This window comes from Bos javanicus, chromosome 17, assembly GCF_032452875.1.
Source record: "Bos javanicus breed banteng chromosome 17, ARS-OSU_banteng_1.0, whole genome shotgun sequence".
Classification (NCBI taxonomy): Eukaryota; Metazoa; Chordata; class Mammalia; order Artiodactyla; family Bovidae; genus Bos; species Bos javanicus.
Window position 1 is genome coordinate 11108069 of NC_083884.1, and position 144179 is coordinate 11252247.

Genomic DNA, 144179 nt, shown 5'->3' on the forward strand with positions numbered 1-144179 from the left:
GCCTGTTTTGTTCCCTGCTATACCCCTGGTCACTAGAAGAACTCCTGGTGCATAGTAGATGCTCAGTAAAATTTACAGGCAAGGTGAATGAAGGATTGAATAGGACCGTTAAGTGTTCAATACAACAAAGTTGGTTGAGAATACAGTACAATTAGGACTTATCTGTTTGAAAACCACTCACCTGGCTATTAACTTGGGAGAGGTTTGCAACCACTGTGTAGCAAACATTTCCTAGATAGAACTATGTATTAATACAAATGAAGAGACACTCACAAGGCTTCTGTAAACTTTTATTTTGTACTTAGGGGCCACTGCCAGTGCAGGGCCGTGGCTTCTGGCTCATTTCTACAGATTTACTTGGAAAGAAGTGATATACGTAGAAACTGGAAATATTCCTACTTATCAACCACAGTCACTTACTGGTCCATAAACAAAATGCACTTGGAAGCCCGTGTGGTTGTTCAGAAATCTATGACTTCCTGAACTTGTAAAATGCATTTTGGATATGCAAGAGACAAAGCATCTTAAAGAAAAAGGCCACTGTCTAAACACAGTGGTGTGAACCTATGGCTTATATCATGGGCTATATCACTGCCTGTGACGCACCAGGGGACTAATGGAATTTGACTGCTAACACACAAAGGAGGCCTGCAATTGGACGGCTGGCACCTGATATCATTTTATACACGACTGTTCTGAAATACAGCCCAAGGAAGCAGCTGAGCTAATGTATCATCAGACATTTTTCTGGTGAAATCTGATAGAAGCATTTGCCCACTTGTCAGTCTCATCACCATGTTGAGGACTGGGACAATATAATACTTCAGACTTTAATGAATTTTGCTCCAGCACAGGAGCAAAATACAACCCCCAATACTGCTTTTTTCAACTAACCAACCAACCAAAACACCAAATCCACTGTCAAAAATCCATTGGCTCATCCTTTTTCATGAGGCCTCTCACATTCCATTTGTAATGGTAACATGGTCACAAGATTTATGAACATGGATAGATTAAAACTGACAGGTTGGTTGTTGTGAGGGACAACCACCTAGATTCCATCTGGAGTGTTTGCTTTGGCACAACTGCGAGGCGTTAATATTAGGTTACATGAAATCCATACATACCATCTGACCACATGCATATACCACACACACGAATACATTCCACAGAGACGATCATAGAAAAATGGCTAAAAGAAATTTACAGTTGTTTATATATACATATATTTATATACACACAGTAAAAGATTTGCTGCTGCAATCACAGTTTGTAAACATCGTGGAAAACGCCCAGCAGAAGTCACTGCAGGCCTTTTGAAATGGTGACCATGTGAGGAGTGTGGGTAGGGAAGGCATTTAGGTTCATACTGAAAACCCAGGGACATGAAGAACCTTAAGTTCATGGCGGCATCTGGGAGTAATTATATTTCATTGACACAATAAACTCAGCTGGCCACTTTGAAATTATGTTTTCCATATTCCTCCGTGGAAAAGGAATGACCAAAAAAGTCTCACTGCCAGTTAACATTTTAAAAGGAAGCAAAGGAATATATACATACATGTATATATGTATATGCATGTATATATGTACACGATACATATGTGTATATCTGCACACACACATATACACGTTACTATTACCAAAAATAAACCTCAATGAGAATTTCCAAATCTTCTGAAAATACGCAATCCTTTCTTTCTTGGTTTGTTCTGGACTTCTATGCATTTCACCAAAAGTCTTGGACATAGTTAAACGATACAAACATTTAAATTTTCGTAAATGGTATTTTGATTTTACATAAAATGCTTCCATTAAAAAACTAGGCTTGTGAAAAACAGAACTGTTGGAGTCAAGCATTATTTTTCAATTTAACAGAATAGGCACCAGATCTCCTAATATGAAACCCCATTAAAAAAGAAAATATAGGTTCTTAAAAAGTTTGCATAGCAGCTATTAAACTGCCATATATGGATATCAGTCTGTGCTTTAAAGTCCTGTAAGCTCCTGAAGCTTGAGAATTTATGTTTTAAAAAATAAGCCAGTGACATGAGAAACACTAACCTAACTTCTCACCCGAATTCCGTTTTATTTGTTTTGGGGGGCAAAAATACGTGTAAATGAGCTCAAATCATCTGTAGGCTACTATGCAGTTAAAAAATACTGGCACTGAATTATATTTCAAATAAAGGAGACTTCAGCCCATACTGTGTTTGGCCAAAAAACCAAAAGTACTTAAAAAAAAAAAAATCTTGTTACAGTCTCTATAACTTTTTCACGGTGACTGGTCTTATTGAACATTCTACAGAACCACCATGAAAGTTTGCCATGTACTCGAAAAAAATCTATTTTCATGGAAAGGTGGTAAATATCCTTCTGGTTTAACTGAACAATCTCCTTTCCCCCTGCCAACTCCCACCATTTTTTAGGGCTGAATATAACATGCAGAATAGGTAAATCAGATAAATCAAAGACGTAAGATTCGTTGAATTTGTGGGTATAAACCAGTCAACCCTTCAACGTTTTGGAAAGCATTTTTCCAGGGGGTGGGGCTGAGTCGTGAGAGAAGGATGGAACAGATTCCTGGGGACACAGTGCTGTGTTGATTTTTTCCTCCAGTCGGGCTTGAAGCACACTGATAACTGTTCCTTCAGTTTAGTTGATACTGTCCTTGTGGCTGCTCCTCTCTGTGTTATGGTTGTTTTGTTCATGGTTCTTCCACTGGATGCTGGTGCCATTCATGGGCACCGAAGTCATCAGGCTCTTGGACTGGTAACAGCAGCAGCAGAGGCAAGACTGGGAGGAGGAACAGACTCATATTAAGAGGGGGCCACCAGCCTGTTCCCAGCAGAAACAGAGGCTCACCAACAAGGGGTGAATGTCCAGAGGTGTTTGAGGACAGTGTGGGCCTTGCCAGTAATCTGGAGTAGGGAGTTTTAATCTCTAGGGAGAAGTTAAATGGTTTCAGTTCAGTTCAGTCGCTCAGTCGTGTCCGACTCTTTGCGACCCCATGAATCGCAGCACGCCAGGCCTCCCTGTCCATCACCAACTCCCAGAGTTCACCCAGACTCACGTCCATCGAGTCAGTGATGCCATCTAGCCATCTCATCCTCTGTCATCCCCTTCTCCTCCTGCCCCCAATCCCTCCCAGCATCAGGGTCTTTTCCAATGAGTCAACTCTTCGCATGAGGTGGCCAAAATACTGGAGTTTCAGCTTTAGCATCAGTCCTTCCAATGAACACCCAGGACTGATCTCCTTTAGAATGGACTGGTTGGATCTCCTTGCAGTCCAAGGGACTCTCAAGAGTCTTCTCCAAGTTAAATGGTTTATTCTAGTGCAAAATGACAGATCCTGTGTTTCTTGTTTTAGTTGATTCACCAAGTCAAAGAGGAAAGGAAGGCAGTGTTGGTGGGGGGAACTTCTCTATGACTTGGTGGGCGCGGGTGGGAGGGACTGGGAAGCGCCTGGCCTGCCTCCACTGCGCTGCCTGTGTGCCTCTCTTCACTGGGCACCTCACCTGAGGCTCTTAAACAGCCCTAGGGGGAAGGTGCTATTTTCCTCCTGGATGAGAACAGGGAGGCTTAGAGAAGAGGCAGACCTGAACTCAGAACCCAGGACTCTCTCTGTTGGACTCTTTCCCCTGGGTATGCTGCCTTTTTATGAATATCAGTCAAAATTGTGTTTAATTTCTGAGAGTTCATACCTGGATTTTCCCCCCCCCCTTACCCTCTGGGGGTATGTAAACTAATTTTATATTTAATATAAATTTACATGTCACATATAATTTTAATTTATATGTAAAATATGTAAACTAATTAGCAACTGATTTTACTCCAGATTACATAAATGTATTTGTTATGACCTGTATTTTAGTCAATATTTCTTACGGCAGAATCTTTCTTAGGGCATTTCATGACTTGTAAACATGACCCCAAAGACTGCCAAAGTGTGGCAGTAAGAACTTCCATACCAAGTTTTATTGATGCCCGTGATTCTCTGGTTAATATCTGTCTCCTTTTAGACTGCAGGAGTCACGAAGGTATTCACTTGTGTTTTTCTTCTCTTCTTTCCCTAATACTGATTAACTCATACCGAGCACTTTCTGTTGTCTCAAGCACCGAACCCACTTATTCCACCTTATGAGATAGATACAGTCAGTATCTGATACAGATACAGATGCAGCATCTGATTTACTGATGGACAAACTGAGGAAGCAGGAGTGGCCCCACTTGGATCTGGTTTTAGATAGCTAGTGCAGAGCTGGGATGTAAATCAAGACTGTTCACGTCCAGATCCTGCACCCTTGAACTCTATGCTACTCTTCCTAATATGCACCATAAAATGAAGTTAAACATCCTGGCCAAAATCAGCGGATTCCACTTAGGACTAATTCTATGCTAAAATCACTCTAGGAACTGGAAAAATAATACCTCAATGAGAAGTGCTTGGAACTTCTGGAGAACACGTGTTGGCTTAGCTACAAGGAGGTCTGAAGAACGGAAGGAAACTGATTTTGAATTAAATTACATTAGTTCAGATTTCCAGAGCCATAAACATTTACTTTTCTTGAAAAGACTATTATGAAGTATACTATTAAGTAGCATTTAGCAAGAGCTTTCTTAACAATGAGTTTATGTTTTATTGAGACTATAGTTAAAAGTCTAAGGCTATGTAAGGCATGAATAAGTTTAATCTATTCTGTTGGCCTTGGAGCTCAACTTGGAATATTTCTTTTCAAAGCATGATACTAAAGTGGCATGCTACTAAATTAATTCTTTTTATTTTAACTTTTGAGTATGTTGTTTGAATATATATTGCTTTTCTGTTATGCTGACAATTTGATGCTCTTTCTGGGTAACAAAATGTAATTTTCACTTCTCTTTTGAAAAGTTCAGCCGATAAAAGTACTATTGTGATTTTCATTTCTCTTCTGAAAAGTTCAGCTGATGAAAGTGCTATTTACAACTGGAATGAGCCATGCCTGTGGGATATCTAATACACACAGTTGGCTGTTCTTAAAAAATACTTGCTTACAAGGCAGAAATAGAGACACAGATGTAGAGAACAACGTTAAGGATGCCAAGGGGGACAGGGAGGTGGTAGGATGAACTGGAAGATTGGGATTGGCATATACGCATCACCGATACCATGTATAAAATAGAGAACTAACGAGAATCTATAGGAACTCTCCTCAGCGCTCTGTGGTGGCCTAAATGGGAAGGATATATATATATATATATAAAAGGGGATATATGTATATAAAAGGGGGATATATATATAAAAGGGGATATATATATAAATGGGAAGGATATATATATATATATATAAAGGGGATATATATATAAAAGACATATACATATATAAAATGTATATGTATCACTGATTCACGTTGCTGGACAGTAGAAACTAATAAAGCATTTATACTCTATTAGAAATAAAAATAGAGAAAAGACAGAAGAGAAAAACAGAATTCTAATTAAATGAAAACAATTGAATTTGCTATTATATACTATTGCATATGGGCGGCTCAGCACTAAAGAATCTGCCTGCCAGGTAGGAATTTGCTGTGTGACACAGGGGGCTCAGGCCAGTGCTCTGTGGCAATCTAGAGAGATGGGATGGGGAGGGAGGTGGCAGGTGGTTCAGGAGGGCAGGGACATATGGATACTTGTGGCAGATGTATGGCAGAAACCAACACAATATTGTAAAGCAATGACCATCCGATTAAAAAAAAAAAAGAATCCACCTTCCAATTTAGGAGATGCAATTTTGATCCCTAGGTCAGGAAGATCCCCTGGAGTAGGAAACGCTAACCCATTCCAGCATTCTTGCCTGGAAAAATCCCACGGACAGAGGAGCCTGGTAGGCTACAGTTCATGGGGTCACAAAAGAATTGGACACGACCAAGTGACTACACAGAGACATTACTTTGCCAACAAAGGTCTGTCTAGTCAAGGCTATGGTTTTTCCAGTGGTCATGTATGGATGTGAGAGTTGGACTGTGAAGAAAGCTGAGCACTGAAGAATTGATGCTTTTGAACTGTGGTGTTGGAGAAGACTCTTGAGAGTCCCTTAGACTGCAAGGAGATCCAACCAGTCCATTCTGAAGGAGATCAGTCCTGGGCATTCACTGGAAGGACTGATGCTAAAGCTGAAACTCCAGTACTTTGGCCACCTCATGCAAAGAGTTGACTCATTGGAAAAGACCCTGATGCTGGGAGGGATTGGGGGCAGGAGGAGAAGGGGACGACAGAGGATGAGATGGCTGGATGGTATCACTGACTCGATGGACGTGAGTTTGAGTGAACTCCAGGAATTGGTGATGGACAGGGAGGCCTTGCATGCTGCAGTTCATGGGGTCGCAAAGAGTTGGACACAGCTGAGTGAATGAACTGAACTGAACTGGAATGACTACAACAACAGCAACAACCATCACATATAATCAATCATTAATGCCAATAATTATTATGAAAAAGATCTTCTTGCTAAAAGAAATACTTACCTGGAAACAATTTTTAAATTTCTTGCTCACAAAATATAGAGCTATTGGGTTGATACATGAGTTCATGGTTGCCAAGTTAATACCGATGTAATCCATGAGCAGCAAGAAACTTGAGCAAAAGGAAATAGAAGAGATAAATTAGAACATCATGTTTTAAAACCTAATTAGCATTTATCTCTAAAATAAGCATTTTTCTTGCCCAGGAGACATTTCTCAGAGGTAGCAGTCAAAATTATTTTCAAAGCCCTTGTTTAAATGGCAGTTTCAGTTCTGCAGGACATGTGCAGATATACCCACCACTTGCTTAACCCGGGAGGGGAGCAGCAAAATTATTGATAGGGCTTGCACAAAATTTTAAGGTTGGTTATGGGCTGTGACAGCTAAAGAAAAACAATCAACTTAGAAGATTTAATTTCCAGAGCTCACGTGAGTATAGAACAGGTGGTTTTGTAAAAGTCTTAGAAATGTGAGATCAGAGAAACTTCAATTTCCTTCTGAGCACAAAGGATCATACCTAAGTAATTCACATCGGTTCGTGTCCATTTCATCATACACGGTTTTCTTCAAAATGCGGCTTAAATGAAGAGGGAACCAGCACAGAGCAAAAATTACAACCAAGCAGAAAACTGTTTTTGCCACTTCTCGACGCTAAACAAAAGTGAGAGAAAAAAATACAATAAGTTTAGTGTTTTTCAACTAGCGAAGGGAGATACACAAAAGGAAGTAGTATAATGTGTTAGTTTCCACATGACATAGTAAAGCAATTATACTCCAATTAAAAACAAGTAGTAGATTGGGACAGAGTACTCAAAGAAGAGCCAGAGCAGCCCACCTCACCACCCTCTACCTCATCAAGATTTGGAGTCCAGGAAACTCCCTTGGTCCAGTGGTTAGGACTCTGAGCTTCTGCTCCAGGAAGCATAAATTCGATCCCTGGTCGGGGAACTAAGATCCCACATGCAGCATAGTGCGGCCAAATAAAAAAATAGATAAGGTTTGGAGTCCAATTGGCTTAAGCAAGGAGTTGTTAGTGATTCTTTTGGGGCAGCTGCCAGGAAGCATGGTAGCCTCAGGCTGGTTATTAGGGCCAGGTCAAAGGTTCGATGGTGGGCAGAGGGGAGGACGGGCTGAGGTTGAGCCAACACTGTGACTGGGTCTGTATGTCTGTGTATTTGTATGTCTGTCAAACATAGGAGGGGAAGGTTAGTTAAAAGTCTCCATAACAGGTAATTCACCTGCATTAATGATAGCATGCTAGTCAAGGTGACTGACCCTACCATAATAACAAAATGGGACAAATCTAGGAAATTCCCTGGTGGTCCAGTGATTAGGATTCTTGGCTCTCATTGTTGAGGGTCTGGGTTCAATCTAGCCTGAAACCAGTTCCCCTGGTTGGGGAACTAAGATGTTGTAAGCTGTGTGGCATGCTGCTGCTGCTAAGTCATTTCAGTCATGTCCGACTCTGTGCGACCCCATAGGTGGCAGCCCACCAGGCCCCACTGTCCCTGGGATTCTCCAGGCAAGAACACTGGAGTGGGTTGCCATTTCCTCCTCCAATGCATGAAAGTGAAAAGTGAAAGTGAAGTCGCTCAGTCGTGCCCGACTCTTAGCGACCCCATGGACTGCAGCCTACCAGGCTCCTCCATCCATGGGATTTTCCAAACAATGAACAAGTCTACAAAGATGTTTGGAAAACAAAATAGGAGTACAAAACAGAAAAGGAAAAGGAATAACAACGTGTTTTCTCCATTTCTTGATCTTGGAGAAAGCTGGCATTCGGATTTTTTTGGCTTTTAAAATTCTTTTAATGACAGGTAGTTTTCAAAGATACATTGTTTGCAAATAATGTATTTTTTTTTATTGTATTTTAGAGTGCGAGCGTGCTAAGTCAGTTTAGTTCTGGCCGACTCTGCAACCTTATGCACCATAGCCCGCCAGGCTCCTCTGTCCATGGGATTCTCCAGGCAAGGATACTGGAGTGGGTTGCCATTTCCTTCTCCAGGGGGTCTTCTTGACCCAGGGATCAAACCTACATCTCTTGTCGCCTACATCTGCAGGTGGGTTCTTGACCACTTAGCGCCACCTGAGGGTAAAGAATTATCAGCACAGACAGTTGGAAAAACGGGGACATGCTGATTCTGGCCTGACTCCAGTGGCAGGTTTACATGCTTTGGGGTCTGCACAGGATCAGTAAAACCATGTTACGAACTATCTGCAGCTAGTCATTTGGGTGCCCTGTATTTGAGTATTACAGGGAATGGCATTAGGAAGCCCAACTGGGAACATAAAATACAACTTGTCTGTAACCGGGATCACTTAATGTCAAAATAAAAGTGATTGAAAACAGGATTTGGAAGGGTAAGGCTGGTTCAATCCAGGGCATACAGCATTAAGTAGGGGGAGCCTGCAATAAACCCACGTGATTGATAGAGCTATTTAAAAAGATCTCAGGGCAGTTATCACAAACTGTGGCTTTAGCCCCAAGAACTGGGATTTCTTTAATCTTTGAGTTAGCTAGCTAGCTGGCTATGGCTTCAGAGAATGTATAAACTGACTGTATTGAGAACAATAAAGGATTCCTTTATTTATTAATCCACAGGAATGGGGGATCATTTTAAAGGGCCATTTTGTGTACACAGAAAGTGTAGAGAGGAGCGTATTGGGGGAGAGGCTATCTCTTTGGAGCACATCCTCAAAGTGGGTAAACTTATTTATTTGTTTAGGCTATGCCACATGGCATGTGGGATCTTAGTTCCCTCAGCAGGGATTGAACCCGAGCCCCGTGCCGCGGAAGTGTGGCGTCTTAACCACTCGACCTCCAGGGAAGTCTGCAAGAGGATAATTTTTTAAAAGACAATATTAATACTTTGCCACATGACAGTCAGCTATTTGGTTAATCAATATCCATCCTTCTGAGTTTTCCTTACTATCAGTCAGATCCTTGATTTTGTCACGGCAGCAGAGGAGCCTGGCTTCCTCATGCACAGAGATCTTATTGATTACGCTAGGTAGAACCCATTGTGTGGGGTTTCTGACGAGATCAGGCGTGTTCAGAGTGGTAATGCCATAGACATGTGGGGTTTCTGGAAAAGCTACTTAAACATGGGGGCTACTCCTTCGGTGCACACACGCTAATGTGATCTGTATCCTTCCCCTTCTGGCTGCCTGGAAAGGAGGTCTAAGGGCAGAGCTGTAGCTGCCATCTTCCAATAATAAAGGAAAGGCAAGCACAGGAGCAGAACCCTGGCTTCTTGAGTCCCATGACCACTGAGCTGATGACAGATAAGCTACGGGAGACAGATAAGCTACGGGAGACAGATAAGCCCCTACTTGGCCTACTCCCTGTTATTTTGAGTTTTCTGTTCACATTTGTGCTCAGTCACTCAGTTGTGTCTGACTCTTTGCCACCCCATAAACTGTAGCCTGCCAGGCTCCTCTGTCCATAGGACTCTCCAGGCAAGAATACTGGAGAATGTTGCCATTTCCTCCTCCAGAGGATCCTCCTGACCCAGGGATTGAACCCACTTCTCCTGCGTTGGCAGGCAGATTCTTTACCGCTGAGCCACCTGGGAAGATTTTCTGCACTCAGCATCCAAACACAACCCCTAACTGATAAAGGTATAGTGAAGAGAATTTCTAGAAAAACATACCAGAAGCAGGATCAAGAGCCATGTTGGACTTGGATGGGGTGGTAGGGTTTTCACTCTAAGCTAGCCCCCCTGCCACCCTCCAACCCCAAAGCCCTCCCAGCCAGGCTTGCTCTCCTGCAGTCAGAACCTGCTCGACCTTTGAGTGGGATGCAAGGGAATGTCTATTGCATGGGGACCAAGTTTTGGATTCTAATGTCCATTTGGTTGCGTTAGTCTCTTAAACACCCGTATAATAAGGGTACATGCCTGTCTAGCTTATCTCACAGCGTGTTTGGAGGAATCAAATACCAAAATGACATGGAAATGCTCTTTGGGAACTTAAAAAATGCTATGAAAATGTGAAGCAGCAGCATCTTATTGCTCCCAATCCCTGTTTAATTATTTTCAGAGCAGGTGTCACTCATAGCTTGAATAGGCTCAATTGTGGTGCTAATGCAAAAATCGACATTCAGAAACACCATTTTCCACAAATCTATTCTAATTAGTTACCTCTATTGCAGGAATGAAAGGTAATAACAGCTTAATATGTTTCACATCTGGAGTACTCTGAACTTTCATGCCTGGATGATGTCATGCCAAAGTTTCTCAAGATAAGTTTCCTGTTAAATTTTAATAAAGGATAATAGCTACCATTTGTATAACAGTTAGATTTTTATGAAGTATGTGAATGCGTGTTAATTCCTTTGATTCTCAATAATAATACTGATTCATATATTATTGTGTCCAGTTTAAGATAATGAATTGAGGCTCAAAAAAATCGGTACTCTGGGCAAAAAGAGTTGCCGATTAAGACTGGCGCTCGTGTATGGCAATCACACAGGGTAGTTATCCAGGCTCCATCAACAACTCATATTGACTTTTGGTGTGGCTGGTCGTCTTTACATACTTGTTTGTTGAAACTGAAGTTACCCACAGTCCTGGTTTTACTCTTTGAATTAATATATATCAACAGTATCTGACTACGTAGTATCAGCTGGGTTCTATCAGACACTGTGCATGCATTACATAATCCCTTTGATGTACTATTATATACATTTCATTAAAAAATTTAAGACTCAAAATTGAGTTAGTATTTGTACAGAAAAGTGCAGGTGGGACCTCCCTGGTGACCCAGTGGCTAAGACACTCACAATACAGGGGGCCTGGGTTTGATCCCTGGTCAGGAAACTAGATCTCACAGTCAAATAAATAAATATCTTAAAGGGAAGATATTATTTTATACATTTTTCAAAAAACTAGAAGTTCAGAGAGAGAAAGCAATTGCCCAGTGTCACAGAGTCAGCAAACAGAAGCTTCACAGCTTTATCCGTCCTGTTCGCTGCCTGGGAGAAACAGATAGCCTCCTACTGACAGGTTCCGATTTTTTCTAGGACTTTAGGCTTTCCAGAATGCGACTTCTTATGTACCCAATCCCATTTCTTTCCATGAGTCATACCTTAGATGTTGCTCTCATGACGTCTGTCTCCTTTTCCTACTCCTCAAATGCATGGTACTCATGTGTGTTCTAGCTAGACCCCCATCAGGAACAGTTCAATCCTCCTCATGCATGAACAGTTTTTTCATGACTTTATCTCATATCCTCCTTGGCTTTCTATAGCACAAGCTACTTTTTACCACACCTTGTGATTCTGTTTTTCAGTTATCTCATGTTTGTGTTTTATTTCCACAACAAGACTGCAAAGCCTGCTAGGGAGAAAGTCATGTGTTTCTTTCTTTTTTTTTTTTTATAGTCCTGGCATAATTCCAAGCCCAGTTTAATGTACTACTAATCACAAACACACGTTTGATAGATACTCTTGGCAAAATTAACCAATAGTTCCTCTCTATTTGGGCCCTGCCCCCAGGGCCGTGTGTTTCACAGGTCGGATCCTGACTTCACTGGAGAAATGCTCAATACTCTAAAGAAAACAAGGCATACAGACAAGTAAGACAGCATTTAAATTTTTAGGAAATCAGGCTAAATCCGCAAAACACAGTATCCATAGTCCTTTCATTGTCAAGGACAAACCAGTCTTGGCCAGATCGTCATGACCTTATCAGGTTTACCTGTTTCAGATGCTCACTGAGGGCAATTCTCAGGCTGCCGTTCCTTCGGTTTAACATCTCACAAGTCATGAGGGTGTAAAAGATCGCAGTGCACACCAGGGGCATGCAGAAGTAGAACCCGAACAGCCACCAGTCCTTAACATCCTGATAGAACTGGAAAGAGGAGAGGAGGGAGAGAGGAGGAAGAGCATTATAAGGCAAGTTTGCTGCACAAAGCCTCTGGTGGCTTCAACGTCTCCATGCTTACAGCTATGTTTGTATATTCATGCTCTCTGCTGGTGGTAATGGGCTTGGAGGTCGTGCTCAAAACTCAACCAAACTGAAAAGTCCAAACATGTAGTTTCTGGTTTAGCTGTGTGTTGTGTGCTGTGTGTTGCTTTTTATAACAGCACACAAAGAAATTGAATTAATATTATTCTGACAGTACTATTCACAATAGCCAAGACATAACAGCAACCTAAATGTCTATTAATGGATGAATGTGGTATACACACACACACACACACACACACATATATATACACACACCAAATATACAACAGTATACACCATATATATACATACACACCATGTATGTATATTATATACTATATAATATATATATATATACAATGGAATATTACTCAGCCATAAAAAGAATGAAATAATGCCATTTGCAGCAACAAGATGGAGCTAGAGATTATCATACCAAGTGAAGTAATTTAGACAGAGAAAGACAAATAACATACGATATCACTTTATGTGGAATCTAAAATATAGCACAAATGAACTTATCCATGAAACAGAAACAGATGCATAGACAGAGAGCAGACTTGTGGTTACCAAGTGGGAGGCCGGGTGGGAGAGGGATGGGTTGGAAGTTCTGGATTAACAGCCTCAAACTATTATATATAGAATGGATCAACAACAAGGTCCTACTCTGTAGCACAGGGAACTATATTCAATATCCTTTCATAAGTCATAATGGAAAAGAATGTGAAAAAGAAAATATATAACAGAATAACTTTACTATATAGCAGAAATTAACACAACATTGTAAATCAGCTACAAGAAGTTTAAAATTACCCAAATTATTAAATAATTTTAATAATTATTAACAATTATTAATATTTTAAATAAACAAAAGTTGGTTTGAATTACACAGTGGAAGAACCCTCATCAATAAAAACAATTCCCTTTCAAAGCTCATAAAACATCCTTTTGAGACATAAGGATCTGTATCTTTATTGGTGATTCTCAGCATTTTGCTAGTGTCTGGTTTACTTCTGACTGTTGTGGTGAAGTGTTCTTAACGTGCCTGTCTTGTTTGGAAAGAGCGAAGGTTGTGAATGGCTTATCTGTAGGGCTCTGCTTGTTGGGAGTTAACCCTTTGTCTGGTATGTCTGCTATGCGACCTCAGCCAGCCAGTGTGAGCCATCAATAACCATGTCCTTCCTCTCTCTCTTAATACTTGCCACCTGGAAACTATTGAGGCAGAGTAGCTTATCTGAAGGCATGTTGAACCTGATCTCCCTGTGGACAGGATTTGTAAATATCAGGATTACTCAGTTTTATGTCTTTTTAAAGGAGAAAATGTAATACCCCACAAAAATGGAAATTCGAAAATTATAGCTAAATTCTTCCTCCCACTAAATTAATCACCAACTTGGGAAGAACGCTTTTCCTTTCCTAATGCTGTTTCTCCAGATAGTTTATTTACTAAGGATAATGCAGCCTCCTGCAATATCTCAGTTCCCACAGTAAAAAATAATCACACTGCTCTGTGAAAAACTGGAGAGTTTCTGAATATAGAAAGAGGCCCAGTAGGCTGCATTTATAACATGTCTATTAAAATATGCTATAAATGGTTCCTGAGGAAAAAAAGTTCTGGGCAGGGGTTCATAACTATTTTTATGTCAGGGACCCCTTTGGATTTCTGGTGAAGACTATAATTCCTTCTGAGACTAATACTTAAAAAAAAAAACACACACATTTTATTTTATATTGGAGTATAGCTGATTAACAATTTTGTGATGGTTTCAGTTGAACAGTGAAGGGACTCAGCCTTGCATATACATGTATCCATTCTCCCCCAAACTCCCCTCCCATCCAGGCTGCCACATAACACTGAGCAGAGTTCTATGTGCTATACAGTAGGTCCTTGGTGGTTATCCATTTTAAATATAGCAGTGTGTACACGTTGATCCCAAATTCCCTAACTATCTCTTTGCCATATTCTTCCCCCTCTAGCAACCATAAGTTTGTTGAGAATAATGCTTTTAAATGCATGAAATAAAATACAATGGAAACAAATTACATCAAAACGTAGCTAACAAAAATATGAAAAAGAAAATTCTAGTATCACAATATATGGGTTTATTAACAAATTAAATGACAGATCTAATGAGTTCTATCAGAATATGGAACCAATGATGAATGTAAATAACATTTCCAGATTATATGTTAGTGAAAAAAAACATCATGTTTCTGTTAAACACTACTGTGATTTGTTGCCTACATCCAAGTTAATTAGAAGGAAATGATAAATTTCAGTTAGAAGTTAGTGAAAATAAACATGTAATTTCCTTTTCCTTCAAGTTCACAGACCACTGAATTGTAGCCTCAGGTTAAGTGCAGAATCTCAAAGGAGTTGGCGTATTCAGATCTGTTTATACAAATATTTTCCTATTCACATCCCACTGTAGAAAGATCTTAGTACTGAACTTAAAACACAAACAAAAAAAATCAGAACTCTTCGTTTAAGCACAATGCACACACTCCTTGAAGAAGCCCCTTCCTCTGTACCCCCTCCTTCTGGGTGCGGGTGGGGGTGTGAAGCCCAGAAGCAGCTGTGGGGGTCCTGGGAGTTGGCCTTTGCTGGAGGAGACTGGATGGAGTCCCCTGCCCCTTCCTTGGCAGAGGCCAGTCCAGAATGGGATCACACATTTCTTTTGAACTGATGACATCAAGGGTACAGCGGGGCCTCCCCCCAGTCTGTTTGAGTCCTCAGCCACTTCAGTCGTGGACGACTCTTTGTGACCCCATATACTGTAGCCTGTCAGGCTCCTCTGTCCATGGGGATTCTCCAGGCAAGAATCCTGGAGTGGTTGCCATGCCCACTCCAGGGCATCTTTCCCACTCAGGGATTGAACCGGTGTCTCTTGTGTCTCCTGCATTGGCAGATGGGTTCTTTACCACTAACACCACCTGGGAAACCCCTCCCTCCAGTCTGCTGCTGCTGCTGCTAAGTCGCTTCAGTCATGTCCGACTCTGTGCGACCCCATAGACGGCAGCCCACCAGGCTCCCCCATCCCTGGGATTCTCTAGGCAAGAACACTGGAGTGGGTCCCTCCAGTCTAGGTTAGAGCAAAGCTGAGGAGGAAAGACTGGAAAAAGAAGGGGGATCAAATTAGAAAAAGAGACCAGGGGGAAAGAGAAGCCTAAAACCTTCGACTTGAAAAGAAATCTACAAAATCATCAGTTCATGGGACTTCCCTGGCAGTCCAGTGGTAAGACTTGGTGCTTCCAATGCAGGGGGTGCTGGTGGGATCTGTAATCAGGGAACTAAGATCCTGCAGGCTGAGCCATCAGGGAAGCCAGGTGGCACTGGGGGTAAAGAACCCACCTGCCAATGCAGTACCTGTAAGAGATGTGGGCTTGATCCCTTAGCTGGGTAGATCCCCTGGAGGAGGAAACGGCAACCACTCCAGTATTCTTGCCTGGAGAATCCCAAGGATAAAGGAAGCTGGCAGCTTCAAGTCCATGGGCTCACAAAGAGTTGGAAGTGACTGAAGCAACTTAGTATGCATGCATGTAAGATCCTGCATGCTGAGGGGTGTGACCAAAAAATTATCAGTTCAAACTCAGTACTGTTTATGCAACCCTCCAGGCATCCCCGCCCCTGCCTGAAGGGCAGCCACTCTTAGCTTCACTGCTAAGAAGGACATGCTTTCTTGTGAAGAAACCTATTTCCTTTTACCCAGCAAGATCCATCAGTAAGTTCCTTATTACATGGAGCCTCTTTTCTAACGTTTTAGTCAGAGGTATCCAGATCGCTCATTCACACTGCCCAAATTCTGAGAATACACAGAACTACACAAAAAAGATCTTCATGACCCAGATAACCACGATGGTGTGATCACTGGACTAGAGCCAGACATCCTGGAATGCAAAGTCAAGTGGGCCTTAGGAAGCATCACTACACACAAAGCTAGTGGAGATGATAGAATTCCAGTTGAGCTATTTCAAATCCTAAAAGATGGTGCTGTTAAAGTGCTGCACTCAATATACCAGCAAATTTGGAAAACTCAGCAGTGGCCATGAAACTGGAAAAGGTCAGTTTTCATTCCAATCCAAAGAAAGGCAATGCCAAAGAATGTTCAAACTACTGCACAATTGCACTCGTCTCACACTTTAGCAAAGTAATGCTCAAAATTGTAAAAGCCAGGCTTCAACAGTATGTGAACTGTGAACTTGAAAATGTTCAAGCTGGATTTAGAAAAGGCAGCAGAACCAGAGATCAAATTGCCAACATCTGTCGGATCATAGAGAAAGCAAGAGAGTTCCAGAGAAACATCTATTTCTGCTTTATTGATTACACCAAAGCCTTTGACTGTGTGGATCACAACAAACTGTGGAAAATTCTGAAAGAGATGGGAATACCAGACCACCTGACCTGCCTCCTGAGAAATCTATATGCAGGTCAGGAAGCAACAGTTAGAACTGGACATGGAACAATAGACTGGTTCCAAATCGGGAAAGGAGTACATCAAGGCTGTATATGTGGCTCTGCTTATTTGACTTATATGTAGAGTACATCATGTGAAATGCTGGGCTGGATGAAGCACAAGCTGGAATCAAGATTAACAGGAGAAATATCAGTAACCTCAGATAGGAGATGATACCACCCTTATGGCAGAAAGCGAAGAACTAAAGAGCCTTTGTTGAAAGTGAAAGAGAAAAGTGAAAAAGTTGGCTTAAAACTCAACATTCAGAAAACTAAGATCATGGCATCTGATCCCATCCCTTCATGGCAAATAGATGGGGAAACACTGGAAACAGTGAGAGGCTTTGTTTTGGGGGGCTCCAAAATCACTATAGATGGTGACTGCAGCCATGAAATTAAAAGATGTTTGCTCCTTGGAAGAAAAGCTATGACCAACCTAGACAGCATATTAAAAAGCAAAGACATTAATTTGCCAACAAAGGTCTGTCTAGTCAAAGCTATGGTTTTTCCAGTGGTCATGTATGGATGTGAGAGTTGGAGTATAAAGAAAGCTGAGCACAAAAGAATTGATGCTATTGAACTGTGGTGTTGGAGAAGACTCTTGAGAGTCCCTTGGAGTATAAGGAGATCCAACCAGTCCATCCTAAAGGAAATCAGTCCTGAATATTCATTGGAAGGATTGATGCTGAAGCTGAAACTCCAATACTTTGGCCACCTGATGTGAAGAGTTGACTCATTGGAAAAGACCCGGATGCTGGAAGGCATCAGGAGGAGGAGAAGGCAGGAGGAGAAGGGGACAATAGAGGATGAGATGGTTGGATGGCATCACCAACTCAATGGACATGAGTTTGAGCAAGGTCTGGGAGTTGGTGATGGACAGGGAAGCCTTGTGTGCTGCAGTCCATGGGGTTGCAAAAAGTCGGACATGACTGAGTGACTGAACTGAACTGAATGGAAATTCTGAGCACTTCTCCTAGTTCGTTTTTCACTGTGGATGTTGACTTAGTGAAAAAAGTCAGTAGATCAGTAGAAAACTTTAATTTTAAGGTCGCCAACTTGGCTCTGTTCATGAACACTTTTAATTTGAAAACAAGAATTTCCAAGCAGGGTAACTGATCAACCATAAGACCACTAATTTTTGTGAATTTTCCAAGGTAGAAAACATACTGTACATTGTCTGTAAATGATTAAAGGTGGAACCAGACTTTGTGAAACTTACATCAAAGCACTGAATTATGCTGATTTAAGAGAAATAGAAATAGTTACTCTTAGTTTTTCTCCTTGGTCTTCATGGGACTAGTTTTGCAGAGGAAATATGCATTTGAAACGCTTCCTTATACGGTAGGCTATGTAATTAAGCTGGTCATAAAAATTAATGTGGTCAGGTATAATAAACAGCAACTGAATTTGTTACACTAAAATGCTTTTTAAAAAAGTTCTGAAAATTTATATTATATCATATTAGAATCTGAACTAAGCACACATGAGAATGACTTCTACTTTTAATTAGTACATCTACCTTTAAAAAACTTGTGAGAAACATGCATTTCGCAAAGGAGCATCAAATAAGTGTCAACGTGTCTGTCAGAGGGAAATTGTTGTGCTGTGTTCCTTATTCTCAAAACAAATAGCACTCCATGTATACACATCAATCTCTCTCAGCTTCAGAATTCTGAGTTGTTTGGCACAGAGCAGCAGTGGTGTCTACAGTTACAAAAGAGAAAACAGAGTAGTTGTTCTAGTCTAGAAGCTAAGCCCTGGCTTAACATCTACTTTTCGTGCAATTGAATAATATAGTAAGTCTCCTACAGATGAGTGAATTACGTTCTGCAAGAGCGTTCATAAATCCAATTTGTTCATAAGCCCGACAAAGTCAGCCTAGGTACCGAACTAACATGCTAAGTTACATAGTACTGGACTGTAACAGGTTTATTGTACTTTTCACACAAATAAGATATAAAAACAACAAATGATATATAAAAAACAAAATATAAAGAAAATATTTTTAATCCTACAGTGTAGTATCTTGAAAAAGCACCGTAGAACAGTAGGACAGCTGGCTACAGGCACATGTGCACATCTCTGAAAGTTCACAACTTGAGGGCTCATTTGTAGGGGACTTACCGTATTTGACTCAAGTAACAGTAAACCAGGCTTCCCTGGTGGCTCAGACAGTAAAGATTCCACCTGCAATGCATGAGACCTGGGTTCGATCCCTGGGTTGGGAAGATTCCATGGAGAAGGGAACGGCTACCCACTCCAGTATTCTTGCTTGGAAAATCCCACAGACAGAGGAGCCTGGCAGGCTACAGTCCACGGGGTTGCAAAGAGTTGGCTCTGACTGAACGACTGAGCGCACACGCAGCACACAGCATCATAAATCACACTGGGCAGTGTAGTGATATCAAGTCTCTCTGATGGTAAATGAAGACCTCTCCCACTCCCTAATTAATTTCCTTTAGACTATTCATACCTCCATGAATTTCGACGTGGCATTGAGCATACAGGTTCTGTGCTGTGCACCCTTGTATTCAAAAGGTACCATGACAAAGCCGATGGCTTCAGGGATGGCCAGGATAAAAGAAAGGATCCAGATGGAGACAATCTCAATGGCTGTGACCAAGGGAATCCCAATTCCCTGAACACGACTCCAGGAGGCAACTGCTCTGTACCTGGGGGAAAAAAAAAAAAAAGAGGAGAGTGATAGAACCAACTTGTTAGGAAATTTTGTTATTTCAACTCAATAAAATTTCTATTAATAAATGCTGGAAAATCCTTCCATTGGCCTCTGACCAACCATGGCTTTTTAGGAATTTTATGTGTGTGAAAAACAGTTGGGGCCATTAAAAGTTCCACCTGCTTGGGGTTCAACTGGCTGGCAGGCCTGAGTCTGAGATCTTCACTTGGGGTTTAGTAAAATTTTGTGAGAGTTTAGGATGTGGCCACTAAGACAGGTGTGCTATGTTTTTTAAGCTGTGGGAAAAATTGGGTAGTGAAAACTGCGGTATTTATTATGGTAATATCTTATTTCTGTCTCTATATTAAAAAAAACTTGGAATATTATATATGAAGTGGATCTAGATATCTTTAAGTGAATCATGACCATAGATATTCTATTGTTTTCTCCCTTCTTCGATCCTCAAATTATGGTTACAGTGGGTGGCCATTTTAGTAAATAAATATTTTTAATCATTACACTTTAGTGTAGTCAATGAAACAGAAGTAGATGTTTTTCTGGAATTCTCTTGCTTTTTTGATGAGACAACAGATGTTGGCAATTTGATCTCTGGTTCCTCTGCCTTTTCTAAATCCAGTTTGAACACCTGGAAGTTCTTAGTTCAGGTACTGTTGAAGCCTAGCTTGGAGAATTTTGAGCATTATTTTGCTAGCATGTGAAATGAGTGCAATTGTGTGGTAGTTTGAACATTCTTTGCCTTTCTTTGGGATTGGAATGAAAACTGACCTATTCCAGTCCTGTGGCCACTGCTGAGTTTTCCAAATTTGCTGGCATATTGAGTGCAGCACTTTAACAGCATCATCTTTTAGGATTTGAAATATCTCAGCTGGAATTCCATTACCTCCACTAGCTTTGTTCGTAGTGATGCTTCCTAAGGCCTACTTGATTTTGCACTCCAAGATGTCTGGCTCCAGGTGGGTGATCACACTGTCGTGGCTATCTAGGTCATTAAGATCTTTTTTGTACAGCTCTTCTGTGTATTCTTGTCAATTCTTCTTAACATTTTCTGCTTCTGTTAGGTCCATACCATTTCTTTTATTGTGCCCATCTTTGCATGAAATATTCCCTTGATATCTCTAATTTTCTTGAAGAGCTCTCTAGTCTTCCCCATTCTATTGTTTTCCTCTATTTCTTGCATTGCCCACTTAGGAAGACTTTCTTATCTCTCCTTGCTATTTTTGGAACTTTTGGAACTGGCTCAAAATTGGGAAAGGAGTACATCAAGGCTCCATATTGTCACCCTGCTTATTTAACTTCTGTGCAGAGTACATCATGCGACATACTGGGCTGAATGAAACACAAGCTGGAATCAAGATTCCCGGAAGAAATATCAATAACCTCAGCTATGCAGATGACACCTCCATTATGGCAGAAAGCAAAGACAACTAAAGAGCCTCTTCATGAAGGTTTAAGAGGAGCGTGAAAAAGCTGGCTTAAAACTCAACATTCAAAAAACTAAGATCATAGCATCTGATCCCATCACTTCATGGCAAATAGATGGGAAAACAATGGAAACAGTGACAGACTTTATTTTCTTGGGCTCCAAAATCACTGCAGATGGTGACTGCAGCCACAAAATTAAAAGATGCTTGCTCCTAGGAAGAAAAGCTATGACAAACCCAGACAGTGTATTAAAAATCAGAGACATTATTTTGCTGACAAAGGTCCATATAGTGAAAGCTATGTTTTTCCAGTAGTCATGTATGGATGTGAGCGTTGAACCATAAAGTGGACTGAGCACCGAAAAATTGATGTTTTTGAACGGTGGTGCTGGAGAAGACTCTTGAGAGTCCCTTGGACTGTAGGGAGATCCAACCAGTCAATCCTAAAGGAAATCAATCCTGATTTTCATTAGAAGGACTGATGCTGAAACTGAAGCTCAATACTTTGGCCACCTGATGCGAAGAACTGACTCATTAGAAAAGACCTTGATGCTGGGAAAGATTGAAGGCAGGAGGAGAAGGGGACGACAGAGGACAAGATGGTTGGATGGCTGACTCAATGGACATGAGTTTGAGCAAACTCTGGGAGATGGTGAAGGACAGGTAAGCCTGGCGTGCTACAGTCCATGGAGTTGCAAAGAGTTGGACATGGTTGAGCAACTGAACAATAACAAAATCATAATACTTAAAAATGTAAAAGAAGAACTATAGCTCTCCCATGTGGCCTGGTGCCAGACTATGTAAAACTGAACTAAATATACCTTGGTTCCCAATCTTTAGGGTTTATAGTTTAGTATAAAAAAGATGGTTCATCCAGAAGCGCAGGATATAAATGTAACTGAACAATTTTGCCAATCAAAACACCAACTGGCATTAAGAAATTGTGTTCACCTTACTTCTTACCTTAATATTTTATCATAATAATCAGATTTAAATGTTAAGTCTAAAGAACGTTTGGTTTCAGAAACTGTGCTCTTTGACCTGATGTGATGGTCTGGTGCTAACTGCTCTCAGATTTACAGTTAAGGAAGGACCTGGGATGTGGTGCAGTACTTTTGTGGCTTCATTCTCGAAATTTTTGCTGCTGTTGTAATGGAAAGGAAACATTTTCTTTTTATAGCTTTCATTAGAGAGTGCCAGAAGAAGGCCGTAAAATAGACCAAGGCACTGGAGACAGGTGCACGTGGGTTTGCAGGCCAGGCAACTCGACGGGAACGAGAGTCAGCAATACCAAGGCAAGATACAAGATACCCATCGCCACTGAAATGAGTCCTTGATCACTTACAGTTAGTGTTCTGTCCCACTGCATCTAAAAAGTACATGTGTGGAAACACAACTCCTAGGAATTACACTACCTTGTTCTTCACTGTAGGTTAGAACCTATAGTTTGGTACACACAATGATGCCACTTGGCATATATACAGCTCAATTTGATGGAGAAATGTTTTGGAAAAGATTTTTAGGGTAAATAAGATTGGTGTACAATGAGAATCTCTGAAAAAGTCTAGACTAGTCCAGAATGGGATAAAATACAGCTATGCAAACAGACCAAGAAAATCCTTTTACGATATAGCCAACATTGCATTTTAAAATTTATGGTTATTACCAGTGGAATAAAGACTGCAATATATTTTGCTTTCTACTTCTGTTGACTTTGCTGCCTTATTAGACTGGCAGGCTGATGTCCAGTAAAAGCTCAAAGGAATGGAGACGGGATGTCTATATCTTGAGGCTGCTGATAAATTTTATCTATTTCTTCTCCCTTTTTCTTATCAGGAAAGGTGATGTAAATAAAACACTTTATCTTTTAAGAGAGCCAGAAAGCCAGATTTCTTAGGCAGGATTGGAGACAGAAGGTGGTTTAGTAAGAAAATGTGGTCTATATGTTCTAATGATGAATATATTCACAGAGCAGCTTCATTCTGTAACGTGCCAATGAGTTGCCAGAATATTACATATCTATAATCCAATGTAAATTCAACATTTAAAAATAAGTAGAAGTAATTTTTCATATCTAGTTGAGCAAATGATTCATAATCAGTCTGCTCCTTCCTTAACCCTCAGGACAAAGAATTAGAATGTTTTCCATTTTTAATCACACTGATCTTGTTCCTTGAGAAAACAAAAGCAATTACAAATAATCATTTGTGATGACAGAGGCGGAGAAAGATGTGGAGAATAAGAAGTACTGAATGTTCCAAAAATGATTTCTCTCTGGAGAGAAAAACATAACACATAACACATAATATGTTCTTATTAGGTGTGACTATAAATGGCCTTCAATCTAGTTGGTGTGTATATATATGATATATGACACTGTCATTGAAAATCTGCAAGTGTGGAGCCAACTGCAAACAAATGATATTCTGGAAATAACTCCTCCTCTTTGAAATGCTGTCTTCACTTGGTTTAGACCATCTTCTGCTGGCTTTCCTCTTGCTGATGGGACTGGTCACTTCATCTCATCTCCTTGGCTGGACCATGCCCATGCCTCAAATTCTTAGTACTGGATTTCTCTGCAGCCCTTGGACCCCCTGTCTATCTAACTTCTCTCTCCTAGTAATCTCATCTATTCTTATGGCTTTAGTATCATTTAAACTACTTAGATAACATATTCAAAAGCAGAGACATTACTTTGCCAACAAAGGTCTGTCTAGTCAAGGCTATGGTTTTTCCTGTGGTCATGTATGGATGTGAGAGTTGGACTGTGAAGAAAGCTGAGCGCCGAAGAATTGATGCTTTTGAACTGTGGTGTTGGAGAAGACTCTTGAGAGTCCCTTGGACTGCAAGGAGATCCAACCTGTCCATTCCTTTAGGAGATCAGTCCTGGGTGTTCTTTGGAAGGAATGATGCTAAAGCTGGAACTCCAGTACTTTGGCCACCTCATGCGAAGAGTTGACTCATTGGGAAAGACTCTGATGCTGGGAGGGATTGGGGGCAAGAGGAGAAGGCGACGACAGAGGATGAGATGGCTGGATGGCATCACCGACTCGGTGGAGGTGAGTCTGAGTGAACTCTGGGAGTTGGTGATGGACAGGGAGGCCTGGCGTGCTGTGGTTCATGGGGTTGCAAAGAGTTGGACATGACTGAATGACTGAACTGAACTGAATTGAACTGAATGAATACATGTGGAATCTAGCTGCAGATATTTGGACACTTCTTTGGTTGGGTGTGTCATCTGGGCTGGCCTGTGGCTGCTTTGCTGGAATCATGCTTTTTCAGTTTCACACCTGTCCTCTCCTCTGAGCAGCAGGTTCTACCCTGGAGCTCAGAGCTGGCTGGAGCAGTGTTGAGCAGCCCTGGGCTCGTGGAGAGGGAGACGTGCTCCACTAATCTCACGTGTCTAGTTGTTCCTATCAAAGGGCCAGTCATGTGAGTCTTGGAACCATGAAACAAGCTCAGGAGCCACCTGAAAGCCACCAGGAGACCCCAGTCAGAGTAACAAGGAGTGGAAGAACCGCCCCAATTTCTGCCCCATAACATGGTCAGACTGTAAGAAAATAATGATTGTTCTAAACTACTCAATTTGGGGGTAGTTTCTTACTAAAGAAAAATGAGGCAGCAAGATTAACCAGTCACCTGATCTTGACAAGAGAATTAAAAGAGTGAAAAACTTTGCAGTGGGGAACAGACTCCAAAATGAGATCCTGAGTTGCACGACACACACTTTTTACGCTTTAGTCATTTAGTCCCTAAGTTGCGTTCAACTCTTTGCAACCCTATGAACTGTAGCCGGCCAGGCTCCTCTGTCCATGGGATTTCCCAGGCGAGAATACTAGAGCGGGTTGCCATTTCCTTCTCCAGGAGACATTCTTGACCCATATCTCCTGCATTGGTAGGTGGATTCTTTACCACTTCCTAGGAGCCACAAGGAAAACCCATTACATGCAAGGTGAAAGAAAAATCAAAACACAGGAGAAAAAAAGAGAAACCAAGACCAGGTCTAAGTAAAAACGAAGTGTTTTAGAAAATCACTTCCATGCTTCTTGAGTTATGGTCAATCTTTGAGACTATCACAGAAACCACCGAGTAACTACTTGAAATGAGGGATGAGGAACTGACGCAAATCAAAGTTTCCTTATTAATGGATCCTTGCAACTTTCCCAGGTATCTAATTACACATCATCTGGAGTAGCTGTTAAAGGAGTTTTATCTTTTTATAGCTTCCTTTCCCAGGCAGCTTTTAACTACAATTTGGAGCTGTAACCAGACCTCTTTACTGGTCTGACCCCCATCATTTCCCACTTTAAACATGACGGTTAACCTTACAAAGAATAGCATTTAATTCCTCTTTCCAATCCCAGCCCCTCCTTTTTTCCCTAAAACAAAGAGTTTTTTTCCCTAAAACATAGAGTGCTTGCCACTTAAAGCATGTGAGAATACTTATTCAAATTATTGGTAATGGCTGGTATAAGTGATAAGCTTTTTCTGTTTTGTTTACCTTATTTAGATTAAAAAAACCTCTAGGGAGGGGGCTTCCCTGGTGGTCCAGTAGCTGAGGCTCTGCGCTCCAAATGCAAGGGGCCCGGTTTTGATCCCCCATCCACCCCACATGCAGCAACCAAGACCTGGGTAGCCAAATAAGTAAATAAATATTAAAAAAAAATAAAAAAAACCAAAACCAAACACCTAGACTGAGAAAGGTAACCAAACACCTAGACTGAGAAAAGTAGGCCTTTTTTTTTTTTTTTGACCCCACGGTATTAGTATTCACTAAGTAATCAATGAAGTAATAAATCGTATAGAGCTTGGATGAATTGTTGTTTAGTTGATAAATTGTGTCCAACTCCTCGCAACTCTGTGGACTGTAGCTCTCCAGGCTCCTCTGTTCGTGGGATTATCCCGGCAAGTACCTTGGAGTGGATTGCTGTTTCCTTCTCCAGGGGATCTTCCTGACTCAGGGATCAAACCCACATCTGCTTTGTCAGGTGGATTCTTTACTACTGAGCCCAGTTACTCCTGTTATTTTCCCTCAAAAGCAACATAAAAAAAAAAAAAAAATCACAGACTCTTCCTGGGCCATAATTTGATTCAGCTCATAAAAGGAAAGCAGAGATTCCTAAATTGCAAATTGTTTCATAACAGAATCCAATTTCCCTCTTTTTACTCCTTGCTTTTTATTTTTTTTTAAAGGAAGAAGTTTTCTTATTTTTAGTAGAATATAATGCAACCAAATCAAGATGCAAAGCAAATGGTATCTAATTTTCAGGAATGAACTGTGAATGATTCATTTTACAGTGTGAAAGCTTTTGACATAGAAATGTCAAAAAAGATTCCTTCCATACAGATCTCAAAGATGAGTCAGTACCAAGGGAAATGCAACAATTTATAAAGAAAGGACTGAGGGAACACAGGATGGTGAATTGATTACCAGGGAAAAACCTGGATTAAGGCAGATTTTTGAGAAAGTGGAATTTTAAAATGGTTCATCTCTTTGATCTAAAACTGAGACTAGGGACTTCCCTGGTGATCCAGTGGCTAAGACACCATGCCCCCAGTGCAGGGGGTCCCGGTTGGACCCTGGTCGGGGAGTTGAATCCCACATGCCACAGTCAAGTGTTCCCATGCTGAAACTAAAGATCCCCCATGTTGCAAATAAGATCTGATGAAGCCAAACAAATAAAAAACAAACAACTGAGAGCAAGTCTTAATGAAAGAGATGCTTGGTATTCTTTTTTCTTTCTTTTTTTTCAAACCAAGGACATTTTATTTGATACATAACTGATAACTTGTGATTGAACCATTGAGTTAATTTTTCTCCCTGCATGAGATAGGAGAGGAAAGGGTGTGGTTGAGGTGAACCTCCACCAGAACTAGGAGTCTATGACCCAGTCCTTCCATTTCCTCCCCCCATCATCTCCTCCCAGCTCCCTTCTTCCCCCTATCTACAGGTAGGGTATTTTTCTTTTTTACAGGTAGGGTTTATACTGGGGATGCTGAAGCAATATTGTCCCCTGAGAGAGGGCAGAACAAGATGAAATAAGGAAGAAACTGGAAGTTTTTGATGACTTGGGACTTTTGGGGATCCCATTGCATGACTATCTCCCTTGTGCATTTCATTCTTCCTGGTTCCCTTGTCCACATGTTCACACCCATTGATACTCAAGAACAGCAGCCAGGCCTGATTCTTCACGTCTGTACCTCATACTCTTCTCTCCAGTTGTTCTGTTGAACTAAATGATGACTTACGCTTCTCAATGTAGGGATAATTCATGATATAGTATATCACTGAGGAATAAGTGCCCTAAAATATTTTTCAATCAAGAAAAAAATTAATTTTTTATACTTTTCTTTTTTTTGTTTGGCTGTGACTCATGGCATGTGGGATCTTAGTTCCCTGAGCAGGAATTGAACCCAACTTCCAAGGAAGTCCCAAGAAAAAAAATGTATATTTTCTATATTAAGATTCATATGAACCGTAAAAGGGACCACTAAACTATAGCACATAACACTATTTAGAGCACATACTGTAAATTTTGTAACACGAAAATATACTGTAGAGATGAAAAGTTGCCTCTATTTCTTATCAAACTAAGCAAATTATTTTCCTTTCCTTGGTCTCTCTTTTCATCAATGCCTCTCTTCTCAGAGGACTATGCCCAGCTGCCTTAAAAAGGTTTTACTATTTATAGAAGCCAAGCATCTTCCTTGCCTTCTTTCTCCTGTTTCTCATTCTTGGGTCATAGGCTGCTCTTTTCTGGATTTGGTTAGATGTTTCCTGAGAGGTGCAGTTTTCTTAGAACACTGAGTGGCTCTTTCCCAGAACTTGTTATCATGCTAGTTTTTAACATAAAGTTTGGGAAATTGTCTAAATAAAAAGTAAGTTTTAAAATAAAATGCTATTTTCCCAAATTTGATGGTGCTTTTGTAAAAGCAAGTGTAGGTGTGGAAATACCTCTGAGCTGAGTATGTACATTTATTTCTCCACACAAGGCCTATATACATTTGTGTTTTAGAGCTAGAGTCATAGGAAATTAGTGTTAATATAAAATAAAAGTCATAGGAATGAGCTGGGCAAATGAGAAAAACTAAATGTAAAGAATAGCGTGAAGTAAATAAGGAAAACTGGTCACAGATAATAAAACTCAATAAACTTTCAGAACTTTTTTCTGCTTGTATTAATAGAACAACTACTAATAATATGATGAAAACCCACTATTCTATCCCCTGACATAACTACTAATAATACTGATCATATTACTTTCAAGGAATTTTATATTCATAAACCTACACATTTAAATTGCATTTAACATCCCTATCCTTTTCCCTAAAATGTTGCTTTCAACATTTTCTGTAAATTGGCTCATTTATGTACCTAATTTCTTTGTTCAAATTTTGGATCATTTCCATAGGATTTATTCTAAAAATTGTAATTATTGGGTCAGAAGGCAAAAGCAGGATTTCCCTAATGGCTCAGTGGATGAGAATCCATTAGCAGCAACTAAGCCTGTGAGCCACAACTATTGAGCCTGTGCTCTAGAGCCTGGGAATTGCAACTACGGAAGTCTGAGTGCACTAGGGCCTGTCCTCAGCAGTAACAGAAGCCTGCACACAGCAACAAAGACCTAGCAGAATCAATAAATAAATAAATTAAAAAAAAGAACACAAAAGCACTTGTAGGACTTTACTTTCTGGAGGGGCTGTTCAAGTTTCCATCATTACCAGAGAAGTATGCTTTTTAACGAGAATTTCTCTTAAATTTGATTTTTTCTTTGGTGATTTTTATACTCATACCTTTTAATATGAAAGTATTATGATTTTAACTACCAATTGTATGGATTCTTTAAATACCAAGAATATTAACATGCAGTTTTGCTGCAAGTATATTCCCCAGATTATTGCTTTATTTGGTTTTTAATTTTATGAATGTGTGATCTTCTTTTAAAATTTTATGTCCTAAAATGCATTTATAGTTTTACTCAGATTTTCTAACATCCTTTTTAGGTTTAAAAAGTCTTCCTTTTCTAGAGACCAAAAAGATGCTGGTTTATTTTCTTCTACTGCCTGATGGTTTGAGTTTCTGCATGCTTAAACATAGTGTTTAAGAACACACACTACTTTTATTTGATGACTGGCTCCAAAACTTAGTAGATGAGTGACCTTGATTAAGCTCTTTCAACTTCAGCTTCCTCACCTGTAAAATGGGGATAACTATAGCACCATCACAGGTGTTCAGTTCAGTCAGTTCAGTCGCTCAGTCGTGTCAAACCCCAGCACGCCAGGCCTCCCTGTCCATCATCAACTCCCGGAGTTCACTCAGACTCACGTCCATCAAGTCAGTGATGCCATCCAGCCATCTCATCCTCTGTCATCCCCTTCTCCTCCTGCCCCCAATCCCTCCCAGCATCAGAGTCTTTTTCCAATGAGTCAACTCTTCGCATGAGGTGGCCAAAGTACTGGAGTTTCAGCTTTAGCATCATTCCTTCCAAAGAAATCCGTGATAAGCATTAAATAAAATAATTTCTGGGAAGTATTTTTAACAGGGCCTGGTACACACTAATACTTAACAAATGGTAATAATTATAACAACAGACTGGTTCCAAATACGAAAAGGAGTACGTCAAGGCTGTATATTGTCACCCTGCTTATTTAACTTATATGCAGAATACATCACGAGAAACACTGGGCTGGAAGAAGCACAAGCTGGAATCAAGATTGCTGGGAGAAATATCACTAACCTCAGATATGCAGATGACACTACTCTATGGCAGAAAGTGAAGAAGAACTAAAGAGCCTCTTGATGAAAGAGAAAGAGGAGAGTGAAAAAGCTGGCTTAAAGCTCAACATTCAGAAAACTAAGATCATGGCATCCAGTCTCATCGCTTCATGGCAAATAGATGGAGAAACAGTGGAATTAGTGGCAGACTTTATTTTTTGGGGCTCCAAAATCACTGCAGATGGTGATTGCAGCCATGAAATAAAAAGACACTTACTCCTTAGAAGGAAAGTTATGACCAACCTAGACAGCCTATTAAAAAGCAGAGACATTACTTTGCCGACAAAGGTACGTCTAGTCAAGGCTATGGTTTTTCCAGTGATCATGTATGGATGTGAGAGTTGGACTGTGAAGAAAGCTGAGCACTGAAGAATTGATGCTTTTGAACTGTGGTGTTGGAGAAGACTCTTGAGAGTCCCTTGGACTGCAAGGAGATTCAACCAGTCCATCCTAAAGGAGATCAGTCCTGAGTGTTCATTGAAAGGACTGATGTTGAAGCTGAAACTCCAATATTTTGGCCACCTAATGCAAACAGCTGACTCATTTGAAAAGACCATGATGCTGGGAAAGATTGAGGGCAGGAGGAGAAGGGGATGACAGATGATGAGATGGTTGGATGGCATCACCGACTCAATGAACATGAGTTTGAGTAAACTCCGGGAGCTGGTGATGGACAGGGAGGCCTTGTGCACTGCAGTCCATGGGGTCGCAAAGCGTTGGACACGACTGAGCGACTGAACTGAGCTGAGTCATTGCAACTAATATTATTGATATGTAGCACAAGATAAGCCTTTAACATGTTTTTCCCCCAGATGGTACATAGCACTGTTTGTTGATGAATCTTCCCTTTTCTTGTTACAATCCAAGTGACTTCAGCCTATATTATATTCTTGTACACTTTGAAACCTGTTTCTGTTTCCCCCATTGATTTGTCAATGTATTTATGGGTGTATACCACATTGTTTCACAATTGTAGTTTTATAACACTTAAGAATATCATGTAGGAAGAATTTGCATATAGGAAACACAATTTTTTAAAAAATTGTCATGATTATTTTACATCTCATAAGTACTGTATTATCTAAAAATGATGTTATTGGGGTGCTAGGAGTGGGAACAGCAGAGTGAGAATTCACTAGTGAATAAAATCCAGATTATTTGCTCATATTTTGAGACATCGTCACAAGTAACAGTTATTCGTTAAGTTGAAGTGATACAGTGGCTACTTATGGTATGTAAATATTTGTATGCAACAGCCTTTAACATTTGATGTGATGATGCAGAAGAAACCTATGTAGACCTCAGGTTTTCCTGAGAATCACTGTGAATCCTAAGTATTCATGATTTTATTTATGATCTTTGTTTTTACCATTGCTGTGTTTATCATTTTTGTCAATACCTTACTGCAACTTAAATGCTAATGAAATGTTCTTTGTTTTGATTTCAGCAATAAATTTATTTTTAATAATACCACTAAACATTTTGTTTAGTGTTTCACAATTACTATAACCATACATTTATAATAAGGATATCATTATAGTTTTCTACTACCAATGGAATGAATATCTTTATGGTTTAACAATAAAAGTTTTGGTCCTGAAAATTAATTGTAAATGATAAATAACAGAATATCCGTAAACACTTACACTGTTCTTTAAGAAAGTGGGCCTTTTATTTCTATGTTGATGGGACTTGGGTGCTCTGATAAAGTGATTGTTAAAGTGTGAAAGGAAAAATGAAGACCTCTTCTAAATTGTAGGTAAACCACTTAAGTAGGCCATTAAACAGCGTTTGCTAAGGATTATGCGTGCATGCCAAGTTGCTTCAGTCATGTCCAACTCTTTGTGACTCTATGGACCATAGCTCGCCAGGCGCCTCTGTCCATGGGATTCTCCAGGCAAGAATATCGGAGTGGGTTGCCATGTCCTCCTCCAAGGGATCTTCCTGCTCCAGGGATTGAACCTATATTTCTTATGTCTCCTGCATTGGCAGGCAGGTTGCTACCTGGGAAGCCCTCAAAGGGCTGTATTCAATATAAAAGAGCACCAGAGTTCCTAATTTCATTTTTTTATAAAATTCCCACTATGAAAATTAGAAGATATATAAAATACCTTCTAGAAATTCATGGAATTTAGAAAGACCTCTTTAAAGAAGTCTTGACATCCATGTTTGAGAAGAATTCTGGAAAGACTTTGAGACACTTGATGGGTTTTTCAGAGCTGGATGAAAAGGCACTTCTATTGTTTTCTTTTTAGGAAGACTTTCAAGCATAGATTAGAATATAATTCTGAGTACTCATTATTCAGTTCAAGGAATCAAGCTTTAGAAATATAATTGAGCCATATCTTCTTTTTGTTTCCAATGAGAAATCTACCACTGAAAATATAGAGTTTGGATGTCCTAGAATTTCCTTTTCCAAAGTTCATTCCATCTAACATATTCCTTGGGCTTCCCTGATAGCTCATCGCCATAAGGATGTCAAATGGATATAGTTGGCAAAATGGTCTAGATGCAAGTTTGCCTAAACCAAAGATGGCTAGTAATCAGCAACTGTGGAAAATATTTCTGAACAGTACAGCAAGATTGATAATAGTTTAATTCCTGGGAACCAGTGAACCACTGTCCTGGGCATCCGCTCTCAAAACTCCTTGAGTTCTCTTCTTTCTGAGAAAAATACTGTTCTAAACCCAACAAAAGAGTGAGGAGAAAGAGCCACATTACCTGTCAACGCTTAGGGCGCAGAGATTAAGGACGGTGATCCCCACTGAGGACTTCTGCAAAAAGGGGAACAACTTGCAGAGGAAAACGCCAAAGTCATTTTGTTCAAAAGGCCAGCGCCCAGCCAGCAGCTGAAAAAGGGAAAAGCGTGTAAGACAAATGGCAGAGCCAGCATGGAACACTTGGACACACATTTCTAATCACACTTCTGAACTTCTAAATTTTATCATTGGTGATGCTTTTCAGTTGGAGTGATAGCAGGAGATTATCATCGTCATTATCTTTTCATATTTTAATGCTGCAGCAAGTTTTTCTAACCCTGAAAGATGCAGAGAATGATAAATATAATCACAAGAGATAAATCTTTGATCTTATAGGAAGTGGTCACGTGGCCCACTTTTCAGAGGAGCAACAGTTGGGGGTTTGGATGACAGTTTAACCAAGAAGCAGGAAGTCATCTTTGATCAGTTCTTACAAAGTCATGAGTTAAATGAGTCATTTTCAACCAGTGGCATTGGGAGATTATATTCACTCCTGACAAGCAGCCAAATTTCTGAACAAGATGTTATGGAGAATACTGGGAAAATGAAGTGGTTTAGGATATACTGGCTTTGTCAACTGGCTAACACCTAAAATCACTTGGAACTCACGCTTTCCTCCATGCTTAACAGGCTGCCTTGCTTTAGCAGGGATGACACCACTGATGTTTGTTTAGGCTCAGATTTCTCTTTATCACATGGGAAAATGTGGTTACTGTGACCTGTTTGTAGCGCTTGCAGGAATGTCTATTCTTCCATGTTGACAATTTGAAATCTTTGAAATTCTAAGGAGAAAGTGATGACCCTCTAGTGGCTGTGATAAGTAGCAAGAACACAAGTCCTCTGTGAGTTGCTGGTATTCATCTACTTAGGTATTGTACTAGAAGCATGGGCTTAAATAACAGCGTAGGTATGTAAATAGAGGGAGGAAGTCCCCACTGAATATATGATGTCTTTTCAAGAGTAAAAATGGCATTGATTTCCTTTCTAATGTTTGCTTAGTGACTCAGAACTTAAACTTACTCTACTCAATAGGAAATAATACCATGCTAATTTGACAAAATTTTCTTTTTTTTCAAAGCACCCATTGCCATACTAACTCTAAGTTGACCTTCCAATGTTGTTCTACCACGTCTAAAATATTGAGGATTAATTTCATGGCTGGTGTCATCATTGATATGAGTCCATGGAAAGAGGCTGGGAAACTGTCACTCCAGAAATACAAAATCAGAACGTATGCATTTTGAAAATTTAATAACATAGGGCTCTCTCTGTAATTATATTCTTTATGGCTAAGACCCTGTGTGACTTTTAAACATATTTCCCCCCTTTTTCTGTATTGTTTTCTGAAAGCCCTTTTCCTTCAGTCCTGTCTCAGGGATTTTTTCCCTCTCATTCTTACTGGTTTTGCTTGGTGTCTTCTTAGAATTTCCATATAAACTCTTGTCCAAGGACAACCAGTGAACTCTTCACAGAAACACTTCCCTAAACACTTTCAGTTCTCATGAAGCTAAAAAATAATTATACCATTGCTGATTGCTAGTTATAAGGGCCTGATGCAAGTAAAGACACAAAACCTTATTTCTGGGATGAATCACCCCCTAAAAAGAAGACCTGAAAATTAATTTTTATAGGATGAGAATTTAGTATTTTGTTCCACAACAGTAATTCTCCACTAGACTAGAGAGATGTAATTTAAACATGTAGGGTTATTGTTACCATCTTTCTAAATTCCATATATATACATTAGTATACTGTATTGGTGTATTTCTTTCTGGCTTATTTCAGTTAAAATAAATAAATTTAAATTAAACATGTAGGAATTGTTATAGGATAAGGTTTGAAACAGTTGAACTGTTATGGTTGGATGGTTGGTTCATTCCTGGAGACAGAGGATCCTGAAATCCATGTGAACAAATTTTCCAATTCATACATTCAACAACAAGAGAAAAGGATGTTTCTGGCTTTAACAAGGGAGACTCTGAAATCCTGTGAAAGTCTAAGTAACAAGGGCTAAGGAAAATGATCTGGAAAACCCCACAGCGCATGGTTTCAGGCTCTTCCAGTCTCAACTGAAAAAGATTTTGGGCTTCCCAGGTGGGGCTGATGGTAAAGAATCTGCCTGCCAATGCAAGAGACATAGGAGAGTTGGGTTTGATCCCTGGGTTGGGAAGATTCCCCAGGAGAAGGGAATGGCTACCCACTCCAGTACTCTTGCCTGGAAAATTCTATGGGCTGAAGAGCCTGGAGGGCTACAGTCCATAGGGTTGCAAACAGTCAGACACACTGAGCACAACAACAACACGAGACAACAGCAATGCTTACTTAAACTCTTAATTAGGGTTAGGAGGAAAGGAAGAGCTCAAGAGGAAGATATCAGTTCAGTTCAGTCGCTCAGTTGTGTCCGACCCTTTGCGACCCCATAAACCACAGCACGCCAGGCCTCCCTGTCCATCACCAACTCCCAGAGTTCACCCAAACCCATGTCCATTGAGTTGGTGATGCCATCCAACCATCTCATCCTCTGTCGTCCCCTTCTCCTCCTGCCCTCAATCTTTCCCAGCATCAGGGTCTTTTCTAATGAGTCAGCTCTTCACATCAGGTGGCCAAAGTTTTGGAGTTTCAGCTTCAGCATCAGTCCTTCCGATGAACACCCAGGACTGATCTCCTTTAGGATGGACTGGTTGGATCTCCTTGCAGCCCAAGGGACTCTCAAGAGTCTTCTCTAACACCATAGAACTGTTACTGTTTAGTCGTTAAGTTGTGTCTGACTCTTCTGTGACCCCATGGACTGTAGCCCTCCAGGCTCCTCTGTCCATGGGATTCTTCAGGCAAGAATACAGGAGTGGGTTGCCATTTCCTTCTTCAGGGGAACTTCCTGACCCAGGGATTGAACCTGCATCTCCCACATTGCAAGTAAAGCAGTAAAGTGGATTCTTTACTGCTGAGCCACCATCGATGGGCACTAAACAGATCACAGAATTGTTTTTTGTTGACACAAATAAGTGTTTGGTTATTTTTGTTCTTTTTTTTTTTCTTTGCCAGCATTGATTCTTCTTGGGAATTATAGACAGAGGTGAATGAAAGAAATCAATGGAAAAAAATTTTAGGTCCAATCACAGTGTAGACACCCCTGATGTACATCCACACTTTATTCTCAAGGGATGTATGGACAGTGACTATTGTAATGATGCCAACAGGAAATTAGGTCCCTGCCTGCCGGCAACTTCTCTTTCTGGTTAAAGCAGCTTTCTTAAGCAGGCCTTGATTAACTGTACTGTGCTATGCTGAGTTGCTTCAGTCGTGTCTGACCCTATGGATTGTAGCCCACCAGGCTCCTCTGTCCATGGGAGTCTCCAGGCAAGAATACTGGAGTGGGTTGTCATGACCTTACCTATTCAACCACAAGTAGGATCTGCCTGTTAACCTCTTTCATGGAACCAATGTTGGAGTATTTTATACTCAAAGACTCCTTTCAGACTGCTCTGCCTTAGCAAGAAAACATATACAAAAGGAAGGCAAAGAGACATAGAGTGTGGCTCACCTATTTTTCTCTTATTTAGAGGAGTCATTTTGGAGCTTAAGAAAGGTTACTGGAAATGCACACTTTCTGTTATTTACTAGCATATAAAATGGGAAATACAGTATTTAAAATTGCAAAAGTTAAGCTGTATAAAAACTTATATAATGAAAAGGAAGTCACCCTTCTATTCAAGAACTCTAAATTCTCTGCCCAAAGGCAATCATAGTTAATTATAAAGTGTGTTTTCTTCCAGAAAACTCCCTCTGTACATAAAAGATGTGCCATTAAAAAAAAAAATGAGAGCATATGGAAATAATACCTTTCAGCAGTCTATTATGATCTTTTTTTCCTACAGCAGATTTCTGAGAACTGGTTCTATTACTTAATTAAAAGGTTTTGATTTTTAAAAGCACGTTGAGGAAAACAATTTAGACTAGACTAGGAAAAGATAAAGAACTGCTTAGGATAAACAGACCATGATAAAAGAACTAGTTGATTTCATTACCATTAACAAGTTATGAACAATTTAATGAAAGAGAAACCAAACCAGTCTGACAAATTAACAAGTCTGATTGGTTCAAGGGTTAATCTGGCACCTTGGAGCAGTCATAGCTTATTTTTGCATAAAAAAGGGTCTGTGCTTTTATGTAACCCTCATATTTATAACTTCCAGGAGCATCACAGGGTACCTAGTACCCTGTAGGTGTTGAAGCAATGAATGATTTCAATTCACTAATTCAGGAAAATAACTTTCACATTTTGAAATTTGACAGTACCCCTTTGCCTCAGAAAACGCAATCATCTTATAGTTTACTATTTAAACGTTGTTTAACAGTAAAACAAACAAGGCGCTGTTTCAACTAGTTGTTGGAGGAGGCGGGAGATCAGAGCTCTGCTGAAAAGTCCGCAGCGGCGAGGAGCTGCCAGATTCTGCGTGGGGAGCCCTCCCCTTGCTCTCGCTGAGACTGTGCAGCTGGATGAGAGGCACAGCGCAGCGCCTGAGAGGACGCCCGTCCTGTGGTCCAACCGAGCACTCAGGTGGGCGCAGAGGAATAGTCCAGGGCCACTGAGGCAGCTGAGGGCAATCTGCCGAGTATGGATTTCGTTTTAGGAACCCTGGTGTGGTTCTAGTACAGGGGAATTTTCTTCAGTCAAAAAGTAGTTAAAGTCCTGATCTCCACCTGAAAATTAAAGCACTACTAACGCTAAGAGTCAGACACGACTGAGCGACTTCCCTTTCACTTTTCACTTTCATGCATTGGAGAAGGAAATGGCAACCCACTCCAGTGTTCTTGCCTGGAGGATCCCAGGGACGGCGGAGCCTGGTGGGCTGCCGTCTATGGGGTTGCAGAGTCGGACATGACTGAAGCGACTTAGCAGCAGCAGCAGCAGCAAACAGCACAATTAGCGTAGAAGTTCTGTATTTGTGTGGCTGATTTGGATTGTGTCAAAATCAACATTATGAAATTGACAGGCTGCACGACATGGACGGAACTAGAGGTTGTCGTACGGAGTGAAAAAAGTGAGATGGAGAAGAACTATCATATGAAATCCCTTATGTGCCAAATCTAAAAAGAAATGATGCAAACGAATTTATTTACAAAACAGAAAGAGACTCACAGACTTAGAAAATGACCACAGAGGAAGGATAGGGGAAGGGATAGTTAGGGAGTTTGGGATCGACATGTACACACTACGATATTTAAAATGGATAACCAGCAAGAACCTACTTATATAGCGCAGGGAACTCTGCTCAATGTTATGTGATGGGATGGGGAGGAGGAGTCTGGAGGAGAATGGATACATGTATATTCATGTAAAGGATCCAAAGGCGGAGTCCCTTTGCTGTCCACCTAAAACTATCATGACATTGCTAACTGGCTATACTCCAATATAAAATAAAAAGTTTTAAAAATAAATACAATAGATTTTTTTCTGCTGCTGCTAAATCGCTTCAGTTGTGTCCGACTCTGAGCGACCCCATAGACGGCAGCCCACCAGGCTCCGCTGTCCCTGGGATTCTCCAGGCAAGAACACTGGAGTGGGTTGCCATTTCCTTCTCCAATGCATGAAAGTGAAAAGTGAAAGTGAAGTCGCTCAGTCGTGTAGGACTCTTAGCGACCCCATGGATTGCAGCCTACCAGGCTCCTCCGCCCATGGGAATTTCCAGGCAAGAGTACTAGAGAAGGTTGCCATTGCCTTCTCTGGGATTTTTTTCTATTTTTCTCTACTTCCAGAGAAGTAATTTTTTCCCTTTATAAGTGTCCTATAAATACTCAATATCTTCTATAAGGTACACCCACTTGAAATACAATGTCTGCATTAGAAATACATCAAAAAAGCAATTGACAGGCTGCATTTTTTTTAACCCATTGACACAGATTTACCTAACTACAGGTACCACATGATCCACTGATAAGCACCCTGTTTTTAGAATGAGTAGGTCCCAAAGCAGGCTGTCCAGCCACTACTATACTTAGCACAAAGCAATTTCTATGTGATTGTGACCTTTTAGATAAATGCAGGGTACCTGTTTATGTCAGTTTTCTGGAAAATACCTGACAACCAGAAGGTAAGCAAAAATGTAAGGCGCCAAAAGCTTGCTGTGAAATCTGTGCCCTAAAGCCCTTGTCCTTTACTTATGGGCAGACTGCCTGAGTCTTCCACACACGTTGATTTTTTTTTTTTACTTTACACACAATTTTATTGTTCTATTATTCATCATTGCACACACAAAGCCACTTATTAATACAAACCCTCCTGATGAGTGGTTCTTAGTCTTGGCTGTACATCAGAATGACTGAAGAAGCTTTTAAAAATCCCAGTGTCTAGGCTATGCCTTTAGACAACTGCTCTTCATCCTGGGGTGATCTTGTCCTTCAGGGGACATTTGACAACATCTTGTGATATTTTTGGTTTTTACAGCTTGTTGGGAGGCTATTAACATCTGGGGGCAGAGGCCATGGATACCGCCAAACATCCAATGCACAGGCCAGGCGCTCCAGTGAACAATTATCTAGCCCAGAATGTCAATGGTGCTTAGACTGAAAATCCTGTCCTAGGCCAATGAAATCAGAATCTCTGGCGTGTTTAGTCACTTCAGTCTTTGCGACCCCATGGGCCATAACCCATCAGGCTTCTCTGTCCATGAGATTCTCCAGGCAAGGGTACTGGAGTGGGTTGTTGAGCCCTTTCTTCAGGGGATCTTCCCCACCCAGGGATTGAACTCACTTCTCCTGCATTGCAGGTGAATTCTTTACCGCTGAGCCACTGGGGAAGCCCCCTAGTCTCTTGAGTTGGGACACAAGGTCAGCAGTTTTGCTTTTTTTTTTCCAAATGGAACTTGGTTTTACATGATGAAGACATGCACTTGAGCATGGGTGGTCGGGAGTTCTCATTTGTGTTTTGACATCCCAAATAATGAATTAATGAACACGATAAACTATTATTGCTGGCAGTGGCTTTACCCCAAGTTGCCGAGCGGCACTATCTGACTCATGACTCTGAGCCCTTGGTGGGTCACCCCAACCCTCGCCCCAACCCTCAGTGACCTCCTCCTCTTCCATTTTACTTGCCGCTTTCTCTCCTCCATGTCCAGGAGTTTTTAAAGCTTCCAGGTGGTGCCAACGTAGAGCCAAGGTTGAGACTCACTACTTCAGTGTACTTGTTCTCAAGCTTTGGCTGCCATCAGAATCATCCGGAGGGCCGGAACTCCACACACTGAATGTACACTGCACAGATGTTAGTTATTCTGAACCTCTATAGTTTGTAATTATAAACCGAAACATACCGATTATTCATGACCATGAAGAAAAGGATAATAAAAATTAATTTATCCCCCCTTTTAAAATCCATTGCAGATGTTAATGCCACTATTTGAACATTATCTTTGTTATTGTCATGACATCTTATTAATGGGATAAGTAAAGCCAGGGATGCCTTTTTCTTTGTGCTAATTTCCCTTCCAGCCCGTCCAGTGAGGCTGGTGGCTTCTCCTCCTTCCCTTCATCCCACTCCACCCATCCTAGGGAGGAATGAGAGATTTATGAGTACAGTTTGTAATAGCTGGGAACCTCAAAGTAAATAAAATGTTTTCTTCCCCTCAACATGGATTACTCAGGTCACTTGAAGTTGGACATAGTGAACCAGGTATAGTCTTTAAAAAGTAGGGTTCTAAGGTTTTTCCTTTCTGGGAGTGGGGCTGGGAGGTATTCTAGAAGTTGGTACATCATCGAACCAGCAGTAAAGATGTTCTACATCTTCTGACACTACAGACTGGCATGGTAATAAAGCCTGTGACGCCGAGGCCTTTCATGAGAACATGTTTTCGGGCTGTTGCAAATCTCAAATTGGTTGTAATGAAATAAATCACTGTGCGTGACTGAGAATGAATTTTGCTCTTCCCTGAGGCTTTAACTGCTTCAGGATTGAGGCAGAATTTTCACAGAAGTCAAATGAAATCAAATCAAATCAATAAAGCAAAACCAATGGCTTCTGCCCTACTCCTACGATTTTTCCTTTGACAGGGTTCTCATACCTCCTGGCCAGCCCTAGAATTTGGAGAGCACGACAGACGCAGAGCAGAAACTCCATAAACGTTCCCGACTCTGGTGCTGGGTGCTCTCTGTGATGAGGGCTGGGGGTGAGGGGTAAGGGGGAACGGAGAAGCACTCCTTTGAATGAGAGCAGGCGGCTTAGCGTTATAAAGAGTGTGGGCCCTGAGGCTCAACTTCCTGGGTTGGACCAAATTCCAGCTCCTCTATATTTCAGATCACATGACCTTGGCACATGACCTTGGTTAACCTCATGCGTCTCAGTTTCCTCCTCTAGAAAACGGAAACAGTGATGGCAGCTACCTTGCCAGTTTACTGTGGGAGACAGAAGAGACGATCCAGAGAAAGTGCTTAGCAGAAGTAAGTATCTGGCAATGGGAGCTATTTGCACAGCCTATCCTTATCAGTCTCTGCTTTGTGTCTGCTTTTTCCAGTGAGACTGTGAAGGAGGGTCATCCCGGCTACCAGGTGCAAGGTGGTGGCAGACCCCACGGGCACAAAGGGCCCCACTGACCAGGAGTTGTCTACCCAGAAGAGGAACAGATGCGATGGTCCCTAAGGGAGCTGCAAGCGGCATGCTGCAGCAGCTCAGCAGATGAAGGCCTTGGACCCACGTGACTCATGTGATAGAAGTGTTTCTCAGTGAAAACCAGAGATGAAAGAGAGCCTGCACCATATATGGTTGATGTGGGTAGGAAATCAGAGCCTCTTAGAACAGGGCCTGACTCATCGAAGATCGTAACTGGGAGTGCCTGTAAACATGGATTTTGAGGAACTGCTCCAGCTACTCTGCACATAGATCAGAAACTTGAAGTTGTTGCTACTACCTGCTATCCATCTATTTAACTATTCAATATTCAGTGTTTTGGTTTTGGCTGAGGTCTTCACTTTTTAGAATCTGAAATACATAGATGTTAATAACCAGGTGAAGGAGAGAATAAAAAAGAGGAAAAAATATTTTTAAAACAAAATTCTAAACCCAGGAAGGTTATTTCATTAGAGGAAAGATGGTTCACCCAAGATATGGGCTTAGTATCTCCAAGAATCTCAGTCACCCAAGGGTTTCATTCTCAGAGGCTGGGGATGAAAAGAAATATCTCTCTTCGATAACTCTGCTGTAAGGATGCCAATCTAGAATCTATTGATTTAGAATCTAGAATCTATCAGACTTCCACTTTTTCAGTATACCTAAAACCAAAGGATCATTGGATGGAGAAGAATTAAACTTCTCTAAAAAAGAAAAGTGAGAAGTACTCAATATCAAGATTGTACAGTTTACTGTCAGTACTTTATGATTTAATTCATAATGGAGAGAAGCTTTACGTTGGAAAGAATGAAGTCGATTTTTCCTGAATGGAGAAAATATAGAAATTATAGAATTATAGTTAATTATAGAAAATAAGTGCTCTGACCTGGACACACAATAAGACTCAAAACTTATTGAAAAAATGTTATTGTTTATCTTAGGAACTCTCTATGGTAGCACATGATGCTGCTGCTGCTACTAAGTCGCTTCAGTCGTGTCTGACTCTGTGCGACCCCACAGACGGCAGCCCACCAGGCTCCCCCGTCCCTGGGATTCTCCAGGCAAGAGTACTGGAGTGGGTTGCCATTTCCTTCTCCAATGCATGAAAGTGAAAAGTCAAAGTGAAGTCGTTCAGTCGTAATAACAGTAATAACATGGATTCTCAACTTCTGGACCACTAGGAAAGTCTCTCCCTTAATTTATATGGTTAATTTTGTTTTCCCAATTTCTCTTTTATTCTTCCCAACCATGAATATTTTAGTCCCTTTTGCATTTTTCTTTTTAGTCCTTTTTGCCTTTTTCTTTAGTTCTTTTTGCTTTTTTGGTCCTTTTTCCGCCCCAAAAGATGAAGGATGTCAGATATTATGTTATCCCATAGATGAAGCCCGGAGACTGTTTATTTACCTTGACTATATAAATAGTATTTTATTCCTCTCCAGGGAGAAGTTAAAATACATGGAAAATTTGCCCAGAGAATATAATAGGCACCATACTGTAAAATGCAGGAAAAAATAGTAGGTAAATGGCTATTTTAAGCTTCTAGTTAAGGGCTTGTTATAAATCATAGTGTAAAATTAAGGATTTAAAAAACCTTGAAAATTAGCTTGATCCTACTTTGTCTTTTTTCCAGACATTTGGAAATGAGACAATACTAAATGTATGCGTCAAGAATAACAGAGTTTGACCTAGTTTTACCTCTCAGTCTTGATATTTGACACATGCTATATTTCCACTATAAGCGTTTTGTTTATTTTCAGTGCTGCCTAGAACAGAAAACATACAAATTTGGGGTCTAATGTCATTAGCCTGCAGTGATGCTGGGTTTCCTTTCATAGACACTTGAGTGCTGAGAGAGGCTTTTTCTTTGAGATTCAGGGCCAAAGTTCTATTTCCTTTTAATCTCTCTCAAAAGACTGGGCACATTTTTCTACATGCAGCAATTGTCTAAGGATATTGACTCATGAAAATCAGTCACTTAAGCAAATGTTATTGCAAGTTTGGTAAATTATATTTATCTTAGATCTGAAAAAAGATAGCATTTTAGACTGGGACAGGTGCTTAGAGATCATCTAGATCAGTGGTTCTCTAAGCGCTGTCCTTGGAGCCCTGGACATTCCCTTTCAAGGTTCAGGCGAACCTTCCATAGCATTTGCAAGATCAGGAAAACAGAGATGACTGCCTTTTCCACTGGTTGACTTGTGCACTGTTGGTGCAAAAGTGACAGTGGGTAAAACTGTTGGTGCTTTAGCATGCATCAAGCAGTGGCACCAACTGTTCTCACACTGGTTGTATTCTTACCCATCGCACACTAGCAGGGACAAAAGCTTCTGCTGCAAGAGTAATGGTGAAGACTCCAGCCAGGTCCTAGGCCACAATGGTAATAGACAAATATTTGTTGCATTTTCATATATACAACCAATTTATTTTTCTAGAAATGAAAAATACAAATATGAAATTGAGACAATTCCATTCAAAACTGCATCAAAAAAGAAGAAAATACTTAGAATATAAGGAATAAATTTAACTAAAGAGGTATAAGACACGTATGCTGAAAGCTGCCAAATACTAGATAAATAAAAGGTCTAAATAAATGTTTATTATTATATGGATTGGAAGGATCAGCATTGTTAAGATGGCAATATTTTCTAAATTCATCCAAAGAGTCAATACAATCCCTATGTAAATTCAAAGAAATTAGCAAGTTGATCTTAAAATTTGTATAGAAATGTAAAGGACCTAGAATAGCCAAAATTTTTTTTTGGAGGAGAAAAAAGAACAAAGTAGGACTTATAGTGGAGAAGGCAATGGCACCCCACTCCAGTACTGTTGCCCGGAAAATCCCATGGATGGAGGAGCCTGGTAGGCTGCAGGCCATGGGGTCGCACAGAGTCGGACACGACTGAGCGACTTAGCAGCAGCAGCAGCAGGACTTACAGCACCTGTTTAAAAACTTCCTATAAACTACAGTAATCAAGACAGGATGGCACAACAGTAGACACACAGGTCACTGGACTAAGAAAGAAAAGACAAATAAACCCTTATATTTATTAGTAATTGAATTTTAACAAAGATGCCAAGGTAATTCGGTAAGGAAAGGACAGTCTTGTTAGCAAATGGCATTAGAACAACTGGATATGCCTATGCAAAAAAATGAACTTAGATGCTTACCTTATATACTGCAAAAACATTAATTGTGATTACAGATCTAAATTAAGGGCTAAAATTGTAATATTGTCAGAAAAAAATTAAAAGATTTTTTTTGTGATCTGGGCTGAGGCAAAGATTTCATAGATATGACACCAGACACGTGATCCATAAAGGAAACATTTGATAAATCAGATTTAAAAAATATTTAAAAACTTTGCTCTTGAAAAGCTACATTTATAAAATGAAAAGAAAAGCCACAGAGTGGGAAAATATTTGCAAATCATATATCTGATGAAGGACTTCTGTCCAGGATAAATATTATCTATTAAAATATAAATACTATGTATTTTTAATCTATGATGTTTCATATAAACAACATTTTGTCCATTGTCAGACATGTGTGTGATAAATCAACTTCACTCTATTAAAAAATAAGTAAAACAACAATAACATGAAAACACCTACAGTTAAAAAAGATAAAGGACTCCTACAATTTAAAAATATCATAGTTAAAATGAATAAAAGGCCTAAATAGACATTTCACCAGAGTAGAAATACAAATAGCTAGGTACATGAAAATAAAAAATGCTCAACATCATTCATCATTAAAGGAAATGTACATTAAAGCCACAGTGAGATAAGACTACACATCACTAGAATGGCTAGAATAAGAAAGACTGACAATAATAAATGTTAGAGAGGACGTGGAGAAATTGGAACCCTCATATAATGCTGGTGGGAATGTAAACTGGTACAACCATTTTTTGACATTGATGTGATCCAGTGATATTCAGATGTCTCCACTGTACTCATTGGTTGGTATTTATGCAATTTTATCACAGGTATAGTTTTTTGTATTGACCTCCAGTCAAGAGATGGAACAAATTCATGACCACAAGGATCCTTGATAATGACCTCATAAGTGTGATTATAAAAAGCACACTCCTTTGCCCTCTCTCTTGAACTCCCTCATCCCTGGCAACCATTAATCTGCCCTCCATCTCAATAATTCTGTCAGATCAAGATGAATGGAATTAAATGGAATCATAGTATGTAATATTTTGAAGTTGGGTTTTTCCCCCTCACTCAGCATGGTTCCCTTGAGATTTATCCAAGTTGCTGTGTGTATCAGTAGCCTGTTCTTTTTGTAATCCCTGAGTCGTACTCTATGGAATGGATGTGCCATAGTTTGCTTAATCACTTACCCATTGAAAAACATTTGGGTTGTTTTGGGGTTCAGGCTATTATAAATAAAGCTACCATGAACATGCCTGAAAAAGTTTTTGCATGAACATAATTTTCATTTCTTTGGGATAAATGCCCAAGAGAGCAATTGCTGAGTCTTATGGTAATTGCATGTTCAGTCTTATAACGAACTTTCAAATTCTTTTCTAGAGTGCTTCTACAATTTCTCATTCTTACCATAAAGGTATGAATGACCCAATTTTTCCTCATCTTTGCTACTATTAAGGGTTTTCATTTTATGCATTCTCTTAGGTGTGTAGTGATATCTCACTGTGGTTTCAATTTTGCGTTTTCCTAACCCTTATGGCAGAAAGTGAAGAGGAGCTAAAAAGCCTCTTGATGAAAGTGAAAGAGGAGAGTGAAAAAGTTGGCTTAAAGCTCAACATTCAGAAAACGAAGATCATGGCATCTGGTCCCATCACTTCATGGCAAATAGATGGGGAAACAGTGGAAACAGTGGCAGACTTTGTTTTTTTGGGCTCCAAAATCACTGCAGATGGTGACTGCAGCCATGAAATTAAAAGATGCTTACTCCTTGGAAGGAAAGTTATGACCAACCTAGACAGCATATTCAAAAGCAGAGACATTACTTTGCCAACAAAAGTCCGTCTAGTCCAGGCTATAGTTTTTCCAGTGGTCATGTATGGATGTGAGAGTTGGACTGTGAAGAAAGCTGAGCACCGAAGAATTGATGCTTTTGAACTGTGGTGTTGGAGAAGACTCTTGAGAGTCCCTTGGACTGCAAGGAGATCCAACCAGTCCATCCTAAAGGAGATCAGTCCTGAGTGTTCATTGAAAGGACTGCTGTTGAAGCTGAAACTTCAATATTTTGGCCACCTGATGCAAACAGCTGACTCATTTGAAAAGACCATGATGCTGGGAAAGATTGAGGGCAGGAGGAGAAGGGGATGACAGAGGATGAGATGGCTGGATGGCATCACTGACTCGATGGACATGAGTTTGAGTAAACTCCAGGAGCTGGTGATGGACAGGGAGGCCTGGTGTGCTGGATTCATGGGGTCGCAAAGAGTTGGACACAACTGAGCGACTGAACTGAACTGAACTGAATGGCTAATAATGTTGAACATCTTTTCATGTCTTTATTGACCATCTTCATATCTTCTTCAGTATAATTTCTATTCATTTTTTTTTGCTCATTTTCTGCCTGGATTTTAAAAAATATTAATCTTTAAAAATTAATTATTTATTTTGCTATGTTGGGTCTTAGTTGTGATACATGGGTTTTCTCTACTTGTGGTGAACAGGTTCAGTAATTGTGGCTCATGGGCTTAGTTTATCTGCTGCCTGTGGGATCTTAGTTCCCTGACCAGGGATTCAAACCTTGTCCCCTGCATTGGAAGGTAGATTCTTAACCACTGGATCACAAGGGAAGTCCCTGTTTGAAGGTTTTTTGCTGTTGTTGTTGAATTTAGACAGTTGTTAATAAATTCTAGAAACTACTTCTTTAATTAGACATGCTGATTGAAAATATTTTCTCCCAATCTGTAGTTTGTTTTTCCATCGTCTTGATGATTTTTCCATCCTCTTAAGAAGGTCTTTTGCTAAGTGAATGTTTTAAATTTTGATGGGGTCTTGTTTATCTGTTTTCTAGATTGTGCTTTTGGTGTCAAGTGTAAGAACTCTTTGCTGTGAGTGCTTAGTCGCTCAGTTGTGTCCGATTCTTTGTGACCTTGTGGACCGTAGCCCACCAGGCTCCTCTGTCCATGGGATTTTTTTCAGGTGAGAATACTGGAGTGGGTTGCAGGGGATCTTCCCTGCAAACTGCTCCCCCGTTTGGTTCTCATTTCTCCTGAGTCTCTTGCATTGCAGGCAGATTCTTTACCCACTCAGCCACCCGGAAAGCCCCAAATGACGGATGTTAAGTCCTAAATCACCTGCTTCTCTCCAGTCTCTAGCTAAGAAATAACACTTTATTAGACATGTTCAATTCTAGTACCAGCTTTTTCTTCTGGGCCATTTCCACAAACTAAATATTTACCACTTCATCAGAGTTCATCACCGTTACTGCAAACAAGTAAAAAATTTCAAAACCACAGTAGAGGTAGAATTGGGCCCATCAGCTGAGAGACTGCCTATATTCCATCGCCTGCTGGATTGGTGTCTGTAAAATTATAAATAGCTCCAAGTTCTGGTTCACATGATTGGAACTACAAACGTTGATACCTCACATTCTGAGAGTCTAGGCTCCCTCCCTCTCTTCTTTCTTCCTTCCTTCACGTCCCTCCTTTCTTACACATATCCGAAAGTCTTAGTGTGACTACTGAATTACACAGTGGCTAACAGTGGGGTCTCAAGGATGAATCTCCATCACCCAACTCTGTCTTCTTCCTCCCATCCCCTGTAGCTCCCCTTTCCTTCCCCAATAATTTTTAAAGGTTGTTGTATACAGATAATACCTGTGCCACAAAATCACATAGATACATACACAGTTTTAAAAAAGAAGGAACATGGATAGGTCTTGTATGTTTCCCCAGCTTCCCCTTTGTCTGTGACAGGCCTTTCTGTCCATTGCTGTCGTTCAGTCACCCAGCTGTGTCCGACTCTCTGTGACATGGACTGCAGCACGCCAGGCCTCCCTGCCCCTCACCATCTCCTGGAGTTTGCCCAAGTTCATGTTCATTGCATGAGCAATGCCATCCAGCCATCTCATCCTCTGATGCCCTCTTCTGCTTCTCCCCTCAAATCTTTCCCAGCATCAGGGACTTTTACAATTAATGAGTCAGCTATTTGCATCAGATGACCAAAAAAACTGGAGTTTCAGCTCCCGCATCAGTCCTTCCGATAAGTATTCAAGGTTGATTTCCCTTAAGATTGACTGGTTTGATTTCCTTGCAGTCCAAGAAACTCTCAGGGGTCTTCTCTAGCACCACACTTTGAAAGCATCAATTCTTCGGCACTCTGCCTTCTTTACGGTCCAGTTGTCAAAACTGTATGTGACCACTGGGAAGACCATAGCCTTGACTATACGAACTTTTGTTGGAGGAGTAATGTCTCTGCTTTTCAAAACACTGTCTAGGTTTGTCATAGCTTTCCTGCGAAGAAGCAAACGTCTTCTGATTTCATGGCTGCAGTCACCATCCGTGGTGCTTTTAGAGCCCAAGAAGAGGCAATCTGTCACTTCTTTCACCTTTTCCCTCTATTTGCCAAGAGGTAGTGGGGCCAGATGCCATAATCTTAGTTTTTTTAATATTTGGTTTTAAGCCAGCTCTTTCACTCTCCTCCTTCACCCTCATCAAGAGGTTCTTTAGTTCCTCTTTGATTTCTGCCACAAATTGGTATCATCCGCATATCTGAGGTTGTTGATGTTTCTCCTGCCTATCTTGATTCCAGCTTGTAACTCATCCAGCCCGGCATTTCTCATGATGTGCTCAGTGTATACATTAAACAAACAGAGTGACAGCAGACAGCCCTGTCGTGCTCCTTTCTCAATCTTGAACCAATCAATTGTTCCTGTTCTAACTGTTGCTTCTTGACCTGCACAAAGTTTTCTCAGGAGACAGGTAAGATGGTCTGGTATTCCCATCTCTTTAAGAGCTTCCCCAGTTTATTTTGATCCACACAGTCAAAGGCTTTGGCATAGTTGATGAAACAGAGGTCGAGATATTTTTCTGGCATTCCCTTGCTTTCTCCATGATCCACCGACTGTTGGCAATTTGATCTCTGGTTTCTCTTTGTTTCTAAACCCAGCTTGGACATCTGGAAGTTCTTGGTTCTCACAATGCTGAAGCCTAGCATGCAAGACTTTAAGCATGACCTTACTAGCATGGGAGTGCAATTGTCTGATGGTTAGTACTATTTGTTAGTACTATGCTTCTTGGAAATTCGGATGTTGACCTTTTCCAGTCCTGTAGCCACTGCTGGGTCTTCTGGATTTGCTGACATATTGAATGCAACACCTTGATGGCATCATCTTTTAGGGTTTGGAATAGTTCTACTGGAATAGTTCTGCCCATTATCTAATAAATATTCCTTGAATTTTATAGCCCAGAGATAGAAATTCATCTATGTTTAATTATGACCGTAAAGTTTAACTGGTCTATCAAAGAAATATAAAATGCAGTGATTTTTCAGATCAAATAATTTTAAGTATGTAAAGCTTTTATCTTTAAGATCTCTGGAGAGTACCTCTCTTTTTTTCTTCTGTGTGAAATTTCCCTGAAATGAATGGAAACTATGTCTTTGTTTTGTTCTTTTTCTTTTTTAACTGCAACATGAATTGCTGCTTGAAGATTAAGTCCCTTGGTTCAGAGCTGCAACCTATTGCTTGAAAGACAATGGAATGAATGTCTCTAAGTGTGTGACAAAGAATTGAAAACTTCTTCAATTTTGATCAGAAAACATACAGTTTTGTCCAACAGGTTTGATGGACACCCAGTTGCTAAGACCTTCCAGGAAACTAAGTTTGGAAGTTTGCTAACATAAATGGGGAAGACAGAGGGAAGGTAATAGCCCTGGGTTGTTCGACTCATTTATGTCAGCAGTCACCTCAGGAACAGGCTGACTATGTGTCACTGTCCTTAATGGGATTCCATGAGATGGCCCATCTTTATTTCTTCATACAAAGATGATGACTTGAAGGAATTTCCCTGGTTGTCCAGTGGTTAAGATTTTGCCTTCTAATGCAAGGGGTGTGGGTTCAGTCCCTGGCTGGGGAGCTAAAATCCCATGTGCTTCGTGGTCAAAAAATGAAAACAGAAGCAATACTGTAACAAAATTCAGTAATGACTTTAAAAGTGGTCCATATTAAGGAAAAAAAATCTTGAAAAAAGATAGTGATTTGAAAGATCAGTGATTTATTTCAGATCAGTCACAAAACTATTTTAAAAAAGAAATGTACTTTGATCTCTTGGGATTATGCCATCTACTATTTTGGTGGTTGTGGGCATCAGTCACTTAAGAATAGTGAAGGTTATGAAGGCTTACTCATATTCTGAGGTTCAGTTCTTGAGCTCTGACCTGCTATGGGACAAAATGGGGGAGGATGAGAGACAGAGATGAAAGGCAGGGCCAGGGCAGTTGGTGAGATGCTGCAGGGGTTGATAAACTTTTCTATAAATGGTTAAGTTCAGTTCAGTCGCTCAGTCGTGTCCGACTCTTTGTGACCCCATGAATCGCAGCACGCCAGGCCTCCCTGTCCATCACCAACTCCTGGAGTTCACTCAGACTCACGTCCATCGAGTCGGTGATGCCATCCAGCCATCTCATCCTCTGTCATCCCCTTCTCCTTCTGCCTCCAATCCCTCCCAGCATCAGAGTCTTTTCCAATGAGTCAACTCTTCGCATGAGGTGGCCAAGGTACTGGAGTTTTAGCTTCAGCATTCCTTCCAAAGAAATCCCGGGGCTGATCTCCTTCAGAATGGACTGGTTGGATCTCCTTGCAGTCCAAGGGACTCTCAAGAGTCTTCTCCAACACCACAGTTCAAAAGCATTTTGTTAGATAGTAAATATTTTAGGCTTTGCAGATCCTCTGGTATCTGTCGAAACCATTTATGTAAGCAATGGCTATGGCTGTGTTCCAATAAAATTTCATTTACAAAAATGGGCTTTGGGCCAGATTTGGTTCATGGTGTAGTTTACCCATCCCTGGGTCAGAGAATCAGACAGGATTAAGCTGAAGTGGTGAGCACTCACTGTTTGCAAGTTAGGCCCTGGAATATCACCTTCATGCTTCCAGACTCCCTGTGGATTTACTTCCCTTCTTTATGGTAATCCAGGAGCTGGAAGCAATTTTAAGGTTACACCATAAAACCAATAAAAATATTACTGTGAGGCTAACTATTTCCTCAGACCAAAAAGCAGGAAAAGTCTCAACTAATCATCTACCTTTAAAATTAAAAGCATGATCATAAGACTGCAAAACCCAGTGTTCAAGCAGTTCTGAATACCTTCTTGGGAGGATGTATTAAGTGCCTTGTAAGACCACTGCTGTGTTCCATTTAAAATCTAGTCAGTGGTTTTAATAAATAAAATTTTTCTCTAGGGATGTTGCAATGCAAATTTGGGTGTTGATATTAGGAAGATTTTCTTTTATTAATAGATCTGTCTTCATATGCTACAATTTGGTAAATTTCTGTAACAACCCTCTCTTACCAATCTTGTCTTAGAATAATGTACCAACCCGATTACAACTAAACCTCCAAGTTTTACCAAGCAACTGGCATACCCCAAATATGTCATTTAACAAAAATAACCTCAGAGAGATTGTCTGGAAAATTTCATCAATCTAACTTAAACTCTCATAACATTTACTGTCTGAAATCAGTGCTTTTTAATCTGTGTTTCATGGGGCGTTGTAAAGTTTTAAAATAAATGACCATTAGCTGTAGCATTAATGGAAAAGGCTTGAAACCTAATTTTATCTTTGTGTCTCTGGGGAGTAATTTGATTAATTTTGGTATAGCTGTATATATTACTTTAGGAGAAGGAGAAATGACAGTTTCTCTGTTTTTAAAGAAAATAGGTGTTTTACATTCAAAATGTAATTTTTTCCCCAGTAAAATTGTGTTCAGTGATCCTCCAAATTTTAACAAAACAGTGGAATATAAAATTCCCCTGGCAGTCAGGCTAACTTGATGGAATATATGTTTGTATCCTCAACATGGAATGCCAGCCACTCAGAGGCATGTCTGTCCCAGATTTCTTTGTGCTTTTTGTAGACACTTAGTAAATGTGTGAATTGATTTGGGGATTATCCAATATGAAGGCAGATAGTGGATTTGCCTGAAATGCCAAGAAGAATTATAATGAACAAAGTTCGGACATAAGCCACACAAGTCTTTAAAGTGTTTAGAAAAGAATTCTGCCTAGGAAATTCTGCCTAGTTCCCTGTACATGCCCTGGTGGCTCTCTAAAATTCTGATCAAAATATAAAAGGATTATGCTCAAGAGTTATATTTAAAGCATATCTAGTATACAGATATATATGTTGATGTTTAAGTATATACAAATGTATAAGATGTTGTCTTTATATCTATATATATATATTTCAGCAATATATATGTTCACACTATTTGTATGAGCTCAAAATTGGAAGCTATTTAAATGCCTATTTAAGTAGAATGAATAAATAAATTGTGATATATTCAGGCAGTGACGTGCTATACAATAACGAGAATGAATGAGCTACAGCTAAACCCAACAGCATGGGTTACTCTCACAAACATCATGTTGATCAAAGGAAGTCAGACAGAAAGGAATATTTACCGTATGGTTCCATTTATATAAAACACAAAAGTAGGAAAACAAATTCATGCTGTTAGAAGTCAGGAAAGTGGTTGTCTTGGGAGTTTGGAAAGTTAGTGACTGAGGGACTTCTGGGTGCAGGTAATGTTCTAATTCTTGATCCTGGGTCCACAGGATCAAGTTTATTTGGTGAAAATTCACAGAGCTGACACTTATGTGCATTTTTATTCCTGCATGTATGTTATACTTCAGTAAAATGTTAAAAAGTTTATAAAGTATTATGGCTCTTAAATGATATAACACTACCTTAATTTTCATAGGTTTAGCTTTTATAAGAACATCAAATTTGTGGAAACGAAGGAAATAGGCAGAGACACACAGCATTTGTGATATACATGACACAAAATTAGAGATTCTGGAGTATTCTAGACATTTTTGTTTTTGAAACTAAGTTAAAAGTTCACATATTCTTTTTAAGGCAGATATTCTATAGAATTGCTTTATGTGACATAAAACTCATGCGGGATTGGGGCATAGTACGTTATTCAATATTTGGCAAAGACATATGCGCCATTACTTTTTATATCTTGAATGATTCTGGATATGTTGGACATGCTCAATATTGTTAGCTTTACTTGTTGCTTTTAAAGTTAGGGATATTAGAGATGATCATACTAAGTCAAGTAAGCCAGACAAAGACAAATACCATATGATACATGTGGAATCCAAAAAAATGGTTCAAGTCAACTTATTCAAAAACAGAAATAGACTCACAGACATAGACAACAAATTTATGGTTACCATAGGGAAGCAGGGGGAGGGGTAAATTAGGAGTTTGGGATTAAAATATATATGCTGCTGCTAAGTTGCTTCGGTCGTGTCCGACTCTGTGCGACTCCATAGACGGCAGCCCACCAGGCTCCCCCATCCCTGGGATTCTCCAGGCAAGAACACTGGAGTGGGTTGCCATTTTCTTCTCCAACGCATGAAAGTGAAAGTGAAAGTGAAGTCGCTCAGTCGTGTCCGACTCTTAGCAGCCCCATGGACTGTGTAGCCCACCAGGCTCCTCCGTCCATTGGATTTTCCAGGCAAGAGTACTGGAGTGGGATGCCATTGCCATCTCCATAAAATGAATATACCACTATATAAAACAGATAACCAACAAAGACCTACTGTATAGCACAGGAAACTATACTCAATGTCTTGTAATAATCTATAATGGAAGAGAATGTAAAAAAGACCTGAATCACTTTGCTGTACACCTGAATATTGTAAGTCAACTATATTTCAATAAAAATAAAAAAAAACAAATTTAGGGATATTAATAAAGTTCCTATTCAAATAGCTTCAGACTTAATGAAATCATTTCATTAAATTTCATATGTAAATTTTTAAAAATTGAAAATTTCTAGCTTATTTTTATTTTATATTGAACTATAGCTTCCCTGGTGGCTCAGAGGTTAAAGCATCTGCCTGGAATGCAGGAAACCTGGGTTCGATCCCTGGGTCGGGAAGATCCCCTGGAGAAGGAAATGGCAACCCACTCCAGTACTCTTGCCTGGAGAATCCTATGGAGGGAGGAGCCTGGTAGGCTACAGTCCATGGGGTCGCAAAGAGTCGGACATGACTGAGCGACTTTACTTACTTATAGTTGCTTTACAATATCATATTAGTTTCAGGTGTACAGCGTAGTGATTCAGTGTTTTTATAGATTATACTCCACTAAAGTCACTGCAAAATAGTGGCTATAATTCCATGTGCTGTACAATATATACTTCTTTACTTTATATGCAGTAGCGTGTATCTCTTAATCTCCTACACTAACTCCCCTAAACCAATGGTAACCAGTAGTTTGTTGTCTATATCTGTGAGCCTTTTTCTGTTTTGCGATACATGTCCATTTGCTTTATTTTTTAGATTCCTCAAATAAATTGTATCATATAGGATTTGCCTTTCTCTGTCTGACTTACTTCATAAAGCATAATATTCTTTAGGTCCACCATGTTGCTGCAAATGGCAGAATTTCATTCTTTATTTATAGCTGAGTAATATTCCATTGTAGGAATATACCACATCTTTGTACATTCATCTACTTCCACATATTGGCTATTGTAAATAATGCTGCTATGAACAATGGGGTTGCATGTATCTTTTCAAATTAGTATTTTCATTTTTTCCTAGATATATACCCAAGAATGCATCATTTGATATTTCTATTTTTAGTTTTTTGAGGAACTTTCACACTGCTTTCCACGGTGGCCACACCAATTCACATTCCCACCAACAGTGTACAAGGTTTCCCTTTCTTCCATATCCTCGCTATGTTATTTGTCGACTTTTTGATGATAGCTCTTCTGACAGGTGTGGGGTGATATCTCATTATTATTTTGATTTGCAGTTCTCTAATAATTAGTCAAGTTATTGTTTTATGTGCCTGTTAGCCATATGTATGTTGTCTTTGGAAAAATGTATATTCAGGTCTTTGGCCATTTTTTGATTGGGTTGTTTAATTTCTTTGATATTGATTATACAAACTGTTTATTTTGAATATTAAGCCCTGTTAGTCATATCATTTACAATAATTTTGTCCTATTTTTTTAGGTTGTCTTTTTGGTTTGTTGATGGTTTCCTCTGCTATGCAAAAGCTTTTAAATTTATTTAGGTCTCATTTATTCATCTTTGTTTTTATTTCTTTTGCCTTATGAGACAGATCCAAAGACATATTGTTATGATTTTTGTTCAAGAGTGTTCTATGTTCTCTTCTGGTAATTTTATGGTTTCTGGTCTTCAGTTCAGTTCAGTTCAGTCGCTCAGTCATGTCCACTCTTTGCGACCCCATGAATCGCAGCACGCCAGGCCTCCCTGTCCATCACCAACTCCCGGAGTTCACTCAGACTCACGTCCATCGAGTCAGTGATGCCATCCAGCCATCTCATCCTCTGTTGTCCCCTTCTCCTCCTGCCCCCAATCCCTCCCAGCATCAGAGTCTTTTCCAATGAGTCAACTCTTCGCATGAGGTGGCCAAAGTACTGGAGTTTCAGCTTTAGCATCATTCCTTCCAAAGAAATCCCAGGGCTGATCTCCTTTAGAATGGACTGGTTGGATCTCCTTGCAGTCCAAGGGACTCTCAAGAGTCTTCTCCAACACCACAGTTCAAAGCATCAATTCTTCGGCACTCAGCCTTCTTCACAGTCCAACTCTCACATCCATACATGACCCCTGGAAAAACCATAGCCTTACATTTAGGTCTTTAATTCATTTGGAGTGATTTTTCTTTTTTGTATATGGTATAAAGAAATGTAGCCATCCAGTTCTCAGCACTACTTAGTGAAGAGTGTCTTTTCTCCACTGTATATTCTTGCCCTCTTTGTTGCAGATTACTTGACCATAGGTGCATGGGTTTATTTCTTGTATCCCCATTCTGTTCCATTGATCAATGATGTGGCTGCTTTTGTGCCAGGACCGTGTATTTTGTTTACTGTAGGTTTATATATAGTCTGTGTGGTAGTTTGAGCATTCTTTGGCATTGCCTTTCTTTGGGATTCGAAAGAAAACTGACCTTTTCCAGTCCTGTGGCCACTGCCGAGTTTCCCAAATTTGCTGACATATTGAGTGCAGCACTTTCACAGCATCATCTTTTAAGAATTTGAAACAGCTCAACTGGAATTCTATCACTGCCACTAGATTTGTTTGTAGTGATGCTTCCTAAGGCCCGCTTGACTTCACATTCCAGGATGTCTGGCTTTAGGTGAGTGATCACACCATCATGATTGTCTGGGTTGTGAAGATCTTTTCTGTATAGTTCTTCTGTGTATTCTTGCCATCTCTTCTTAATATCTTCTGCTTCTGTTAGGTCCATACCATTTCTACCCTTTATTGTGCCCATTTTGGCAAAAAATGTTCCCTTGGTATCTCTAATTTTCTTGAAAAGATCTCTAGTCTTTCTCATTCTATTGTTTTCCTCTATTTCTTTGCATTGATCACTGAGGAAGGCTTTCTTATCTTTCCTTGCTATTCTTTGGAACTCTGCATTCAAATGCTTAAAATTCTCCAAGTAATGCTCAAAATTCTCCAACATGAACTTCCAGATGTTCAGGCTGGATTTAGAAAAGGCAGAGGAACCAGAGATCAAATTGCCAACATCCACTGGATCATCGAAAAAGCAAGAGAGTTCCAGAAAAACATCTATGTCTGCTTTATTGACTACGCCAAAGCCTTTGACTGTGTGGATCACAATAAACTGTGGAAAATTCTGAAAGAGATAAGAATACCAGACCACCTGACCTACCTCTTAAGAAATCTGTATGCAGGTCAGGAAGCAACAGTTAGAACTGGACATGGAACAACAGACTGGTTCCAAATAGGGAAAGGTGTATATCAAGACTATATATTGTCACCCTGCTTATTTAACCTATATGCAGAGTACATCATGAGAAACTCTGGACTCGATGAAGCACAAGCTGGAATCAAGATTGCTGGGAGAAATATCAAAAACTTCAGATATGCAGATGACACCACCCTTATGGAAGAAAGCAAAGAACTAAAGAGCCTCTTGATGAAAGTGAAAGAGGAGAGTGAAAAAGTTGGCCTAAAGCTCAACATTCAGAAAACTAAGATCATGGCATCTGGTACCATTGCTTCATGGCAAATAGATGGGAAACAGTGAAAACAGTGACAGACTTTATTTTTTGGGCTCCAAAATCATTGTAGATGGTGACACAGCCGTGAAATTAAAAGACACTTGCTCCTTGGAAGAAAAGCTATGACCAATCTAGACAGCATATTAAAAAGCAGAGATATTACTTTGCCAACAAAGGTCCATCTAGTCAAAGCTATGGTTTTTCTAGTAGTCATGTATGGATGTGAGAGTTGGACTATAAAGAAAGCTGAGTGCTGAAGAATTGATGCTTTTGAACTGTGGTGTTGGAGAAGACTCTTGAGAGTCCCTTGGACTGCAAGGAGATCCAGTCCATCTTAAAGGAAATCAGTCCTGAATATTCATTGGAAGGACTGATGCTGAAGCTGAAACTCCAATACTTTGGGCACCTGATGAGAAGAACTGACTCATTGGAAAAGACCCTGATGCTGGGAAAGATTTAAGGCAGGAGGAGAAGGGGATGACAGAGGATGAGATGGTTGGATGGCATCACTGACTCGATGGACATGAGTTTGAGTAAACTCTAGGAGTTGGTGATGGACAGGGAGGCCTGGTGTGCTGCAGTTCATGGGGTGGCAAAGAGACACGTATGAGCGACTGAACTGAACTGATATTGTCTGCAGTCAGGAAGGGTGATACTTCCAGTTTTGCTCTTTTTTCTATGATGGCTTTGGCAATTTGGGTCTTTTGTGGTTCCATATAAATTTTAGAATTATTTGTTTAGTTCTGTGAAAAATGTCATGGTATTTTGATAAGAATTACACTAAATTTGGAGATTGTTTTCTGTAGTATGGCCATTTTAACAATATTAATTCTTCCAATCGAAGAGCATGAAGTATCTTTATATTTCTTTGTATCATGTTCAATTTCCTTCATCAGTGTTTTACAGTTTTCAGAGTATAGGTCTTTTACCCCCTTGGTTAAGTTTATTCCCAGGCATTTTATTTCTAGCTTCTTTTTAAATATAATTTGAGACATATCCCCAAATGTCATTCATTATTCTTTCATATTCCCTTTTAATTCTTATGCATTTGGTAAACTTCTGGGGAGGAAGGTCTAGAAATACAACATTTAGTTTTATCAATAAAACCAGGTGTTCATATCCCACCTGGAACTGTGGGATAGCCATAGACACTCATGTTTCTGTCTCTTGCCTACAAATTGCCTAGCCTTTCCTGTAATAACTGGATGAGACATCAGTTTGGCAAAAAATATTCCTCTGAGCAGATATATATGTCTAAGCAATCAGATCATCAAAGGACTTAACCTTTGTTTTTGTTTTTTTTTACAGTTTATTTATTTTTATTTTCTGGCTTCCTTCTGTCAGTTGATCTCACCAACATGACAATGAGTATAGAATACAAAAATCTGTTTACCAGATGTTCCAATGCAATCTGCAAGACTTAGAACACAAATGCTATTCTGGAGAGCAATCTCTGTTTCGTATACATCCTTCCTTTGTAGTGTGCGACTTCTGTCCTAAATAAACAACTTAAGAAATATTGGATTTAATGCAGGAAAGAAAGGGGAATGGCTATTTTTGAACACAGTCTTTGAAAATTTATTTCTGTGCTAGGGCTGACATCTGGATGACTATCAACTTTGCCTTATGAGGCATATGGAAGAGAAACAGTGTGGCGGCTTAGCTGAGAGCATGGCCTCTACGATCAGACTGGATCCTGATCCTGGCTCTGCAACTTGCTGGCTGTGTGATCTTGAGAACTTTCTTTAAACACTGTGCCTCAGTCTCTTCATTTTCAGGCCATAGCAGTGCAATAAGTTTGCTGTGAGGATCCAATGAGTTAGCTTGGTACGGAGTAAACACTAATTAAGCTTTAGCGGGCAGTATTCTCCCGTTATAAATTGGTATGGTGGTGCTGGTTTAGTTGCTCAGTCGTGTCCAACTCTGTGAATCATGGACTGTGACCCACCAGACTCCTCTGTCCATGGGATTTTCCAGACAAGAATACTGGAGCAGGTTGCCATTTTCTTCCCCAGGGGATCTTCCCCGACCCAGGGGTCAAACCCACCTCTCTGGCATCGCAGGCAGCTTCTTTGCTGACTGGACCATCAGGGAAGCCCTATAAACTGGTTCACATAATGTATTTTCAGTGTATATTTTTCTTTCATTGATTTAGGAAATGCTTCTCAACCCAGTAGCCAGCAAGTTCTTGTTAAAATGTAAAATAGATCATGTCACTCATCTGTTCATAACCTTCTAAAAGTTTCCTATCTCATTCACAGAAAGAAGCTAAAGGTTTTATAAAGGTGTATAGGTAGGGTGACTAGGCTTCCTACTTTTCTCAGGACAGGCTTGGTTTATGCCTATTGTCCAGATGCAATTATTGATAGTGTCTCCTTTTACCCTCAAAGCATCTTGGTTTGGACAATAAATTAAAAGGTCATCTATTGCTAGCCCCTATGTTATCTGCTTCCCTGCATCGCTTACCCCACCCCAGTATTTCTGTGACATCACGTGTTACTATTCTCTCCCTTCCAATCAGCCACCACGGCTTCCTTGCTGCTCTGTTGACCCTCTGGGCACATGCCCACCCCAGGGCCTTTGCACTTGCCATTCCCACTGGCTGGATGCTCTTTCTTTATAGACAGTGGCATGGTTTGCTCCTGTAAGTTTTAGCTTTTATTCAGCATCGCCTTCTACTGAGTTCTTCTTTACCCACTCCTCCCCCTCCTTTTACTCCTCTTCTCTGTTTTGCTTTTCTCCTTAGCTGCTATTTCACATACTTCACTTGATCGCTGTCTTGTTCTTCTACTAGATTGTAAATTCCTTGAGGACAAGGATTGTTTTTGTTCACTGCTATTTCCCCAATAACTGACATATAGGAGGAGCTCAATAAATATGTATGAATGAATAGATAAAGGATATTTAGAGAAGAGAGATCTGATGTAACTGAGTAACCAAATGGCCAACAGTTGCCCACCTCCATTACTTTCTAGTATAAAACTCGATCTAAAATTATAGGACTCCCATGTTTAAGTGTTATGAGAAGCATGATTTGAGTAGCTTCTGTTGTCTATCCTATTTGCCAAGTAAGTCATGATGGCAAATGATGCTGATGAAACTTTTGGAGAAGTTTTAAATTCTAAATTCTCGAGAAATTTAAATTTGCACATTCACAAAAATAATACTAAATTTGAGGGCACACTTGATTTTTGCTTCTTGAGTTCAGGAACATGAAGACGTCAAACCTCCCAAATTTAAATAAACATTTTAGAGCATGTGGTTTTGTAAAATTTGATGTTCAAATTTGAAAATAAGGCTATCAAATAGTAATACTGAATAAGACTTACGTTCAGTTCTATTACAGTTTAATATCAACTATTACCTTTATAATGTAGGAAAGTTTTTCCAAGAAAAACTAGACCTAGCTAAAAATAAAATGGTAGCTATAGAAAGCAATAATTCCAGCTCCCAAGAGATTATGGTAGATCCAGAAAGCAGTTGTAGAATTTCTGGCTGTGTATCAAATTTATTTTGACAGAGTTTCTTAAGAACATTCCTTATTTAACCACTCTAGCCTTCAAATCAGCTTCAGAGACAGAAACTTCATACCCCAATCCTCTTTCATTTTAGTTTATACACTCTATATACAAACTGTGTAAAATTTGTATGATAATAAAGAAATGACACTCCCCATGCTAGCAACTCATGGGAGAAAGACACTCTAGAAATATTTCAGAATATAATAGCCAGGACATCTGCTTTTACTGCACAGAATGATGGAATTACCGCAACATACACACACACAGTTTGTATGAGAAAATTCTTTTCTCAAAAGTAAAGCATTTATGCATCACTCATTCAGAGAACACAGCAGCCTCTTCCATGATCTGTCCTGTTTGATGGAGAAGTATCAGTCACAATGTTCTGAACGTCCCAACACCTTCCCAGTGAGAAGGAAACTGAAAGCATCTCTCAGCCCTGGGAACAATCCTGCCGTGATGCGTGGTTTCCATCCCCCATCACCGAAACGGGAATAACTGCTGTGAGCCAAATGCTGAGGGTTAGCTGAGTAACCTCACATGAGAATAATTACTTAACAGGACCATGAGAGAAAGCAATGAGATTCCCAGACACAGGAAACGAAAAGTCAGAAGGGGAGGTAGAGTTGGAGAGGGTTCTGAAGCCTTTTCAGACAGCAACTTCCTTATAATAAACAGCAAATTGGGTAATAAATTTATCACTCTGTCATTTAATATGTACATATATCCTTAGGTCAGCTAGTTAGCATAATGAACTTTTACAATCTTCCTGTGTCTCAGCCATGCCAGAAAATCAATCTGTTTCCTGTTCTCTAAAGAGCAAATAAAATGTTTGATGATATGAATGTTCATTTTGATACTCCAAATCACTTGTAGGTTGAATATTTCAGTCGAAACCACAATTACAACTATGCTGAAGGACTGTGTATTGCACAGAAATCTTGAAACGAGATTCTTTAATTGGTTACACCACTCAAGAGAGACGAAATTAAACAATATAATGCCAGAACCATAGAAAAAGAACTCTTGACCTCTAAAGACAAAGGGAAAACGATCCTGTGATAGTGCATATATTTCTCTCCTAGATTTATGGACTTTGAGCTATCCTGGTTTGCAGGGGATTCAAAAAGCAAGCCTGTCTTTAGATCTGGAATTGCATGGGAGAAAAACATTCTTATAGAGACAAAATACAGTACATTTTTCTTATTTTGCTCATTCGTCAAGTAGTTTTGAAACTGGGCACACTGTTGGATGTGGAGAAACCGTGATAAATGAGAATGATGGCAGCATGCCTCAGGGGACCTGCAGTCTAGGAGGGGCAGACAGGCAAGGGAATTGACAGAGACAATAGAGTGTGTGTTCTGTGCTCTTACAGGGTTAACAGAGTGTCCTAGGAGCCCAGGAGAAAGGCCCTGACCCAGTCTAGGTCAGGCATGCTTGCCACACACAGAGATGCTGCAGCTGGGATCTGAGGAATACAGTGGAATAAACCAGAGGAGGCATGAGGGAGAATACTTCAGGTAGAAGGATCATCTTGCTTAGCTTGGTTAGCTGGATAAAGAGGAGTAGATGAGAAAGAAGCATGGAGAGATGAGGCCGAGTCAGAGACACCTAACATGACATGATGAGCTGGGGTATGGGGTACCAAACAAGGAGACAGAAAGCTCAGTGAAGGGACACGTTCTCTTTCTGAAAATTTAAGGAATACCTAATTTTATGATTATAGTGCTATTACTGGAATATATGAGAAAGGCCTGTTTTTATCTGCTTGATGATGAGTAAAAGGCAAACATCATGATTATATATGCAGTGGTGGGTAATTTGATCAGCTTGGGGGAGTAGTATGTGTAGACCATAGAGAATATACTGTGCCTTGTTTGTAAATGAAGACTCCCTCTGACAGATTAACATCATCGTCCTTATCATCATCAATATTTTAATTTGAAGGTCTCAGAAAAATCAGATTAGAAGTGTGTTTTGGTGCTCATTTCAGCAGCACATATACTAAAACTGGAACAATACAGTTATTAGCATGGCCCCTGGGCGAGGATGACATGCAAATCTGTGAAGTGTTCCTATATTTTTTACTTATCTATGAAAGAGAAAGAGACCCACAGACATAGAGGACAGACTTGCGATTGCCAAGGGGGAGGCAGGGTGGGAGAGGAAGGGTTGGGAGTTTGGGATTAGGAGATGCAAACTCTTATCGATAGGATGGATAAACAACAAGGCCCTACTATACAGCACAGGGAACTAGATTCAATATCCAGTGAAAAACCATAATGGGAAAGAAGATGAAAAAGGATATATCTGTATGACTGAATCACTTTGCTGTACAGCAGAAATTAACACAACCTTGTCAATCAACTCTACTTCAGTGGGAAAAAAAGAAGTTAATTTTAATCACATCATTTTGACATGGTTTTGTTAAATCGCATTGAAAAGCACTTATTGCACAGGTTCTATGTTTGAGGCATATGCTTTATATGCTGCGGCAATTTGTGTCCAACACAGATATTGCCCTGGTGATGTGGGGTGTCCGGAAACAACTCTTGTATGGTCTGCCCAAACAAGATGGACTCCAGTTGCACAAGATGTCAAAGTCTGTGTGAAGATGGAGATAAACTGGCTTTGTGCGAACGTCTCTGGTTTCCACATTGCTCAGATCCTCTGCCAGAGCAACATATTGGGAACCTTGGCTTTTCATTGCAAAATATCCTTGATAATTTCATACAGAAATTGTGTTTGTTTATTTTTCATTGTTGTCCTCAGGAAGAGGTGGTTGCTTGGAGTGGACGCAATTAGTCAACAACTAATTACTGGATGTGTTCCTGGCTGCCTAGCTTGTTCTCAGAGATCTGCTTTACCCTACCCGCTAAGTGGAGCCGTTACTCACCCACAGTATTGTCTACGACGCCACTGGTTCCAGCTTCCCTCTGTGATGACATTTCCATGCCAAGTCCCTGGACTCAGCTGCTTCCCTCTTCCTGTGGCTGCCATTCTCATTCATCCTCTCCATTCTGCTTCCTTCCGACATATATTTCCCCACACGCCTGTTTCTACTTAAGAGGCTGAGGTGCAATGGCTTATGGGCATATCTGTGTGCACCTCTGAGTTAACTGTTATCCTGAAAACACATGGCATCACCGACTCGATGGAATGGGTTTGCATAAGCTTTTGGAGTTGGTGATGGACAGGGAAGCCTGGCGTGCTGCTGTCCATGGGGTCACAAAGAGTCGGACACGACTGAGTGACTGAACTGAGAGCACATGATACCAAGCTTTGGCCCACCCATGCACCAACATCACTTTTAGGGTTTCCACTCTATTCAAGTTTAAAACCTCTCTCCCTAAAGTTGGCATAAATGACTCATTAAAAATATATATATAATTATTAGATTCTATACTTCTAATCTACATTGTCATTGAGTCTTTAGGGGGTATTTTTGGATTCGAAACACAGATACAATGCTTTGTTTTGTCATTGTAATGAATGTAAATATTTTATATACAGATTGATCTATTTTGCTACGTTTTTGCCTTCCTTGAAAAATCAGGATATCAGATAGTGTAATTCTTGACAGATTGAATCCATCATCAGTTTGGTTATAAGTGTGACTATTTGAAAGGGTCTACTAACTCATTTTCTCTCCTCTCTCCTATTTTTGTCAGTCTCCTCATGAAGCTAATGATATGTTTTTTTTTTTGTACAATTCAAAATTAGGGTAATCCCTTGATAAATAATAGCATTTCTTCAACACTGCCATTTGAAAGGCAACAAGGTAATTGGCATTTATTTGCATCCTTTGGTTCCTTCTACTTTATAGTTTATTGTCTCAGACAGTCTGATTTTTACTATCAGGTAATGTGTGTGTGTGTGTGTGTGTGTGTACTCACACGAGTGTAAACAAGGCCAGAGGAATTTCTCTTCACTTTTTGGGTTATTTCTTCTCCATGCAATGAATATAACTTAAGACCTAATTCATTTTTAAGTTCAGGATTTGTACATGCTTCAGCAGAGGCAATTCGGTGACTATATCCAGCCTCAGGGCGGAGAACGTTACTTAGGGGGAGTGAGGCATTCGGACAAGAGCTGCACATGCGTGTTAGGAGGAAGAAGCAGGAGCTCTTGTGGGTGTCCGAGCAGAGAAGCACGTGATAAGCGCAAGCAACATCCATTACAGCCTGGAGGAAGAAATCCTGACACAACAGACATCAACAAGGAAACCTGGAAATTCAGATGTGTAGTGAACGCCTGTTCCATGCCCACAGAGCATCCCAAGCCACCCAACACCAGCTGCATGGGATGATGACTGAACAGAAACAGCCTAGTTGTCTGAGGCTGGCTGCACTGCACTTCCAGTACATCAATACATGGAACAGTTTCAGTGCAAGGTCTTTCAAAGTGAAAGAAAGATAACAAAATGCGAATAGAAAGAACACTTTGTCACGCACTCTCCTTTTTATTGTAATAGTCTAATCAGCAGGTCCAGCTTGCCGCCTGTTCACTGCTTTCACTTATTCTGATTCTAACCCAACTCAATGCAATGTTTGCCCTCTGGAGACACCTTAGAACTGAGTCTGAAAAGCAACTGGTGGAACTCTTAAACACAATGACCTGTGAGATTTGAAAACTTATCTTTCTTTGAAGAACAGGCACGTCCTTTCAACCATTCTTCTTTCAACCTAATTCTAATAGCAGGGGAGATAAAGAAGCTTCATGCATCCCTTTAACAGAATGTTCTTCAAGTCTGTGCACTATTCACTGGTTTGTAAACATAATGGTACAGTGAGATTGGATGGCTACTAATTTGCCCTGAAATACAGAGACAGCTCGCATGGTCAGAGGAATCCATAGGTCTGATGTGTGAGGCTTCAAGGCATCAGACTCTTACAGCAAGAGGCAGCTTGCTTAGAAGGAATTCTCTTGACTCTCTCAGGCAGAAGTCAGAGAAACAGTAACATCTTATGGTTTCCTAGCCTAGACAAGAGGACTGCCAGGAGGAAGAATAACTCTTGAATATTGTGAGACTTTTATGCTCACTCCAGGGCTTTTCTCTTTTCCCCTGAAAGAATACTGAAATGACTAAAGAGTAATTTTTTTTTTTTAACCCCAAAGATTTACTTGGTAAAATAACTGTTGGTTAAATGACTCATTACATGAGTTTTAGAAAAGCAGGAATTATACAAAAGTACTCCCACAACAAAGAAACACATCAAACTGTCCACACTGTTGAAAACAGCAGTATAAAGTACTGGATTCCCAAGATGGAAGACTTATAAGGTCAAATAAGGAAGTGCTAGTTTTCACGCATTGCTGTATGAATGTAAAACAAAGCTTTATTTGAATTTTCACCAAATTTGGAGATATTCCATGTGATCTGACTTAAAATGTTATTATGGACTAGAAATGAAGTTTAGTCTGGTGAATGGCAGGGAGCACCTCCAAGAGATAAGTCTCCTTCTCAGCAGATACTGATGTGCCTATTAATTCAGAGACAGTTCTGTTGTTTTCCTGAGCCATATGGGTTGGTTAACTAGCTGTATAAATGTGAATAATCAACATTTATTTAATAATCCACACCATGATTGTGAATAAGTCATGTCAACATTTTTTAATCTCTTACTAAAGAGATGTCTTGAGGAACCTAGGTTGAGTACATGTACTATTTCACAAAGAGAAAATAAAAAACTTTTGAAAAGAAAAAAAATTAAGTTCTGTAGCATATGCTAAATAGTTTAAATTATTTACACGTTTGCCTCCTATTTACAATTTTGCCTCCTAATCTGGTTCTGAAATTCTGCTTTAAGTTCAAATAGAAAACACATGTGTTCATGGCCTTCTGTGGAAAGAGATGGTACGTGATTTTTAACTTTTTGTTGTCTAATTCCCCCAATTCGGCAAACAGTGTAACGGAATAATTGTGAGATGATTTATTTCCTTGTAATGTTCAAAGTTTTCATGAGTGTTTTCATCTTTGTTGTCAGACCACTGCTTTTTCTAGTAGGTAGTGTCATTTCACCACGGTTGGAGTCTATCTACTTAAAACCGAGAGGCTATTATTTCTCATAGAACTAATCATGTCTGTAACTGACAAAACTTTCCACTTTGTCATATTTCAGAGTATTCTTGCTCAGAATAGTTTTGTTTCTTCAGATAATACATAGAAGAAAAAAAAAAAAAGAAGGCTGAGGAACGTGCTTTCCCTGGGCTAGGAATAAAGACATTCCAAAACATCTGGCAAAGATCACGAAATTTCATTTGAATTTTAGCTCATTTGAATTCTTGCAGCAGTTTTCCCCTCACAACCACTAAACCAAATATGGAATGACTAATTCCTTTTGGCTGTAGTTGTTTTGGTACTAACTAGTCCCGAGAGCGAGGTGATCACACCAACAATGGGTGAGTTATCATTTTCTCCTACCCAGGCACTAACTTGGGTCCTGCTGCCTAGCTCTGGACAGTGGGAGCACGCAGGCACACAGTGGGTGCTCGATAAATGTAAGCCGAAACCAGGAAGGAGGCAGCAGTAAACCGATGCCTGTTTTAAATGGTTTTAGCAACACTGCTCAGTGTGGTCGCCACTGGCTTACCATCACGTGCACCCTGTTATCTCTAAGTCACCCAGATAACTGCAGAAGCCAGCATGACCTTTGACTTTAATCAGCCAGTCAAAATAAAACAAGCCCTCTCATTTCAAGTCACACTGTGGCTATCTGGCTCCCAGACAGCATCACACTGAAAAGGTAAGTAAAACTGAAGATATATTTATTTTAAATACTTGTTGGGCTCAGTAGGTCTCACCCCAGAAATGGAATCTCAAAAACATCCACTGTTCTTTTCCCATATTGCCCATCCACTCAGCCAGCTTAGGACTGGTATGAGAACCCCATTCATGGAAGACCATAACTTTGAAGAGTCATCCCTGAGATACTCTGTAAGTCAGAAAATCAGTGTCACATTGAAGAAATAATAAAAATTATAAATGTCACCCAGTTTCAAGACAGCAGAAATGGCTCTCAGTAAAAGCACAGACTGAAATTCCAAAGGACAGAAAGGTCTGTAGCACCTCTCTCAACTGTGGAACCAGAGCATGCATTCCAACCTGCAAACGCACGTGTGGTGATTTCCTACCTTAAATACATTGATAGGGAGATCAATGACCACATAGATAAGGTCTCCAAGAGCAAGGCTGGCTATCAGCGCGTTGGGGCCATTCCTCATGCACTTGTTCTGGTAAATGATCCTGAGCAGGGTTGCATTCCCCACCATTCCCACGATGAAAATAGTACATGATATCACAGTGTTAATGTATTTGAAAGCTGAAGTAATCTTAGTCTGTTGTGGGCAATAGTTGTGCATTGAGCCATTGCTGGGGAGGGCCAAATTCGTGGGTTGATGTGTGGTGACCACGAAGCTGAGTTCTGTCCCATGGAAAGTGGCGACACTGTCCACATGGATGCTTAGGTTTGTGCTGTAGCTTTCAGGGTTATCACTGATGACACCTCCAACCAGAGCCACCCAGAAGGACACCCTGAGCCAAAAGGTTTCCATCTCGATGCAAATTTCAGGAAATGTCACTTAATCTGTTGATTTGACACCCTCTTTTTTTTTTTTCTTTCTCCACCTGGAAAAAGAAAAGAGAAAAAATGATTTTGGTTACAAATCCAGCTGCCAGTAAGATTGCAGTCAATAATTTACTGCTTCAATTAAAAAGCAGGATTTATTTGGTAAGTAGATAACAACTGTGTCAGGTTACCCCATGGCGGAACAAAAGCAGACAAGCTCAGAGCTATTAGGGCAAGTTATATCTCTGTATCTTTGCCTCTGCCTCTGTCTCTCTCACCTTTCTCCATAGCTATACCTACATCTGGGGCTTCCTGGGTGGCTCAGTGGTAAAGAGTCCGCCTGCAATACAGAAGATGCAGGAGATGCCTCAGGTTCAATCCCTGGGTTGGGAAGATCCCCTGGAGGAGGCATGGCAAACCACTCCAGTATTCTTGCCCGGGAAGTCCCATGGATAGAGGAGCCTGGAGGGCTACAGTCCATAGGGTCGCACAGAGTCGGACTGAAGCAACTGAACACACGTGCATACATCTAGATTATAATATGAATGAGGACTTGACAGTTTTTCCTTTAAGTAGTGCAGAAGTTACTTTCTTTTCTCCCTTACACTTAGGCTGATAGCCTGAAGTACAGAAAATCTTCAAGAGTTGAGATGACAATATTTTATTTACTAATGGAAAAGACATTACATACTGAGTGAAAGTCATGTAGTAGTAAGGCATAAAATCACCAAATTTTATAATTAACAATCTAGTATTTCAACATGTGTGCTGTTAACATGTGTGTTTATTTCTATGATGAAGATAGAAATAAAATGCATGTGTGTGTTTAATAAAATAGAGATAAAATGCAGCTCAGATGCTCTTAAGTATTATGTTCACTGAAAATCAGAACTGTGATTAAACCATCAATACATTTAACAATCTTAGTCAATTAAAAATAAGATAGTTGATAAAGACAGAATATTTATTTTACTAAAAACCTGGATGAATAATGTGTACAATCTACATCTTTTTGGAGGGGTGGGCATTGCACAGCATGTGGGATCTTAGTTCCCTGACCAGGGATTGAATACATGCCCCCTGCTTTGGAAGCCTGGAGTCTTAACCACAGGAAGTCTTAACCTTCAGGGAAGTCCAATCTACATCCTCTGACAGGAGTTTTTTGCTCTTCCATTTGTCAGAAATTACTATAAGAATATTTGTCAATGAGTAGCACTAGGAGGAATGGACTTTCCCAGACCAGGTGTACTATTTGATTTTCCAAATATCCTTTATACATTCTTTAAACATCTTTTATAGCTACATTGATTCTGACCAGCCATTCACCACATTGAGCACTTCACACGTGTGATGTCATCTCATCCATACAATGACCATGAGAACTATGTATCTGTTTCCATTATAAACACAGGGAAACAGGCTCAGGAAGGTCAAGTAGCTTGTCAAGACCATAGTTGATGTGGCCCTTCCATGACACCAAGGCAGGTGAGTCTGCCTTTGAGTCTGAGCTCCTAACTGCTGGACTGTACACTCACTTAGCACTTAAAATGTTCAACAATGTTTCAAGCATTCTGAAGAAGCAACAGGCATTGCAGGGTGCTTAGATATGATTTCAAAAGACCATTTCATTGTTTTGTTTTAGTCACTGGCAGAGAGCAAGTGGTCCTTCTTGTTCAGGAAGTCTAGATTTCTACTTCAACGCTTAAAGAAAAGATGCTGGGAAAATGAGGGAGGTTGGTGATTACACAACAAACATATATAAAAATGGCTCTTCCCATTTTTATCTTTTGGATATTTTCTGTGAGTTTTTGTGAATCTTTCATTTACGATATAGTGTGTACATATGATGAATACACCCAGGTCACAATTTAAGTTTTAAGAATTGTGTCCTTTTGAGTCTATCCATCATTGATATCAACCATTTTTAGGAGTTTGACAGTTATCTTGGTTATTAATAAAGCTTAGGGCTTAGTCAATACATGAAGAAATAAGATTTATTCAAAATGTACAGAAGGTCTAAAGTAAATGTAAGGTGCAATACTGTATACTTTTGCCTTCCCCAGAGATTTTTTCCTTAGGAACCTGAATTAATAATAACATTTGGGACTTCCCTGGTGGTCCAGTGGTTAAGACACTGTGATTTCACTGCAGGGAGCACGGGTTCCATCCCTGGTCAGGAAACTATGCCACGAGGCCAAAAAAAAGTTTACGTACTATGGTAATCTATTATACACCTATTTGTTATCTGAATTGAGCTTTACAACTCTAGGTAGGCAGGGAGAATATCATGAGGAAACAGCCTTGAAGAAGTTACATTTTTGTGACCAAGAAGTGGTAGGACAGGTATAACCCTTCACTCTAATTAATCATAGGACTTGACTCAGTCTGATTAAATGATTCAGATATCAATTTTTCTAAGCTACGAGCATACTGGGCATACGGTTCTGCCTAGACAATTTTAATTATTGGATTGGCCAAAAAGTTTATTTGGGTTTTTTGTATCAGCTTATGGAAAAGCCCAAATGAACTTTTTGACCAAGTCAAATAGTATGCAGCTTTTTTCCCCCTTGTGTATTACAGTTTGGAGTATCTGACAAAATATTGATAGACCTATGAAACGCCGCTATTTCAGTTACACAGTGGTGATCAGGACTCCACTCCACACCGCTCCAAGAATAAAGCACATCGTCACCCTCCTCTTCAGATCAGAGATGGAAGAAAGGAAATTCTTCAATATCTTATGCTATTTAATGACTAATGCCTTCCAGTTTCCCAATGGGAATGAACCTTAATGAGTTTTCTTCAAAGTAAGAGACAAGAAGGCCTTTCTCAGAAATGGAATGGCTCTTTGCCCATCATAGTCTGCTAGGAGGATATTTTGTGAACGGACCTGGCTAGGTGGTTCACAAAAGTAGCACTACTGTTTGAATATCAGCACTTTGGTTCACTTGGTGAGCTGATTACGGCAAGAGTTGAGTCTTATCAAAGCTGTGGGTTCTTATCAAAGTGTGAGCTGGCTACCATGAAAACCACTTGCCTCCCTCCTCCAACACTGACACCACCATTTCTGAAGTCATCTCTCTCAGCCCTGTCTGTACACACACGGAGCTGCAGAACTAAGGCATACTTGGCAAAGGCATGAAGCTGCCATATGATCACTGGGTTAAAGACACAAAACCAAAGGGAAAAAGCCCTCTGAACTGCGTGTTCCTCCAAGGATGAGTCTTAGCTCATCTCCATGGACCTAGTCATCCTGGCTTCAGATCATCACTCATCATCAGTCATAGCTCTGGTGAAGCCTCTCAGGTTCAGACCTGAGGAACCTGGTTTACAGATTCAGCATTCTTCATATTTGGGGTCTAAGGATCTGCTGGAGTTCAAAAGCTATTATGAAGGAAGAGGACTCTATCCTGATGCTTAAACCTTTTCACATCTGGGGACTCTCCAGATCAAAGTTCACCAAATTCGTGATTTGGAAATTCCAACCTTACCCACATGGCATGAGTTTAGAGCAGGTAATTTACATGAAATGATTGCCAAGGTATTTCTCAATTAGTTAACACAAAACGGAGGGTGGGGGCGAGGGAGCCATAAATAATCTACAAGAGAAAAAAACAAAAACCACACAGATAATCTAGGAACTTTTAAATAAGTTTCCCCCCCAACTTTGGTGGGTTTTGCTCACTGAGTAAGAAATCAGTAACTCTCTTGACTGACAACGCCTGTCTTTAATATGCCTCCCAGCCCACCCCCTCTGCCGCCAAGTACCCGGAACGCCATTAGGACGGCGTAAACAGAGGCTGATTATGTGGGAACGGCCCTTGTTTTCCGCACGTGAAGGGCGACAAGTGTCCTTTAAAGGAGGACACAGAACAAAACGCCCAGACCTCCACAGGCAGGTTTCCAAAGTAGCTGCCCTGGGGGTTCTCCAAAAACATCTTTCCCAAACACGTCCGCCCCTCACACCCGGTGCCCTTGGCTACCCTCGGCACGTCCCGGGCGTGCGGGAGCAGCGGGCTGCGGGGCAAACTTCACAAGCGGGCTTTGAAGCCAGCGACACGGGCGTGATGGTCCACAAAGTTCTCGCACGCCTGGAAAAGGGAGACCCAGGTTTTCTTTTGACGAAAACTCCGCCGCCCGCCTGGGAAGGCTGAGGGCTTTGGATCAGTTTCCCAAACCCCAAACTTTCCCGGGCGTGCACCCGCCCAGGAAGGCGCCCGCGCAGCCACGCGCCCCCGCGGGCAGGTGATGCCAGCCCCGGTGCAAGAGGTGCCGGCGCCGGGCGACAACGCTCGGAGGTCCCCTCTCCTCCCTACGCAGGGACCCATCAGTGTCTCCCCCACCCGACTCTGGACCCGGAGAGGAAAGAGTTGCACCGACCGTGGAGCTCCGCGGGCTCAGACTGCTGCCCGGTCTGTGTGCGGCGCCCGGGCAAGTTGAAGCCGAGCCGGCGAAGGTGAATGGCGAATGTCCCGGGATCCGGCGCGGCGGCGGCCCGGGTTGCACCGTTGCCTCCGCTTCGGAAAACTTCCTGGGCACGGCTTCTCTGGGGAGGTCCTCCCCGAGCCGCCAGGCTTCAGCCACCGAGGGGGGATGGAGCTTCTCCACCTCTGGTCCGCAATCTCCAGACCAAAGGGCTGGCTGTGCGCGCGCGTGAGGGTTCTCAAGAAAAAGAAAACTCCGAAGGAACGCGCCTCGCGTCTGTGCTCCCCTTCTCCTCCCAAAGCTCCCAGATCTACTCCACTCTGGGGCGGCGAGAATGTCCCAGCCTTCCAGCCCTCCAGGGATGCAGCCACTATAAGGCACTAGGCGGCCGCCCCCTCCCAGGCCCTGAAGGGCAGGAGTCTTTTTAACTATTTCCTTCCTGAAATGAAAGTGGTGGTGGTGCGGGGGCGGTCGTTGAGGAGGAGGGTAGTTTAACAAACGAGACCCAGAACTAAGGAAGGGCTTGCTGAGAAACCTTTCCCTCCCCAGTGGCAGGCAGATTTGATCTGCATGGAGCAGCTGCAGAGAATCAGGGTCCGGAACCAGCGGTTTATGCTCTGCGTTCCCTGCCCCTTTGCTTGGCTTCTAAGCTCCCTCTTAAGTTTATAGCAAGTTCAAGTGCTGGGAAAGATTGAAGGCAAAAGGAGAAGGGGGCGGCAGAGGATGAGATGGTTAGGTTGCATCACCCATTCAGTGGACATGAATTTGAGCAAACTCCAAGAGATAGTGAAGGACAGGGAACCGTGGTGTGCTGCAGTCCACGGGTGGCAAAGAGTTCAGCAGAACTTTGCAACTGAACAGCAACAACAAGGAGCCCGTGTGCACAGCAGCTGACTGTTTCAAGGACGTTTTGCGTCTATATTGTCCCTTGAAGGCTATATACTACTGGCTCAGGGTAAAATAGGAGCTCCTGAAGAGACTGTGGAAGGGTCCAGTGGGCGGCTCTGAGAAACCTATGATTCCTCAAGAAATCCAATCAGGGAGGGTGCAGATGCTGCTGAAGGTGGGTTTCAACGGTTTTATCTTAAATGGGAATATGGGAGAGGAGATGAGGCAGATGAGGAAAAGAAATCAAAACTCCTTAAAAAGGAAACCTTATACTCTCTTGATGGGCATGTAAATTGGTGCAGCCACTATGGAACACAGTAGGGAGATTTCTTGAAAAACTAAAAATAGAGCTGCCATATGAGCCAGCAATTCCACTCCTAGGTATATCTCTGAAGAAAACTGAAAACACTAATTCAAAAAGATACATGTACCCCAGTGCATTATTTATAATCACCAAAATTTGGAAGCACCCCAAGTATGCATCAATAGATGAATGGATAAAGAAGTTGTTGTTGTTCAGTCACTCAGTCATGTTTGACTCTTTGTGAGCCCATGGACTGCAGCACACCAGATCCCCTGTCCTTTACCATCTCCCAGAGCTTGCTCAAACTCATGTCTATCGAGTCGGTGATGCCATCCAACCATCTTGTCCTCTGTCATCCCCTTCTCCTCCTGACTTCAATCTTTCCTGGCATCAGGCTCTTTTCTAATGAGTCGGCTCTTCGCATCAGGTGGCCAAAGTATTGGAGCTTCAGCTTCAGCATCAGTCCTTCTAATGAATATTCAGGACTGATTTCCTTTAGGATTGACTGGTTGGATCTCCTTGCAGACCAAGGGACTCTCAAGAGTCTTCTCCAACACCACAGTTCAAACGCATCAGTTCTTCGGCTCTCAGTCTTCTTTATGTTCCAACTCTCACATTCATACATGACTACTGGAAAAACCATACCTTTGACTAGATGGACCTTTGTTGGCAAAGTAATGTCTCTGCTTTCTAATAAAGTACATATATATATACATTATGGAATACTACTAGGCCATAAAAAAACCCAAATTTTGCCATTTGCAACATGGATGGATTCAAAGGATATTATGTTTAGTGAAATAAGGCAGAGAAAGACAAGTACTGTATGTGATCACTTACATGTGGGATCTAAAGAATAAAACAAACTAATAAATCTAAGAAGGAAATGACAAGCCACTCCAGTAATCTTGCCTGGAAAATTCCATGGACAGAGGAGCCTGGTAGGCTATAATCCATGGTATCACAAAGAGCCAGACATGACTGAGTGACTAAACAACAATAAATATAACAAAAAGAAACCACACAGATATAGAAAATGAATTAGTGGTTACCAGTGGGGAGAGAGAAGGGAGAGATAAAACAGTAGTTGGGGATTAAGAAGGATAAGTTGCTATGTATAAAATAATCTACAAAGATATGTAGCACAGGGAATATAGGTAATATAATAACTTTAAATGGAGTATAATCTGTAAAAATTGTGAATCACTGCGTTATATACTTGTAACTTACGTAATATTGTAAGTCAACTACACCTTGCTAAAAATCATGAGAGAATATTTAATAATCTGATTGTTTAATATCAAGTAAATTATCAAAATAAAACATTCTATGGAAAAAAATTAATCAAGGGCTCCTTAGGGAAGACCTCACCTGGGAATCCTTCAGTGCACTGTTGGTGTAAGGCATGTTGTGGAAATGTGAGTTTGGAGCACAGGTCACATTATATTCCAGACTGTTCTGATTATCAGCTGCAGCTAAAGAAAAATCACCCTAAAATGGTAGTGGTTTAAAACAACATACCTTACTCATCAATCTGCAATTTGGGCAGGGTTTGGCTGGGACAGATCATCCTCTTTATTGGGGCTGGAGGCTCCACTTCCAAGATAGTTTGCTTTCTTGGTAATGAGTGTTGGGTTTTCTCCATGTGTGTCTCCCTACAAAGTGGTTTATGTTTCCTCACAGAGTGGTGGCTGGGTTCCAAGAAGGCATGTCCCAAGAGACAGGAAATGGTAGCTGCCAGTTTCTTAAAATCTGGGCTTAGAAACTGATACAGCGTTACTCCTGCAGAATTCCTTTTCCTATTCCAGTTATTCCTATTAGTGAAGCAGTCATGGATCCCAGATTCAAGGTAAGGGGTTATCGACTTCACCTTTCAAGGCAAGACGTGTCAAAGGATTCAAGGTTCACTTTGTAATACTATAGAAGAGATCCACAGAATACCACCATTGGAAAGGACCTTAATAGTCATCTAGTCCAATAGACTTGATATTAGCCTGTGCATTAATCTGTTCTATCTACAGCTTCCTCATGATGAAGAGTCAGTCAGTCCGAATACTTCATAGCTTTTATAAGTGCCTTTATTTGCATTATAAAAGGTGCCACTTCAGGCACATGGCTTAGCAAGCTGACAATATTTTCAGGGAAGAAAATGTCCTATACCAGGGTTCAAACCTTGGCGTGTGAAACATGTGTTGATTTTCAGCCTTTGTTTACCTTGTGACCAGATGCGCTTGGATGTCTGCACAACCTGCACGACTGAACATGTCAGTCTGTTCAGTCTCTGGTAGAGCACATCTGTCAGTCCCTCCCTTCTGGGACAGCTCATCCTGCTGTGGTACAGGTCTAATCATTCAAAGGTTTTTCTTTACACTCATTAGGATCAGTTCAGTTCAGTTCAGTCGCTCAGTCCTGTCCGACTCTTTGCGACCCCATGAATCGCAGCACGCCAGGCCTCCCTGTCCATCACCAACTCCCGGAGTTCACTGAGACTCACGTCCATCGAGTCAGTGATGCCATCTAGCCATCTCATCCTCTGTCGTCCCCTTCTCCTCCTGCCCCCAATCCCTCCCAGCATCAGAGTCTTTTCCAATGAGTCAACTCTTCGCATGAGGTGGCCAAAGGACTGGAGTTTCAGCTTTAGCATCATTCCTTCCAAAGAAATCCCAGAGCTGATCTCCTTCAAATGGACTGGTTGGATCTCCTTGCAGTCCAAGGGACTCTCAAGAGTCTTCTCCAACACCACAGTTCACAAGCATCAATTCTTGGATAGGTATTATCAAGAAGTAGAAAACAACAAGTGTTGGTAATAATGTGGAGAAATTGGAACCCGTGTGTGTTGCTGGTGGGAATGTAAATAGTGTAGTAGTTGTGGAAAACAGTTTAGCAGTTCCTCAAAAAATTAAACATAAAATCACTGTAAGTCCATTTTGGGGTATATACCCAAAATAATTGAAAGCAGGAATTTGAACAGATATTCATACACTTATATTCATAGCAGCATAATTTACAGTAGCCAAAAGATGGAAACGATTCACATGTCCATCTATGGATGAATGGACAAATAAAATGTAGTATGTACATGTAAATGAAATATTATTCAGGCTTATAAAGGAATACAATTCTGATACATGCTACAACATAGATGAAACTTGAAGACATTATGCTATGTGAAATAAGCCAAATGCAAAAGGAGAGGTATTGCACCTCATTTAGGTGGTAGTTCTACGAGGTAGTTGATATCATAGAGACAGAAAGTAGAATGGTGGTTAAGAGGGGCTCTGGGAAGGAGGATTTGTTGTTTAATGGGCTTCAGAGTTTCAGTATAGAATGATGAAAATGTTCTGGAGGTGGATAGTGGTAATGGTTGTACTTAATGCCACAACCAGACACTTAAAAATGGTTAAAATGATAAATTGATTTTACGTATATTTTACCACAACAAAAAATTTCTTCCTGACATTAAGATGGAATCTTCCCACCTATAATATTATCTTTTGACCTGCTCTATAAGTTCATTAAAGAGCTTTCTGTCTCTCCGAGAAAGATCTTCAGATACAAACAGATATGTTTATGTGCATCGCCAGCATAGATCTGCCTTTGTAAGACATTGGAGTTGCCTCATTCTAGGTGAGAACAATCCAAACCTTCCTTAGCTTTTGGAGATTTACTTTCTCATCCTTTCTGCTTTACTTTGGGGCAAATGACTTCAGCGGATTTTAAACCAGCTATTTAAATTACCTACCCTCTCCCCATAGCCAAGACTTTAAATACTTGCTCCACTTCTGTATTCTCTGCTTTATACTTTTAACAAACATATAATTTATATTTTCAACCAAGTTTTTCAACTCAGCTCCCATAGGTTGTTTATTTTTCCTGAAAGGTGGATTGGATGCAATATGCAGATCTTCTAGGTTGCAGGAAGTCTTTTCAGGTGCACTAGACTTCTGGTTCAAGCTGCTCATTAAGTGGAGAATTACTGTAATGGCAGTTACAATGGTTTTTCTCAGTGTCATATTATCATTGATCTCCTGAAGAATAATTGCAGAAGATTAAGACATACTCAAGATAGCACTTAAAAAGCAACTTTTCTTGTGTCCTTGGGGTAAATGTTCTTATGAATTTAAGTTCCTTGATTCAAATGTGCAGACCCATTTCACAATTGCTAATTCCTTAGCTCCTGAAATCTGAACTGCAATAAAGGGTCTGAATCTCGCAGTGTGAACCACAGAGATAAAGGCTGGACAGCTGGTGGTGAGAAGAGAGACTGAGAGATTGGGGAAGCGCACACCAGATCCTGAACCTGTTAGAGCAGCACTAGGCATTATCAGAGCTGAGACTTGCTGTTGGCAGTGAGTATCACTGGTCTGGAGGTGAAAAAGCAAGCCCTGGGAGTTGAAGGTCCATTTTTAATCTAAATTCACAAAAGGAAGTATTCTAAACTGTTGCTTTTCAAATAAATAAACGATTGATTATTTAATTTGGCTGCACTGGGTCTGAGTTGCAGCTCGTGGGCTCTCTAGTTGTAGCACGTGGGGGCTCAGGAGTTGCAATGCTCAGGCTTAGTTGCCCTGCAGTATGTGGGATCTTAGTTCCCAACTAGGGATTGTCCCCTGCTTTGGAGGGCGGATTCGTGACCATTAAATTGCCAGGAAAGTCCCTCTAAAGTGTTTTCTGACTGCAACAGTGTTTTGCACCTGGTGGTCAAGACTGCAGGATATCTCATCAAAATATACTGAAGGTAGAATGTAGCCCCGGAGAAGGCAATGGCACCCCACTCCAGTACTCTTGCCTGGAAAATCCCATGGATGGAGGAGCCTGGTAGGCTGCAGTCCAAGGGGTCTCGAAGAGTTGGACACGACTGAGCGACTTCACTTTCACTTTTCACTTTCATGCACTGGAGAAGGAAATGGCAACCCACTCCAGTGTTCTTGCCTGGAGAATCCCAGGGACGGGGGAGTCTGGTGGGCTGCCGTCTATGGGGTCACACAGAGTCGGACATGACTGAAGCGACTTAGCAGCAGCAGCAGCAGAATGTAGCCCAGGTGTTGTGTAAACTGCTGGTCACCTCACTGGAGGACTGAAAAATCAAGCATCACTCATGATTGGCTGAGCAGATATTAGGTGTCCTCTTATGACATATTCCATCTGGCCCAAAATGTTTAACCTGAATCAAAACTTTAGCTATTCTTGTTTCCAGGAAAGATGGAAGATGAACACACAAGATAAACAAATACCATGGAGAAGCATATAGATAAATCCAGAAACTATGACATTTTACAGGACAACTAACCCTGTCTCTTCAATGAATTAATCAATTAAAAAGGAATTTTTTTTTTTTCTAGATTAGAAACATAAAGGAGTTACATTGTCCTGGATTGAATCCTGGTTTTCATAAACTAGTTATAGAGGACATTTTTTTGAGAACTAGGAAAATTTAGATTTGGACTAGGCATTAGATTCTTTACTATCTGAGCTAACAGGGAAGAGCTGAAGCTCCAATACTTTGGCCATCTGATGTGAAGAGCCTACTCATGGGAAAAGACCCTGCTGCTGGGAAAGATTGAGGGTAGGAGGAGAAGAGGGTGACAGAGGATGAGATGGTTGGATGGCATCACTGACTCAATGGGGATGAACTTGGGCAAACTCTGGGAGATGGTGAAGGACAGGGAGGCCTGGCATGCTGCAATCCATGGGATCTGCAAAGAGTCGGATATGACTTAGCATCTGAACAACAACAACCACGAGGTAATAGATGTTATTAAGAAATTATTAATTTATTCAGTGATATTATTTGAGAGGCATATAGAAGAATTGTCTCATCTTTTCAAGATTCTCTTAGGAGAGATAGAATTTACTTTTAACTACCAAAGAAGAAATGAAAAAGATAAGAGTTAAGAAAAAAAAAAAGAAGAAAGTATTAATACCTGAAGTCTTGGCACGTAACGGGAGTAATGGCAATAAATGGTAGCTTTTTTCACTTTCATGGGTTCCTTCCTGGTTTGTCTGTGTGCTGTTTGTCTGGTAGAGCAGAATAAGCAGCATCATGTGATGACCTGGGTGACTTCAGAATGTGTTACAGTAGAGGGACTAAGGTCAGGGAGACCAGTAGCATCTGAGGAGCCGCAAGGTAAAAGCTGGCAGGGGCTCTGCTGCCTTGAGTTAATCAGGAGGAGAATAGTTATCCACAGCAGAGATGATGTCAACACTGCAGCAGGAATCCTTAACAAGATGCAAGTGGCCTGGGACTTCCCTGGTGGTCCAGTGGTTAGGCCTCTGTGCTTCCACGGCAGAGAGTAAGGGTTCAATCCCTGGTTGGGGGACTTAGATCCCACATGCTGTGTGGTATGGCCAAAAGAAATTAAAAATAAAAAAGATGGAGGGGGCCTAAGTGTTCCAGAGTTTGTTAGTGGGGACAGGCCAAGATGGGTCCTCCCATGACATCACTGTGTCTCTGGCTCTTGAATGATCCTTAGGCTGAAATGGGCTTGAGAATTGTGAGTTGCACTTGTAATCAAAGAAGACAAACAAAAAGCCTGACTGTGAATTAAGGAGACTTAGTGAAAGGAGGTGTGTTGGGCTGCACCCCACAGACCTGCAGGCCCTGTATTGCCCAGCCTTAAGACTGAAGAAAGAGCCTAGAGTCAGTTACAGACACATCGGGGCTTTATTAGATGGGAGATCTTACAGGTCTGAAGCCAAAGTGTCCTGAAGTGACAGCCCACTGTGGAGAGCAGACAGCCGGCAGGACACAGCAGCAGTCTTCACTCCTGAGGCAAATAGGAAGACTAATAAGGGGAACTGACTCATCAGTTACCAAGGAAACCAGCAGGTTTACAGCCCTCTTAGCCCCTTGATCTAAGTACCTTTAAGGGGCAGAGGTCTTCCATTTGATAAATTATTGTAGGGGAACCATTCTGATCTAAAGATTAGAAAAATCACCAACTAAGGCAGGGGGCAAATATGTAGGTATTTGCTGACTGGGGTCTCTGATTAAGTGAGAAGGTCACTTATGTGAGTAGGTTGTGGACAAGCAGGGAATGTGCAGGGAGCAAGAGAACAACCATCTTGAATGGTCTGGCCATACAAGGCAATAGCAGGTCTCATATGTAGCAACTTCATATCAGGAGAGGGAAAGACAATTAGGTTTTAATTGTTATTTAGATATATCAGGCGGAGAAGGCGATGGCACCCCACTCCAGTACTCTTGCCTGGAAAATCCCATGGATGGAGAGGCTGGTGGGCTACAGTCCATGGGGTCGCACAATAAGTCAGACACGACTGAGCGACTTCACTTTCACTTTTCACCTTCATGCATTGGAGAAGGAAATGGCAACCCACTCCAGTGTTCTTGCCTGGAGAATCCCAGGGACGGCAAAGCCTGGTGGGCTGCCGTCTATGGGGTCACACAGAGTTGGACATGACTGAAGCGACTTAGCAGCAGCAGCAGCATATATAACAGGGAAACAAGGTAGACTTTGACATTGACAGAAAAGATTGGTCAGTGTCCTGACTAGTTAGTGCGTTGTGGATGCTGATATTGTCAGCTGGGGCTGCCACAATGAAATACACAAACCAGATGGCTAAAACAACAGAAATTTTGTTGTTTTGGAGGCCTGAAATTCCAAAATGGACTATTATGGTCAGGGTGTGGTAAGAGTCCTCTCTTCCTGGCTTACAGATTACTACCTTCTTGCTCTGTCCTCACATGGCAGAGAGAAAGAATGAGATGATAGATGATGGATAAATAGAGTACTCTGGTATCTTCTTATGAGGGCACTAATCCCCTAGAAAAGCTATGATCATCCTAGACAGCATATTAAAAAGCATCAACAAAGGTCTGTCTAGTCAAGGCTATGGTTTTTCCAGTAGTCGTGTTTGGATGTGAGAGTTGGACTATAAAGAAAGCTGAACACCAAAGAGTTGATGCTTTTGAACTGTGGTGTTGGAGAAGACTCTCAAGAGTCCCTTGGACAGCAAGGAGATCCAACCAGTCCATCCTAAAGGAAATCAGTCCTGAATATTCACTGGAAGGATTAATGCTGAAGCTGAAACTCCAATACTTTGGTCACCTGATGTGAAGAACTGACTCATTGGAAAAGACCCTGATGCTGGGAAAGATTGAAGGCAGGAGGAGAAGGGGATGACAGAGGATGACATGGTTGGATGGCATCACCGACTCGATGGACATGAGTTTGAGTAAGCTCCGGGAATTGGTGATGGACAGGGAGGCCTGGTGTGCTGCAGTTCATGGGGTCGCAAAGAGTCGGACACACCTGAATGACTGAACTGAACTGAATCCCGTCCTCAGGGCTCAACTCTTATGACCTCATCTAATCTGAATTACCTCCCAAAGCCCCATCTCCAAACACTGTCACACTGGAGGCTAAGTCTTTAACATATGAATGGAGGGGAGGATACAGACATTCAGTTCATGTCACTCCACACCAAAATTCATGTCCTTCTCACATGCAAAATACATCCATTGGTCTTCCCTGGTGGTCCAGTGGTTAGGACTCTGCGTGCTCACTGCCAAGGGCCCAGGTTCAGTCCCTGGTTGGGAAATTAAGATCCCACAAGCCACACAGTATGGCCAATGAATAAATAGACAAATTAATAAAAACTCCCAAAATACATTCATTCTAGTCCAACAGCTCCCAAATCTTAACTCATTCCAGCATCAATTCTTAAGTCTAAGGTCCAAAAGTTTCACTTAAACATTATCTAAATAAGATACAAGTAGACTCAAGGTATGATTCACCCTGAGACAAAATTTCTCTCCTGCTGTGAACCTGTGAAACCAGTCAAGCTATATGCTTACAAAAACAATGGTGGGATAGTTGTAGGATAGACAGTCTCCTCATATGTAACAAGAAGTTGTAAAATCATATTAACTTTAGGCTTTTTGATGCTTTATAATTCTACAATTCCTTTTGCATGGAGCTTATTGTATAAGCTCCTTGGCTTTAGGATCAAAATGGATATTTTGAATATAAAAATAGATATTCAGGAGATAAAATGGACCTTGTGTTTAGGAAAAAGATGTCCTTATTTATCATTGATCAGGATATGTGAAATAAAAGTTTTAGGAAGATTAATTTGGCAAATGTGTTTTACATGTCTTAATAGTAACTAGGGGCAAGAAGGCAATGGCACCCCACTCCAGTACTCTTGCCTGGAAAATCCCATGGACGGAGGAGCCTGGTAGGCTGCAATCCATGGAGTCGCACAGAGTCAGACACGACTGAAGTGACTTAGCATAGCATAGCATAGCATAGCATAGGGGCAAGAAGACAGGTTAGGTTGGTGTATCTTAGTGTAAAGCATGGAGGTAGAGAATAAAGTGGTAATGGACACTGCTTTGGTGGTTTGGAGGTAATGTTTAAGGCAAAAGTCCTGGAGACATTTAAAATGAAGAAGACTGGTGTAGCAGCTAGCTTATGCTGCTTATGCTGTATAAACAAATCCTTCCCCCTCCCCTTACCAAAGACATATTGGCTGAAAGCAACAATGGTTTCCTAGCTCAAGATTTTGTACATCAGAAATGTGGGCTCGGTCATCTGGGTGGTTCCTTTTGTTGGTCTTGCCTAGGCTCCTTCATGCAGTGGAGTGTGCTCACATATCTGCCGTCAGCTAGCATTAGATGGCCTTGCTCACATATTTGGCTCTTGGCTGGAGTAAGGGGTTAGTTACTAGGGTCATGTGTCTTTCATCATCCAGCAGGCTTTCCTGGCCCATTCATCTAGTGGTATCAGGGTTCCCAGGGCAGCGAGGAAGGGTAAGCCCCAATGAACAAGTACTTTTCAAGAACTTCATGTTTGTTATTAATCTATTGGCCAAAGCAAGTGACACAAGCCCCAGAGTCAGTATTGAAGAAGACTAGACAATGACATGGAAAAAGAGAAAGGAAATTACACTAGTCATTTGTGCAAACCAGCTAATGCAACCCAGAATTTTTTTTTTTTTTTATGAAGGAGTGCAGATAGGATCTATAGGATGAACTGAGAAGAGTCTAAAAAAATGACCCTAAAATTTCCTGGAGGGACTTCAGAACTGTTCATCAATATTTATTGAGCAAAAACTGTATTAGGTTCAGCTAGGAACAGAGATTTGAAAAAGTAACAACAAATAAGATAGGACCCTATCCTAAAGAAGTCTTGAGTCTACTGGGGAAAAGTTATGCAATCAGCTTAAAAACAATCCAGTTAGTGTTAGGATTAGACCTATCTGGGTCTTAGATATCCTTAGATAAGGGGCTGGGAAACATTCTCTGTAAAGTGATGTCTAGTAAATAGTTTTGTCTCTGTGAACCCAACAGCCTCTATCACAACCACTGAACTCTGCTGTGATCACTTGAAAGGAGCCCTAGAATACATGTAAGCAAAGTGACCAGGTGAAAAAGATGGACAGCGAATCCATTAGGGTGCCTGGAAAGGGAAACCAGGTTTGATGGGGCAAGTGGAGTTTATGTGGGAAGAATAGAAATTCAGTTTTTAAACAGCTTGAATCTAAGGGCATATGGGAGCTTCAGGCTTGAAATAAAACTATAGTAATCAGTAACTGAAGCCAAAAGTTGGATGCATTTCACTTGGACAATGTGTAAAAGAAAAGGGCAAAGAAACAAGGATGAGCTTCGTACCAAACATTCAGTAAGAAGCTTGTCAAACGGAGAGAATACCCAAGAAAGAACCAGAGAAGGGCAGTGTTGGTGGCACAGAGAAAGAAGAGAGTTTCAGGAATGAATGAGTGGTCAAGAGAGGTCAAAGGGAGTGAAGAGTGGAGACGGGTCACGGAGATGGGCAATAAGGGGGATATTGTTCTAAGGCTGCCATGTCGAGCCTTTAGGGAAATTTTTCTGCTTTACACACATTCAAAATAGTTTAGTAATTAGAAACAGTGCAGAAAGACATGCGAAAACATTGCTAAGCAGCGAGTATAACTCTTTTTGTTAAGTTTATTTTTGTAATAGGTGGAGGAAAAATCAACACCATCTACAATTAGCGTGTGCTACATTAAGCTTTTTTTCAAGACTGGTAACTTTTGGAAAATAATTTTCTTGGGAAATAGTTCCATTTCTACTTTTATATGGAGGGGAACAAGTGACAAGGAAGTCTGCATGTAAAGCAAAGCTTGAAGCAAAGCCTTTTCATAATTTCTAATTTACATTTTTAAAAAGTGAAGATGTTTTCCGTGGCTTTATCTGAATGCTGAGTTAAAGCAACCTAAATGTCCATCGACAGATGAATGGATGAAGAAGATGTGGTGTGTATTTATATGTATTATATATGTATGATACATACACACACAAAATGGAATATTAGCCATTAAAACAAATGAAATAGTGCCGTTTGCAGCAACACGGATGAACCTAAAGATTATTATAGCAAGTGAAGTATGGCAGAGAAAGACAGCGTGTTTGTGGAATCTAGAAAAAAAAAAAAGGATACACATGAACTTATCTACACAACAGAACACAGACTAAGAAAACAAATTCATGGTTACCAAAGGGGAGAGGTTGTGGGGAGGGATAAATCAGGAGTTTGGCATGAACATGTACACACTATTATATATAAAATAGATCATCACAAGGCCCTCTTGTGTAGCACAGGGAATCCTACTGAATATTCTATAATAACCTAAGTGGGAAAAGAATTTAAAAAAGAATAGATATATGTATTTGTTTAACAATCACTTTACTGTACACCTGAAACTAACACAATATAGTAAATCAATTATGTTGTTGGATAGTTGCTAAGTAGTGTCGGATTCTTTTGCGACCCCATGGACTGTAGCCTGTCAGGCTCCTCTGTCCATGGGATTTCCCAGGCAAGAATACTGGAGTGGGTTGCCATTTCCTCCTCCAGGGGATCTTCCTGATCCAGGGATCAAATTCACGTCTTCTGCATCTCAGGTAGATTCTTTACCCCTGAGCTACCAGGGAAGCCCATAAATCAATGACGCCCCAATATAAAATTTAAAAACTTAAAAAAAGGAAAGAAGCAATCATGGAGAGAGGTAGGAGGCAAGTGGTCTTCCCAAGTGGCGCTGGTGGTAAAGAACCCGCCTGCCAATGCAGGAGATGTCAAAGACCCAGGTTTGATCCCTGGGTCGGGAAGGTCTCCTGGAAAAGGAAACGGCTACTCACTCCAGTATTTTGCCTGGGGAACCTCATGGAAAGGCGAGCCTGGCAGGCTACAGTCCATAAGGTTACAAAGAGTTGGACACGACTGAAGCGACTTAACACGCATGCACAGGAAGTGAGCAGGTTAGGGCAGGAGAAGCAAGCAATCAGTGAAGTATGGGGGTACTGGGGCACAGCAAGGATGCTTGGAGCTGAAGAGGACACACGGCCCAGGGACCGCACTGGCTTTCAGGCACCAGAGTCACGCCTGCGCAGTTGAGCAGGAAGCGGCTCTCCCTTGGCTCCTCCCCTAGACAAGGTCTCAGGGTTGCTTCCCAGTCCCTCGTTTCTCCTCCCTGCCGCCTTTCCCTGCCGTCTTCTCTGAGGGCTCTGTTGGCGGTCCTGTCTTGCCTGCCATTGTGCTGGACCCTGCACATTTCAGAGGTCTAGAAGTCTCCTGCCCACCATCAGCCAAGAGGAAATGGCCAGGTCAGGACCCAGGCCCAGGTAGGGATCCTTCCCCACGCTGGTGGCTCCAGATCTTCAAGCTTGTGACCCCTAGTTCAGGGCCCACTGGGGTGCCAAGGTGAATGACTTTGCCTAGCTGCAAGCTAGAGTAGGAAGACATGTACTGAGAACCTCAGTTATATGGTGAGGGCTGAGACCTTCCAGAAAATCAGGTAGGAGAACTTGATCATCACCCCCTGCCCCCAACCCGGCCCCTTCCCCTACCTGTGTTTGATTCCTTGATTGGATTTTGATTCTTGCTCTCTTGTGAAGCAGGGGCTTATTTCCAGCCAGACCTCACCCAGGTTCACAGTTTCAGGCTCTAGTTACAATTAGAAAGGCAGTTGAGATAAGACATTTTTTGATGAAATGGATGCTGAATCTAACTTCGGTACCCTGACACAGAATGAAACCTCAGAGACAGAGTTTTGAGTGAAGTAGAAAAGAATAGCTTTGTTTTTTTGCTTTGCCACACAAAATGGGCCACAGCGGGTTAACGCTGTCAAGACTGTGTGTCCCCACCTGGAGGGGGTAGTGAGGAGCCTTTATTGTAATGGATCAAAGAAGGCGTGATTGAGACCAGCTCCTGGGCCTTCTTCTGATTGGCTGGTGGTCGGTAAATGGGAGTCAGCATCATCAACCTCTGGTTCCAGCTGGTCTGGCGTCTCTGTGCTTGTGGGCAGCACACAGTTAACTTCTCCCACCTGGTGGGGGTTTCAGTATCTGCAAAACAGCTCGAAGGTAGAGTTCTGTGTATCCTTTGAGGGGGACCCAGGGCCTTGCCCCAAGCCTGACCTATTGTTTCTTCCTTTATTCTTGGCTGCCCTGGGTCTTCGTTGCCACACTCGGGCTGTCTCTAGTTGTGGTGCTCAGGTTTTTCATTGCAGTGGGTCCTCTTGTTGCAGAGCATGGCCTCTAGTGTGGGTTCAGTAGCTACAGTGCAGGGACTTAGTTGCTCCGAGGAATGTAGAATCTGCCCGGAGCAGGGATGGAACCCATGTCCTCTGCATTGGCAGGTAGATTCTTTACCACTGAGCCACCAAGGAAGTCCTGCCCCATTGTTTCTTGATTGTTCCCCCCTTGTCTCCTCATCGCCTCCCTTCCCTGATTAGCAACTGTTTGAACCTGCTCACTGGAACTCAGGGAAGGTCATGGAGGCTGAAAGACGCCTATTTCCTATAATCAAGAAATTAGAGGGAATTCTCTGGCGGACCAGTGGTTAGGACTTGGTGCTTTCACTGCAGAGCCTGGGTTCAATCCCTGGTTGGGGAACTAAGATCCTGTAAGCTGCACAGTGTGTCTAAAAAGGAAATGAGGGACACAGAAAGACCTTTGTGCCCAGCAGCCCCACATGTCCTCCTTGGTTTCAAAATGAGGGAAGAGGAGCTTTTAGGTGGGGCAGGGAGTTGGGTTATGGAGTGTTAATGGCTGGCTCACATAGATGTGGGAGAGTTACCAGTCAACAGAATATAGAATCCAGAAATAAACTGCTGTGTATGTATGAGTGCTTAATATAATCATAGTAGCTCACGTCTGTTGAGGGCTTACATGTCAACTACTGGAACCCTTTCTCAGATTATTTTTTTTTTTGACTCTCCGATAGGCACAATTACTATCTTGATTTTACAGTGTTACCTGAAGCCATCACTGGTAAGTATTTAAGCCAGGAAGTCTGACTCCAGAAGTCTCAGTGGTATCAATAAACTGTTACAAATCATTGGTCAGTGGGAAAAAGACTATCTGAGGAATGACTAAACATTAGGGATGGGCTTTACCTCTGTTTCATTTGCTAAATAAATACCAGATGAATCAAGAATTTAAATGTAAAGAATGAAACAAAAAAAATACAAGAACAAAAATAAAGACTTCTGGCTTTTCATGTATATTTATTGATGATTTTAAGTAATGTTTAATGCAGAGTTCTGTAACATAGCTTTCCAATGTTTTTCATATTAATTTGTCAACCAGGGCTTTAGGACTACAACTTAGATGTCCAAAACTGATGGTGGATTTTGTGCTTTATAGAGCTTAAAATATAGAGTTCAAAATTTTCTCAATGTGCCATTACCAACAGCTCAGCCGTCTTCCATGAATGAGGTCTCCTTCCCAGGCACTTTTTATCCCTCAACTGGAAGACTAAAGGAGAATGGGTGGATTAGACAGCTTTTCAAGGACATTTGTTAACAGCTCTCTGATTTGAATATTTTTGGGCAGATACCTGTATTCATTTGCTGGGGGTGCTGTAACAAAATACCGCAGACTGAGTGACTTCAGCAACAGAAATTGACTTCTCACAGTTCTGGGAGCTGTAAGTCTGAGATCAAGGTGTTAGTAGGTTTGGTTTGCTCTGAGATTTCCTCTCTCTTTGCCTTGTAGATGGCAGCCTTCTTGCTGTGTCTTCATACGGTCTTTGCTTATGTGAGTTCATGTTTGTTTTTAGTCTTAATGTTCTACAAGGACACTAATTCTATTTGTTTAGGGCCCACCACATGATCTCGTTTTGCCTTAATTAACACTTTAAAAGCCCTGTCCCCAAATGCAGTTATTGGGGTTAGGAGTTTAACATAGGCATTTTAGAGGAGATACAATTCCCCTATGACTTCAACTTTATATATATATATATATAATTTTTTTTAATTAGAGGATAATTACTTTACAATACTGTGATGGTTTTTGCCATACAGCAACATGAATCGGCCCCACAGAGCACTGGCTTTGGGTTCCCTGGAACATACAGCAAGCTCCCACTGGCTGCCTACTTTACATATAGTAATGCATATGTTTCAGTGCTATGCTCTCTTATCATCCCACCCTCTCCTTCCCCCACTGTGTCCAAGATGTGTTTCCTTTGCTGCCTGGCAAGTGGGATCATCAGTACTCTCTTTCTAGATGCCATATATATGCATTAATGTACGATATTTGCCATGACTGCATCTCATACGTGCACTCAGGGTCTAAATGGCAGCATGGAAGCCCCGCACCCCAGGGTCTGCTCCTACCTGCTGCTTCATGTACTGCCCTTTGCTTTACGTGCTTCACGAGTGTATGTGCTTCTGTGGAAATATTTTTTTCTGTGGAAGTATTTAAAAATCACAGACATTATAAGCTTCATGTCTAAATATTTGATTATTTCTCAACTATAAGGACTTTTTCTTCTTTTAAAGATTTTTTGATGTGGACCATTTAAAAAATCTTCATTGAATTTGTTACAGTATTGCTTCTGTTTTATGTTTTTGGGTTGTTTTTTGCCCTGAGGTATGTGGGATAAACCCCCTGCAATGGAAGGCACAGTCTCAACCACAAGCCCACCAGGGAAGTCCCATAAGAATCTTTTTGTATTGAATTCATTTGTGATTTTATTAAATGTTTCTTTTCAAATGTATGAATTCAGTCTTGAGATCTTCCTGAAGCACTTCTGTTTTGCTGTCCCCTTTTAGTCAAGCGTGCAGACTATCTTCTAGGTTGGTGTTTCATCAACATTTTATTATTGACAAAGTGTTCTGTGGTTAAGTAATGTTAGGAAATGCTGGTATTAGCTGAGTCTCGAGGATGTGGTGATGTTATTATTCACCATCTTAGCTGGACTGTGTTGCTGTTAGTCACTACAGGGAAACTTTATTCATGCTCTAGTTTTGTGATTTCTGTCCACCTGAGATTAAAAAAAATATATCATGCCTCCAGGATATTACATTTTAGACATTTTTTAAAAAAAGAGCATTTTAAGCTCTTTTATGTTGAGCCATTGCCTACTTTATCATTGGAGATGTTCTTTTTTTCATTTTTGGGACATGGTAATATTTCCCCAAAACATTAAAAAAAATTTTTTTTCTTGATACTAGGTAGGAACTAACTTAAGAGTTGTGTAAATGACTCCACCCCATCCCCTCTTCCTGTCTTTATTCAGAGCCAACTCTACATCCTTAGAACCACATTTAGCCACACGTACACTCTCTCGCCAGGACACTGTCAGTATTTCACTATTTTCTACCTTGAACTATGTAAAACTTAAACACCTTGTTGCTTGTCTTATCTCTCCACAGCCTTGCAAACTGAAATCCTACTAGTCTATATTTATAATTTGTTACAGGTCAGGCCCTACCTTTTTTTTAAGCTTTATTTTTAACCATTAAAAGAATTGAAATATGGTTGATTTACAATGTGTTAGTTTCAGGTGTATAACAAAGTGATTGTTATAAATATATATGTATATATCTGTTCTTTTTCAGATTCTTTTCCCTTATAGGTTATTACAAAATACTGAGTATGGTTTCCTGTGCTATACAGTAGGTCTTTGTTGGTGATCTATTTTATATATAACAGTGTGTATATGGGAGAAGGCGATGGCACCCCATTCCAGTACTCTTGCCTGGAAAATCCCATGGACGGAGGAGCCTGGTAGGCTGCAGTCCATGGGGTCACGAAGAGTCGGACACTACTGAGCGACTTCACTTTCACTTTTCACGCACATGCATTGGAGAAGGAAATGGCAGCTCACTCCAGTGTTCTTGCCTGGAGAATCCCAGGGACGGGGGAGCCTGGTGGGCTGCCGTCCGTGGAGTCGCACAGAGTTGGACACGACTGGAGCGACTCAGCAGCAACAGCAGCAGCAGCAGTGTGTATGTGTTAATCCCTAATGTATTTCCCCCCACTTGCCCTCTGTTTCCTCTTTGGTAACCATAAGTTTTTTTTCTGTGTCTGTGAGTCTATTTGTTCATTTGTGTCATTAAAAAAATTCACATATAAGTGATATGATATTTGTCTTTGACTTATTTCATTTAATGTGTTACTCCATAGGCACTAACTTTAGAGCCTACATGTTCTCTGAATTTAGTTGGACAAATATATTTGACAACTCTCCAGCAAGGCTCTCCAATTCCACCCTGTCCTGATGTCTAGCCTTGGCACTTGCCACCCACCATGACCAGAGCACCCTCCCAGGTCCTTTTCAGAAACACAGTCATTCTTCCATCACAACCTCTGACTCACCTCACCTGTGAGCTCTTTCCAGATGTGGCCAGCTGACTTCATTTATACTCATCACTCCGGAGTTAGAATGTATCCATTTCTTCTGTATTCTAGATTACTTAAATGCTTATTTAATTATATTCCTTCCCCCCTCCCCCTTATTTAGGCTTTATAATGGAAAAGAATATAATAGTCCCTGGTTCTGCAAATTTTATAAGCTAAAGGAGCTTATAGAGCAATGTAGAGCAATCATTCTGCCTATGTTAGGATGGGATATTTCCAGGGTTGGGAGTGAAATTTTTTGAAGTGGGTAACAGTTTGCATTTAATTCACTTAACTTTTTCAAATTGAATATATAGCCAACATTTTTGAAGCCTCATAGCATCCCTATAAGAAAAGTGGGACAGGAATAGGGAAACCTTATTTTCTTACCAGAGTATCTCGGGAAACTGCACCATAAGGTGAATCATTGTAAGGATATCCTGTTCCCCCCAAGTAGAAAAAGTTAACCTTTGAGGTTACTTACCTTACTGAGACTTCCACTTACCTTAGAGCTAGTCTAGAAGCAGTATAGTAGGTTCTCAATAAAAAACCTGACAAAATGCTTTAATATTTTTTTCTCACTGAATTGTTCTTAAAAATAACACCCAATGACTTTCACCTTTACTTGCATCAACATCCTCAATTTATTCAAAGTTATAAATGTGGTTGCTTGATACCAGATGGATGGAGTCATCCATTCTTTGAAAGACACTGGGCCTCCAAACACTTTGTCAATAGCTATCAGATATCAAGTTTCCTCACACTTTATTGATATCTATAAATAATGTTACCAGGCTATAAATTCAGATATAAAAAATGGAGCATTATCACAATAGTTCTACAACTGGAATAAGGTAGTATCTTGATTAAAGTATTGCATATACTTTAGTGGTGGCAAATATGAATTATTAATGGTTAGAAAATTAATGTGTGTGCTACCTCTCATTATATGAGTGTAGCTAGGAGCAGGGAGGGATCACCCACTCTGGTAAGAGGAAAGGTTGAGTGTAGAGGTACAGCCACATGAATGCTGGTAGAATTTGTAATAGAAAGATGAGAAAGGTATTTTAAAGTGGCCTCTATTTTCTCAGTAAAATAGGAAGTAAAGCCATTACTTGAACATGAGGATGGAGAATGATGGAGATTTGAGGAAAAGAGAAGGGATGAAACTTGTTTCTGGTCCTGGACTCTGGGCGAGTGACCCATGAGGGTGCAGTGTCAGAAGTCCAGGCAATACAAAGGGAGGGTCAGAGATGAGTGTTAACAATACTCATGCAATGAGGCCAAACCCACTGGGGGGCGTTCTTCAGACCCTGAGGAGGCAGAGACTTGATTTCAATTGTTCACAGTAGTGGTCCTCAGCTAGAGGTAATTTTGCCCCCAAGGGGACATTTGGTGGTGTCCGGAGACCTTTCTGGTTTCACAGCCGTGAAGGTGGGTGAGTGGGGAGAAGAGTTCTGTGGGCATCTAGGGTTGGAGACCTGTGTGGTGTATTCTTCTGGCAGCTATGGAGCAGAGGAGAACTTGGAATTTACTGTAAAGTAATAAGTCATCGAAAAAGCAAGAGAATTCCAGGAAAACATCTATTTCTGCTTTATTGACTATGCCAAAGCCTTTGACTGTGTGGATCACAATAAATTGTGGAAAATTCTGAAAGAGATGGGAATACCAGACCACCTGACCTGCCTCTTGAGAAACCTGTATGCAGGTTAGGAAGCAACAGTTAGAACTGGACATGGAACAACAGACTGGTTCCAAATAGGAAAAGGAGTACATCAAGGCTGTATATTGTCACCCTGCTTATTTAACTTATATGCAGAGTACATCATGAGAAATGCTGGGCTGGAGGAAGCACAAGCTGGAATCAAGATTGCCAGGAGAAATGTCAATAACCTCAGATATGCAGATGACACCACCCTTATGGTAGAAAGTGAAGAGGAACTAAAAAGCTGCTTGATGGAAGTGAAAGAGGAGAGTGAAAAAGTTGGCTTAAAGCTCAACAATCAGAAAACGAAGATCATGGCATCTGGTCCCATGACTTCATGGGATATAGATGGGGAAAAAAATAGGTGGGGAAACAGTGGAAACAGTGACTGCCTTTATTTTTGGGGGCTTCAAAATCACTGCAGAAGGTGATTGCAGGCATGAAATTAAAAGACGCTTACTCCTTGGAAGGAAAATTATGACCAAACTAGACAGCATATTAAAAAGCAGAGACATGACTTTGTCAACAAAGGTCTGGAGAAGGGGACAACAGAGGATGAGATGGCTGGATGGCATCACCAACTCAATGGACATGGGTATCAGTGAACTCCGGGAGTTGGTGATGGACAGGGAGGCCTGGCGTGCTGTGGTTCATGGGGTCGCAAAGAGTTGGACACGACCTAGCGACTGAACTGAATGGGAAGTCATTGGGGAATTTTGAATGAGGGAGAAAGGTGCTCTGATTTATTTATAAAAAATATTTTTCTGGCCTGGGTAGAAGCCAGGGATGCTGCTAAACATCCTAAAATGCACAGGGACATGCCCACAACCGAGGATTAGATGCCGCAGATTTCCATAATGTCAGCTGAGAAATCTTGGTCCACATGTTTTCAAGTACAAGTGTTTTCTTTTCCTGCTGCTGCTGCTAAGTCGCCTCAGTCGTGTCCGACTCTGTGCGACCCCATAGACCGCAGCCCATCAGGCTCCCCCGTCCCTGGGATTCTCCAGGCAAGAACACTGGAGTGGGTTGCTATTTCCTCCTCCAGGGGATCTTCCCTACCTAGGAGTTGAACCTGGGTCTCCTGCATGGGCAGGCTTCTTTATTACTGTGTCATCTCCACATATTTTTATTATGAATTCTGTTTTAATTCATATTTTATAGTTCATTTTATTATTTGCTAGGGAAAAATGTCTCAATTGTTCTTTTCAACATTAAGTTCTTTTTCTGGTCACATTTACAAATAAACTTTAAAATCAGCTCTTTAAGTTCCATTAAAAATAGTTTGGATTTTTATCAGAGTCACATGGAATTTGTAGCTATTGATTTGCCAAAAATTGATACTTTTACCAATAGGATAGTCCTATGTATAAAAGAATAATGATATAGTTATTTATGCATTTTGATATTTATTCAGACTTTTGAAAAAGTTTCTCAGAAATACTTAAACATTTTCTTACAGCTTTTGGTTTTTCTTAAATATATGAATATTTAAATTATTATAAATATGATTTTTAAATTTCATTGAATAGTATTGTTGCTTTATGGTAATGTAATTATTTGATGTATCTTACATCTTGATCCCTCAGGAAACTCTCTATTAGTTCCAATAATTTTCAATTGATTATCTTGAACTATAACTATTCATAGACTTCTATTTTCTTTCTGATATTTATGCTTCATTTCCTTTCTTGTCTAGTAACTTCAAGATAAGTTTGAGTAATAGTGACGATTTGTCTTTTTCTTAATTCTTTCTTATCTTGTACCCTTAAGAATGTTGTTTACCCCATGTTTCAGATACATTCTTTTATCAATGTAATGGTTTTCAAATAGTTTCCTTCTATTCTTAACTTACTAAGAATTATGAAAGAGTCAGGAAAGGATATAAAGTGTTCAGGGTTGTGTGCGTGCATCCATCCATCAAATGGTTCTTTATTATGTTAACAGAGTGAGTTCTGTGAATTAAGTTTCCAATGATAAATGAGGCCTTGTAAAGCTGTATTTAGTTACGAGGCTCTATTCTTTTTACTCTAGTAAAAGAATTAAGATAGTCTTAATTTGCTAATATTTTAGAAAGAATTTAAAATTACCGTCCACACATGAAATTAAACTCAGATGCCTAGAGGAGCTAATTTGTCTAAAAAGTTTAAGTAGAGTAGATGAGGCTCACAAAGAGAAGTGGTGAGTGCGGTAATAGAATGGATATTGGGTCTCTTAATATGTATGCTCAGTCAGGTCCGACTCTGCAATGCCATGGACTGCAACCTACCAGGCTTCTCCATCCATGGGATTTTCCAGGCAAGGGTAGTAGAGTAGGTTGCGATTTCCTTCTCCTATAACATGTATATTCAGCATTAAAAATGCTAAGTATGATCATTGGTAAGATAGGCATGGCCCAGAGAACCCACTAGTAGCATTTAGTATATTTCTGTATGTATTTGTGCCAGCCTCACAGAATGAGTTAGGAGGCTATTCTCTTTTTAAATGTCAAGGGGCAATTTAAATCACATAGAATTTATTGGTTTTTTTTTTTTGTGTGTGTGTATGACAAATTCACCCATAAAATGGTCTGGACCCAGTACCCTTTTGGGATCACACATATGTACTTAATTTGCCCCCAAATTATTATCTAGTTTGGGTTTACAATTTCTCCTGGAACTGTGTATATTTGTTTTCTAGGAACATAGCATTTCATTGAGAATTTTAAAATTTCTGTGTAAGCAGACATGCTTTCTTCTAGACTACATACTGGGAGCAGCTGTTCAGGCCGAGACCCCAGGATTTCCAGGGCAAGAAATATTTGGGTGTGGAAGTTGCTTCCTTTCATGTGTGTGTGTGTGTGTGTCCATTGTGGGTGTCTGGAGTTACCTCTGGGCTTCCCTGGTGGCTCGGGCTATAAAGAATCTGCCTGCAATGCAGCGACCCAGGTTTGATCCCTGGATCAGGAAGATCCCCTGGGGAAGGGAATGGCAACCCAGCCTTGGCTATGCTTCCATTTCATGCCCTGTGCTGGGAGCCCTTCTCAGTCAGATCCTGTGGAAGCAATACCCAGCCAGAAAATTTCCATAGATAGGGAGCTTCAGGGCCACCCCTGGCTCACCTGTTCTATCGGTGTTTCTTCGGTTGCTTGTCTTGATAATCTCCTTGTCATCCACTCTGCCCCTCTCAGTTGTGGCTTCAGAACTTGCAGTTTCTCTGTGACAAGTCCTTAGAGCTGAATGTCTCTTTCACGGCTGTCTTTTCCACACCTACTGTGTGTTACAGTTTTCTCTGGTTGGATTTTCCGTCAGTCTGATCTCATCTGCTTTTTATTTCCTCAAAGTTGCTGGTCTACTGATTATATTATTTCTTGTTTCCATTGCTGTTAGGGGTTTATTCTTTAAAAAGAACTTCTTTTGTTTCTTGATGAGTCTGACTAATGGTTTGTCAATTTTATTTATCCTTTCAAACAACAATCTTTTGGCTTTGTTGATTTTTTCTATGGTCTCCTTTGTTTCTTTTGCATTTATTTCTGCCCTAATTTTTAAGATTTCTTTCCTTCTACTAACCTGGGGTTATTCATTTCTTCCTTTTCTAGTTGCTTTAAGTGTAGAGTTAGGTTATTTATTTGACTTTTTTCTTGGTTCTTGAGGTATGCCTGTATTGCTATGAACCTTCCCCTTAGCACTGCTTTTACAGTGTCCCATAGGTTTTGGGTTGTTGTGTTTTCATTTTCATTCATTTCTATGCATTTTTTGATTTATTCTGTAATTTTTTGGTTATTCAACAGCGTGTTATTCAGCCTCCATATGTTGGAATTTTTAATATTTTTTCTCCTGTAATTGATATCTAATCTTATTGCATTGTGGTCAGAAAAGATGCTTGGAATGATTTCAGTTTTTTTGAATTTACCAAGGCTAGATTTATGGCCCAGGATGTGATCTGTCCTGGAGAAGTTTCCATGTGTGCTTGCGAAAAAGGTAAAATTCATTGTTTTGGGGTGAAATGTCCTATTTGGGAAGGAATAAAGAGTAAACATATGTGTTTCTTCTGCCACCTTGAACTGAAAACTTTGTGAGCTCTGTATAGCAATTGTTTATGACTTTATTAGACCTTATTCAGTCTCCTTTTAAACAAACATACACTTTTTCCTTCCCTCTTTCTAACTGTTGAGTTAATATTAGAGTTTTAAAAAAAATTATTTAACATTATAGTATGAATGCAGTATTAACTAGAAATATTTATTTTAATCACTTCTGAATCTTTAGACTCCTTATTATGTTTGATCCATCAACTTATTTGAGCATTACAAGCTTTGTGGCTGAAATTTTTTTAAACTATAGATGCTATGATCTTTATAGTAATCTCTTCAGAAAGACCCATATGGAATTCAGTCAGTAAATCAGCTGAGAAATTGTTGTTATGAAACCTGTTGGAAATAGGGACTGTACTGGTAGATTCAGTGTCTTCTCAGATACTCAAACAAGACATAAGTGATGTCATGAAAAGCTGTGGAGTTGGAGTTTGAAGTCATATAATTGTGTTTTGCCTTTAGCGTTCCAAGCTTTGGGACCTCGAGTAAGTCCTTTAAATTTCTGAACCTCAGTTTACCCATTTGCAAAATGGTAATGATAATGCCTGCCCATCCCTATTGTATTGCATAGGTTGTGAAAGAATGAATGTGAAGTTCCTTTAAGAAATCAAAGCTAAATAAATGTGTCAGTTATTAATGTCCTCATACCTTGCCAATGATATCTCTTTGAAGATGGATTTTTAAGATCGATAAAATTCATGGCTTTCTGCAAGTGGAGGACAACTTGAACTCAAGTATTTATTATTTTTTGATTACGAAAATGAGACCTTTTGTATAGGAAGAAAAATGCAGAATAATAAGTTCTCTGTTTAATAAAGTTGAACAGTTTATTAGATCTGTTGAAAAATGGACATTTGTTTTCTTCAGTGTTTCAAAATTATGCTTCCCAAAAGGAACCAATTTGGAGATGTTTTCATAGAAACATCTGGATAGTGGGTTAGAAATGTTTAGAATGTGCCTTGTCTAAATGTACTTAATTTATTTTGGCTGGCTAAGTCTTTTCTCTAGAATAGATATTGTAATAGATAGAATAGACTTTCCATGGTTAGTTCCTTACAATTACTAGCATCAGCTGAAGAGACTCATTCTTTTAATCAGAACACCCAATCTGGCCATATGTGTGAATCAGTCTTCAACCTGAGAATTCTGCCAGGCAGAGAATTGTAAAAGAAAAAAAAATTTGAAGTCAGGCCATGAAAATTCAGGATTCATTTGTGCCCAGCTAATTCACCAAGGAAAATAACCTTGGGGTATATTTATTGTAGAAGAAAATCAAGCATTCTAATGGATCAGGGTTAAGCCTTTGGAAAAAGAGAAGGATTCGTTAACAAGAAGTCCCTCTCTTCTGTCCAACCTTCCTGTGACCTGAAGTTATGGAAACAAAATGCTCCAAAGAACAAATACTGTTGAAAGTTTGTTTGTGGTGGTTGAAGGGGAATGGTATTCCACAGAGATGGAACAGAATAACAGATGCCTTCTGGAAAGCCCAAGACTGTCCTCTTTCTCAGTGGTTAAAATGTTAAAAGCTTAAAAACTGATTTTATTGGTCTAAATAAACTGCTTAATTTGCCAAACTCTTTGGGATAATAAATAGATCACATATGTGCACATTCAAATATAGACGATAATTATTAAGATGTGAATTAACTTAGAACACCTTTGAGCATCACATGCTCTCAATTATTTTTCTTTGTGATACTTTTCGTGTATTGGGAAAATATTTTTTTAAGAAGTTAGAAAGGAGGATTACTTTATTGACGACTCAGAAAGAATGCAATAATCTTTCTTGACTTCACTACCCTGTTCTCCCCTGTACCAGCCTGACCACATCATGGTCCTAAATCTCTGTTTCATTTACAAAATGTCTTGAAAGAATTGTCAGGACGTACTGTCTCCAGTTTCTGTTTTCCCTTGTTCTCTCTTAAATCCACAGAATATGAACTAGCCCAGACTAATTGGTTATGTATGATTATTCTGTTCCTTTGGGTAGAGCCATCAAGAGAGGCCAGAAAGGTTTTGCCATGCCTTCACCACCTCACTACCCGATTACAGTGAAAGCAAGTTCTGGAACACATCTGAACACATGTGCAACATTTACTAGCAAACAGGCACAAAAGGGTACACAAATCTCAAATCTTTGTCCACTTTTAGGCATTCTGATCACAGCTTGTTTGGAAATATCGTTAAGGCAAACATGACAATATTCTAGAGGCATCATTCAGCCAGCCCAAATCCTCTGAATTCAAAGCTGGACACAATTAGAGATCTCAGCAAGGGTGCTATCCTGAAGTGTGCAGGCTACAGGGTATGCCAGACTTTCAGACCGTCTTCACGCAAAGGGGGAGCAAAATATTTTAGACAATCCATATTATCACAACTGTCCCTATGAAAACCTATCCAAACCTTCAGAGTGATGGTGAGAAGGATGATCTTCTATCACACTTCTGTCAGAGTGATCGTGAAAATGTAGGGTAAAGGATGGGAAAGCAGACAAGAGGATCAAAGACTAAGCCTTGGGGAATAGAAACATGGCGTGTCAGAGACAGAAGTAATGCAATGAAGAACTGAGTTGTGTAGGAAAACCAGACTTCAGGGAAATTATCAATTTAGTTCATTCTTGTCTTTGTAAAATCAACTCTCCAAATTTATCAGAATGACACCGTATTCCTATTTGTCCAGGTTGAATTCAGAGCCATCTTGGGGTCTCCATTTCCTCTGACCCCTTAGGCTCATTCAGTGTCTGAGACCGACACTTCTTGTTGAAATGGTTCTCATTCATTTCTTTCTTCTCATTACTGCTTGTCCAAGTCTTTATACCCGCAAACCTGACTTATAATGAAGGGCTGTCAACCAGTCCTTTAGCTGTTTGAATCCATCTAGCACATTATTGTCAGAGTTATCTTCCTAAAATGTCATTTTGGTTTTTCTGTTTCTTGCTCAAAAGTCTCAGAGGTTTTGTTGTTGTTAAAAACAACTCTCCAATCATATTTCTCCACTTTGGTGGACTGAGTTTTCTCGGCTTTTTGATTTTGCACAACTTTCCCCCTTCAGTCTCCTCCTCATTTAGTGAAGTCTTATCAATCCTTCAAGACCTAGATCAAACCTTACTTCCTTTGGGTTTACACTGTGAAGCCAGAATGTGTGGATTCAAGTCTCAGCTCTGCTCCTGCTGCTGCTGCTAAGTCACGTCAGTCATGTCCGACTCTGTGCGACCCCATAGACGGCAGCCCACCAGGCTCCCCCGTCCCTGGGATTCTCCAGGCAAGAACACTGGAGTGGGTTGCCATTTCCTTCTCCAGTGCATGAAAGGGAAAAGTGAAAGTGAAGTCGCTCAGTCGTGTCAGACTCTGGTACTTACTAATTGTGTGATCTTGGACAAGTCACTTAACCTTTCTGAGCTTCACTTTCCTCATCTGTACATGAAGATAATATCACTGATCTCATTAATTGTTGTAGAAATTAAATGAGGTAGTGTGCATAAAGTACTCAAACTAGCCAGTGGCACATGATAAGCAGTTTTCGTGTTAGATACATGGTGATGACGGTGATTTTGATAATGATGATGATGACATGATGAGAAAGTAGGTCTTCTTTGAGCGTCTTACCCCTCTCAACTCAGCATTTATTGACTACATTATGCATTTAATAATTACTCATTTAGTAATTGGTCTTCCCAAGTGGCTCAGTGGTAAATAATCCATCTGCCAATGCAGGAGCTGCAGGAGACTGGGAAGACCCTCTGGAGGAGGAGATGGCAACCTGTTTCAGAATGCTTGCCTGGGAAATGCTATGGACAGAGAAGCCTTGAAGGCTTCAGTCCGTGGGGTCACAAAGAGTCAGACATGACTGAAGTGACTGAGCATGCACACACACATTTACTAACTGACAGAATGATGTCTTTTCTTGTGTTGGTAATTATCTTTGTTTTTAGAACTCAATAAAAATTTTAATATGTTTACCAACTTGTGGGATCATCTTTTAAACTTTTTAAGTATTATCTCCCCTTTTAGATGCTAAGCTTCTTCAGGAAATGAGGGGATCTGCCTGATACTTTTCTGTAAAGATGTAAGAGTCTAAAAATTTAGCTGATGTCTGATCACTGAAAGGAGATTGATAGTGGTCACCAAGTGAAATCTGATTAAAAGGTAGAACCAAGTCCCTCTACCATTTTCCTAAGATGAACTCAACCTGAGTAGATCCTGGGGCATATGCTGATGTCAAAAATAAACAAACCAAAATCCCATTCCAATGAGTATTTTTTTTAGTGACTTTTTAGTTTGGACTTTGAAACAATGAAAGAAAGAACTGAAACATGTTCCTATATTCCCTACAAGTATTCAACAATAGGCTTCATTGGCTGGGATATATAATTTTTTTTCAAAACAAAAGTTGTTTGTTTTTTTTTTATCTTTCAGAAATACACTTTCTAGCTACAATTTAAAAATAACAACCAAGGATACAGGACACTGAAAAGGATCTCTGTTATTATAGCTGCTAGGATTTGGCTAGAATAAGGAAGAAGGTATCAAGGGGCACTGGCTGCCAAGAACTAATGATTCTGGTATTAATTGACATGTCTGGGCTAAATTGTCTTCAGAGACAGTGGTTACAGTAACAAAGAGGTAATAATTATTTACTCCAAAGAGCAACATGCTCAGTCTTGGCGGTCTTATAATGAATAAAATGTACAATAGGTTCTTTAGATTTATACTTACATAGAATTGGAGACACTATTCATTAAATTTAGGAGAATGTCTTCAAGTGACTAGGCCAAAAGCAAGTAAAAAAATTCAGGCAATAAATTTTGGAAATGTAGGTCAGCCAGGGCTATGCTCATCCCCTGTTTATGATTGTAAATAATCACCCAACCTTGCCTGACATTAATTTTCTAAAATGAGTATAATAGGTTTTTTTCCCCCGGAGAAGAGATATATTGCACACTCACAGTGAGATCTTGAGATAGAACCACTTTGGGCATCGGTTTAACTACCTGTGGGCTTCCATGGTGGCTCAGCTGGTAAAGAATCTGCTTGCCATGTGGGAGACCTGAGTTCGATCCCTGGGTTGGGAAGATCTCCTGGTGAAGGGAATGGTTACCCACTCCAGTATTCTGGCTAGAGAATTCCATGGACTGTATAGTCCATGGGGTCACAAAGAGTTGGACATGACTTAACTCTCTATGAAATTGGAGTTGAACTCAGTCATCTCTGAGGCACCTTGCTTGCTCAGTCACTTCAGTCGTGTCCGACTCTATGCGACCCCATGGACCATGGTCTCTGAGGCATAGCTATTCCAATATACTCCGTCCAGTGGTGTATAACAGCATGGGCTTTCTTTGCTATTTTACTTGGCAGTCTGTATTTCTTTCCAGGCTCCCTGAGTAGAGATTCTTCTCTTTCTTTGCTTCCTCTTCCCTCGCCTTTCTTTCTCTGTTTCTCCCTTCCTGCCTCTTTTCCTTCCTCTCTCCCTCTTTCTGTTTCCTCCTTCCCTCCTTTCCTTCCATCCTTCGTTTCTTCCTCTGGGTCTCCTTCCTTTCCCCTCCTCCCTTCCCTCCCCACTCCCTCTCTCATCCTCCCCTTCTCTCTCCGCCATCCTTCCTTTTTTACCTCTGACTCTTTCTCTATCCGCCAGCTCCAGTTCCTGTAAATGCCGCAGTAGTCTTTGTGGCAGAGAAGGCAATGGCACCCCACCCCAGTACTCTTGCCTGGAAAATCCCATGGACAGAGGAGCCTGGTAGGCTGCAGTCCAGGGCGTTGCTAAGAGTCGGACACGGCTGAGCGACTTCACTTTGACTTTTCACTTTCATGCATTGGAGAAGGAAATGGCAACCCACTCCAGTGTTCTTGCCTGGAGAATCCCAGGGACGGGGGAGCCTGGTGGGCTGCTGTCTATGGGGTCCCAGAGTCGGACACGACTGAAGCGACTTAGCAGCAGCAGCAGCAGTCTTTGTGGAGGGCACTATGCTCGGTGTTTTTTGTATGATGTCACTTACCTTGCCTGATAACTCTGTTCTTATCCTTATTTTTATGAATGAAGAATGTGATGCTTGGAGAAGTTTTGTAACTTGACTCACATGACAGGCCAGTGAGTGGTAAAGGAAAGGTCACGTCCAAGTGCGTCACCTCCCAGCCCAGCCTCTTTCTACCGGCCCTTCTATGCTGCTGCTCTGTAGGTCGTCCTTCTCTCTTCTTATTTCTGTACCGAATCTCCTATCCTGTCTACCCTCTTCTTTATACTTTGTTCAATTCTGCTAGAAATAGTCACAGGCTTTAAATCCCCATGTGGATGTGATTATTTCTGTTCTTACACTTGATATATATTCTAGAATAAGGCCCCTTGAACTCTTAAGTAACCCCTTGGATCTCCAAAATGTCTATAGTCTTTGTAAGTTTTTCTTCCTATTCGTTCACGAGTTCTGCTTTTAAAGCAGATTTTCAGCGACTTTCAATCCTTTCTAAAATTTCCCTATTCCTTGAAAACCCACCTGCAAGTATTTCTTGTGTCCTTCACAGCTGACACCCTTTCCTTTGATATTTGACCTTCCTGTTTTGTCTCTTGTTTTGAGACTTTGTTTTCCACTTCTTAATCTTTTCTATAACCCTTTTCCATGTGTCAGTGTTATGCTTTGGTGAAGACACTTGTCTTCGTCATTCCAAGGCAGAAGCAGAAAACCATTCTGCCACTTCTGATATCAAAATGAGAACAAACCCACTGTACTCAAAAAAACTGTGGACTATAGTAAGATATCCAAGCTATTTAAAAATCCCATTGGGACGAGAATGCTCACTCACTCATGAAGCTAGAGATGGTGCCTTGTTCTCTTAGTAGATTTGAAGATTAAAACCAATTCTACTGGATGCCACCATGGACTGGCATTTGGCTTTGATTGAAATGGTAAAGTTTGCTAATTAAAAAAACTGAGAGAGACTTTTAACATATTGTCCATGATCTTAGACATTTTTGTATAGGTATACAATTAATTGTAGCATCAGTCACAGGCATATTAACCTCTCATAAGTAAGAGATGAATAATACATTTATGCCACAATAAAAAATAGCTCTCTTTCAGAAATACAAATGCAAGCTCCTTCCGCAAGACCTCAACTGTTATCAATTATTGTTTAATTTAGTGATGAATGCTTTTTGGAAAATTTATTACCAGAAACAAAGGTTTTCCCCCTGAAGCATTTGTATGCTTTCCTTCGTTGGCACTGTATAACTCACTGTGTTTTCCTTTTGGTCTTGACTGCCAAGAAGCTTGGGGCCAGGCGTGGAGTTCAGTCACAGTAACCGTATTATCCTTTGTGGTTAGGATACTTGTTTCTAACTCCTTTTCTGGTTTTAATTTCTCTTCAAACAGTATTTATGCCTGACTTTAGCAAAAAGCTATATGAAATCCCCCTACCTCTTTTAATTAGGCAAGAAATCATAATACATAAATAATAATGGATTTACTTCTTCAGATAAAATACAGTTCTTTTGGATTTTTCCTCAGAGTCAAAACTAGGCTTCTAAGTTCTGCTTATCTGACAGTCATTTGGAACTTGATTTAAGTTTGCATTAGAACATACATGTGCACACACTCTATAGCAATGCTGTAACCAAGTCTTAAATTTCTTCCTCTACATCAGGAAAGGAGGAAGTGGTTTTTCTGTTTGGTTCTTTGAATTACTCATGGTCTCCAGCTCTCCAGGGACCCCTCTACTGAGTCTTTTTCTTTTTCACTTCACTTCCTGGTGGCTGACATCTGGGAGCTGTGAGTGTGGGAGGGAGTGAGGACAGCTCCCACTTTCAGTCTTTCCCTGTAGCTTTTTGGACCAGCCAGGAGAAAATTCCCTGATCAGCACAGTCATTCATTCCTCTCGAAATTTATTTATTTTTTAAAGTTAATTTTTATTGGAGTATAGTTGCTTTACGGTGTTGTAAAGTTTCTATTTTATACATAGTATAAGTACAGTCTATATATGTCAATCCCATCTCCCAATTCATCCAACCCACCCGCCTTTCTATCCCCTTTGGTATCCCTATGTTTGATCTCTACGTAAGTGTCTCTATGCTGCTTTGCAAGTAAGATCATCTATACCATTTTTCTAGATTCCACATATATGCATTAATATACAATATTTGTTTCTCTTTTTATGACTTACTTCACTCTGTGTGACAGGCTCTGGATCCATCTACATCTCTGCAAATGGCCCAACTTCGTTCCTTTTTATGGCTGAGTAATCTTCTGTTGTATGTATGTACCACATCATCTTAATCCATTCCTTTGTTGATGGACATTTAAAATTTGTTTCTTTAGCTAAATTATTATTCTGTATAACCTAGTGAACCCAAAGTTCACAACCTGCTTAAGATTTCTGAGTCTTTGCCAGTATCTTAAAGGAAAGTATATATACATGTAAGTAAGGAAGTGTTATTTGCTCAGTCGTGCCCAACTATTTGTGATCCCATGGACTGCAGCCCACAAGGCTCCTCCGTCCATGAGATTTTCCAGGCGAGGGTACTGGAGTGGGTTGCCATTTCCTTCTCCAGGGGATCTTCCCAACCCAGGGATTGAACCCAGGTCTCCTGCACTCCAGGCAGATTCTTTACCAACTGAGCTACAAGGGAAGCCATGTAGCATGTGCATGTGTATATATATACGTGTGTGTGTGTGTATGTATATATGCATGTGTATATAGGTATGCTAAGCTAAGTCACTTCAGTCATGTCCGACTCTGGGACCCCATAGACAGCAGCCCACCAGGCTCCCCCGTCCCTGGGATTCTCCAGGCAAGAACACTGGAGTGGGTTGCCATTTCCTTCTCCAGTGCATGAAAGTGAAAAGGGAAAGTGAAGTCGCTCAGCCGTGTCCGACTCTTAGCAATCCCATGGACTGCAGCCCACCAGGCTCCTCCGTCCATGGGATTTTCCAGGCAAGAGTGGCGTGGGGTGCCACTGTCTTCTCCGATATAGGTATATATGTATGTATATATATGTGTGTGTGTGTATATATGTGTGTATGTGTATATACACATACACTTTTATAATTTCAAAGTCTTTTTGCATATCTTAAACCTACTGAAGCAAGATGGAATAATTTTTAAAATAAATTTATAAATTAGTACTCATACAACCTATGTTAAAATGTAAAATCTTTTTATGAGAAGCAGATGTTCATATTTATAGAGATTTGCTTATTTTCTATCTCCATTTAAAATTATCTCTTTCCATCATCTTGGTTTGCTTTTTTCCTCTCATTACTAGATGTATCTTTTGCATTAGTTCAGTGTTGACTTAATATGTTAATGTTGGCTTCATACCAAATGTCAAAGAGTCAAAAAGTTTTCTTAAAGAAACTTGCCCTGAGTTGTGGACCATCTTTTCTATCCAGCCTATCATTAATATATAACCATGGGTGTTGGGTTAATTGCCATAAAATGTCACAACATTGAATTCGGCATCCTTGTCAGCAGCTCTTGTCCATGAGAAGTGGCGACTTCAGCCTGTGGCTGAATGTCATGGACTTTAGTCAAGGAGGTATTTGCACTGTCTCTGAAGATCCGATGTCTCAAGTTTGCATATTTTCAGGGCTCAAAGGATCCTGACTTTTCCTTTCTCATCCTTTCCACCCTAACTGGACCTATGACTCCTGAGTGGGTCACAAGCGCTCTCTCATCCCAGCCTGCCAGCAGGAATAAGAGTCCTTTCCTTGAACTTGACTTGAATTACTGCTTCTCTTTGAAGGGTTTCTCGTAACTGAATAGAACAAAGTTTATGCTGCGAGAGGAAGGTTCTGCTTCTGAACTTCCCCAATACAATAAACTGCAGCCTCAAGGCTCACCCTCTTCCCTCCTCACCTTGCCTTGCCTGAGCCCCATGCTTCCACAGCTGGAACTGCTTGCTACTCTCCCCTCTGCAACCCCCAAAGGTTCAGTTGTAGTCAAGGCTTGGAAATCTTACTCCTATAAAGTGGGAGGGTAGACGGCAACACCAGCTCTCAAACGGATAAAAAAGACCTGGCTGACAGTCCCAGCTCTGCCATAAACTGCCTATGGGACCTCAGGAAAATGACTGAATCTCTGTGATTCTCTTTCTTCATCTATAAAATGAGGAAAACTGCCCTCGCAAGGTACAAGGGAATGGAAGGTGGAAGTGTGTACGGAGGAGCTTTAAATGCACTTACTCTGTTATTGTGGTCTGTGGTGTTGGGGTGGCGGCAGGAGTCATAGTTCGCCTTGATGGGGGAAGATTCAGAGGCAGAGTTGGGAGATTCTTCTTGCAAAAAGAAGGAATTTAAGACAGTTCCAGAAGAGTGAGTACACCTTGATTTTTGCTAAAGTATCCCCTTTACTGGACACTCTGTCCTTTTCTACTTCTCTGTGCCAGTTTCTCTAAGGACATTTTGTCCCCTGTTTTTAGGGTCCCATGGCCTAAAGACATTGTATTATATTACAGAATTCCTGGACCTTCAGAAAAGCTGTTTTGGCAACTCAACCTGGTCCTGCAAAGCTATCCCTTAGAACTACTTCCATTCCTTTCTCTCCCATTCTGTTGAAATAAACACAGCGTTTATTTGGGCATATGGTTGTGTTAAATGCTAGAAAAATGATACACAGTAAATTTTTGAATCAGAGCTCACAAATAATGAGAAAGATACATGAGGAACCCCAGTCTGAAATGTTTGAAGGCTTTAATTCTGGTGAAGGCATTCTGAGAGTACGGAGGTGGAGAGGTTAATAAGTTCTCAGTGCTTAGAGAAGTGAACTAGAAGGCTTATGAAAGATGTGAGATTTGAATGGTAAGTACCTAGCAGATGGGATTTAAAAAAAAAATTAACTTTGTTTTACGATGTTGTGTTAGATTCTACTGTACAGCAAAATGAACCAGCCACACACATATCCCCTCCCTTTTGGACCTCCTCCTCGTTCAGGCCACCACAGAGCATTCAGCCAAGTTCCTTGTGCTGTATATTAGGTTTCATTAGTTATCTGTTTTATGTGTGTGTTTAGTCGCTCAGTTGTGCCCGACTCTTTGCAACTCTCTAGACTCTAACCTGCCAGGCTTCTCTGTCCATGAGGTTTTTCAGGCAGGAATCCTGGAGCAGGTTGCCATTTCCTCCTCTAGGTGATCTGCCCAACCCAGGGATCAAGCTTGCACCTCCTGTGTTTCCTGCACTGCAGGTGGCTTCTGTACCCGCTGAGCCACTGGGGAAGCCCCTATTTTATACGTAGTATTAATAGTGTGTATGTGTCAATCCTAACCTCCCAATTCCTACCCCCGCTTCTCCCCTTGACATTTGTTCTCTACATCCTTGTCTCTCTTTCTGCTTTGCAAATAAGATCATCTATACTGCTTTTTCTAGGTTCTTCAAGTGAGACTTTTGATGAGTCTAATAAATGGGAATAGATTGGATTAATTCAAAGGGGAGGATGAATTTGAGAAGGTGGGATTTTAAGACAGGGTAGGTAAGGGTAGCAAGAGGTAACTCTAGAGTGTGGAAAGGTGGGTAGAAGACCAAGTTGTAGAAGGGACATATTCTCATTCTAATTTTTCACCCCATATAAATGAATTTACTAGTTCCTTGAACTTACATTGACTGTGGAAACCAAGTCCCTTTAATCATATAGAATCCTTCTACTTCCCATGAAACCCAATTATGGAGGCATTTGGTCCATGGAATCTTTCAAAGTCTGCATGGAGTGGAAATAAATCGATATTTTTATGGATTTAAATAATTGTGTTTTTGCTAATCTTTTCTCACCAACAACTGAGAGAAACTGGTAATCATGGATTTTAGTGGTGTCTTGTGGAATAAGCAGCTGCAGATAATGTGGCTTGTGATATTCCAAGGGGGGCTCTGTCTCTGACCAAAATGCTTAGGAAAAAAACACCCCAAGGATTATGCCAAGGCAATGGCAGAGAGCTGCAGTTGGATTCCAAGTTGTATAGTTGGATATTAGTACCTGTGACTGACAAGGTTTATGATTAGAGTTTGAAATAAGTACTAAAAGAAATCAATCCATAAACCTTCTCCCTCAATATTTACTATCATTTGTGAGGAGGAAGGCTTTCTATACATTTATAACTTAATTTCTTCTCACTCAGATAACACCACTGCAGGATATATATACATCAGTTCTGAATAGAAAATTAGGAATAATGAAAGGCAGAAGGAACTTTCTAGTGGGAGTATAAACTGATAATCTTTCATAGACCATGAAATCCATGGTCTGAAAGAATTTTTTTTTTTTTCCTTTTCCTAGAAGATGAGCAAATTACCTTCTCCACCTACCAAATCCAGGGAAAAATTCAAGTTGTTTTTAGCAGGTTAGAAAGGCTCTTTTAATGAAAGCCCCTTTTCCCTTTGAGCCATGCATGTTTTTTGAAATATTCAGCATAGTTGACAAACATCTCATTTATTTTCCAGATTTCCCAAGTGATCATATAATATGCTAAGTCGCTCCAGTCGTGTCCGACTCTGTGAGACCCCAGAGACGGCAGCCCACCAGGCTCCCTCGTCCCTGGGATTCTCCAGGCAAGAACACTGGAGTGGGTTGCCATTTCCTTCTCCAATGCATGAAAGCAAAAAGTGAAAGTGATGTCGCTCAGTCGTGTCCGACTCTTAGCGACCCCATGGACTGCAGCCCACCAGGCTCCTCCGTTCATGGGTTTTCCAAGCAAGAGTACTGGAGTGGGGTGCCATTGCCTTCTCCGGATCATATAATAAGTGACATGCAATTTCAATTTTCAGTATCTTAGGTGGGCCTTGGCAAGGGAGAGTTTGGGGAAAAGAGAAATGCCAGCGCTTCCCACTCTTCCCTTGTCCTGGAACAATTTCAGGGTTGACATCAGGTGTCCCATTCTGAAGGCTCATGGTGACTTTGTCAGCAAACTTAAGTGGGACTGGTGACAAGTGGTCCTCACAGCTCAGCCTGCTTTTATTACAACATCAATATCATTATAGTTTCCACTGATGTGGCTGCTGAGTTGGAGGAAAGAAGCAAGGAAAGGATCTGGGTAGAAAGTGAAGTGAAAGTTGCTCAGTCATGTCCCACTCTTTGCCACCCCATGGACTATACATACTCCATGGAATTCTCCAGGCCAGAAAACTGGAGTGTGTAGCTGTTCCCTTCTCCAGGGGATCTTCCTAACCCAGGTCTCCCATACTGCAGGCAGATTCTTTACCAGCTGAGCCATCAGGGACTCTGGGTAGGTAGCCTTTAAATGCTAGGCACCTGGAGCCAAAGGTTTTATCACCTCTGTGCTCCTGTAATGGCTAATTTCCTTTGTTAACTAGGCTGTGATGCCCAGCTGTTGGGACAAACACTAGTCTAGATATTTCTGTGAAGGTATTTTTCAGATGGGACATTTAAATCAGTAGCCTTTGAGTCAAGTAGATGTTTTCTCTATGTGGGCAGGCTTCATCCAATAAGTTGAAGGTCTTGCATGAGAAGCCTGAGGCCTGACAAAGAAGAAGGAATTTGGCCTTCAGACTGTCTGCAAACTCAAAAGTACAATATCAGCTTTCCCTGGGGTTCCAGTCTGCGGGCCTGCCTTGTGGATTCAGATGTGCCAGTCCTCCCAATCTCATGCCCCTACTCCTTAAAAGAAATCCTCTCTAACAATAAATTATAATATAAAATTAAAATTATATATAATTCTATCTATATCTATCTTTTTATCTTTATATCTGTCTTCCTATCTGTCTCCTTTGGGTTCTGTTTTTCTGGAGAACCCTGACTAATACATTCTTTTTTCTTTTTTTGGCTGTTGTTGCTTGTGTAAGAGTTGAGTGTTCTAGAGAGAGCCAGACATAGAATGATGCTCCCCATTACCTAGACACTTTCTCACTGGTATTAGTTTCCTCATCAGGTCATGAGATAGACTGATAACAGTTAAGAATGCCTTTGGAATGAAGCATGCAGAGTCTGGGGCATGTTCTGTTTAGCTTCAGTTGGTCTCTGTTACCCATCTCTCTCTTTTAGCCCATTAATGTCAGGTTCCATTTGAGGCTGAGCTGTACTGCTCTTTGCTGGGAAGAAGGAATGTAAGCTGCTTTTCTTAATGGGTTTCATGTTGTTCTGACCCTTGCTTGTTTTTTTCCCCTGAGCAAAGGTGGCTGGAATTTTACAGATGACAGTGTAAGATTTCGCTTTTTGATTTGTTTTAAAGTGGAGTAAACTTGATAGTTTATTCTTTAAATTCATGCTTGGTAACTGAACCATCTCAGTTGAACCAACTCAACCTGCTCCATAGAGCTTCCTGTGGTAATGGAAATTTACTTCCATGCTGTCCAATATGGTGGCCACTAGACACATGTGGCTGTTAAGCACTTAAACATGTGGCTAACGTGGCTGAGGAACTAAATTTTAAATTTTATTTCATCCAAAGTCATTTGCACTTAAAATGAAATAGCCACACAAGACTAGAATTTACCATATTGCATAGTACAGATCCAACTGTTTCCAAATATCAATTTCTAGTATGTTTTTTTTTTTTTTTTGGAGTAGGAATTGGAAATTTTTATGTGAGCCAAATTTGAGGATTATAACTGGGGAAGAACATCTGAGAAATCTGTGAAATCCAGTGTTTTTTTTTTTTTACTTATATTTTTTATTGCAGTACAGTTGATTTATAATGTGTTAGTTTCTGCTGTACAGCAAAGTGAGTCAGTTATGCATACAAGATCCATTTTGTTTTTGAGTGTTTTAGTTAGGGTTCTCCAGAGAAATAGAACCAATAGGAGATATAGATATACAGACTGAGGTAGAAGTAGAGATAGAGACGCACAGAGATAGAGAGAGAGAGAGGTAGAGATAGTCAAAGCTATGATTTCTCCAGTGGTCACATACAGATGTGAGAGTTGGACAATAAAGAAAGCTGAGCACCAAAGAATTGATTCTTTTGAACTGTGGTGCTGGAGAAGACTCTTAAGAGTCCCTTGGACTGCAAGGAGATCCAACCAGTCCATCCTAAAGGAGATCAACCTGAAATATTCATTGGAAGGACTGACGCTGAAGCTCCAATACTTTGGTCACCTGATGCAAAGAGCCGATTCATTGGAAAAGATGCTGATGCTGGGAAAGATTGAGGGCAGGAGGAGAAGGGGGCGACAGAGAATGAGATAGTTGGATGGCATCACTGACTCACTGGGCATGAGTTTGAGCAAACTCTGGGAGATGGTGAAGGACAGGGAAGCCTGGCATGCTGCAGTCCATGGGGTCACAAAGAGCTGAACAAGACTTAGCAACTGAACAACAAGAAGTAGAGATTAGAGATGGAGATAAATAGAGATAGAGAAAAGAGAGATAGAGATGGAGTTAAGAGCTTGAGATAGAAGTAAGAGAGAGAAATACAGAGAAGAGATAGAGCTGGAGACAGATGAGAAGATTCTTGTAGGAATTGGCTCATACAGTTATGGAGGCTATCTCATGATCTGTTGTCTGCAAGCTGGAGAACCAGGAAAGCCAATGGTGGAATCCAGTCTGAGACCAAAGCCTCAGGAATCTGGAGGCTGATGTTTGAGGGCAGGAGAAGATGAATGTCTTGGCATACACAAAGCATGTTTGTCCTTCCTCCACCTTTCTGTTCTATCCAGGTGCTCAACAGATTGGGCAATGGCCACCTGCAGGGGTGAGAGGTGATCGTCACTCAGTTTTACTGATTCAGATGATAATCTCTTCTGGAAAAAGTGCTCACAGACACACCCCAGAGTAATGTTTTTCTAGCTCTTTACACATCCCTTTGGGCTTCCCAGGTGGCTCAGCGGTAAAGGATCCACCTGCCAATGCAGGAGGTGCACATTTGATCCCTGGGTTGGGAGGATCCCCTGGAGGAGGAAAAGGCAATCCAGTCCAGTATTCTTGTGTGGGAAAGCCCATGGCCAGAGGAGCCTGATGGGCTATATATAGTCCATGGGCTCACAAAGAATCTGACACAACTGAGCGACTAAACAACAACAGCAACACGTCTGCTCTAAACCTTTTCTCTTGCTCTCTTGGCATAAGAGGGTACCATGTTTGAATCTTAGGACTTTAACTTAAAGTGAAAAATCCTTGCTTCCAAGTAAGTACTTACTTGTGCTCTGTGATATGCAGTGTAGTTCATTGATAACTCTTCAAAGTGCAAATGAACATCTGCATTTGTTTTCTGTTTCCTATCAGTTAAGTCACTTTTCAAGATATTATTAATATCTTAATAGCATTAAACACCATAAATGTTGAGTGCCATATGTTTATGACTGCTATATACTGTTCTATCATTGTTCTAGATAGCACATTTCCATCATTATTTTGGGGAATGAAAGTTGTAGCATATGATAGAGGCTGTAGATGGTGAATTTAACATTTACCCGATTTTAAATTAAATCTTTATCCCCTGTGGGCACTGGTGACCACAACCTGTATGATAGAGAAGTTGGAACACTGGTGTTATGAGTCCCTCACTGTCTTTTGATCCACAATTCATGCTAATGTCTTAGTTTCTAAAAGCAATTCTGAATTACTAAACTTTTCTGACCTGTGATAAGCATTCACTTAAAGCAACTTATACCAAAGCTGACCTGTCTTTTTAGAACGTAACTAGGTACTAGGTGGAGAAGGCAATGGCACCCCACTCCAGTGCTCTTGCCTGGAAAATCCCATGGATGGAGGAGCCTGGTAGACTGCAGTCCATGGGGTCGCTAAGAGTCAGACACGACTGAGCGACTTCACTTTCACTTTTCACTTTCATGCATTGGAGAAGGAAATGACAACCCACTCCAGTGTTCTTGCCTGGAGAATCCCAGGGATGGGGGAGCCTGGTGGGCTGCCGTCTATGGGGTTGCACTGAGTCAGACACGACTGAAGTGACTTAGCAGCGGCAGCAGCAGGTACTAGGTGGTAAATCATGTGACTTGGAGTTTTATTGGCAGAACTCTAAAATGTCATGTAAGTTTACAAAAGAATGAGCACTCAAGTACATAGAAGGACATTGTGTTTTGTGATTTTGTCTTAGCATCAATCTTGGCACCTTTTTGTGCCCCCATCTGTGTTCACTTATCTTTATCATCTACTTCTAACTCATTTTATTGTGCTACACTTTATGCATTTTTTAAGCTGTGTTTTGGTAATGAAGTGGGGCTAAAAATTAACAAGTAATAGTTTGGACTACAAGTCAAGATTTAGTTAATTTGGATCAAACTTAGGAGTTGCCATCAGACCCATGAGTTCATCCACTCCATTAGGTTAAGCCCACACTGTATGCAAGTATCCGTACAGTGCTTTCCTTCCACGATCTTAATAGGGAGCAGATGGGGAGAAGATTGAAAGCCCAGGTTAAAATTTATCCTGGGCTTTGCAGTCTGACAATTTGAATCCTGGCTTGTTCATTTATTTGTATGGATGAGATAACAACATTGACTCAGAGGTAGCTCTGCGTCTTTCTGAAAGGATCTGAGGTCTCCTCTGCTCCTCCTATGAGGTGGCTTGGCAGATTAGAGGTACTCAATGGAAGGTTCTGATTACTGTGGCTGCATTCAAGATGTGATGTTATGATTTGGGGTGATCTAGTGGAGAAAGCTGAGCGCCGAAGAATTGATGCTTTTGAACTGTGGTGGAGAAGACTTTTTTTTTTGAGTTTGCAATTCAATTTTATTTTATGTTTATAATTTATCAAGATATTAATACACTCATAGTGATTTGCTGTAATAAAAACTGCAATAACAATGCAGGAAACATTGTTAACTCAAAGCTATATAGTCATACAGAGAGGAAGTACAACAGAGTAGATAAAAAAACAACCATGTTACAATACAATGTATTTTTGTGGAGTGGGGGAATGAAAATACAAGTTCAAATACAAGAGAGGATATAAAATGTCAAATGTTAAAGAAAATTTATTTTTTTTTAATAGATGATAGTCCATTAACCAAATATTCACTATGGTATTTAGATTTGTTTAGAAGAGTACACATTTTTTAAATGCCACAAATTGCAATATACTGGGAATCACATTCTTTACAACTATTTGAACTTATGATTTGAAATTTTTAGATGCTGATCTAAAAATGTACAATGGGTACATAATTTTTCAAAGGGGTATGCTTTCAGATTTTGAAGGCTACTACTCTAGAGCAGGAATTCTTAACATGTGATGTCACACAGTGGCTATAAATACAGACTTAGGAGTTAGTCTTACTAGTTGTGTGACATTGGGCAAGTGACTGAAATTCAGCTCAGTCTACTTACCTGTAAAATGGGGACAGTAAAAATACTCTATAAAATTGTCAAACTTCAGTAGACGCTAGAATCACCTGGAGGGTTTGTTAAAACACAGACTGTGGGCCCTGTTCCCAGAGATTCTGCCTGAGGAGGTCTGGGGTCAGGCCTCCGAACCTGCATTTCTAACAAATTTCCAGGTGAGACTAATGCTGCTTGCTCCTTTCATCTATCTCATAAAGTCATTCACTGTGTGGATTAAAAACGTTAGTACATAAAGCAATTATCCTTCAATTAAAAAATAAATTTAAAAAATATATATGTGCTTAGAAAAAAGTTAGTACATAAAAATTCTTAGAAGTCCACTGGCCCAAAGCAGGTAGTAACACACATTAGCCATATCATCAGTTAGAATTTGATTCACTGCAAAAGAACATTTTACTGCAGTGGGTTAAACAGAAAGGAGTTTGCATATATCATTTAACAAGAGGTCCTGAGGTCAGTCATCCAGGGCTGGCACCACTGGTCAAGAATGCCATGAAGTTCCCAGGCTCCTCTGTCTTCTTTGCTCAATTGTCTTTGCTCAGTGGCTTTCATTATCATAGATTGAGAATAGCTGCTGTTCCTCCAGGAGTCTTGTCTGAATTCTGCTGTTGCTATACACTTTAGCAAAGGTCAGCAGGCTATTTCTCAGGCCTGCATTTGTTTACAATTCTGCTACCTGGGATTGTACTCTCTCTCCACCTCGTCCATCTTCATCCTTGCCTGCTGATACCTCCTGATTTTTTGCAAACTGCTGCTTCTGGGCAAGAACATGTGCCACGGGGAACAGCTCTAGTCCAGACTTTGGAGTCTGGACATTTACCAAAGTCCTGCCTTTGTCAGAACAGAGGCTGCGAAGCCTGATCCTTCTCTGTCTGCCTGGAAGGTCCAGGCAGTCTTGCCTGGGCATGAGATTCAGGGCGTTTGTTCCGGAAATCGCGGAGGCCTGCTGCCAGGAAAACAAGAACGCGAACACTTACTCCTCTGGGGTCGAATAGAGAGCTGGAGAAGACTCTTGAGAGGCCCTTGGACTGCAAGGAGATCCAACCAGTCCATCCTAAAGGAGATCAGTCCTGGGTGTTCATTGGAAGGACTGATGCTGAAGCTAAATACTAGTACTTTGGCCACCTCATGCAAAGAATTGACTCATTGGAAAAGACTCTGATGCTGGGAGGGATTGGGGGCACGAGGAGAAGGGGACGACAGAGGATGAGATGGCTGGATGGCATCACTGACTCGATGGACGTGAGTCTGAGTGAACTCTGGGAGTTGGTGATGGACAGGGAGGCCTGGCGTGCTGTGATTCATGGGGTCGCAGAGAGTCGGACACGACTGGCCTGAACGGACTGAACTGGTCCACGTATCAGTGGCAGGTGCTATGGGTACTATTCTTTAACAGGTCCGATTCCAAAATGACTTACAAGCCAAAGCAGCTTGAGAAGACCCTGCTGTGCTCTGACTGGGGATCCAGTGTATATCTGACTCCCCTGAAATACCTGCAGCTTTGTGAGTTCCCTTTCTTGAGAATTTCAGCGTGTGGGTTCTCTAACTGCACCGCGGCTCTGCTCATGCACACAGTTTCTCCCAGCCCTGGCCCCTGTGGTGGTCTTCCATGTGCCAGGAGTCAAGTGTGCAGTGGCTGCCCAGACCCACAACTGGCCCAGAGAGCCTGACCTTGAATGTAAGTAACCTCTGTGCCTCAGTATCCACTGCTTTCAACATGGGCTTATCATGGGTGCTTGACAGCTCTGCAGCAGAAAATTGAAGTTATCTATCAGAGATAATGCTTTAAATTTTGTGTATTTAATTTCAAAGGTCTTTTGGGGAGGGCATTTACACATGCATATACACATATTCACTTCCATGTGAATTATATTGATATTTACCAGTATTCTACTCTTTAATATGATAAGTAAAGCAATATGGGATAATGAATGTTATCAAATATTTTCTGAAAACAAGATTAATGGCTATATTAATTAAGAATTAATGGCTACATTCCTTCCTATTAGATGAACATTGCATTACCTTTTGAGCCATTCTCTTATCTTCAGACTTAGGTTTTTTTTCCAATTTGTTGCCTTTTAAGTAGTACTTCATTGTTTCATGTGATACAAATTATTTCTTGATATATATTGCTAAATTTAATTCCAGAAAGGTTCTGTCAATAATGTTCCCAGTGACAGCAGCTGAAGATAGCATCCAGAACCCTAGCATGCACTTAGAATTGACATTTAAAAGATGCCCATTTGGTGAAAAAAGATTAGTTAATTATTGTAACTGATGAATTACTTTAATTGATTGTTTTAGTTTGTACCATATTTTCTTTTTTAAAAATGAAGTATAGTTGATATATGACATTATATTGGTTTCAGGTGTATAGTACAATGATTCCAAATTTGTATATATTGCAAAGAGTTCACCAAAATAAGTCTGGTTAACATCTGGCACCAGACATAGGTACAAAACTGTTTGTGTTTCTTTACATGGTCATGTGGGACTTGATAGTTATTCTGTGAAGTTGTAAATCTCTTATTTTTAAATATTGCAGTATTGCATTTTTTGTTTAAAAAGAATTGTCTGTTACCTATAATCAGAGTTATAAATTTTTACTTCAGAAAATCAGAAAATACAGAAAACAGTATAGAAGAAAATAAGTCACTCACAAGCCACTCAGGAGTCACTGCTGTTGACACTGATGTTTAGAAGTTCCTTCGTATTCTTTTCTGTGCCTATGTAAATCCACGCCACGACCACCCACCCTTTCTTTTCTGTTACCACAATGGAAGCACCTATTGTTTTTGTAATCTGATCTTTCTCACAGAAAAACACATCATGGTAAGAATAGCATGATGTGGTTAGGAACCTGGCCTTGGACTTTGGAGACCCTGGGTTTGCATCTCAGCTTTGCCACTTGTTAGCTCTGTGACCTTCAGCAAGTTGTTTAATTACTTTGAATCTATTTCCTTATTTTTAAGGAAATGAGGACCGGAAATAATTGAGAATAATAATCAATGAGAATAATTTACAGTCTATCCACAGAGTTGTCATGAACAGCAAATGAAATAGAGAATGTAAAAAACTCCAAGAATAATGCCTGACACATAGTAACACCCAGCAAAAGTGAGCTTTCATTATCTTCTCATCTCAACAATAGATTTATATGGCTAGAAGCATAACTACCTTCCATTCTGTCATTAGTGATACTTTCTTATATCATCTGTTGTATCTGTATCATAAATTACTGAAACAACCCCCTTTTGCAGTACTTCAATTGTAATTTCTCATTTTTAAACTTTACTAAATTGAGTGATGAGAGGATCAGTACAGAGTGAAAGAATGCTGACTTTTAAAATTAAAATTACTATGTCCCTGACTTCCCTGGCAGTCCTGTAGTTAGATTCTGCCTTTCCAATGCAGGGGATGTGGACTCATACCTGGTTGAGGTACTAAGATCTTGGGTGCTGCATGGTGTGGCCAAAAAAAAAAAAAAAAAACACCCCAAAAATGAGTTACTATGTCTCTGTGAAGCCTGGCTCTGCCACATACTAGACAAATTACTGTGTCTTAGATTCTTCAGGTATAAACTAGAAAGAACAAATTCTCATAAGGTGACTAGTTGTCTATTTCTGGAGAACAAACTATTCCCAAACTTGGTGGTTTGAAACAAGCATTTTATTTGCTCATGAATGTATGTGTTCTGGGCTCAGCTTGGTGGATCTTTGGCTTCTCTCACCTGGGGTCCCTTACCATGGCTAAAATCACGTGAGCGCTCACCAGAAGCTGGATGGTCTCAATTGACTTCTCTCCCATGTCTGGTGGTTGGTGGTGGCTGTTGGCTGACCTTGAATCTTCAGTGGCTGGGAATTTTTTTAACATTGAGGCAAGATTTCAAAAGCAGAAAGAGAGAGGGAGATCCTCTATTTGCAGTGTGTGCTTTATATCTTGTTGGCTCAAACAAGGGCGATGGCCAAACCCAGAGTCACTTTGGGAGGGGCCGTGCCAGGCCATAGACTCAGGGAGGCATGGCTAGTGTGACAGCCATTGTTGTAATGAGTAATCTAGCAAGGTTACACTTTAGGCTTCTCTTCCTTGAAATGTAGATGATCATAAGAGTATCTGCTTTATAGAACTATCATCAGAAGGCAATGGCAACCCACTCCAGTACTTTTGCCTGGAGAATCCCAGGGACGAGGGAGCCTGGTGGGCTGCCGTCTATGGGGTCGCACAGAGTTGGACACAACTGAAGTGACTTAGCAGCAGCAGCAGCAGCAGAATCAAATGATCCCATGCTTATGTACTGTTTTTTTCACAGTGTCTGGCACATTGTAAGTGTTCAATAATTATTATTTATTATATTGAATACTTGCTTTTTCCCTTGGGGAATGAATTGAGGTATGTATTTGATAAAGACATTAGATTCTATTGGCAAATTATATGTTTTTGGTATTGAATTTTTTCTTTAAAAAGATTTGTATGCTTCCCATAATCAGAATTATGCATTTTCATTGCAGAAAATCAGAAAATACAAAAGCTATGTAGAGGGAAAAATAAGTCACTCATAATCCACTCACTTTTAAGGAACTTTAGGTATCATTCTTTTTGAAAATCATCGTCATTCTGATGTGTGAAAACTCATTATTATTATTTAAATGTCTTTGATTATCTGTATTTTTTTGTACATAATTTTCATAGTTTTTTTTAAAGATTTTTTTAAAATGTGGACCATTTTAAAAGTCTTTATTGAGTTTGTTACAATATTGCTTCTGCTTCATGTCTTGGTTTTTTGGCTACGAGCCACGTGAGGCCTTAACTCCCCAACCAGGGATCGAACTGGTACTACCTACACTGAAAGAGGTCTTAACCCCTGGACCACCAGGGAAGTCCCCATAGATTGCTGATCATATGTATTTCTTTAATGATTTGCCTATTCATTCTCCTTGTCCATTTAGAGGAAATAGCACCCCACTCCAGTACTCTTCCTGGAAAATCCCATGGACGGAGGAGCCTGGTGGGCTGCAGTCCATGGGGTCGCTAAGAGTTGGGCACGATTGAGTGACTTCACTTTCACTTTTCACTTTCATGCATTGGAGAAGGAAATGGCAACCCACTCCAGTGTTCTTGCCTGGAGAATCCCAGGGATGGGGGAGCCTGGTGGGCTGCCGTCTATGGGGTCGCACAGAGTCAGACACGACTGAAGCGACTTAGCAGCAGCAGCAGACGTTTATTTTGGAACAATTTTGCATTTACAGAGAACTTGCAAAGGTGGTACAGAAAATTCCCGTGTCTCCCATGTAACATTTGCCTCATTGTGGTCCATGTGTAACAACTAAGAAACTAACATTAGTACATCACTGTCAGCTAAACTTCAGACTTTATTTAGATTTCACTAGTTTTTCCACAAATGTCCTCTTTCTGTTCTAGGATCTAGTCCAGGGTATCACATTGCATTTAATCTTCATGTATCTTTAGTTGCCTATAATATGTAGCAGTTTTTCAGTCTTATTTTTTTCACGACCATGACATTTTCAAGAGTACTGGTCAGATATTTTGTGGAATATCTCCCACTTTGGGTTTGTCTGATGTTTTCTCACGGTTTGATTGGGAAGGTGGGTGTTTGGGAAGAATACCATGGAGGCCAGATGCCTGTTTCATCACATCCTATCATAAGGTACATTCCTCACATTCCTGTGAGGAAGATACATTTTTTTGGATTGGTCATCTTGGGTGATATGTCTACCATCTATGGCAGGAGATGTAGAGCTTTTTGATGGATGAACTCAACAGAATCACTTGGAGAGCCAGAAATTTACCAAAAAAAAACCATGCCACACTGTCAGCATGACTTAGCGCTGGGATATTAACCTTGATCTTTGTGTTCTGGTGGTGATTGCCAGGTTTTTCTGCAGTGAAATTATTATTTTTTCACTTTCCATACTCTATTCTTCAGGAACAAGTCACTCATGCAGCCTACTCTTATGGTGGAGGTTGGGAAATTTAATGCCACCTCTGAAAGGAGAGGTGCATTTGCTCAGGCTGCCAAGTTTTCTTGGTTGAGGTGGCATTTGAGTGAAGACCTGAATGAAGAGAGGAAACAAGCCGTGAGGATAGCTGAGGGCTAGAGCATTCTAGACAGAAGAAATAGGAAGTGCAAAGGCACTGCTGTGGGTGCATGCTGGCTATAATGTAGTGATTGCTACTCGAGCAGAATGAATGAGGTAAGCAGTAATAAAGATGACATCATAGGTTGCAAGGGGCCAAATCATCATGCAGATGATGATAAATACTCGGGCTTTTCTTCTGAAGGTAATGGGAAGCCATGGTGGGTGGGAGGAGGGTGGTTCTAAACAGGTGTGACATGATAAGATTTATATTTAAAAAATTATACCTCTGGCTACTGTATGAGCAAGCAGCTTGAAGGGGTTGTGAGTAAAGGCAGAAATCCCAGTTAAGAGACTGGCAGTGACCCACAGGAGAGGTGGTGTGGGTTGAGCCGGGCTCATAGTGGTGGAGATAGAAGTAGTTGGATTCAGGATATGTTTTCAAGCAGAAACAACAGAATTTGTTGATTGACTAGATGTAAGGTGAAAGAAGGAATGGAATCAAGAATAACTTGAAGATTGTACCTTAGCCAGCTTGTAATTTAGGTTAATTAAAGATTTTTATTGAAAAAGAAAGCTCTGAAGAGAATCGGGTTTTGCAGAGGGATCCAGAATTGTTTTTTTGACATTGGATGCCTAGTGACATCATAGAGGAGATATCCAGTTGGCAAATGGACAGATGAGTCTTGCATTTAGGGGCGAGGTGCTGGAAGTCATTCATAGGTACGTATACACATACACGGGCTTCCCACGTGGCGCTAGTGGTAAGGACACACCTGCCAGTGTAGGAGACGTAAGAGGCACGGGTTCGATCCCTGGGTCAGGAAGATCCCCTGGAGGAGGGCATGGCAACCCCCTCCAGTATCCTTGCCTGGAGAATCCCATGGACAGAGGAGCCTGGCAGTTTACAGTCCATAGAGTTACAAAGAGTCAGACACGACTAAAGTGACTTAGCACGTTCACACGTACACACACACACACGCACAGTTTTCTAGATTAAATGTGGTTTTAAAATGCACATTTAATTTATGTGTAATATTATTCACTATTTCTGAAGCTAACAACATCTGGGCATTTTTAGCTTATTATTTTAACTTCCCAAACATACTACTGTAATTTTCCCCGTTCAACTTTAGAGCTGCTAGTCCATGAAAAATAATGATTCTCTATTTTGTAAGAGAAAAGTTACTATTGTATACTTTTCTACTTTCTCAACAGTTAAAAATAAATGAAAAGGACTTAGAAGGAGACTGTGGTATTAATGACATTGTAATGTATATTAGGACTGAATTAATACATTGCAAGTGAGAGACAATTCCGTACACAAACCAAATACCAAATATACAAGGAGGCATTTTTGGTTTATTTAACTGAGAACTTCAAGTGATAGGTCTGGTTTCAGACATAGCTGAATCCAGGGGTTCAAACCAACTCATCAGCTCTCTGTTGCTATTTCCATCACAGTCTGTCTGTCTGTCTCACATGTCTCTCAGTGATAAGTGTTACTTTTCACTACTCTGTTTTATTCTTAGGCTTCCTCTATGGCAACACATCCCCAGTGGCCATATGCATGCTTACAGCTTGGGATCAAAGTGCAACAGAGAAATTCATGTCAATCTGTCAGAAGGGACTTGGGTGAACCCTTCTTGGGCTGTTCAGCAGTGAGGAAGATACATTTTTTTGGATTGGTCATCTTGGGTGATATGTCTACCATCTATGGCAGGGGATGTAGAGTTTTTTGATGGATGAACTCAACAGAATCACTTGGAGAGCCAGAGGAAATTTACCAAAAAAAAACCATGCCACACTGCCAGCCCGCCTGCAGCTGTGACAGTGATTCCGCTAAAGAGACTGGGTGGTATCTGTAATGTAGATGGTGAGCCTCATCTGTAATGTGAGGCTGTGATATAGATATGTGATATAGCAGTGAGATGACTTTTACATCCCCAAGAGTGACTCTAAACTCTCAGGATTTTTCAGTATTAAATCACTTTGGTTTAGTAATAAGTATTTTCATGCCCAGATAATTTTTTTTTATTAAAGTATGATTGCTTTGCAATGTTGTGTTAGTTTCTGCTGTATAGCAAAGTGAATCAGCTATATGTATACACATATCCCCTCCCTCTTGAGAAGATAAATTCTGTCTTGAAACATCTCCATGAAGTAAATGTGAAACACGCACCCAGAGGTAAACCCACAGAAATAGAGATTTAATAAAGACCAAGGAGATGGTTAGGGACAGAGGTAGGATCAGAAAACAGGCCTTATTCCTGGCTCTTTCCCCTATCAGCTAGAGGAGAGCTTTTCCTGAGGACCAGGGAGCGTTCCAACACTGGGTAGGAAACTCCCTTGTGAGTCAAAGCCTCTTGGACTGTACAGACGGCTTCAGGAGTGAAGCCTCTGTGCCTGAGTAAGATGTGTCTGTGGGGAGGCAGAAGGGAGTGGGAAGGGACCAAAGCTGGTTTCTCAGCATTTCACTCTTCCCAGAAGCATCTCATAGAGGCCATGTTGGTATAGAAATTAGGTTGACAGGATACCCTGGAGTTTATCATGGACACAATGTTCAGTGCAGTGTAGTGGTTAAGCTGGTAGTCTTTGGGTCACAGCAGTCTTGTTCATTTGCTTCATTTACTAGCTCTGCAATCATTGACTGTTTATTAATCTCATAAAGCCTTAGTTGCTTTACATTCAAATGGCAGACAATAATTAAGTTGACCTCAGAAGGTTATGGAGAGGATTATATGAGATAACACACATCAAGTGTGTAATACAGTGCCTAGAACATAGTACATGCTCAGTAAATGTTGGCATTTTTGTTACCATCATTCTTTTTTTAATATTTATTTGGCTGCATTGGGTGCTAGTTGTGGCACACGGGATCTTTGTTGCATCGCATGGGACCTTCTGCTGTGATGCACCAACTCTCTAGTTTTGGCGAATGAGCTCTAGTTGTGGTGTGCCCGCTCTGGAGCGTGCGTGCTGAGTAGTTGTGGAGTAGGGGCTTAGTTCCTTTGTGGCATGTGGGATCTTCGTTCACCGAGCAGGAATCAAACCTGTGTCCCTTGCATTGCAAGGTGGATTCCTAACCACTGGCCCACCAGAGAAGTCCCCATCATTATTATTACTGCTACTGTGTTACAGTTCTACCCTGTCATCACTGCCGTGACATTTGGGCCATCTATGCCTCGATGTATCCCAGAATTTAAGCATTTCTTCCAAGCAGACTCAAAGTCTATGGCCTTGAAATTTTCTGGGGAATGGAAGTGTGACACTCTTAAGCAAGTATTTGGATTTCTTGCATCTGATAGACTGAACTTGGTGTAGCTCTGAGCTCTGCTATTTCCTGGGCTTCCCTGGTAGCTCAGATGGTAAAGACCACCTGCAATACAGGAGACCTGGGTTTGATTCCTGGGTTGGGAAGATCCTCTAGAGGAGGGTATGGCCACACACTCCAGTATTCTTGCCTGGAGAATCTCATGAACAGACACTCGGGCAAGTATTTTGGATTTCTTCCTGCATCTGATAGACTGACCTTGGTGTATAGCTCTGAGCTCTCCTGTTTTCCTGGCTAGATGTAGGTTATGATCATGAAGATGGTTCCAAAGTTGGAAAGATGCCCCATGGACAGTCAGATCTCTAGTCTCAGGGATCAGTGCCTTTTACTCACGAGCTGACTGTCAGGAAAGACTGGCTCATATCAGTTCAGTTCAGTTCAGTTGCTCAGTCGTGTCCAACTCCTTGCGAGCCCATGGACTGCAGCACGCCAGGCCTCCTTGTCCGTCACCCTTGTCCAAACTCCCGGAGTTTACCCAAACTCATCTCCATTGAGTCAGTGATGCCATCCAACCATCTCATCCTCTGTCGTCCCCTTCTCCTCCTACCTTCAAATCTTTCCCAGCATCAGGGCTCATATAACTCATGAAAATTAAGAAATTTCCCAGTATTGCAGATGAACACTTTCCAGCTTTGATATATTTTCAGGAAGGGACTGTGTAGTTCCCTACCCTCTCTTTGGATCATGTCCATTGTGAATTTTAGTAATCACACCAAGGCAAAGGTTTACACAGCAACAGACTTTCAAAAGAACTTGGGGGAAATTGTAGCCTGTGATGATTAAAGAACCAGAATCGTCAAGGTCCTGTGATGGGATGATACTGGGGCTCAAGGGCCTCTGTTTTCTCAGGACATCTGAAGACACTTATCCCTCTGACATAGAGTTCATGCCCAGGGGAAACACTGCCAGGCCATGAAGAGCCTTGTATGTTACAGTTTCAGGGGAGATACAGGTTCCCAAAGTGCCCTGAATTTGCAGAGTTCCAGCTTTCCATGTCTCTCCTCTGTCTGGATCATTCCAGTCCAGAACATGTCTTAGCACTCAGGGTGCCTGGAGAAATCTTCTTGGGGACAGGAAGTTAAGGGCTCTGGAGAAAGTGGCTTCCCGTGTCATATTAGTAAGGAACTACTTCTGGTCAGTTCTTTCAGAAAATGATGGGCCACTATGGGCTCCAGGGAATTTGCCCGATTAATCAGAGTAACTATTAGTCGGGCCCTCCCTCCTCCCCATCCTGGCTTCAACTCAACATTTATACTTGGACTATAGGATGAGCCATCTCTTTCTTCTCTTACTCTCTCCTCTCTCTCTGTCTTTCAAAATGTTTTTTCAAATTTAATTTTAGACTCAGGGATGAATTGCAAAGTGACTACAGAGATTTCTCATAGTTTTCACCTGATTTCCTGTAATGTTAAGACTAAACGTAACTGAGATGTAACTGGCAAAGCTAAGAAATGACACTGATACAATATTCTTAACTAAGCTAAAGACATTTTTCATATTTCTTCAGTTTTCCACCGATGTCTTTTTCTGTTTTCAGACCCAACCTAGGATCATACATTTACATGTCCTTCCTCCTTAGTCTTCTCAAGTCTGTGGCAACTCCTCTGTCTTTTGTCACCTTGAAACTTTTCAAGGGTACTGGTATTTTGTAGAATGTGCCTCAGTTTGAATTTTTCTGATGTTTCATCATGGTTAGATTGAGGTCATGGATATTTCCTTTTCTCTTTAAACAGTTTGTTTCCTTCTTCCCTTTCTTTCGGAAATACGGATATTGAGTGTTGTAGAATCATTGTACTTCCATCAGTGAATGAAAAGGACATTGCAATTGTATCCCTCTGCAGGAGAATAGATTGGGCTGAAGAAAAACTAAATGCCTTTTGAAAAAATAACTTAAATGAATAGAAAGCTCTCCTCAGGGAGAATCAGCAATGATCTTTAGGGCAGGATGTAATTGTGAAGCTGTTTTGGATGTTCTCCTCTGTAAGAATATTTGGTTATCAAAGTGTTGGGTTGGCTCGTAAGAAATGGAGGTTTAATTGCCATTGCAAACAAAGATAGCCCAGGAAAAGGAAGTTTATAAAGTTATTATGCTTGAGGTTTTTCAGAAAGTGTATGTAAATGTTGGATTAAAAACAGGTGTATTATGACATTTGTTATTTCTATTTAAGGCAACGTTAAGTTTATTCAACAGATATTTATTACCCATTTTTCTTCACCTAGATATTGTGTTAAGTCTAGCTCATGATGCATTTAAGATGATATTTGTAGAAAGCATGAGCCAATCCTATCTTCAGTTGGTTCTCATTATTTGTGGTAGTTATGGTCTTTATAAGGTTTCTGTGAACAGTAAATTCACATATACCACAGCATTGCTCCTGGGGGGAACTACAAGTTTAGGTTCCTAGGAAGCTCTGGTCATACATTTTTTGTCAACTGATAGACAATATAGAGTGGCTCAGACAGTCGAGAATCTGCCTGTAATGCAGGAGATGTGGGTTTGATCCATGGGTTAGGAAGACCCCCTGGAGAAGGAAATGGCAACCCACTCCACTATTCTTGCCTGGAAAATTCAATTGACAGAGGAGTCTGGCAGGCTATAGTCCATGAAGTTGCAAAGAGGACTGGGTGGCTAACACATTAGCAACAGCACTGCTTCTAGGGGAGATACAAGGTTAGGTTCCTGGAAGCCTCTGGTCATGCAGTTTTTGGTCAGTTAATCAATACATGTCATCTCGTTTTATATGTGTTTCTGTCTAAAAACACCTTATTTAACATATATTGTTGAGGCATTAACATTCACAGCCAGCAGCACTGTAACTCATGTCTCCATGAAACTTATCTAACACATGTATTTTTCCCTTAAGGCACATCACAGCCTTCTTGTACTTACTGACACTAGGTGACACTTCAGCACTACACTAGCTGGCCATTTAATTTAATTTAATTAATTCATTATTTTTATTTATAGCTGATGTAAAATATTGTGTTTTTAATTTAACTATAGCTTATGTACAGTATTGTGTTAGGTTTGGGTGTACAGCTTTAGATCTGTACAAGATGATTATAAGATATTGAATACAGTTGATTACAAGATATTGCATACAGTTTCCTGTGCTATACAGTGAATGCTTATTTATATAATAAAAACCATATGATTATCTCAATAGATGCAGAGAAAGCCTTTGACAAAATTCAACATCCATTTATGGTAAAAACCCTCCAGAAAGCAGGGATAGAAGGAACATACCTCAACAGAATAAAAGCTATATATGACAAACCCACAGCAAACATTATCCTCAATGGTGAAAAATTGAAAGCATTTCCCCTAAAGTCAGGAACAAGACAAGGGTGCCCACTCTCACCACTACTATTCAACATAGTTTTGGAAGTTTTGGCCATAGCAATCAGAGCAGAAAAAGAAATGGAAGGACTCCAGATTGGAAAAGAAGAAGTAAAACTCTTACTGTTTGCAGATGACATGATTCTCTACATAGAAAACCCTAAAGACTCCACCAGAAAATTACTAGAGCTAATCAATGAATATAGTAAATTTGCAGGATATAAAATCAACACACAGAAATCTCTTGCATTCCTATATACTAACAATGAGAAAACAGAAAGAGAAATTAAGGAAACAATTCCATTCACCATTGCAATGAAAAGAATAAAATACTTAGGAATATATCTACCTAAAGAAACAAAAGACCTATATATAGAAAACTATAAAACACTGGTTAAAGAAATCAAAGAGGATACAAATAGATGGAGAAATATACTGTGTTCATGGATTGGAAGAATCAATATAGTGAAAATGAGTATACTACCCAAAGCAATCTATAGATTCAGTGCAATGCCTATCAAGCTACCAACGGTATTTTTCACAGAGCTAGAACAAATAATTTCACAATTTGTATGGAAACACAAAAAACCTCAAATAGCCAAAGCAATCTTGAGAAAGAAGAATGGAACTGAAGCAATCAACCTGCCTGACTTCAGTCTCTACTACAAAGCCATAGTCATCAAGACAGTATGGTACTGGCACAAAGACAGAAATATAGATCAATGGAACAAAATAGAAAGCTCAGAGATAAATCCACGTGCCTATGGACACCTTATCTTCGACAAAGGAGGCAAGAATATACAATGGATTAAAGACATCTCTTTAACAAGTGGTGTTGGGAAAACTGGTCAACCATTTGTAAAAGAATGAAACTAGAACATTTTCTAACACGATACACAAAAATAAACTCAAAATGGATTTAAGATCTAAACAAAAGACCAGAAACTAGAAAACTCCTAGAGGAGAACATAGGCAAAACACTCTCTGACATAAACCACAGCAGTATCCTCTATGACCCACCTCCCAGAATATTGGAAATAAAAGCAAAAATAAACACATGGGACCTAATTAAAATTAAAAGCTTCTGTACAACAAAGGAAACTATAAGCAAGGTGAAAAGACAGCCTTCAGAATGGGAGAAAATAATAGCAAATGAAGCAACTGACAAAGATTTCGTCTCAAAAATATACAAGCAACTCCTGCAGCTCAATTCCAGAAAAATAAATGACCCAATAAAAAAATGGGCCAAAGAACTAGACATTTCTCCAAAGAAGACATACAGAGGGCTAACAAACACATGAAAAAATGCTCAACATCACTCATTATCAGAGAAATGCAAATCAAAACCACAATGAGGTACCATTTCGCGCCAGTCAGAATGGCTGCTATCCAAAAATCTACAAGCAATAAATGCTGGAGATGGTGTGGAGAAAAGGGAACCCTCTTACACTGTTGGTGGGAATGCAAACTAGTACAGCCACTATGGAGAACAGTGTGGAGATTCCTTAAAAAAACTGGAAATAGAACCACCTTATGACCCAGCAATCCCACTGCTGGGCATACACACCCAGGAAACCAGAATTGAAAGAGACACGTGTACCCCAATGTTCATCGCAGCACTGTTTATAATAGCCAGGACATGGAAGCAACCTAGATGTCCATCAGCAGATGAATGGATAAAGAAAGCAGTGGTACATATACACAATGGAGTATTACTCAGCCATTAAAAAGAATACATTTGAATCAGTTCTAATGAGGTGGATGAAACTGAAGCCTATTAATTACAGAGTGAAGTAGGCCAGAAAGAAAAACACCAATATAGTATACTGACGCATATATATGGAATTTAGAAAGATGGTAACGATAACCCTGTATGCAAGACAGCAAAAGAGATACAGATGTATAAACAGTCTTTTGGACTCTGTGGCAGAGGGTGAGGGTGGGATGATTTGGGAGAATGGCATTGAAACATGTATATAACGGATTGCCAGTCCAGGTTCGACGCATGAGACAGGGTGCTCGGGGCTGGTGCACTGGGATGACCCAGAGGGATGGGATGGGGAGGGAGGTGGGAGGGGGTTCAGGATGGGGAACACATGTACACCTGTGGTGGATTCATGTCAATGTATGGCAAAACCAATACAATATTGTAAAGTAATTAGCCTCCAAAATAAATAAATAGATAAATTAAAAAAAATAAATAGTAGTTTGTATCTGTTCATTTCATGCTTCTAATTTATTTCCCCCGCTTTCCCCTTTGATAACCATAAGTTTGTTTTCTGTATCTGTGACTCTGTTTCTGTTTTGTAAATAAGTTGATTTTTTTTTTTTAGATTCCACAGGTAAATAATATATAGTATTTGTGTTTCTCAATCGACTTCACTTAATATAATAATCTCTAGGTCCATACCTGTGGTGCAAATGGCAATATTTTGTTCTTTTTTATGGCTGAGCAATATTCCACTGTGTATGGAATCTTATCCATTCATCTGTTGATGGACACTTAGGTGGCTTTGATGTCTTGGTTATTGTTAATAGTGTTGCTGTGAACATTGGGTCACAGTTTTTCCACTTATATGTTCAAAATGTATCATTTTGAGTTAGTGTGTTCATCTTTTGGGGATATAAACACAATAGCTGGATCCTTTGGCTACTATATTTTTAGTTTTCGAAGGAAACTCTGTATTGTTCTCCATAGTGGCTGTTCTTCAATTTCCATTCTAGGTGGCCAGTTTAAATGGTGAAATTACTAATAAAGAGCACAAAAATGTGAAAAGCATGGCCTTAAATAGACCATGGAAAAGACATTTGTTCACAGTCTTAGTTACTTATTCCACCTTAGCCTGAATGTGTGGGTTGTACCTCAAAATGTTTCCTGCTTAGGGCATATTCACAAATGATCAGGAAAAGTCATGTGAGTATTGTTTTGAGGTTCCACATAAATTTTAGCTGGCAGGGAAATCACAAATAGGGAATTATTGACAATAAGAACCCACTGATTTCTTTATTTAGATTGTGTGAAGTAGGAGTTATCTTTATTTTACTAATTTAAAAAATCTCTGAGGTTTAAGGTTGCTGAGTCATTTCTATAAACCTAACCAGCTAGTCAGTGGGTGGGTAGACAGTGAACAATGTTACTCTAATTCCAAAGGCAGTGTTTCCATCTTTAGACTTTGTATCTCACTTCACTGGAGAAAGTTGAGCTAATTCTAGACAAATTCTGAAGTCAGCCAGGTGCTGTTATCTTCCCTACTTAGAGTTGTGGTGAGAGATCTCCCCTTAGATGTTTATCCCTAGACCAACCTCAAGTGGGATTTAAAGTCTGTTAAATCAAATACATCTCTTCTGAAATACATATTCCATTTCAAATAGTCTCGGGGCATGAACTTTTCTTATCTGTAACTTCTTATAATGCTCTTTGCTGTTGTTTTAGTTGCTGAGTCATGTCTGACATTTTTATGACCCCATGGGCTGTAGCCCACCAGACTCCTCTGTCCATGGAATTCTCCAGGCAGGAATACTGGAGTGGGTTGCCCTTTTCTTCTCCAGGGGATCTTCCTGACTCAGAGATTGAAGCTCTGTCTCCTGTACTGCCAGGTGGATTCTTTACTGCTGAGCCACTTGGGAAGTTCCTTTATGGTTTTCTTACATGTAACATATAACTTACTGGAGTTACAAGTTCTAGGAGAATAGTTACTATATTATCTTTATTTATATGGCCTCTCTCTTTTCTCAGAAGTTTTTTAAACTTTTTCCTAAAAAGTTTATTTCTTCCCATTATAATAATAATCCATGATGTTTCAGTGTATTTCAAAAATATAGAAAAACCCTAAGAGTAAAATACAAGTCAGTATTGGGTGTGACTTCTTTCCATATTCCCTCTCTTGTTTTCTATATGTCTGTTCAAATATATATACATATATTAAGAATTGGGGTCTTACTCTACTCGTTATTTTTAACTTTTTTGTGTAAGAATTTATTTTGGAGATTTTATTTATTTATTTGTTTTTTGGCTCTCCACCACTGTTGGGATCTTAATTCCTCCATTGGGGATTAAACCGGGTCCTCTGCAATGGAAGCGTAGAATTCTAACCACTGGACTGCCAGGGAATTCCTGATATTTGGGAGATTTTATAGTGTCATTATATGGATATGCCATAGTTTATCAAACTATTTAGATTACTTTCACATTTCAAGCTATTTCAAATCGAGCTTTGTTTAAGAAGAATATTAGTATATATTCCTAATTATTATGTGGAAATAGAATTGTTGCATCAAAGTGTACAGACATTGTAACAGCATTTCTTTTTAAGATTTATTTTTGATGTGGACCATTTTTTTAAAGCCTTTATTGACCCTGTTAAAACACTGCCTCTGTTTTATGCTTTAGTCTTTTGGCCTCAAGCCATGTAGGATCCCAGTCCCGGACCAGGGATCCAGCCTGCACTCCCCACATTGGAAGGTGAAGTCCCAACCACTCGACCCCCCAGGGAAGTCCCTGTAATGGCTTTTTGTTAATTATTGCTAAATTGCTTTCAAGATGGTTATAGCAGTTTAATTTTCCTGCTAGCTATGTCTAGCAGGCCTGTGTCCCAGCCTTCTTGTAAATGGCACATGATCTAGAGCTTTATGTTAAGCTGCTTTATGGGAGGCATACAAGTACCTTTGAAAAATGCATGAGCTCCTACTTTATTTTAAAAAAAGGAAGATTGTAATTTTAGAGTTCTCTCTATATAAAATGTGTTATTCAGATGCCATTCCTCCCAGTAGTAGGAATATGTGCCCTGCGATTATATGTACCACAAGGCTTCCTAGGTGGTGCAGCGGTAAAGAATCCAGGTGGCGCAGTGGTAAAGAATCCACGTGGCAGGAGATTCAGGTGACACAAGTTTGATCCCAGCTTCTGGAAGGTCCCCTGGAGCAGGAAATGGCAACCCACTCCAGTATTCTTGTGTGGAGAATCTCATGGACAGAGGAGACTGGTGGACTCTGGTGGACTACAGTCCATGGAGTCACAAAGAGTTGGACATGACTGAGTGTGTGTGCATGCACACACAGAACACAACTCATGCACACTGAGAAGAGGGGGACACAGAGGTGGACATCTCGGGAGACACAACAAAATGAGTAGGGAAGCCAGGAAGATGCACCCAGAGAGGAGGAGACAGAGGAGCAGAAAGATGTCAGGAGAGCCTGGGGAGCAGGATGCCACCAGGACTGGGATGAGGCACTTGCCAGAAAGCTGTCAAGTCTCCATTACATAGCAGTGTAAGTGCTTCAGAAAGTATTCAAAGAGTCAAGGAAGACTAGAGCTAAAAAGGTGTCCAAGAGCAAAAAGGGAGGACAAGAAGTCTGGCCCACCGTGGGCTGAGGAGGTGCATGCGTCAGTGACCTGTTTTTCCCATGGGCCTGTTTCTGTTTAGTTCCTGTCTGATTTTTTTCGAGTGTGTGTGTGGGAAGTGAATGTACAAACATGGATTATTCTGGAAACAGCTGGCACAGTTTGCTTCAGGCCACCTGCTTTGGGGGGAAGAGCAATTCCATAAATGCAAAGAAGCAAATAATTGCAGATACTATCGGCCTGCTTTTGAATCACCATAAAAGGCCAATTTCAATTTTGTTCTAAAAATGGGCAAAAGTTTTCAACAGACCCATCTTGCATGAGGTATTTTAAAGAAGACTTTTCATCCATTCACTAGCGATGGAAACCCTTAACAGGAAGGAGTTGGTTTTTCTTGCAGTGAGGTGCTGGTCTTTCATTTTAGTCCCACCCCTGACCTGTGACAATTGAAATGGCATTTTTTGTTGCTGTGAGGGGCATAAATCCACATTTGGCGTATAACCCTGTCTTCATAAGTCCTTTTAGAAAGAACTATAAGGACTCATGCTTTTGGCAGCGATAGACTTTATTAAGGTTGAGAGCAAGGCACTGAATCCTACTGCCTGCTTTGATGCTTCCTAATGGCAGGGACATCCAAGAGAAAGGAACACTTTACATTCCAGAGTGTCTCTTGGGACTAACTGGGAAGAGCTAACTTAGATCTTAGAGTTCTTCCCATTCTGAGCTTTCTCTGACTTTGCTTAGGAAGAGAATGTGAACTAATGGAACAATAATAATGACAGTGCTGCTATTCATAGCGAATGCTCACTGAGCCATCCCACTGTTCCAGGCTGTGTGCAGAGCCCTGGACAGTGGTGTGTAATGCAGTCCTCATCATGGTCTTTAGGAGACTTGAGCCATTACATTTTACAGATATGCAAGTGAGATGTAGCTTCCCTGGTGGCTCAGATGGTGAAGAATCTGCCTGCAAGGTGGGAGACCTGGGTTTGACTCCTGGGTCAGGAAGATCCCCTGGAAGAGTGCATGGCAACCCACTCCAGTATTCTTGCTTCTCTGGAAAATCCCAGGGACAGAGGAACCTGGTGGGCTACAGTCTATGGGGTCACAAAGAACTGGACACAACTGTGACTAGCATACAAAGTGAGATGCAGAGTAGTTAGGTACCTTGCCTGGAGTTGCTCAGGTGATGAGAGTTGACCTTGAGTGTCACACCTTGGTCTCCCTGACTCCCTGACTCCCTGACTCCTCAAATCCAGTTGCTACTGCTGTGTCTGTAAAAATGCCTGATAAAGCACCTGGCACATAGATGCTCACTGAATGGTCCTTCGTTTCTGGGTGGTGATGGGCTGGAAGGGCAAGACTGCTCTTTTTTTTTTTTTTTAATTTTATTGGAATATGGTTGTTTTACAATGTTGTGTTAGTTTCTGCTCTACAATATAGTGAGTCGGCTATATGCATACATATATCCTCTCCCTTGTGAGCCTCCCTCCCACTTCCCACATCCCACCCCTCTAGGTCATCACAGAGCACCCAGCTGAGCTCCCTGTGCTGTACAGCAGCTTCCCACTACTCTCTATTTTACACATGGCAGTGTGTATACATGTCTATGGTACTTTCAAAGCCTGCTGTCTCTTGTCTGGTGGGATGGCCACACACCACGAACACCGCCTGGACACTGGTCATTTGGACTGGAATGATAAGCATGAGGAGGGCAAAGGTTGCAGAGCTCTCTGAACCCTCTGGGGGATTCTAGAACATTATATAACCTTCTGAGTCACTCTTTGTCATATTGTGGTATTTCTTGATCACATCCTTAGCAGCAGTTCATGATTTTTGTTACTATTAACATTTTTTTTGAAAAACTAGTTTTTCTTAACCAATCGAAGACTGATTGCTGTGGTTTGGGTAGAATGAGGAGGTGTTTGAAAAGAATGTTCTTTTTACCTGAAATTTTGCGTGTGCTATGAGGTCAAGGAGAGGAGGTTCTTTCAGTTTGGAGCTGAATTGGGAACTGCCAATGAAGCTAAGTGTTCCAAAGGCAGAGGAGAAATGGACTCTTTTCCCCTCTGCACAGAGACATGGAATTTGCTTCCAGTGTTCAGAGGCCTGGGGGAAGATGGAGTAAGTCTAACTAGGAAAGCTAAAGGTTATAGTTTCTTACTGCCCTGCTCAGATTTTGCCTCTGTTTATGGGGCCAGGGGCGGCGAGGTTGGTGGAGACATTCAGAGTGTCAGAGCTGTCCTTACTGGGTGGTGGAGTGGAATGGTGCCCCCTACAGGTAGGAGGTAGCAGCATTATGATAGCAGAAAGCCACTTGGGCTACCTAGGGCCTGACCATCAGGCTCTCTCATGACCTATCTGGGGCTGCCCAGGTGGCTCAGCGGTAAAGAGTCTGCCTGCCAGTGCAGGAGACACAGGTTTGATTCCTGGGTCAAGATCTCCTGGAGAAGGAAATGGCAACCCACTCCAGTATTCTTTGCCTGGGAAATCCTGTGGACAGAGCAATTTGGTGGGCTACAGTCCATGGTGTCGCAAAGAACTAGACATGACTGAGCACGCATTACCCACCCAGCAGGGATGAAGGGTGTTTTACTAAAAGTGGAAGTGCATTCAGGGTCACATATAATGACAGTCATTAAAACACACACACACACACACACACAAAACTTTTAATTTTATATTGGAGTAGAGTCAATGAACAGTGTCTTGATAGTTTCAAGTGGACAGCAAAGGGACTCAGCCATGCGTATACATGTATCCATTCTCCCCCAAACTCCCCTCCCATCCAGGCTGCCATGTAGCATTGAGCTGAGTTCCTTGTGCTAGACAGTAGGTCCTTGCTGGTAATCCATTTTAAATATAACAGTGTACACATGTTGATCCCAAACTTCCAAACTATCTCTTCCCCCCAATCTTCCCCCCACCCCCTGTAGCCATAAGTTATTTCTAAGTCTGTGAGTCTGTTCCTGTTTTGTAAATAAATTCACTTAACAACAGTCCTTAAAAAACAAAGACCTAAAAGCCTAATCACACATTTATAATTTAAACACAGCATGAGTGCCTGAATTTGAATTCTATATTGTAATTAAGTTACCTTCACCAGTTTTATATCAATCTATAAGGCCTCGGGGCTTCAACTACTTTGGGGCACAGCTGGAACATAAGAATAAAATAAATTCTACTGTCAGACCACGTGGGTTTGAGTCACAGCTTCGGGATTTACTGGTTATAGAGCTTGGACAAGTCACTTGAGATCTTAGTGCCCCAGTTGCCTCATCTGTTAACCGGAGCAAATAGTAGTACCCACCTCATGGAGTTGTGCCCTACAAGAAAAGCCACTGCAATGAGAAGCCTGGACCCTGCAACTTGAGAGCATCCCTGCTTGCCGCAACTAGAGAAAAGCCTGCACAGCCATGAAGAGCCAGCACAGCCAAATAAATAAAGGAATAAATGTTAAAATATGATATATGCATAGAATACAGAATCATTCAGTCTTAATATTTCGGACAATATGACTGCCTGGGTGACAGTGTTAAGGAATCTGCCTGCAATGTAGGAGACATAGCAGATGCAGTTTCGATCCCTGGGTTGGGAAGATTCCCTGGAGAAGGAGATGGCAACCCACTCCAGTATTCTTGCCTGGGAGGTCCTGTGGACATAGGAGCCTGGCGGGCTGCATTCCACGGGGTTGCAAAGAGTTGGACATGACTGAGCGAATAAAACACACACACACACAAGCTTTATACCAAAACAATGGAAAGTCCACAACAAGATATTGCTTCGCATCGACTTGTATAGCTATAATTAAAAGCGGAAACCAAAAGCAAGATGAAAAATAACAAGTGTTGGCGAGGATGTGGGAAAGTTGAAACCCTCTTAACTTTTGTTGGTGAGAATGCAAAGTGGTTCCGCTGCCATGGGAAATAGTTTGGCCATTTCTAAAAAGATTCAACAGAAAATAACTGTATGACCCAACAACCCTACTACTAGTTATGTATCCAAAAGAAGTAAAAACAGTTAAACAAATATTCGTATGTTAACATTCACAGAAACATTATTCACAATAGTCCAAAGATGAAAACAAATATTCATCAAATATCCACCCCTTCTAAACCAGTGTGTCGTGTAAAACCATAACACAAGTGGTGATCTAAATAATGGCATTTTTGTGATGACTGATCATAAAGTTAACTTGCTAGTGAGGAAAAGCAGCTGTCAGTTACTCTCTTCTTTTTTGAACACTAAATTAAGTGAACTTGGATTAAATTCCAAAGAATACACTTTCATAATGTATGGAAAAGATTTTGGATGTGAACCCTATAAGCTGTCTGCATTTTAACTTTAGACCTGTGCTGTCCCTTTAAAAAGAATTTTAAAAAATATATGATGTAAAACTGGGGGGCCCAAGGTTTGATCCCTGATCAGGGAACTACGATTTTACATGCTGTGTGATGTGTGGCCAAACCAAACCAAGCCTTTTTACTTGGACATTTATTTCAGTTCAGTTCAGTTCAGTCACTCAGTCATGTCCGACTCTTCTCGACCTCATGAATCGCAGCATGCCAGGCCTCCCTGTCCATCACCAACTCCCGGAGTTCACCGAGACTCATGTCCATCAAGTCAGTGATGCCATCCAGCCATCTCATCCTCTGTTGTCCCCTTCTCCTCCTGCCCCCAATCCCTCCCAGCATCAGAGTCTTTTCCAGTGAGACAACTCTTCGCATGAGGTGGCCAAAGTACTGGAGCTTCAGCTTTAGCATCATTCCCTCCAAAGAAATCCCAGGGCTGATCTCCTTCAGAATGGACTGGTTGGGATCTCCTTGTAGTCCAAGGGACTCTCAAGAGTCTTCTCCAACACCACAGTTCAAAAGCATCAATTCTTCGGTGCTCAGCCTTCTTTACAGTCCAACTCTCACATCCATACATGACCACTGGAAAAACCATAGCCTTGACTAGACGGACCTTTGTTGGCAAAGTAATGTCTCTGCTTTTGAATATGCTATCTAGGTTGGTCATAACTTTCCTTCCAAGGAGTAGGCGTCTTTTAATTTCATGGCTGCAGTCACCATCTGCAGTAATTTTGGAGCCCCCAAAAATAAAGTCTGACACTGTTTCCACTGTTTCCCCATCTATTTCCCATTTATTTATTGTGTTTTAATTCTGTAGCTGTTTCTAAACATGTTCTCTTCTTCTGGGTAAAAACCTGTAGTAAATGCTGAGTCATGATGTTAACAAAGAGCTAACAAAGTTTTATTGGCAAAAAAAGAAAAAAAAAATCAGTCACTTGAAATATGTTAATGTATTTTAATTAGCAGTTTAATGTTAATTAAAGTGATAGCCAAGAATTTCCAGATTCGTATCAACCTCAATGAAATTGAAATTATCCAAGAAAATTGATTCTTTTTGGAGAGAAATTCTTTGCTCTCTTTAGAGGCTAAGCAACCATATAAGTTACTATCTTAGAAAATCTTCCTTAGACTAGAGTCAAAAGTAGTTCCAAGGTTTTTGATTCTATGGTGTTCCTGTATAGTGTCTAATTCCATTTAATATCTTAGACAAGCATTTATCAAATTAATCCTTTTCTATTCTGTGTGAAAGAGAAGGCATTATGGACTTACATGCTGAAGTTTGTTTTATTTCATTATTGCCAAAGTAATCTCCATTTGCCATGGTGTTAGACTAATATGATAATGATCTACTCAGTCTTAGACGTGTGGATGTTGGTTGCAACTTTGAAGAAAAATAGGAACCTAGGGTTTCACTATTGAAGGTAACGAGCATTCTGTCATTTTTGTAATACAACTAAAAACACGAAGTATAGTTGATTTACAATATTGTGTTCCGGCTGTACAGCAAAATGATTGGTGTATATATATATATATATATATATACACACACACACATATATATGTATATGTGTATATACACACACATATACACACATGTTGTCTTCCCTCATGGCTCAGTGGTAAAGAATCTGCCTGCCAGTGCAGGAGACATGGATTTGATTCCTTGGTTGGTAAGAACCTCTGGAGAAGGAAATGGCAACCCACTCCAGTATTCTTGCCTGGGAAATCCCTTGGAGAGAGGAGCCTGATGGGTCATGAGTTGGACATGACTTAGTGAATAAACAACATACATATCATATACTTCTCAGGTATTTGATTGTGCCTGACTCTTTGCGACCCCATGGAGTGTAGCCTGCCAGGCTCCTCTGTGTATATGTAGGTATATATACCTACATATATAGTCTTTCTCAGATTCTTTTCCCTTACAGGTTATTACAAGATGCTGAATATACTTCCCCTGTTCAGTTCAGTTCAGTTGCTCAGTCGTGTCTGACTTTTGCAACCCCATGAACTGCAGCACGCCAGGCCTTCCTGTCCATCACCAACTCCCGGAGTTCACCCATACCCATGTCCATTGAGTCGGTGATGCCATCCAACCATCTCATCCTCTGTTGTCCCCTTCTCCTCCTGCCCTCAATCTTTCCCAGCATCAGTCTTTTCAAATGAGTTAGCTCTTCACATCAGATGGCCAAAGTATTGGAGTTTCAGCTTCAACATCTGTCCTTCCAATGAACACCCAGGACTGGTCCATCTCCTATAGGATGGACTGGTTGGATCTCCTTGCAGTCCAAGGGACTCTCAAGAGTCTTCTCCAACACCACAGTTCAAAAGCATTGATTCTTTGGCACTCAGCTTTCTTCACAGTCCAACTCTCACATCCATACATGACCACAGGAAAAACCATAGCCTTGACTAGACTCACCTTTGTTGGCAAAGTAATGTCTCTGTTTTTCAATATGCTGTCTAGGTTGGTCATAACTTTTCCTTCTAAGGAGTAAGCGTTTTTAATTTCATGACTGCAATCACCATCTGCAGTGATTTTGGAGCCCAGAAAAATAAAGTCAGCCACTGTTTCCACTGTTTCCCCATCTATTTGCCATGAAGTGATGGGACTGGATGCCATGATATTCGTTTTCTGAATGTTGAGCTTTAAGCCAACTATTCACTCTCCTCTTTCACCTTCATCAAGAGGCTTTTTAGTTCCTCTTCACTTTCTGCCATAAGGGTGGTGTCATCTGCATATCTGAGGTTATTGATATTTCTCCTGGCAATCTTGATTCCAGCCTGTGCTTTCTCCAGCTCAGCATTTCTCATGATGTACTCTGCATATAAGTTAAACAAGCAGGGTGACAATATACAGTCTTGACGTACTCCTTTTCCTATTTGGAACCAGTCTGTTGTTCCATGTCCAGTTCTAACTGTTGCTTCCTGACGTGCATATAGGTTTCTCAAGAGGCAGGTCAGGTGGTCTGGTGCTGTGCAAGTAAATCCTTGTTTATTTTATATATAGTAGTGTGTATCTGTTAATTTCATACTCCTAATTTATCCCTCCCTCACCTTTCCGCTTCAGTAACCTTAAGCTTGTTTTCTATGTCTGTAGGTCTGTTTCTGTTTTGTAAAAAGTTCATTTGTATTTTTTTTTTTTAGATTTCATATGTAAGTAATATCATACAGTGTTTGGCTGTCTGACTTACTGCCGGGAGCCAGTGTGAGGAACTCCGCCCATGGCAAAGGTCATGAGGAAGGAGGCTCGGCATATGCAAAGGTGGGATCGAGCCTCAGGAGTCCCCCTGGAAATTCTAGAGCACCTACCCCCAAAACCAGAGTCTGCCTACTTTACTGCTTTGTGGTCTCACCTACACCTCTGACTTTATGGGGGCTGTCCCCCACCACCTCTCTCTGAAAAAGAGTTAACTTACAGATCCAGTTAATAAAGTTCCTGGATGTGACAAGAGTGTTTTAGTTCACAAACTCCTTTGGGAGTTCTCTAGCCTGCCTGAAGAGGTTCTTCTGGCCACATGTGATTGTTCACAGCCTCCCAACCCTGAGAGGCGTGAGATGTTCTAAACTGTCTAAATACAGATTCCTTTAAGCAGTTAAAAGATTGGTTAGAAATTGTATTGGTGAAAGGTTTTTCACTTGTTGGGCCAACGTTTGCTGCTAAGTTTCCATATCCCTTACCTACTGTGTCCCTGGGAGTGTATTGATTAATATAATTGGTGTATAGGAATGTAAGTAGTAGCTTTAATGTTTGTAACCTTGGATCCTTGAGTTAATTCTTTTCTTGTTATAGCCCACCACACCTTTGCCCTATAGGAATGCAACTTTATCTAATGCTTTCGGAGGGTGGCGCCTGACTTTAGAATAATCACCTTTAGAGAAAAATAAGTTTTCTGAAGAAAGGGTCATAAAATGTTAACAGGCCTCCTGGCCAGAAGATGATGTAAATCACCTAAACTTTTGCATATGATAGGTTTGAAAGCCTGGCTTCGATAAGGATCAAGGACTGCTGTCCTTGCATGACTCTACCCCTTCCCCCATTATCCTCTATGCACAACTTGAGGTATAAAAACTACTTTGGAAAATAAAGTGCGGGCCTTGTTCACCGAAGCTTGGTCTCCCCATGTTGTTCTTTCTCTCATCTTCTGGCTGAATTCCCATCTGGAACGTGGAGGCTCATCAAGCCTACTAATTTTGCCTGGGCTTCTAAGATCTGACCGGGGAGGCCTTAGTGTCTCCTCTCCTTTGGGAGAACAGGAGGACGCCTGTGGCCTATGTAGGTGACGCAAATTCCTTGTCTTGGAATTTTATTGGCTTTCCATGTAAACCAAGTTATTCAGCCTCTTTTCTCCACTGAATTTTCTCACTGAGCTATCCTTATTTAACCACCCTTTGTATCTTTAATTCTATCGTATCCTGATTGCCGAAGCCGTCTCCCCTTCGAATTCCCTGGATCCACAGGGGCTGGACCTTGGCAACTTACTTCACTTAGTATGATCATCTCTGCGTCTATTCCTATTGTTGCAAATGACATTATTTCATCTTTTTATGACTGAGTAAACACATACATATTTTATTGTGTATGAGTACATACGTAATGAAATGTATCTAGCTATCCACACCTTCTTTATCCATTTGCTGATGGACTCTTAGGTTGCTTCCAAGTCTTGGCTCCTGTAAATAGTGCTGCTATGAATATTGGGGTGCACAAATCTTTTTGAATCAGAGTTTTCAGTTTTTCTGGATATATTCCCAGGAGTAGAATTGCTGGATCATATGGTAGCCCTATTTTTAGTTTTTCAAGGGACCTCCACTTTCCATAGTGGCTGCACCAATTTACATTCCCACAAAAGGGTAGGAGCATTCTCTTTTCTCCATGCCCTCTCTGGTGTTTATTTTCTGTAGATTCTTTGATGATAGCTACTCTGAGAGTCCCTTGGACTGCAAGGAGATCCAACCAGTCCATTCTGAAGGAGATCAGCCCTGGGATTTCTTTGGAAGGAATGATGCTAAAGCTGAAACTCCAGTACTTTGGCCACCTCATGCGAAGAGTTGACTCACTGGAAAAGACTCTGATGCTGGGAGGGATTGGGGGCAGGAGGAGAAGGGGATGACAGAGGATGAGATGGCTGGATGGCATCACTGACTCGACGGACGTGAGTCTGGGTGAACTCCTGGAGTTGGTGATGGACAGGGAGGCCTGGTGTGCTGCGATTCAAGGGGTCACAAAGAGTCGGATACAACTGAGCAACTGAACTGAACTGAACTGGACTCTGACCGATGTGAGGTGATACCTCATTAGAGTTTTGATTTGAATTCTTTAATCATTAGTGACGTTGAGCATCTTTTCATGTGCGTTTGACCATCTGTATATCTTCTTTGGAGAAATGCCTGTTTAGGTTTTCTACCCATGTAGTACAATTTTTCAAGCAACAGAAACTAGCCATGTACTTTTGAGATTAGGTTGAGATTAGTTTGAGAGGGTCAGTTTGCCTTCCAATGATTAAGGGTATTGGAAGATCAATTTGAGTCAACAAACTACCTCATACATTTATCTGAATATAAACTCAGAGGTAGGTTAAGGAGTTAGCCTATAAATGGAAGGCATGGAGAAATCCATGGAGAATGGAGAAATCCATTCCATAGAGGAAAATGCTAGTTAATTAAAATATTGACTCCTTACCCATAGTATAATTTTTTTTTTAAAAATCTGTTTACTGACTAAATTTTTTCTATGAGGCAATTTGTCAAATTTCCAACGTGAAGACATTTACATCAGTAGAAACTACTTCTCTTTTATTTATTTTATCACTGTTATTACTGTTTGTTAAATGCTAGTCATTAATTTCTGAATGTTTTAAATTCTAAATAAAGGGAAATTTAGAATTTTAGATGATTACTTTTATTGTATGTGAATAGGCACTTTATTGTAATTTATTTACTATTTTTGTCAGTGCTGGGTCTTCATTGCTGTGCATGCTTTGCT

At 40.7% G+C, this 144179-nt stretch overlaps 1 protein-coding gene and 1 non-coding gene across 2 annotated transcripts; one reads left to right on the top strand and one right to left on the bottom strand.

The window, feature by feature from the left end:
• Positions 1-272: 272 nt before the first annotated feature.
• On the bottom strand, positions 273-72948 carry EDNRA (endothelin receptor type A). The gene is made up of 8 exons (XM_061384051.1): positions 72862-72948; positions 68048-68540; positions 32521-32648; positions 19378-19576; positions 12200-12352; positions 7018-7151; positions 6504-6612; positions 273-2796 (listed from the first exon to the last, which is right to left on the bottom strand). Exons 2-8 carry the CDS (start codon positions 68465-68467, stop codon positions 2656-2658), a joined length of 1284 nt encoding a protein of 427 aa, XP_061240035.1. The 5' UTR covers positions 68468-68540; positions 72862-72948; the 3' UTR covers positions 273-2655.
• On the top strand, positions 62894-62997 carry LOC133229327 (U6 spliceosomal RNA). Its single transcript, XR_009730550.1, has one exon. It is a non-coding gene; the product is annotated as a U6 spliceosomal RNA (small nuclear RNA).
• Positions 72949-144179: the final 71231 nt, after the last annotated feature.

Bases quoted from the DNA above. Each gene is read 5' to 3' on its own strand.
- EDNRA (XM_061384051.1), bottom strand. From the start codon at position 68,467: ATGGAAACCTTTTGGCTCAGGGTGTCCTTCTGGGTGGCTCTGGTTGGA. The intron at 6,613-7,017 runs GTATGATCCTTT...CTTTTGCTCAAG, and splicing joins AACCGATGTGAATTACTTAG to TTTCTTGCTGCTCATGGATT. The intron at 2,797-6,503 runs GTAAGTATTTCT...TCCTCCTCCCAG, and splicing joins AATTTAAAAATTGTTTCCAG to TCTTGCCTCTGCTGCTGCTG.